The 143,129-nt window shown below is 44.6% G+C and overlaps 3 protein-coding genes, 2 long non-coding RNA genes and 2 other non-coding genes across 17 annotated transcripts in view; 3 read left to right on the top strand and 4 right to left on the bottom strand.

The window, feature by feature from the left end:
• Positions 1–3,575, top strand: part of LOC140646453 (uncharacterized) — a 62,940-nt gene extending 59,365 nt beyond the window's left edge. For all 3 annotated transcript variants that reach the window (XR_012040439.1, XR_012040441.1, XR_012040443.1), the window contains one exon: positions 2,440–3,575. This is a non-coding gene — a long non-coding RNA (uncharacterized lncRNA). The remainder of the gene's footprint in view (positions 1–2,439) is intronic.
• A 25,504-nt stretch (positions 3,576–29,079) lies between these two features.
• Positions 29,080–36,478, bottom strand: HMGB1 (high mobility group box 1). The gene is made up of 5 exons (XM_072850407.1): positions 36,314–36,478; positions 33,298–33,460; positions 32,868–33,013; positions 31,733–31,907; positions 29,080–29,716 (listed from the first exon to the last, which is right to left on the bottom strand). The coding sequence occupies exons 2-5, from the start codon at positions 33,445–33,447 to the stop codon at positions 29,540–29,542; spliced, it is 648 nt and encodes a 215-aa protein (XP_072706508.1). The 5' UTR covers positions 33,448–33,460; positions 36,314–36,478; the 3' UTR covers positions 29,080–29,539.
• Positions 36,479–48,172: 11,694 nt separating this feature from the next.
• Positions 48,173–89,247, bottom strand: LOC140646449 (uncharacterized). Of its 3 annotated transcripts, none has more exons than XR_012040436.1 (7): positions 89,038–89,247; positions 77,371–79,333; positions 75,389–75,464; positions 75,001–75,071; positions 64,263–64,406; positions 49,857–50,030; positions 48,173–49,024 (listed from the first exon to the last, which is right to left on the bottom strand). It is a non-coding gene; the product is annotated as an uncharacterized lncRNA (long non-coding RNA). The 3 variants fall into 3 exon arrangements; XR_012040435.1 differs by lacking the exon at positions 75,001–75,071 and having other exon boundaries at positions 48,178–49,024; positions 77,371–77,547; positions 79,166–79,333; positions 89,038–89,244; XR_012040434.1 differs by lacking the exon at positions 75,001–75,071.
• Positions 89,082–105,856, top strand: USPL1 (ubiquitin specific peptidase like 1). 4 transcript variants are annotated; one of them, XM_072850399.1, is made up of 10 exons: positions 89,082–89,252; positions 89,430–89,501; positions 94,907–95,073; positions 95,637–95,765; positions 96,936–97,590; positions 99,782–99,868; positions 100,290–100,419; positions 101,674–101,799; positions 102,469–102,629; positions 103,796–105,856. In XM_072850399.1, exons 3-10 carry the CDS (start codon positions 94,975–94,977, stop codon positions 105,700–105,702), a joined length of 3,294 nt encoding a protein of 1,097 aa, XP_072706500.1. In that variant the 5' UTR covers positions 89,082–89,252; positions 89,430–89,501; positions 94,907–94,974; the 3' UTR covers positions 105,703–105,856. The 4 variants fall into 4 exon arrangements, with proteins under 4 accessions (XP_072706500.1, XP_072706501.1, XP_072706502.1 ...); XM_072850400.1 differs by having other exon boundaries at positions 89,430–94,196; XM_072850402.1 differs by having other exon boundaries at positions 89,083–89,252; positions 94,907–95,002; positions 103,796–105,849.
• ALOX5AP (arachidonate 5-lipoxygenase activating protein) lies at positions 105,239–126,985 on the top strand. 4 transcript variants are annotated; one of them, XM_072850403.1, is made up of 7 exons: positions 107,421–107,651; positions 117,335–117,421; positions 118,514–118,635; positions 123,226–123,325; positions 124,526–124,596; positions 125,569–125,650; positions 126,157–126,985. In XM_072850403.1, exons 3-7 carry the CDS (start codon positions 118,566–118,568, stop codon positions 126,317–126,319), a joined length of 486 nt encoding a protein of 161 aa, XP_072706504.1. In that variant the 5' UTR covers positions 107,421–107,651; positions 117,335–117,421; positions 118,514–118,565; the 3' UTR covers positions 126,320–126,985. The 4 variants fall into 4 exon arrangements, with proteins under 4 accessions (XP_072706507.1, XP_072706504.1, XP_072706506.1 ...); XM_072850406.1 differs by lacking the exons at positions 107,421–107,651; positions 117,335–117,421 and adding an exon at positions 105,239–105,277; XM_072850405.1 differs by lacking the exons at positions 107,421–107,651; positions 117,335–117,421 and adding an exon at positions 111,476–111,581.
• TRNAV-AAC (transfer RNA valine (anticodon AAC)) lies at positions 110,974–111,046 on the bottom strand. The gene has a single exon. It is a non-coding gene; the product is annotated as a tRNA-Val (tRNA).
• On the bottom strand, positions 111,303–111,376 carry TRNAN-GUU (transfer RNA asparagine (anticodon GUU)). The gene has a single exon. It is a non-coding gene; the product is annotated as a tRNA-Asn (tRNA).
• Positions 126,986–143,129: the final 16,144 nt, after the last annotated feature.

The following is a 143,129-nucleotide window of genomic DNA, read 5'->3' as shown; positions in this document are numbered from 1 at the left end:
TCACCACTCTGGCCACGATGACTTCCTTTGCTTGACAAGTTGATTACTTTGTCAAGGTGAATGTTAAATCTGTCTGGAGTATCTCTGTGCATCTTGTGCCAGACCGCAATTGCAAGCTGGTTTCTTATCGGACGTGCTGTTTCTCCAGACACAGAATACGAGGAGTAAAACTGGGATTTTGAGGGGCTTTTCTCCCCACTTCCCTACTGATATTGATGTTGCTCCAGTTTATACCAATAGGATTTAGATGGCTATATCTCTAAATGTGAGAAACTAATGCATGGCAAGCAAACCCAACTGATGAAATTCCATTGATAAAGAAAATTCCCATCCTGGCAACCACCCAGCAAAGTCCGCAAGTAGCAATTAGGAGTTAATAATAACTGCACCAAGCCTGCCAAAGCTGCTGGAGATGTGACTAACAGACACCTCCGTGGAGCCAAAGAATTGTTGCAGTGCCTGCTCCCTGCTGCACTGCATCAGCACATCCAGAAGGGCAGCGTCCTGGGTGAGCGGTGGGGCTGAGAGGCTCCCCAAAGTGCCTGTTACAGACAGTAGGGACCAGAAAGGAGCCTTTGCAAAAGCATTGCAAAAATGGCTTAACACTACATAGGCTCATTAAGGTGGGAAAGAAACTTCCTCTCCATTGCATGGCAGGATGTCGCTGGGGTTGGTGTCTCAGATCTTGCCATCAACATGTGAGTTCATAGCTCCCCTTCACAGATCCAGTGCACAGTGTGGGATCCAGTTATGTCTCTGCTTTCCAAAGTGGCTATACACAGCACCAAACCTTGCTTCCTTATGCCATGCACATGCCGCCCAGGCCTCCAGAGACCTTCAAATGGTCGTATTCTGCATGACCCCTAAAAGAGGGTAGACAGCAGTTGCAGCATAGAAGTTGTAGCATTAACAGTGCTTTCAGATTGTCCACTGGATATAATTGAGGCAAAACGGTGAAACCCAAGTAAAATAAATACATTTCATAGTGGTTCCTGAGGGAGAACAGGTCGCATTGTTTGTGAGCTGCAAGCCAGGTCAAGAGGGCTGGATCTTCTGCAGAGAAATTGCTGACATTGGCCCCAAAATGTCATTGTTAAGGTAAGAAAAACATAAAAATTTCTTTTAATTTTCCCTAGTTGATAGGTTATAAGGAAGTGGCATCCACACCACTATAGGTATTAAGAATTTGGGAAACAACACTAAGCAACACGAAGAACAAAATCAGTGGGTGCTTTCTGAGAAGACAGGGAAACTGCGTCCTGTGCTACTGAATGCTTCACGAGCGTAAGTCCTAATAGCTACAGTAGCCAAATGTCACCTGGGATCAGAGTGCAAACTACTCTTTTGTGATATTACTTAGCGAATGTCTCAACTTCTTGAGCTCATTGCAGAAGAGAAAAGAAAAGGTTGGCCAGCATTATTATCTGGTGGTAGAGGAACATTCATTTCTCTAACCACATGCAGTCGCATCTGACTGTCTTGGATATCTGAGCAGGCAGGTCAAAGGAAATCAGTGTGTAGACTTGGTTTTCAAAGGCACCTATTGCCAGTAAACGTGAACTTCATTTTCTTTTAGGAATTCATTTTTCCTGGCATATTGTAACAGAAATAATAAAGTAAACAAAAGCATGGTACACTTGTAAGATGAACCTCGGCACCATACCGTCTACAGCCAAACCAGCTCTGGGTGCAGTGTGAGCACTAAGGGCAGATGTTGGGCCGCTCTTCTCCCTGGCAGATGTGGTCCTGGGGTTGCTCTCCTCACGGGATCCCATAGTGAGACCTTGGTGAAGAGCAAAGACAGGGCTTTTCTTGTGTCATACCACACATGACAAGGAAAGGATGTGTTGGGGCGCCTAGATATTGACCTACCTCAGATCAGCTTCATGCAAGAATGGAAGAAGAGCAACATGCGTCCACCTCCTTTTATTTTTTCCCTGGTGTTTGTGGGAAGGAGGAAAAGCACCTTTTACTGTCTGAGTTTATGACATTCCTGCTCTCCCTGGGTGGAAAGGAAAGGGACCTCTTCTCTCTCTGCCTGTGAGGGAACCACTGACTCTTGGTGTGAGTGATGGGCGAGAAGCTCTCTCAGGGCAGACCTTGTTCTCCCCGGGGACCTGCACCCCAGACACTCCCTGCCCTGGGCTAGTGTGCTGGGACCCCCTGGCCTGTCCCCTCCCGGGGTCCCCCCTCTCCTGTAGCTCCGAGCCCCGCCACTTTCTGTCCTTGGAAAGGCAGAGGTGGGGGAGCAGGCTCCGAGGGGGTCCAGAGGAGCAGAGGGTCTCCATCGGGGGTATCTCCTTGCAGGAGATGAAGAAAGTGTCTCTGCTGCGGGGGCCGCAGGCACGAGCAGTCACGCGTTTCCCTCTGCAGCCGGCAGCACTCTGCTTTTTCCCGTCATTTATTACCTGACGACTGTTTTCACATGTTTCCCTCCAGGCCGGAAGCCAGGAGGGCTGGCGGGGCACAGCCAAGGACGGCAGCAGTGTCCTCCCACCGAGGACGGTGACCTCTGGCCCCGGGCGCACAGCATCCATCCCCACCGCTCACCCGACCCTCCCCTTGAGACCTACTTTTGCTGGGAAAGGCAAGGTAACCTCACCACTGAAAATAGCTGGGACGGCAGCCAACGGAGATTAATGGCATCATTAACGTCCCCCGTTTATTTATAGGCTTAAAAATGCCTCGGACCTGCAAACTTTGCAGAGTTGCTCTGTGTAGCGCAGGGACTCCCAGGCCTCCTGCTTCTGCCTTTCTCCTTCCTGCTATTTCCTCCTGATCACTGGGACTGTAAAACCTCTGGAGCAGGGACTGTCTCTCATTGTAAACCTACTTTGTAAACCTTCCTAACTAGGGGGACACACACAGATATTTTTTTTTGCCATGAATGCTGTATTTGTCTGGTCTCCTTCCTCCACCCAACTCTTTCTGTGCTCACTGTGTCCCGTGGCCCCTCTTCGGGAAAATTCTCTTTTTGACGAATTCCTGAGGCACGGGCTGAGCAGTCGTCACAGGAATTAGTGATTTTCCATGTTGGGTTTTAAACTGTGAGCTCTGTGGGAGGAGGACTGGGAATCTCATAGCTGTGGAGAGCACCTAGGACATGTGGGCCCCTAGTGAGACGTGCAGATGTAATTAATGACCATGGAGGTCTTCCTATGGGAGCCAGCAGAGCCAGCCCAGCTCCCAGGTCCTCCAGGAACCTCACGGGACTGGCAAGAAAAGAAAAAAACCATCCTGAGTATGCTGGCCCCAGAAGAGGAGTTTTTGGCACGTGAGCAGTGGCCGCACCACCTGGCCTGTTTCCCAGCGCTCGGCGAGAGGTAAGCGAGGAAGGAAGCTTGTTGTCAGCAGGCACAAATCCAAGGGATCGGCTGTGTGACTGGGACATGGCTCCACGGGTGGGAGAAAAAAAGTAAAAATGCCTGTAGGGACCCCTCCCACCCAGAAACATGGATAACCAGTGTGGCACCTCATGGAGGTGAGGTTGCTTCAGAGGGCAAACAGCCTTCACTTTACTGTTGTTTTTTTGTTGTATCAATCTGAGATAAACTCCTGTGTTGGTCTCGCCTTGGCCCTCTGTCTTCTAGGGGCTGAAATAAAGAACCGGCAGAGAACCGCTCAAATCGATGTTGTCTTTTTTTGTCTGGGCAACGAGACTACTTCAGGGCAGAGTAAAGGAGGCCAAAATGCTAGAAGGAGGATTTCTCTGCCATGGCCACTACAGGTGAAACCACAACCCTGGGATCCCCTCAACGCCCCCCGTGTCTGGTGGGTTCAAGGCATCTCCGTGCCTTGCTTTCCCCTTCCCCTCTTTTCCACTTGGCTCCAGGTCCCCTCCATCCCCTCCTGGTCAGGACCCCTCTCTCTGCTGCAATGGGGAGGACACTGCCTGCTCAGCACCTCACTTTCCATGTCTGTTAAATGGGACCATGACACTTAACTGGCTTTATATAGTCTTTTGAAGGACAAAAGCGTAAGTGCAATTATTTAGTCATCCAAAGATCATAACTGGGAGAGTATTATTTCCATGTCTGATATACGTGAGATCCTGTATAATTTAAAAGGCTTCAAGGAAAAGGGAGGTCATGTGCAGCATCTGAGATAAAGGGGGAAAAAGGTAATGTTTTAACTGTACTCTACTTGTCCTAGGAAAGAGACACCTCTTACATAGTTGTTTCTCATCCAAATTCCTGAACATCTAACCAGAAAAGTCAGCACAACTTTCTCTCTAGGCTTATGTCAGACTAGAGGAGTGAGACTTGTGACAAAAGAGGCCATCTATATCTCAAACTGATTACCTGCTTTGAAAAGTGAATATAAAAGGTGCAAGATTTTTTTTAACAAGATGGCTAAGCCGCATTTCAGCTGCGGGACAGTTATCTCCTGGGCCTCAGTGCTGCACAGCTTCTGTGGAAATACTCAACCCTGATACAGAAAGCAAGAGCAGGGATTTTTTTTTTTTCCTGTTTCACTAGGCTACACCCAGTTGTAACCATATTTAACCTTCCTTTTTCTAGCTGCCAGCACTGGGTGGCACTAAGTAACTCCTTCTGACATTTTACAAAATTGACTCTAAAAACTTGAATCATGCTGACTTGGCTCCACTCTGTCCTGACAGCAAATGGTTTTGTCAGAGAAACTTTTGATCGTATGGTTGTTGCAGTAGAAACATCTGACTCGCATGGCACATTTTGTACTTCCTTGGTTTGTTAGGTTGTTAAAGCGCTCCTGAAACTTTGGCCTCACAGGTTTGGTAAAGGTTCAATGTGCTGTTGGGCTTGAAAGCCAAATTTCCTGTACTGAGGTGAGAACTGATGGAATACTTGAAAATAACTGTGCTTTATGCTGGAGATTTAAACAAATCTCACAGAATCACAGCGTGGTTGATGTTGGAAGGGACCTCTGGAGATGGCCTAGGCCAAGCCCTCTGCTCAAGCAGGGTCAGCGAAAGCAGGTTGACCAGGACTATGTCTGGTCAGGTTTTGAGTATCTCCAAGGGTGGAGATTTTACAGCCTCTCTGGGCAACCTCTTCTGTTGTTCAAGCAATCTCACAGTAAAAAAGTGTTTCAGCTTGTTCTCATTGCCTCTTGTCATGTCACTGGGCACCGCTGAGAAAAGCCTGGCTCCATCTTCTTTACTCTCTCCCAACCTCAGGTATTTAAACACGCTGATAAGATCCTCCCTGAGCCTTCTTTTCTCAAGGATCAACAACCCCAGCTTTCTGAGCCTTTCCCCATATGTCAGTTGTCCCAGTCACTTAATCGTCTTTGAGGGACTCACTCCAGTATGTCCATGTACTGGTACTCCCCCTTGTACTGGGGAGCCTAGAACTGGACACAGCACTCTAGATGCATCTCACCAGTGCTAAGCAGATGGGAAGGATCACCTCCCTTGACTTGCTAGTGACACTCTTCCTAATGCAGCTGAGGAGGCTGTTGGCCTGCTTTACCACAAGGGCATATTGCTGGCTCATGGTCAGCTTGTCCACCAGGAGCCCCAGGTCCTCTCTGCAAAGCTGCTTCTCAGCCCAGTCAGCTCCCAGTGTCTACTGGTGTATGGGGTTATTCCTTCCAAAGGGCAGAACTTTTCCCTTCATTGAACTTGATGAGATCGCTGTCATCCCATTTCTCCAGCCAGTTGAGGTCCCCCTGAATGGCGGCACAGGCAACTGGTGCATCAACCGCTCCTTCCCTCCTCCTCTGCAAACTTGCTGAGGGTGCAGTCTGTCCCATTATCCAGGTCATTAGTGAAGATGTTGAACAGTATTGGACCCATTATTGACCCTGGCGTACTCCACTAGTGCGTGGCCTCCAGCTGCACTTCATGCCACTGATCACCATCCTTTGAGCCTGGCAGTTCAGCCAGTTTTCCATCCACCTCACTGTCCACATATCTAGCCCATACTTCATCATTATGCAAATGTCATGGGAGGCAGTGTCAAAAGCCTTGCTAAAGTTGAGATAAACAACATCCACTGCTACTCCCTCATCCACCAAGCCAGTCATTTCTTCATAGAAGGCTATTGAGTTGGTTAAGCACGAATTGCCCTTCATAAAAACATAATGACTTCTCGCAATCACCTTCTTGTCCTCACTACCTAAGCCTTCTCCATGTCCTGTATGACCAGGTCGCCTCTTCCCCATTTAGCAGCAGGTGCACATTTTCTAGCTGTAGAAGCCCTTTATGCTGCTCTTCGTGTCCCTCACCAGATTCAACTCCAGGTGGGCTTTCGCTTTCCTAACCCCATCCCTGCACACTCCAACAGTGTCTTTATATTATTCCTAGGGTTACTTGACTCTGCTTCCACCCTTGTGTGCTTTTTTGTGTTTGAGTTTTGTCAGGGCCTCCTTGGTCATCCATGCAGGCCTCCTGCTGCCTTTGTTTGATGTCCTGCATCTGGGCATAGACCATTCCTGAGCTTGCAGGAGGTGATCCTTGAAAATCAACTAGCTCCCCTGGACTGTTCTTCTTTCCAGGACTGTATCCCATGGGATTCTTCCAAGCAGCAATCAGAAGAGGTTAAAGTCTGCTCTCCTGAAATCCAGGGTTGTGGTCCTGCTCTTTGCCATGCTCCCTCCTCTCAGGATCCTGAACTCCACAATCTCATGGTCACTGCAGCCAAGGCCACCCCAGCCTTCACATCCCTGACCATTTCTTCCTTGGTTGTGATTCTGAGGTCCAGCAGATCATCTCCCCTTGTTGTCTCTTCAATCGCCTGCATCAGAAAGTTATCATCAGTGTACTCCAGAGACCTCCTGAATTGCTTGTGCCTTGTTGTGTTGCCCTTCCAGCAGATATTGGGGTGGTTGAAGTCTCCCATGTCTTCATTGGCCTGCAAACATGAGGCTTCTTCCAGTTGCCTCAAGAAGGCCTCAACTACTTCTTCCTCCTGATCAGGTGGTCTACAGCATACATCCACAACAATGTCAACCGTGTTTGTCTGCCCACTTATCCTGACCCATAAGCTCTCAGCTGGCTCCTCATGCATCCAAGGCAGAGCTCCATGCATTCCCACAGTTCCCTCAAATCAAGGGAATCCCCCCCTTTGCCTTCCCAGCCTATCCTTCCTGCAGAGCCTGTACCCATCCCTGGCAGCATCCATAGCAGTGAGCTATTCCACCACGACTCATGATCCCAGTGAGATTGTAGCCCTACGATGGCACACAGACCTCTAATTTCTCCTGTTTGTTCCCCATGCCATGTGCATTAGTGTACGTGCACTTCAGAGAGCACCCCAGTCGTGCTGGTTTCCCAGAAGAGGTACGAGAGCTTCCACCATAAAGTTCTCCCATAGGCACTTCCTCATCTATGTGGATACTCTTGAAGTTCGTCCCCTTCAGCCCTGTTTTGTTGATTATGATGTCTCTCCTGTCCACGTCACGCTGAACCCTTTCCTTGCCAACCTGGTCCAGCACTTCCTCACTTGTTGGTGGGTTGCCAACTCCCTCCCGCATTGTTCCTATGTTGAAGTTATTCCCCAGCAGGCTGGCCAGCCTGCTGGCCCACTTTTGTCCCATTTGGTGAGGTGGATCCCATCCCTTCCCAGCAGTCCTCAATCCTCAAAGAGGGTCCCACAGTCATAAAAACCAAATCCTTGTTGTCAACAGCAGCTGCACAACCAGTAGTTGCACCGCAGGATCCATCCACTCCTCCTGAAGCCCTTCCCCGTCAACAGCAGGACTGAGGAGAAAAACAGCTGGGACCCCGTGCCCTTGGGCTCACCCCCAGAGACATGTAGCCACGCTTGATGCGCTGCAAGTCTCCCCTGGCTGCTTCATTGGTGGCCTCATGGAAAAGCAGAACCAGAGTCCCAGCAGGCAGCAAACCTCCTTAGATGCCAGGCTGGGTCAGCAGATGGGGGCCTCTGTCCTCTGCAGCAGTGAGTCTCCCACTGCTGCCACTCGCCACCTCCTCCCAGTGCTGCTGGGGGGCTGGGGCAGCCGAGCATCTCCTTGGCCCTGGCGAGAGGTCCCTGGTGTCCCTCAGCCCCAGCCTTGTGGAGCTGCACCCTCCTTTGGGAGCCAAACCTGGGCTGAGGCCACTGGCACCGCAGGAGCTGGCCAGGTCCCATTGGAGGCTGCAGCATCCTCAACCACAGCAGCACCCAGGTGGTCCCCAAAGGGCTCCGGGAGTCCCCCGCCAGCCCCAGAGGCTTCTTGAAGATCTCAAAGCGGAGCCTGGACACTGCCATGTCTGCTGGCCGCCACTGCCAGCTGCACACTGTGAATTCCTGTTAAAATAAATTGGCTTTAAAAGGAGCACAACGTGAACACGTGGCTTTCACCCCCTGCAGGCAGTGCTTACCCTACAAGTGCCAAGGCTGCCATTTTAACGGCCTGTAATGGCTCCGCTGGGCTTTGTGAGACCCTGCTGACCGATGCTGGTGCGCACGGTGATGGAGGGGGCAAAAAATCAGGGCCAAGTAGTGTGTCCTCAGAGGACGTGTGGCCACTCTCAGCTAAGCCACCCGTGGAGACCCATTGCTGTGTCCTGATAAGAAATATTAGCATTGCTGTGTTTGTACCTGTCCCTAAGAAGGTGTTTAAAATATAACAGACAGTAGATGGTATATCCTGATGGGATCATAAAGATTTGTGTCCTGAAAGCAAGGACATAGAAACACCAATGATAATAGCTAAAAAGCCTCAATATGGAAATTAAGTTTGGTAACCAAACCTTTACATGGCCATTCTGACGGCAGCGGGAGAGGTGCGGCTGAGGAAGAAGCTGCCCACAGCAAGAGATGGAGACTACTGAAGATCCTCAGCATCTCCAACCAGAAGAGCTGGCAGGGGGTGAGACCAGCGGGTGGCTGCATTAGAGCCAGAGCAGAGCTGATCCAGCACTGAGCATTACCTACAACGTCCCTGCTCTCTCCTGTGGCAGTGGGAAGGGGGGTCCAAGCAGCACCAAAGATTTCTGAAGAACAGTTTATTCACTGAAAAGCGCAATTTCTGGTTGGCCAAAACTATCTGCCAATTGCTGCGCCATCCATTCATCAGATTTAACCCATAAAATTAGAAACATCAAGACGGCTTGCTTTGATATTTCTGAAGAGAAGTGTTTGGACTATTTTTGATGCCGATCTCACAAGAAAGCCCAGACAAGTCACATTGGGAAGAGAGGTTTGAACACCCTCTCTGCTTCAGCCAGAGCGAGGATTTAACTGGCATGTGCTACATCTTAAGACTGTGGCCAAACCACAGGCTGTGGGACAGCCTGCAACAGGGCTCTCCTAATCCTCCTGCTCGGGGTATAATGTTGTATAAATTATTTGCACTGTTTATTGGACCAGATAGAGCAGGAATATCTACAAGGCTAAATTGCCTGCCCCAGAGAGCTCACCTGGGAGCCAGGAGGTAGGGGTTGAGAGCGGTTGTGTCCACCCTGCTCAGGGCCAGCCCACGTAAACTAGGTTGGCCTTGGCACTTGACTCCCGCTCAGCTTGGCCCTGTGTGTTGTGCTTATGGACCTAAGAGAGAACTAGTATTTTTGTAGGTTGTTTTTTTCTTTTATCCCAGCTCAAAATGCCCGGGCTAATGAAGATGACATAGCTCACCAGTGTTGGGTTTCCATAGTGTAAAACAGTCAGGGCGTGTTGCACGCCCTGGGCTGAGGCATGAGAGCATTCATGAGAACTGGAGGATGGAAAGGCTGGTGGGACCATGCTGGAGGAGCATCACGAAGGAAGGGAGTAGCTATGCCTAGAGCAGTGCCCCTTGGCGGTTGGAGGAGAGCATGGGCATGTGCTAACTGACATGATGGGGACAGTCAAGGATGAGGACCCACGAGTCAGCTGGGGAGTTGTTTCTGACGGTGTAGGCACATCTGACGGGCATGTCTACATCGCCAGCAAAGAGGGGATGGACACCAGCCCTGGACTTCTGTTCATTCTCTGCTGGACTCTCCGCTAACTCTGAAGCTCAGGTTTGGATCACTCCAAGTAGCTCTTTCCAAGACAAATTTTCTCCTCAGGGAGCAAGCTCATGGGCATGGTGCCCACGAGCCCAGCGGTGCCACCCTGCCCTCGCCTGATTTACTGAGCACCGTAGGCATGGCCAGGCTAAGCCAGTCTCTTGCCTTGCTGTGCTCCAGCCCCAACGTGCCTCCAGCACTGCCTGGCATGCTGGGTGCGATACTGCTTCTAGGAAACCTTTTTTTAAACCTTTTTTCTGTATGAGAAACAGAAGCGTTCTTGAACTTGCATCTTACGTGCTTTGAGCCTATGTCGTAGGCAGTGGAGTATAGTGGATGATAGCTTTTCTTCATAAGCCTTGCAGCTGAAAGCAAGGTCTCCTTGGGAATCCACCCTTCCATTCCTGTGAGGGTTTTGGGGTTGACCTATAATGTGTATGTTTAGCTTTTGGGTTGACTACTGAACAGAAAAAGCAACTATTGGCAGATCTGCCTTGTCAAATAGACAAGGACCCAGAAGAGGCAGAAGCTCTTTGGTGAGAGGGCCTGGCTTTGCAGGGATCGTGGGGCTTTGGGCAGAGTTCAGGCAGAGGATAAACCCCACTATCCAAGGGGAAAGGGAGTCGTGAGGGGTTTTTCCATTGCTGTAATTCAGCTCATGTTGATTAACCCTGATTCTTAAAAAGTGATTAGTGAGATCATACTGGAAATAGAAACAGATGTACCATCTGTTACGCAGTGTACGGGGTTTAGAGGGAGGTTTTGCTGAAACACAGTTGTTCTTGACACTGACATGAGACTTCACTGCTGTCACCTTCCTGTTACCTCCCCAGAAGCTGAACACCCCTTTGAACATATGAAGTGAACTGGTGGGATTTGCTGTCAGTGGACTGGTGGTGTGATTCTGGCCAGTGACTAGGTTGAGAGCTGAGCTGTGGTGGCATCTCAGCCTTTAGGGTAAGCCATGGTATAGGACTTTGCCTCAGAGATGCTTTCCAAGTGCTTGAAATCCCAGAATGGGGAAATCTAGGCTTCGGTCTGAACTTGTGCCTGTGCCTCAGAGCATCTTTTCCTTCAGTGAAATGTAACCGCTGAAAGGTTAGAGGTGGCTTTTTTCAATACTTCTGCAGAGTTGTTCATGTACAGTATCCCTGCCCCAAAATACTCTCCGTTTGTACTGTAGTCACTCGCTGCAGGTCTCAAGGATTGTCAGAAGCACTAAGCAGCTCTCAGACAGCAATTGCAATTATGCTTTTACAGCTGTGATTGTCCACAGCTGTGCTTTCTGTCTTCATCCAGAGCAACAGAGGATTTTAAGGAACAGTGCAAGGCTGGAGAAGGCAATGAATCCGTATGTGCTTCCCTAAATCTAATCTGGCATCCTTCTGGCTTTCATAGCATCTGAAGAGCAAAGTGCACATTTGTGCTGTTCGTAGCGTTGCTGCCTGATAACTAATATCTGGTCTAAGAGGCGAAGCGTCGCAGCACCTGGGGAGAACAGGAGCGGGTTCCCTTTGATCCACAGGGCACCTTCTTCAGCGCAGCTGCACAGCCAGGTAGAAAGCTGTCAGGGTTCTTGTTTTCTTCTTTCTTTTTCAGAGCAAATCTCACATCTCATACTCAAAGTCTCTGCCAGGCCTCCATTTACAAACATAACTACTATTTATTATTTATACAGAACCAGAGAAGGGCCATTGCTTTATGACCGTGTAATAAAACGGGTCACTGCTCCCTGTGTGCTTTGAAGCCCAGGACCTGATCCAGTGGAGGTAGAAAATGGGAATCCAGGCACGGCAAGGGGATTGCTATAGTGGATCCCTTTGCAAAGCCCAGACTTAAATACACAACACACCTAGAAAGCACGGGTACAGGTTCCCCCTTATAAAAGGGGGCAAAGGAGCCAAGCAGCCGGCTGCCCTCCCTCGAACAGTGGCTTTACAGGGGAAGCTGAGCACTGTGCTCTGGCAACGCCCTTGGGGATCTTCTGAATGTGGGACCTGCTGGCATTGCACTGGTTTTACCTGGGTAAAGCCAGCTGCCCCTTAAAAGAAATTACTTATCTGCCCCGCCCCATTGCTCCGCTTGCCCCACCACTGCCCTCCATTAGCTGTCCTTGTCCCTGGGGTCTCCACTGGGACCGGGGAGAGGGGGCAGAAGGCGATGTGCCGTGAGGAGGAGGGTGACCAGGTGGATTCAGCCCGTGGTTGCGCTTTACGTTTCCCGTATGCAATCTCAACGCCCGTTGCCACTCCCAGCTCCAGCCCTTTGTGGCCGTCCCCGCAGCTTGCTCCACAGACTGCTGGGAGCTCGGTTTGGGATGCCAAAGGGGGAGAGGGGATGGCCTGGAGAAGGCCACTTGGTAACTGACCTCCTGGAGGCCAGAACATGTCCAGGGGCAGGTGTAATCTGCTCCAGCTGGGCCACTGTCTCCTCCCAACACCACCTGAGTGTCGAGGGACTTGGGTGCACCCCACCAGCTCCATCCTCTCCAAAAATCCCCCCTGCAGAGGACACCCATGGCCATGACACTGAATGGAGCAAAGAGGGAGTACCAAAGACTGAGTAGCAAGACATGTTAAATTGATTATTTTTTCCAAATGATTACCCATGTCTCTTGCTTTCTGCCTGCATCCTGGGGCGTGCCACTGCCATCACCCTCCGGGGTGCTGCAGTGGGGCAGTGCTGCCTCCCCTGCCAATGCCTCCTGATGCCCAGCCGGCTCCAGGTCCTGCTGCCAGCAGGCTGCCTGTCACGCCGCATTTTGGGAGATGCAAACTGGTGTAGGAGAGGAATTTCTGCCTTTGCTTCTTGCCTTTTTGCCCAAGGTTTTCTTTGCGGTTAGGGGTTTGGGGACCTAACCATGTATGGTGAGTGAGGAGGGCTCAGTTTTGCTCCTTGCCTCCCTATAGACATATTTCAATGCCTTGCAGAGGGTTGAGGGGACAGGCCAACACAGGGCAGAGGGAAAGCAAGGCGACGCTCCCATGGCGGTGGCAGCCCTCCATCCCCCATGCCATGCAGAGCTGCCCCCAGTGAGGCCAGCTCTCCCACAAGGACAACACAGCTCTCCCAGGCTCTCGCTTGTTCATGCAGGGCTGATTCAAAAAAGGTGTTGGCAGAAGATGTTACGGACCTTTCAAAATCTCTCTTCATACCCTGGCACTTCCTTCTCTCCATCCTCAGGCAGGAATCGCACAGGGCTGGACCGCATCCCCTGGCCCTGGAGCCCCAGCAAGCAGGAGCCAGTGCCTAGCAGCCAGTCCTCCCGATTACTTCTTTTAAAAACACTTTCACCAAATAGTTGATGAATCCTACAAAGTGCTCTCCCCGAGCGCTGTGTGCCATGCACAAGGACCATGCACGCACTGCCCAGGAAGAGGAAGGGGTCTGGACTCCTCACGCAAGCCCTAACAGCTCTGAGGAGAGAAGGGATGTTCTCAGGAAGGGCATGTGCAATAGTTACCCTGGGGAAAAAAGTCACATAATATAAATTTTCTTTTCTCCAGATTCCTCATATGCAAGCCACGGAAACAAAAAGACATCCTTACTCTTTTTCCAGGGAATTTTCAACAGAAAAATGGAAAGCATGTTAAAAAAAAAAGGAGGGATGTGGGGAATCTTACTGAAATTGTCTGAAATCTCTGAGCATGCCTGCCCGGCTGTGTTAGCACTGCTGGGCTGCCTGAGCTTGGCCCCTGGGAACCCCGCACCCTGGAGCTCAGCGATGCTCAGGGGCAGCAGTGGCTGCGCCCAGGAGGCTTTTCCTCCGGTCGGTGCTCACACAGCTTGAGCAAGAACACAAGAGAAAGCGCTGGTGGTCCTAAACGCTTTGCCTGAGCAGCTGAAAGGAGAGTAGTTTTCTCCCGCAGTTTATTGGGAAAAGCATCAGAGCGGTGAGGCTGCCAACACAGCCACAGGGTCCCTGCTCAGTGACGAAGGTCTGCACCCGATGGCATGCTGGGGCATGCTCTGGCATGGCAGCCCAGCCTCCTCAGGGACAGAAATCACTCGATGCTGGACCTACAACAACCCACAACAACCTCGACTCTGCCCCTAGGGCCTGCCTGCCCAAATAATTCAGTAATAACTTACCCCCCCCATGCACCCAACTATAACCACGTATTTTTCACAAGTGTTTAGCAAATGTAACCTCTGTGTTTTATACCTTTCAGTCATTGATCAAGCTGATGTGTTTTTCTTTTGGACAAATAGTCATTACATCTGAAAGTTTATGGCCAGGCTTTGAAGTTAATGTTCTCTGAGATGAAGGAGAAAGTTCACACTTCTTCTATTGCTTCCAGCCCCTCTGGCTGCAGACCAGATAAGACAGCGATGCCTTCAATTTACAAGTGATGACTATTTTTGCAGGCAGAAAAGCCAAAAAGCTTCTTAAAATAATAACGGCTTGAATCCTGTAGTGCTCAGCAAAATGCTGGGAAAGGAGGGAAATGAATCCAGGAAACCTATGGACATCTCAGAGCTGTATTTCTCTGTTTACTGTCTCAGCTTCATCTGAGGCTGTGTCTCCCTTTCTCTGCTTTTATTGCTGTTATGGCCACATTTCCTTAGGTTGCCCACAGTCTGGTATTTTCCACCAGCAACCCATAGGGAAGACCAGCCACCGCAGACAAAAATATTTTCCCTGGGTATTAACAGGTCCCTCCCTCTAATTCTCCTTGATTAGGTAAAGGAAATGCTAAATTTACAGCATACTCCGTTAACAGCCAAGACCGTGTGTTTAAGCTGGAGGGCGTTAAGGCATCTAGTTCCTTCATGCTGGTTTGGAAATTGCAGCCCCTGCGTGACCTTTTCAAGCCCTCCTTCCAACCGCAGTGTCAGCTAAGCCGGGGCAAGCCGGCTCCTCCGGGCTTTGCTGGGAGAAGGCTTTTAGCATCTCTGCCCAAGGGGTTTCGAGGGGCATCCCGTTCGGTGAGAGCCGGGATGCTCAGAGCCAGATTGTCACTGCCTGCAAGCTCCAGGTGGGGTAACCGAGGCTGAAAGGGCTTTGGAGAGGGATGGGGTTTTCCAGGGCCTCATCCAGCCAACTTTGGGAACCCTCCAAAGTCAGCAGATCCACCACCCACCTGGGCAGCGGTGCCCGTGCTCGCCCACATCCCGCTCCCCTCTAAGCCTCTTCACTCAAAAGTGGCTTTGCCTTTTGACCCCACTGGCCATGGGACTGGCCAAAAAAAGAGATGCCAGGAAGATCCACGTGTACCCCCCAGCTGGGGTTGTCTGAACCCATGCTAGGGAGATGTGAAATTTCATTATGTCAGGAACTCCTGCAGAGCGTGCACAGGTACCATTAGCATTTTGATACGGCTAATGAGTGGATGCTTGTATAAATAAAATACCTTCTGAAATGTGATTTACAAAATGGCAAGATTTGCAGTATACACCATCTAATTTAAAACTGAATTACATTCCTGTTGTAGTACATTAAAGGAAGGATCAGTGTGCCGCGGCTCACAGCTGGGCAGCATGTTAGCTAAACCTGCTTCTCCCTTTCAATTAACTGTCTTCAATTTGTTTCTCCTAAATATTCAGCTGAAATTCAGCTGAAAGGCATCAGCCAAGTTCAGACCGGTAAGGCATCATCGGATGAATGCCAGCGCTCCTTGTAAAGTGAAATTTGGTACCTGACTGGAGGGGGGATGCCCAGGGGCTGCTGCAGCACAAGGTGGCAAGGGTCCCCCCAGCAAACCCCTGCTCCGTCCCTTTTGTGGGGGACAAGAGCTGCTGGGGACCGACGGCCAAGCAGCACAAGGCTCTCGAGCTGCCTCGGCACAACCACAAGGACCAGTCGGAAAATCCCTCCCAAGAGGTGATGGCAAACCCCAGGGTGCCACCAGCATCTTCTGCACCAGCCAGGAGAGTCCCTCCGTCACTACAGACCTGCAGCATCCTTTGCCAAAAGCAGCGGTTCCCCTTCGTTCACACCTGCGCTGCTAATTTGCCTCTGTTAGCACAACGAAGCGACTGGACAGGCTCCGAGGGATTTCTGCTGATTCTCCTCCACGTCTTGGCAATGAGATCTGCCTCGCTGAACACTCAGGAAACTCCCCCCTCTTTTATTTTATTCCGCTTAATCCTTTGCTGCAATGCTAAATAAAATCTGCTTATTATTAACCCCCCCAATAGTACTGGTTATGTTTGCTGCTGATTTCGCTTCCAAGTAATTTAAATAAACAACTGAACCATAAGGAGAAACTATTAAACATCCTCTTCCACTGGACATCAAGATGCACCAGGCCATTAATATTTCTTTATCACTGCAAATTTCAATGCTTAGAATCCACTCCTCAGTTTGTCAAATGGGATAACTCTTAAAAGTTTTCAATTATCCAGCTAATTAGCACTAAATTCTGCATTGCGGTGAATGCTACATTACGCGGTATTTCTCGCACTAATTTCTTCGGAAGTTTGGGCCCGTAATTTGGCGCAGCCCTCGCAGCAGGGGGGTATTTCATCTTCTAAGGCGACATCACCCATTTTTGCCCTGGCTTTAAAAGGCAGCCAATATCCCTTCCAGCTTTCCCAGGCAATCAGCAGCCAGAAAATCAGTGTTGTGCTTCAGAACATTGGTGTCAGGAGGCACGAAGGTGGTCGTTCTGCTGCTGGTGTCGGAAGGACCTTTTGGGAACAAGTCCCACTGTAACACCCTTCTATTCTGGAAAATGCCCGGTCTTTCCTTCAGGAGCACCTACAAGTGCTGGGCAGTGCAGTGCCACACTGCGGACATGATGGATGCGTCTTCCCCCCCGGCACTCAGGGGTTGGAAGCCATTTTAGGGGCTGTGATGCTTTTCTCCCCATTCCCCTGGGGAAGGCAGGGCCGGTGGGGGGGGGTCTGGGTACCAGCGGCACCCGGGCATCCCTTGGGGTCCCTTGGGGTACTGGTGGCACCAGCGCATTCCTCGCTGCAGCTTCTGCTCCGCTTTTCCCATGCGGCCCGCTCACTCCCATTTTCGGAGGCTGGCACGGCTGAAAGCGAAGCTCTGTAGCCCTCAGAGAAGACGCTTGGGAAAACACCAGCCTGTTCCCCAACGCCATTGCCCAGTAATTGCGTTTCACCATAAAACGATCTTTCTGCCTGACGCAGAGCAGGTCTGCAGCAGCCCCCGAGAGGTGCAGGGCTCTGCATCCCATTAGGGCTGCCCGGAGGAAGCTGGACAGGGTTTTTATTAAATCAAGCTCAGAGTCAATGCTTAAAGAAGGGCTTTTTTGAACTAAGAGCTGAACCTCATGTTTGGTGCCCTGCCAAGCTCAGGATAGTGCGAGGAGGAAAAGGAGATGTATTTTTGGACTGCATGTCTGCGAACAGGCTGTTAGATAAAATTAAAGAGGCTGTTTATAAAGAATCCTCTGGTGGTGAAGCAGATGTGGGGGCCTGGGTTTATGACAAGATATATTTCTGGTGTTCGCATGAACAATCATTTTCATTCAGGACTTTCCTTGTGCTGTAATAATTTGTTGGTTTGGGGTTGGGGTTTTTTTTATTTTATTATTTTAACTGAAACTGGCACAATGCCCTCGTCGCTTGTGATAAGCTTGTTTGTTTACTTATGTCGTGGTAACCGGAGAGCTGGACTTGGGCTCTGCTTCCTCGGATGCTGGTCGTTTCCTACCAGAGCACTTGGGGCCACTTGACGTAGGTAGCGAAGCAGAAAAACAGCATATCGTTATTTTCTTGCCATGTTCCTTGTGGATGATGAACGCTTCGGCTTCTGCAGGCCACTGCGCAGGTGCCCATAAGACCTTCTCTTACTCAAACCCCACGGCACAGGGACCCCCAGCCCTGCTCGCCCCTGGCCTGATGCAAAGGCAAGATAACTTTGCGCGAGGCGATGGAGTTACTTCATAGAATCACAGAAGGTTTTGGGTTGGAAAGGACCTTTAAAGGTCATCTAGTGCAACCCCCCTGCAATGAGCAGGGACATCTTCAACTAGATCAGGTTGCTCAGAGCCCCGTCCAACCTGGCCTTGAATGTTTCCAGGGATGGGGCATCTACCACCTCTCTGGGCAGATTCCCCAGGGCAAACTTCGAGTTTGTACAGAACAGGAGCTGAGTTTTCTTCTGAACTGATGTTATTCTTTACTGAGCTATGTTTAGCATGCAAGAAAATACTTTGGTTTATGCTTAATGTTATATAAATACAAGGAATGTGTTTAATAGACACTCCTGCAGCTCTAAATGTGTTTTAAAAATATGCTGCTTTTCTGAGCGTTGTAGGCAGCAAAGGCATTGCTGTGCTTTTACAGGAAAAATTGAGAGCGCAAGCACACGTTTGTAAGTGAAGACACATGATCATTAATTATACGTGGTTTGAGTTTGTGCTGTCTTGCCGTTCCTCCTTGGATCCTGCACTGAGTCCTGCCTTTCTTATGGCACCGATAATAACTTAAAAGAAAGAAGCCCAACACAATTGCCGTGATCTGTGTCTGTATCTACAGCAGGGCATCGCATATGGAAGACATAATATTTGATGGTAAATTTTTGCTTTGACATTATAGTAGAAGTTAAGCGAAAAGGTGTCAGCCTTGGCCTAGAGTTTCACGAGTGCCACAGGCGGAACACGCTTCTTCGGGCTCTTTTAAACCTTCTCCTCTTCCAAAAGGAGAAACTCGCAATCTGGACGCAATTGAACCTTAAAGCCATAAAATCCCAGGTTCCAATAAATCTTCGTTTTATAAAAACACATCCAGCATATATCAAAACAGAGACTGTAAAAGAAATTAAACATGTGTGGGTCACATACTCTGCTGGATGCTCCTTAACAGTACTGCAAAATGAGTGGAGTAACGAGGTGCAGTTTGCTGTGAAGTTTTGGTACCTCCTTGTAGCTGTCCGGGCGCCCACCCGCAACACGAGCAAACGCACGGGGAAGGGGCTGGCGGCTCCGCTCCCACGTCCCCTCCGTCCTTTCCCGGCCAGGGCAAGCCAGGCTCCAGCCAGCATCCCCACACCCGCGCTCGGCCGGGGCCTTCGGGTGCCGGGATGAGGGGATGCACGGGCCGCAGGATGCTCCCCACAGGCATCCCACGCATCTCCCCGTCCGGAGGGGCCCAGCGAAGCGGGGACGTGCTCCTCCAGCCCCAGCGAGCGCCGAGGCCGCGGCGAGCAAAAGCGCTGTAAATCAAAGGGAGAGAAAAGCAGAGCGATATTTGGAGGGAGGATTTGCCTGCCTGTTCCCGTAAAGCCGAAATGGAAAGCAAAAATGAAAGCAGCTGGGATCACTCTGCAGAGAAACGGGCTTTTAATAAGCTCATTTTCAGGGCTTAAAAAAAATTCTGCCCGTGATGTAATCTTGACATTTCCTGGCTCACTGGCGATTTCCCCGGATCAAACGCGCGGAGTGGCGGGGAGCCGCGGCCGCGCGCAGCGCGTGCTCCTCGCGACGTCCCAGCGGAGGCGGAGGGGAGGCGCGGGGCGCTGGGTGCCGGGCCGGGGAGCCCCCTGCGCCCCGCTCGCATCTCCTCCTCGGCCGGGCGGGCACCGAGCACACCCCTTCCCTTCTAGGCAGGCCTCTCCGCCCTGGGCAGCGCGGCTCCGGGCTCCTGGCCGGGGAGCCCGCGTGCCAGCAGCCTCGGCAGCGAGACTGAAGCCTGCGAGGGCCCAGCAGGGCCAGGCCCTCAGACTTTATCACGAGATAGAATCTAGTTTTTTAAATCTGTTGTATTATGGCGATTATATGAACTTCCAGGTGACTTGCTGGAGCAGTCACGACCGAGTCCAAAAGCAGGCAAAGCCCAATAGACTTTGGGAATCTTCTTATCGTGAAGATTCATCGAGTTTCTGTTAGCAATGTGCTGAAACTAGAAAGCTGGGGGGGAAGGGGGAAAAAAAAAAACCAGCATGCTTTCTTTATTAGCATCTGACGGAAGTATTTCAGAGGAGCTCATTTAACATCTCCTGATTCTCGTGAATTCAAGTGGCCCCAGGGAGAACGCCTGTAAGAGCGCTGGTGTCTGTCCAGGAGCTCCAAAACCATGGGACCCAGCAGCATTTCCCAGCAGCGGGATGCAACAAGTCTGCCGTGAAATGGTAACACTGGGATGAGCAGCGGGCAGGCAGGTGCTGCATCCTGGCTTTCCAAAAGGAGCCCTATGGAGGCCAAGAGCCCCCACCCCCACCTGCCACCCATGGGACATGGCGACGATGGGGCTGCGGCGACAATGGGTCGTGGGGACAGCAGGGACACCGGGGTCAAGGCCCAGGGGCCGGGTCGTCTCGCACAGTTGCATCTTTGCAATTCGCTCAGTATCCAGCGCCACGAACACCCCTGCAGTTTCCATCAACCTCTGGAGAAGGAATACGTTAAATCTGGCAGCTCGGTTACAGCAATGAAATAGGAAACCGAGGGACTTTCGTCACGCTTGTAGTGCAAAAACTCCGTGCAGCCTTATGCCCCACTCCACCCCCCCAGCAGTGCGCTGGTTTAGGTAACGTTTTGCAGCTCTCAGTCCCGGAGCACCCAGAGCACTTCGAGTCGGCTCCATCGCAATCACGGCTCCTCCCGAACGCAGCGATTCACCGGCACGTGATGAAAATAATTTTTCTGGGCTGTAAGTCTTCTTGAAGGAGCAGAGGCTTTTGATTTTTATAGAGATTAACTATTCAGTCAACCTAAGTATTGCACTGCCTTGAGGAACTGCAGCTTTCGGGGGAAAAAAAAAGTCCTTTTAACAGCACTGCGTTGGCAGCGCATGGCCGGGCTGGCCGGCCGGTGCCGCACAGCTCCCGTGACCTCCCGGGGCCGCCAGCATGTGCGTCCTCGTGGGATGATGCCGGGACAGGACCAGTCTCCCCAGCTCAGGGGATGCCACAGCAGCGCAGCCAGAGAGGGACCCAGCAGGGCACAGTGGCAAACCCCATCCTGACGAGATCCTCCAACGTCTGCTGTAGCGCGTAGAAGGAGAAAAAAACCCAGACTCTTCCTAAATTTTGTCATCTGGATCTGCAAAGACTGCCTGAATTGGGGTTGCTCAGGAGCTCCCTATTCCTAATTACCTTAAAATAAATAAAATCAAAGGCAAGCAATGAAGGACTCGTACCATGACCAGAGACCCCAGGCAGCGCTTCCCCACCTCTTCTTCCTCACCAGGGAATCGCCGGTGAATCAAGCTTCTGGAGATGAGTCACCTGGAGGCTGCAAGCGCCAGGGGCTCGGGGCGGTGGGACCCACGGGGGTCACCCGTCTGCTCCCAGCTGGGGGCTCCTGGCTGGCTCGGGCTGGCGTCACCTTTGCCGTGCTTAAACATGGGAGCTGCAGCTGAGAGGTTAATGCATCTGCCCCTTTCCCCTCTTAAAAACTATTTAGAAAGGGCATTTAAAAGGATATCACGAACTAATTTAATGCAGCACCAGCATGGCTTTAGAAGTAGTATTTAAAAAAATCTCCTAATCTTAAAAATAATTTTTTTCTTTATGATTTCCATGCAAACAGTTTAAATAATCGACGGAGGTAACCACAGCTCCGTGCTGCGGAGCAGAAAGAGAAAGCGAAACGAATCCAGCCGTGCAAGCTATAAAAACCCCGGGGCCGAGCAGGGGGAAGGCAAGGCCAGGAGGAGGCTTCAGCAGGGCTGTGGTCTGCCGGAGCGCGGCTGCGCGGGGTCCCAGGCCCCGGCAAAGGCTCAGTGACGGGGTTATAGCAGGGATTAGTTAAGCAGCACCGCAGCTTTGGCTATGTAGACTTTTATTCATATAATCCTCCAAGTCTTGTATTAACACAGATGGGTTGGGTTTGGTTTTTACCTTAATTATGCCACATGCTTCAGCTTTTTGTATTCACTTACAGGCGTATCGTGGTATTTTCAGACTTAGGTCACTTCAATTTTATTATTGCAGGTGGGCCAAATAAATTTTCAGTAACTTTTTCGTGTATGTTTTCTAAAGAGAACTGTAAAAGGAACAGTTTAGGGGTTTGTTTGAGTTTTTGAATAAGGATCAGGAGCAACTTCCCAATCAGTTTTACAATGATGTTCTCCGTCTCGCCTCAATCCTTGCATTCAGTGCAGCATCTGAAGGCCAGAAAAATCATTCATACTTACATGGCAGGCACAGATATTCAGATACACAAACCAACTTTTTATTAAAGACATTTCAGGCAATGAGAATTGTATTACACAATTGACAACATCCCTGTTGTCACATTTCCTACGTTTTGCTTCACTAAAGACCTTCACAAAGCTGTATGCGCATAATCTGCCTCACATGAACAGCCTGCTTGAAGCCGTGGCTCTGCTGCGGCTCCTCCCAAGGTTAATTTATTACCAATTAATTTGAGGTGCCCAACGCCTTTGCAAAGGCTGGTGTGAATACTCTAAAACTACAGCTGGAAATCAAATATGGGTAAATGTCTAATTAAAAAAATTAAAATAAATAAGGAACACGATTAGTAATCTATCGGTGCTTGGATACCAAACCCAAAAGCAACAGAAAAAGGGCGTGAGCCTAATGCCCACAACACCTTTTAGGAGCAAAGGTACACACCGAGCAGTGCAGTAATTTCTCTCTGATACATTTTTAAAGGTCTTCTGTGGGATGGTGGAGTTGCCCTGAACTTTTATTGTTTTAAAATTAATGCAGAAAAATGGGGAAAAAGGGAGTTTCCTCTACAAAAGTCACGGGCCGACGATTAAGCACTGGGGATATCAAGTTGAACTGAAGTTTTGAGAGTGCTGAACAGACAGAGAAAATCCACGTAAAATTCACATTTTGCATGTTTGCCTTTGAAAAACTGCCTGTCGAGTCTCCTCTGCCTTTTGCCCGATCTCATTAAACCCAAGATGTCTTGGTACTGTGAGGTTTCCGTACGCCGTGGGTACAGGCCATCGCTCGGAGCGGTGCTCTGGGACTTTGCAGTCTCTGCGTTTCTATTTCAGCGCTACGCATGATTGATCCTCCATTTCATTCATTGTCTTTTTACTTCTCTGCTACTGGGAACAGTAAATAAGAGGGAAGTTGTAACAAGAGCCTCCCTTTTATTCAGAGACCTTCTGTTTCCTGCAGGCTGGCAGCTTCGAAAAAAATCACAGCTCCATTGTGCTCCAAAGTCATGTTAAATGATTCAGATGGAAAGAAAAACCCACGTCAGTACGAACAGCGGACTCAAAGAGGAGTGTTGAGGCCGGTGGACCAGGGACCCGATCCCGGGCCATAGCACATCCTGAGAATGCACCGACATTATGGTTTTTCCCCCCATTTTGTGGGTCTGTGGAAGGCAGGAGCTGCTCCCGGCACTAGGGATGCTTTAGTGGGTGTCCCCGAGCACCCCTGGCACCGCAGGATGACCCCCAGGCACAGGCAGGGAAGCAGAGCCCGGCTGCTCCTGCGCAGAGGCAGAGCGTGCAGCACCTGAAACGGCATCGACATAGCTGGACATCTGGTACAAATGCTCCCCCAAAATAAATCATTTCCTTCTTCCACCTCAAAGGAAACGGCATTGGAAGGAGGCTCAGTCGCAGCCGGGCCGGGCCGGTGCAAGGAGGGGTCCCTATCACAGGCGGGTTCACTGGCAGCCTCCCCCTGGGAGCCAGTTACACGTCCCGGAGCGCGACTCTGGGACAAGCCATCAGTCCCAGGCAGGACCCAAGGGGTCAGTCCTGCAAAACGCCCAAATGCGTGGGCGGCTGCTGTGCCCATCAGCCCCCACGAGCAGAAACTCACCAGCACTTTGCCATCGGTGGCTGGTATAGTAAAACCGAACCCTCCTGTCCCCAAAACCTGCCATTAAAGCTGCTCCTGCGCTGAGGGGCTCAGGCTGTGATGAATCATCACCTGCATTTTCCAGTATGGGTCTACAATATAGTGCTTGTTTGTGGCATCTTCCTTATTGGAAGGTGTCAGTAGAAATGTGTGTCAACAAAACTAAAACGAGCGTAAGCGCCGCTACAGTCAAGTCTGATAATAAAACATGAGTCACTGTTATTCAATCATTTACTAATGCACGTTTTGCAAGAAAGTTATCTCTTCTAGGAATCATCACCACACAAATTTGAGAGGTTTTTTTCTAAAAAGAGCACCGTGATTTTGCTTTTTACTGCGTAGCTGAGTCTTCGCAGGGCTGGTACCTGTGATCCCTATCTGCAGCCTGCCGCCCTGCTCTCTTTGCATCTCCGTTTCAAACCTGGGCACGAGCCCCTCGCCCCAGAGCAACCCACCACGTACGCTCTGCATCACGCAGCCATGAGCAGGAGCCTGCCAGCCTTTCAGTGTTGTCCTTCCTCCCGGCAGTTTTCACGCCCAACATCTCCCTGGCACCAGGAGCGAGCCGGCAGCAAGGAGGGGGCTGCTGGGGCCCTCCCGTCTGCCATCGGTACCCCTGCACTGCTGCAAGCCTGCATCATCTGTAGCACCGCTGGCTGGCGTTAGTTCAGGGGATAGGCATTTTCCCCGTGGGCAGGCTGAAGGTCAAGCCCACCACTCTGGCGAGGGAGACTTTATTCCCAGAAGGGCATTATTCGCATTGCTTTCTTGCAGTTTGGTTTGTGAAGGAGCAGGGGGGTGTCAGGGATGTCGCGCCTCAGCTGGAATTTCTTCCCAGGCATTTCTTCGAAAATATTGGTTTTAGTCTCAATAACAAATACACTCACCAAACATTGCAGCACATGTCCTCAGTTTCCCCTCGATAAGCCTAATTTTTTGAACGGTGTCTTGCAAAGAGCATTTAAATGGTGACCTCTTGCTGCTGTAAGGTGTGCAGGGAGCTGGGTCCTTTCCAGGCGTTCAAGCTGTAGCGTTTGGTCTCTCCTGTTTTTATTGAAGAACTTTTGGGAGGTCAGAAATGTGTGATTTGAGCTTTTGCTGCCTTAATAGATGAAAGGCTGCTGAAAGCATTAGGATGAACTTCCTTTGTGCCAAATGCCCATCATTTAAGTCAACCACGTTTTAACAATATAAGCAAGATTTTAAAAGGTGTAGCTAAAAAACCCACACTTGCCCGTCTTGCTTGCTCCTCGCTGCTCTGCCGTCTCACTGCTTAGCTTGATCCTGAGCACTCCTGCTGCAGGGAAGCCTTGAGCTTCTGATGTAGCAAACAGGTAGACTAAGCTAATTTATAGCTCAAGTCTTTTATTCCATCATGAAGTAGCAAAAGGGAGGGCTTGTCTCTCTTGCAGGTCACCTCTAATAGCAATCGCTTCAGCAAGATGGATTTCAAAATTAGGTGCTCTCGAAGCAGAAGCCACGCTGTATTTTTCAACAGCACAAAGCAGCTGTAAGAGCAATCTGACCTTCATTCTTAATAATAAATTCATTGGGGGAAAAAAATCCGTCTTTGCTTTTCTGCTTGAAGTACTGTCAAAAGAAAAGCTGGGGCACAACATACAAAATAAAAATATAAGACAACTTCACAAAATGATACAAAACTCTTGGAGATTTACTTTTCCTATTTTTTTACTCAAACATTGGAAGAAAATCTGAGAGCTTGTCTACAAGTACTTTATTTTGGAATAAAGGATGCTGTTAATTCGAAGTGAACCTATTCTAGACTAAATGAATACCATCTCAAAGTATTTTTCAGATGTAGGGTGCAATCCAGTAGCAAAGTCAGGGGAAAAGTTTATTGATAAACACCCACATTTAGGCACTGCATTGGACTAGCTCATTTGTAAAATGTCCCTTAATATATTTCAGGGGCTAAAATAATGTCTATCACAGCCTACCAAAGTAAAATGTCACGCACTCTTATTTTCTTCTAAAGCAGTCCCCAAAAGATGTGATCTGGAGTCTGTAGTCAAGTACAGCGTGATGGTGAGCCAAAGAATATAACGAGGGAACATTATTTGAAAATACTTGGCATTTTACTGTTATTAATAAAATTATCGTTATGTTTGTGTCCTAAAAGCCTGTAGCTGGTCAGCTACTACTGGCAGAGCCTGGAAATGGTGGAAAATTAATCACCTCTTGTATTAAATACTATCTTTGTATTTTGCCATGTCCCTGTTAAAGGCTTGGTATTGAATAATGTATTATAACCCAATGCAGTACATCGGCTTTATTCCTTTAATCTTCTGTCAGGCATAGCTGGGAAGGCAGAACAGGAATGTTTATTCTAACTAGCAGGTTTAACCCTTAGCCTAGCAAGAATTAGGAAAGGTTTTTTTCAAGCTCAGCTTGTCACCCACCTAGAAAACCTAATGCTGCTGCTGCAGTCCACCTGGCTCCTCTTCTAGCAGAGTTACTCAAACCCATCTTCCTGCTTTCTAGCAAGCCTAAACCCAGCTATTACTCGGCCTTTTCTCCTTCACGCTGGGCTTGTTACACCGATAAAAGGCGCTGTAAAGGGGCTCAGTGTCAGCAGTGCCAGCATCCCCCTAATTAAGCCACAGAAATCTTTTCAGCCACTTGATACCTGTTACTTCAGGTTTCTAGGAGCCCATCTGCCTGGACAGAAACATTTTGTTAAATGAGCTCAACTTTTTGCTAGAGCTGGTGTGATCATGACGGCACAGCAGAAGGGATGAACGCTGTCTGTACATTTAGTTAAACCAGTTTAAAATTACAGAGCAAACCTAGAAAGCAGGTGGCTGCCAAATGCAGCTCCTTTCAGGACCAACTGAGATAAACAACCGTAAAATCGGTATGGCTTCATTTGGCATTCAAGATATCATAACTACCACTTATTAACAGTCAAGTTCTCTCCAAACCAATCCCTGATTTTTTTGTTTAGAACAGGAAGAGCCTTTTTTTCCTCTACATCAAGCATTTATGCGAAGGTTAAAGCCCTAGGAAATGCTTTTCATTTTGACAGCAATGCCAGTGCTGTCCAGTTCCCTTGTAGGGAACTGCTGCCTAAACGGTTGCAATTTCACCACTCATTATCCCCCAGCAAGCAACAACTTTTAAAGATCATGGGGAGGCAGATTCAAGCCAAAGTGTCAGCAATAACTGACCTCAGATGAAGTAATGTTGTAGCAGTCATGTCTGACCTATCGGTGCCGAGAATCAGGCGCAGTTTTGACCAAGAGGATTATTCAACTGGTGGAGCTTGCAGGGGACCACAACCAGGGAATGGGAAGGTCTTTTCCAGCAACGACCCTTAGAAGCTCGTATTTTATTTTAGAATTAATCTACCTACCTATGGTATTCCCTCCCTCCCAAAATAGTGGTTTGTTTCAAAACAGTTTTCTAGAAGACACAAGTGAAGACTTCAGTCCCATACACGGTGCAAGCTCAGTTGATTTACAGGCACATACCAACTGCTCATGAGAAAACCATGGCCATCCTGGAGAGCTCTGGAGACTTTGGTACACCTCCCAACCATCATCAGCCTCTGCAGAGTAGTACGGTAGGTTTTCTTCCTCAGAAAGTAGCATTGGTATTACCTACCCTCTTCAGCCTTGAGCATGCTGTTTGTTATCAGTGTGCTAACCCCAAAGATGAAGGCAAACGCCATGCCTGGCTGCTGGGTTAGCGCTTGCTACTCATCTTTTAAGATCAGCTGAATCCTCTAGGTTACTTCTGTCAACATCAAGCACCAAGAACAAAGGCACAAGATTATAGGGATGTCATTAAGTATGTTTGTTCCAAGAACAAGAAATGTGTCTACTTTCCTCTGATGACCTGGGGAAACAAAAAAGCCCTTCAGCACAGAAAATTTATTCGTAATCAGTTATGAGCAATTGAATGGGTAATAGCCAGTTTAAGAAGAAAAAAATAAAATCTATCTGTCCTAAGCTTTCTATATTGAGACCTTGAGAACAGCATCGTTCTTCTGTTTGAAACAGAAAGCAGGGATGTACATACCTGAAAACACCAGCGCACACACACACACACAAAAAAACCCCTTAGGATATCAAGTGAGCCATTTAACTTAAGTATTTAAAACCTCTGCAATTATTAGTTTATTAGTATCATCCAGGATTCAGATGTTCAATATTTCTCCTGAAGTTATACATAAATGCAAATTGAAATAAGAATCTGAAAGTCAAAATTGTATAACAAAACAATACTCCATCACAAAAGCGTGTAAAATTACAAGAATGCTATTTTTTTTTTTTTTTAAAACACTGGCACTTAAGAGAACCATAATTTTGTAACCACAAAATTGCCAAATTGTCCCCCAAACTGGTAAGCAGGTATATGTGAAAATAGTTACAGTTGCCAGCACTTGAAGTTTTACTAAATATGCAAAAAACCCCTTAGCTTTGGTTTTGGAAGAGAACTATATTTGACCAAATTAGACATTGTTGGTATACCATAAACATTTCACTTTTTAATGCAAAATTTAATAAAATGTACTTTTCCATACAGCTATATTTAACTTAAAAATGGGCAAACATCAAGAGTGCGGTATAAAACCTAACAGGAAAAATACATCTTATCTCATTTTCAATTTGAGACAATATACAACTTTGTTTAAAGGGCTAAAACTAGAATTTCAAGAATACAAATATGAATTTACATAGATTTAACAAATAATAATGGTACCATTTATAGAAATCTTAGAAAGAAAAATCATTTCTCATGGGCCATTTGCTACCAGGAGAGTTTCATGGTATAAAGCCCGTGGCCACCACCAGACCTGTCACCAAAAAATAATATGGTAATTTCATGCTTTTAACTTTACACATTTTAGGTACGTTCATCGCTCGCAAGTGTTCAGAGATTTACAAATACAACTTCCATTACATGGTAACGGAGTCACACATGTAAATTTCTCTACACCGGATGGACATACACTCTTCCTATGGGTCCTTCTAGGACAAAATTTAACATTCCCTCCCTCCCCGCCCCTGCCCCCCTCCCCCCCCCCCCAAGTATTTAATTTCTGTAAAATTGAACTCTATACTTCTCAACTCTCCAAGACTGGTAAACTCAAGCAACTCAATAGGATATTACATTTCACAAAAATCTGAACAAATATCAGTTTGTTGAGATTGAATTTTTTGTTTTGTTTCCAGTTACGGAAGAATATTCTTTCATCATATGCCTATATATTTCTTTTCTTACCCTATCATGATTATGCAGGGTATGCAGATCAAAGCTTTGTTTATCAGCTGGTTATATGAAAGATGAAAACTGTAATATTCCCGTGATCCCAAACAGGCATTCAATAAAGCAAAAGATGAGTTCCCCTCAAAAAAAAAAAAAAAAAAAGAGAGAAAAGAAAAAGTATGATTTTTCAAGGGCACCTATTAAAAGGACAACAATACTAATAAAAAAAATTGTATTTACTTAGACGCATTCAGAATGTCAACAAAACAGCTGCAACTTTTTTTCCTTTTTGCAATTACAGAGTGGTATTCAGTTAACAGAACAATTATTTTTATGATGCATCGGAGACAACTGAAGATGCAAAATGAACTACATCCCCATATATAACTAATTTGTGCTGTGCACCAACAAGAACCTGCTTTAAAACTCCCATGCCAATTTACAACCCCCACACTGTACCAGGCAAGGTTAGTGGCCATTGAAATACCACTAAGGACAGGGCTATCTAAAGACACATTCGGTAGTGTGTTAACTATACAAAAAAAGAGACACTGTACAGTTTAAAAACAAATCTTACACAGCCTTACATTTCAATTTTTTTTTCTTTAAAAGGAGTGAGTTGTGTACAGGGGGGTTAAATGCTTTATAGACAAGAAAGAAATTGCTCTAAGAGAGACTTATTCATCATCATCATCATCTTCATCCTCCTCCTCTTCCTCTTCTTCATCATCTTCATCCTCTTCATCTTCATCCTCATCTTCCTCCTCCTCCTTCTTCTTCTTGCTCTTCTCCGCCTTGGCAACTACTTTTTTGCCTGCATCAACCTTCCCTTTGGCCCGGTATGCAGCAATATCCTTGGAGGAGAAAAGCAGGAAGAATCTCTCAAAGATTTAACCAGCCAAGAGCTCTGAGAAACTTCCAAACGGTACTTGTGAAACCAGAGCCACCCAGGTATCTGCCCTTTCTCCACATCCCCTGGGCTAGGACCAGGAGCTGTAGCTTCAGTTACAAGGTGAACTGAGGCCCAATGCCAGAGAAAGGGGAACCCTCTAACACAGAATTGACACTGGCACGCTGGAACATGCTGCTTACAGCTGTTGAGGAATCTCTGCTGTTAGGCTTCTGGGAATAGGTTGGAGAAAAACTGCTGCCTCGATGGTAAAGGCACAGCTGAGCCCACTATCCCAAAAGGAAATGAAGTAGGGAGACCTCTTAAGGTCCCTTTCTAGCCCTACCTTCTACAATGCCTAAAGAAACACACAGGAAAATCCCTGTTTGAGGCACAAAACTGTCATTAGCCATCTGAAACACATAAGAATGACATGGCCTAATATTTGCAATGTTATGCCTCAGTGAAGAGCAATTATGCGGAATTCTGCCTAACTGAAGTTTACAAAATAAAAGGTATAAGAACTTGATTAAAGGGTAGACAGTGCCACCTTCTGCATGCAATAAATTTATTCTAGTGGTTTATAATGCACAAAATTCAGTTCCTGTTATAGGGAAGTCAAAACTGTACCTAGAAAACCAAGCCAGAAAAACGGCTAGACTTCCCAACTTTGTGCCAAAATAATTTTAAAAATTACATAACAGAATACCAGCTAGAGAAACATCAACACTTCTGTGCAGGTGGTCCAAATCTTCAAATATTCCCCACCCAGTAAACATCGTACCACTAATCTTACAGTTCCCCTCAGACTCCCTTAAAGCTTCGTATGGCATTTTCAGAAGACACAATATCCACTGAGTCAAAGGCCAAGGAGTTAAATACTGAGATTACTGCACCTTAAAACCCCACTTGTAAGCATAAGAAATGAAGACAATACTAGTGAAGATTAAAATATCTGGGAATAAAGATTAACAATTCTAACATTTAAAACGTCTCTTATGAGTTGCCTTGGCTGTATGTACAAACAATTACCGTACTGAATAGTTTAAGTTGCACAGGAAGGACAATATGGGAAAGCTTCTAGACCTGCAGTTCCTCTCCAGCACGTAATCAGGACTCAAAGAGGCCACCTTGCTCACTACAATGCTACAATTTCCAAGTGGTTTTGTTTGCCAGCAGGAAATACCCAGAGGAAGGTCATGGCACACAAATGGGTATATGTTAGCTATAGGTGGTTGCTGACCCATTGTAAAGCATCATCAGGGGATGCTAACATGCATCCCCTCCTCCCTTAGCTTCTCATACTGGGATGGGAATCTGCCTCTGGAAATAAAAACACATGTAGCACTACCCTGTGTGCGCAACACATTTCTACAGCTCCAATAATGATGACAGGATTTAGCTTTAATAATTCAAGACATTGTATGACATGCTGCTTCATATGTATTATTAACTATGTTAATTACTAGGAGAGACGGACACAAACTAGGTACAGGAAAAACACATGTCTAAAGCTAGCATCTCATTAGTGTTCTCACATTATCCCAAGAATAAACTAAAAATAGCATCTATGTGTATCAATTGTCCTAATGTTCAGGGATGTTCATCAATACCAAACACCTCCAAAACCAGGGAGACCCATTTTATTCTTTAATGGTGTTACTTAATACCACCAACTTAACTCAGATACTGCTGTGACCTACTGTTTTAATAACAACACAGACACCATGGTATCTATGAAACCATCATTGATGGTCCTGAATTACTGATGAAATCAAATAGTTCAACACAAAGGATGGCAATTTAGTGTTATAGTAATAAACCATATGCTCTCTTGCATGGTATTTTCCAACAGATATCATGACATTTGTCATTAGCATATTATAATTTGCAACATCAGGTATCAGAGTATACGAGAAGGAAAAAAACATCTGAATTGAGGCTTGACCTCCCCAAACCATCTCCATAAGTGTCGTGTTACCTTTTCATACTTCTCCTTCAGTTTAGCAGCCTTTTTTTCGTAAGGCTGTTTATCATCTGCAGCGGTGTTGTTCCACATCTCTCCCAGTTTCTTTGCGACATCCCCGATGGACAGACCAGGATGTTCTCCTTTGATTTTTGGACGAAACTCAGAGCAAAACAAGAAAAAAGCCGAACTACAGAAGGAAAAAGAAAAAAGGAGAAGATTATTTTAATTTTAGACTCTACTACAACAGAAAGTTTTGTGACCTTTGTTACTGTTTCTTAAGAGCGTTTTGGAAAAGCACCTAAAAGTGAGACAAACATCAATTACAAAGGAAGGTATTAGAACTGAATAAACTACTTTGAAAACTTAACACAACCTTGTCTCTTAAGTAATGCCACACATCTGGTCCCATTTTTTGGCAGGACCCCCAGAAGGGCAAATACCAGAGAAAAATCTTAAAGTAGAATGAGTGAATGATACCGGGGGAGCAAATGTTATGTCAGAATGCTAAAGGCAGAGAAGCTACAATATTAGTTATGAAAATTAGGATTTCCAGAAGACAGCATCAGCCCAAATAAGAACATTCACTTGTACAGAAACTCCCCTGTTCCTTTCAGCATTAGCTCCATTTAAAACACACACAAAAATGTATTGCTACAAAGTACTAGTGTCCAGTACCAGGTGAACTTCAAGTCAGTAGCCTTTATGTAGTGGCTGAAGTTTTAATTCTCCAAGCTGTTTTTTTTGTGCAAGATCATCCCTCTAACCTGTTCTATGCAGAAGCCTCTTAATTTTACATGGACTGCCAACAGGTGGGGAGAGCAGGGCTTGAAATATTTTACTACCATTTTACACTAGAATTACCCTCTCAACAGAAATGAGAGGAGACATGAGTCAGAACTGCATACCGCCGATTTTTGCATCCACTTTTAAAGGCCGACATTAGTCCAACTTAGATAGAGAAGGCCAACCTGAAACCACAAACCTGTAATCTGTAACTAAAATTTCAACCTATCTTTACAGCACTGGTCAGGAAAATCATGTAGTCTTGTATTTCTGAAGCTCCTAAACCTGGATAAAATGATCATTTTATAGATACACTCCAGAGTGATGGTCCCAAACAAGATAAACTAACTAGAAGCCTACTTACGGAGGCCTCTTAGGTGCATTTGGATCCTTGAACTTCTTTTTTGTTTCCCCCTTAGGTGGTACGTAGTTTTTCATTTCTTTTTCATAACGAAGCTTGTCAGCCTTTGCCATATCTTCAAACTTCCCTTTCTCCTTAGAAGACATAGTCTGTAAGGCAATTAGAATCACAGAATATCTCAAGTTGGAAGGGACCCATAAGGATCAAAACAGTGTTTTAAGATTCAAAAGCATATCCAAGTCCGTTCCAAAATTTCAGTTGCGGGAGCTAAAGGTAAGGCAAGAACAACGGATAGTTACCACTAATCTTACAACTGCACATCATACTTATCTAAAACCTCAACTTTTAAAGAAATAATTTACAGTCTTGAATAGTATTCCACACAAAGCGATTGTTTTAAGGTTTTGTGGTTTTTGTAAGCAGTTATTCCTACCTTCCATCGTTCTGAGCATTTTTTTGAGAACTCTGAAAAGTTCACTGAAGCATCTGGATGTTTCTTCTTGTGCTCCTCCCGGCAGGTTTGCACAAAGAAGGCGTATGAAGACATTTTACCTCTCGGCTTCTTAGGATCTCCTTTGCCCATTTTTGATGATTTTCTGTAACAAAGCAAAAGAGACACCTTTAAAACTTTTACTTTTTACGAACTAATGCGGGAAAAGCAAGCCATGACGAAGGATCATGCCAAACAAGACCCGTCGGAGCAGTATTCCAAAATCATACAACAGGAAGAAGTTTCGCTTCTGAAAAATTTACTTAAGATTTCTGCCATCGCTGTTTGAGGCAACCTGGATGCAAGCAACCTGAAATCTCAAAGGGCCTTCAAAATGTGCAGTTCTGGTCTCCTGCAAACAAAAATGTCCCTTCTAAGCAATCTGAAAGCAAGTCCTAGCATCAGTGCAGTGGAGACTGTGCTCCTTGATTACTGCTAGTGTATCAGTCTGCTTGGAAGGAATAAATTATACTGAAAGAAGAAGGGAAAAAGTACCCGACTATCCTGACTCACCTGGCTTTATGGGTTACTAATTTTTTTCTTCCTAAAGCTTGTATTTCTGTCCCCCTCTCCTGTAGGCCTTGGGTGTTCATTTGCAAAAGATACCTTTTTTTTTTAAATTATTTTTGTATGCCATATATTATCACCCTCCTTTAAGTGTACTGCAAAAACCTACTCTCTCTTTGTATGTGTACCTAGAAATACAGGAATGAAACACCGCGCTCGGTCAAACATGTTATAACCAAGCCAGGGACGCGAAGAGTATGACATTTACATATGACTAGTAGAGCTGTGCTCAGCATGAGGACTATCTGACTCTTTCAGGGACTGAGAGGGAATGAAAAATACCTTCCTGGAACTTTCACACCCAAGTCAGACATTCAGAGTATTTCTTCATAGCTCCCTGGAAAAAGCCACTTGCACCCTGACAAACTCTGCTCTTCAGGAGGAATTAAAAGAAAAGAAAAACTGTAATAAAAAAAAAAGGCACACACATCGCTTGCCCGTATTGCCACAGAAGCAGTATTTCCTATCGGTTTGGCGGATAGACAGAAACAGATTTCTGCTCTGTGACTAAACACGTCCGGTTTGAAGTTTCTATCAAGTAAACAAGAGGGCTGAAGAACCAGGAGCCGCTCCTGCCTGCCATGGAGACGTTTCCAGAGCCAGCCGGCACCCGGGGCTCGGCTAGTGGTTAGGGCACTTCCCGCTGGCTGTGGGGGGAAGGCGGTGAGGGCCGGGGGGGGACGGGGCAGGGGTGGTTCAGAGGCGTGGAGTGACTGTGGGAAGGATTAGGCACTGCGACCGTGAGCTGGCGTTTAAAAGCCTCCTTCCCGCCATTTTGGACGCTTCCCCTGCGAGGGGGGCAGAGGAAAACTTCAGAAGTCCCCTAAGAGACCTGCTGCGGGGGGGGGGGGGGGACACGACAAAAAACCAGTCCCGTTATTAGGGAAAAACTGTGAAGTTCTATTTCGTGTTCAGGCGAGGGCTCGCAGCCAGCGGGCGGCAAGCACATGCCCTGGAGCCGGTCACCGGGGCTGCGGCTTGCCGCAGGCGGCGACCCCCGGTGCCGGCGGCCGTTCGCAGCCCCGGGACAAAGCGCCCTCCCGGCCACCGCCCCCGTCCCCCCGCGGCGGGGCGCGCCCTCCCCAGGCCTCCCCCGGCTCCCCGCCGCCATGAGGCCTGGCCGGCGAGGCGAGGCGCGGCCTGCGCCGCCGCAGCGGCGGTGGCGGGAGCGGCCGCCATGGCGCAGGCTCCTGGCGGAGGAGGTCACCCGCCGCCGAGGCTCCTTCCATTTTGTGCGCTGAGGAGAGCGAGCCGCCCCCCCGCCCCCCCTCCGCCACCACACCCCCCACGCGGCCCGGCGGGCGGGGCGGGGAGGGCAGGCCGCGGGACCCCCGCCGAGGGGCCGCGGCGGGGCCGGGCGGCGACCCCCGGCCCGCGGAGGCGCGGCGGCGGCAGCGGCGGGGCGGCGCGGAATGGCCGCTGCTGGCGTCGCCCGCGCCCGCCGCCGCGCAGAGAACATGGCTCCTTCCTCCCTTCCCTTCCCTTTGTGTGAGCGCGCCCGCTACCCTGGCGCACACGCTCAGCCATTGCAGCCGGGGGAGGGCGGGCGGGAGGGAGGGAGACGGGGGGAGGTGTGTGGGGGGGGAGGGGGTGGGGGGGCCGGCGCGCTTCCAGCGCCTGCCCGAGCCCCGGCGGAGCGGGCAGAGCCCCAGCGGGGACCCCCGCTCGCTCCCGCGCCCCGCCGAGTTGTACGGCCCCTCGGCCGCGGGCTCCGCGCCCGAGCGAGCGGCGGCAGCTGGAAAAAAAAGTTCCCCCGAACTGCGCCCCCGCCCGCCCGAGCGCCTCTCTGCTCCGCCGCCGCTCGCCTTGTTTTCTCGCTCACGGCTCCCGTCAGCCATGTTACAGCCGGGCGGCCGCGGGGCCAGCGGCTCCCCGGCCCGCGCCCCGCTGCCCCCGTGCTCCTCGCGGCCCTGGCGGCGGCCGGCAGCGCGGCACGGCCCGCCCGAAGCCCCCGCCGCCTCGCCGCGCCTGTGCCCGCCGGCTGCCCCGCCGCCACAGCGATGGCTACGGCGAGGCACCGTAAGCGGCTTACGGCGGGGCACGGCGCGGCCCGCGCCCCCCGCGGCGGGCGACCCCCGGCCGCCCGTCCCCCGCCCGGGCGGCTTCCTCGCCCGTCTCCGTCCCTCCCGCCGCCCCGCTCCCGAAGTCGCCCGCCGCCCGCGCCCCCGGCGCCCCCGCCCCACCCCGGCCGGGGGGGGGGCTCGCCGCCCAGGAAGGGTCTCCCGGGCACAGCCCGGCTCGCCTTTGTGTGCCGGCGCCTGAGCCGGCGCTGCCCCGCGCTCCGCGGCCAGCCGGCGGCGGCGGCACGGCGGGCAGCGCCGGCTCGCTGCCCGGCTGCGAACGAGCGGGCGAGCGCGCCCGGCCGGCCCGGCGGCCCCCGGCGCGTACTCACCCGTGTCAGAGTCGGCACGCAGCCCTCGCTCGGCCCCGAGCCCCAGAGACGCTACCCCGGCCGCCCGCCCGGCCCCAGCGCTGCCTGGGTCCCTGTGTAGCCCGGTGCACCGCAATGGCTGTGAGAGCGGGATCGATACGCAGCCTCCTCACACTCTCAGCGCTGGTAACATTACTCTCAACACAGCCCCGTCCCCATTGGCTGCCGCCAAGCCAGCCGCCGCGCCGATTGGCCCAGGCCCTTCCATTGTCCTGACCAGAGAGCTCCGGCGATTGGGCGCGGCGCGGGACACGTCACTGAGGATTGAAAGGGCGCGCAAATATAAAAGTGAGTGGAGGGAGCCGGGCGGCGGCGGGATGCAGAGTTCCGAGGCGGCGGCTCGGCGCCGCGCCGCCGCCTGCGAGGAGCGCGGGCCGCCGCTGCCCCGCCCGCCGCTGCGGCGGCTCCGCCGCCCCCGGGGCCGTCCCCCGCCGCCCCGGGGGGCCCCCCACGCCCGGCTCCCGCCGCCCCGGGGGGAGCACGGCGCAGGGCGCCGGCGCCGCGGGCGCTCCCGCGACGCCCCGGCAGCGCCGCTGCCCACCGCGGCACCTCCCCGGCGGGCCGCGCCGCCCCATTTCACAGACGCGGAAGCTGAGGCGCGGGGCTCGGGGCGCAGCGGGGCTCGGAGAGGCGAGCCCGCCTTTTCCGGGGGTTCTTGCCCGGCTTCAGCCGTCGCACGGCGCTGGCTGCTGCGGCGGCGTGCGCGGTTCTACCTGCGCACACTGCGTTATGTGGTAGTTTGGGGTGGGTTTTTCTTTTTGTCAGAAACGGGTAAATTATCTGTAAGAACAAGGATGGGAAGGTCTTGCCTCTCCTCATAACCCCCTGGGTGACCAGGGGCAGGCGGGGGTGGCCGGGCAGTCCCCCCAGTCCTCAGTGCTTCTGGAAGGATGCCCTAAGCGCCAGCCCAGGCATCCTAGTGCAGAGGCAGGCTGAGCTAGCAGAAAGTTGGCAATGTGGGCCACAACTCACCTGCCCTTCGTTGCCCCTCCTTTCCCTGCTTTTGTATAGTCAATTGCACCGTATGAATCATCTGTGGAGGACTATCGAACAGAAGGAATGCCTCTTTACATCTGCTTTGCTGTTTACATCTACTGTACTGGTTCAAACAACGCTGGGAGGAGCACTGTTGTGATAAATCCAAAACCACTGACCTTCCCTGAAAGGCGTTATCAGTGCACTTACTGAAGGAACAGAAACTTGAATGATGAGAGCTGTACAGGTGTACATACTAAAAACTGCTCTTACCTTGTAACTTGTTGCTGCTGGCAATATGAGTAGCAGGTAACATTAAGAGATGGTCCGTACAATTCTTAGTGTTTTGTAGGCCGCTTAAATGTGAAAACAGGACAAATCCTCATCTGCCAGACCACAAACCCTTCCGAAACTTCATGGACAGAAGATTTTAAGAGAATGTGATAATTAAGTAGATTGTCAAAATCAATTATTTACACATGAACATTTGTGACCGATAATAAAATGTAAGTATTATCATCTGGCAAAATAAACTAATTGATAAAGTCTCTATTTTTTTTCTTTGCTAATAGCATTCAGTAGCAGGAATTAACTAAAGTGAATCCTAGAAAGTCATTTTTAAGGTCCCAAGCAAAACCATTCCCTAAACCATGTACCTTTTAATTTAGCCCAACTCTGCTTGCTTGGTTCTTAGGAAGAGACAAACTTAGAGAATATTAGTCTGTTAACTTTAGGCCTATGCAAATGATAAACTGTACAATTACCGAGAATTTTAAAAAAGCCCCAAACCCCCATCTTAAAGTCATAATTGTACCAATTTCCAGTGCAGCCAGGCCTAAGTTCAATAAACTAGCTTCCTCTTTCTTTAGATACGAACATAATTAAAAAGAAACCAACATCATTATACTAGTACTAGCTCACTGCGGACACTTTTATGCTGGGATGGCTCAATTCTCTACTTGCTTGCATCCACGTTAGGTGGATTGAATTATTTTAATTGTATCAGTAGAAGAGTCGTGATAAACTCCTGTGAAGCTTCACCCAAGTGGTAACTTTGCACAGTTTGTCTCTAGGAACTAAGCGACAGGAAAGGCTGCAAGAGATTGGCTTTGCCGTAGACTTACTGTTTGATGATCCTCGGATGAATCTTTGTGCTCGTTCTTCCTTCTTTAAGTGGGGTGGTATTTCTAAAACGTTTATAAGACACTGTTACAACCAAAGTAAGTCTCAAATGAGCAGATCCCCTAGCAGAGGCCATGGGTGCTGATCTGCTATGAAGAGTTATCATAGTGGATGGAGTGCAGTGACACGTTTTACACTGTGTCTCGGTCCAGAGTGCTACACATCGATGACTGGTCTCAGTGTCATGTTGACGTTTGTGTCATATTGGATGATGTGAAACAAAAACTGCATTTTTTTTCCTCACTGGCTTACTTCTTTCAATACGCTTTTGCGCACAGTACCATTAAGTCCCATGGAAATAATATATAGGTTCTACATATGATATAATAGGTTCCTGTTTAGGAAGCTGTCAGCACATGTTAAGATACATTAAGCTGAGAGCTGTTCAGCCTCACAAGATGTAAACCACCTCCCAATAAGCATCTGAATATGCAGCAGGGCAACTTTATCACTCAATAAGTTTATACCAGGGCTTCTTCTGAGTGTCATTCAGACTTTATACCCTTGTCCTCTGGCGATTCTCCCATCCAAGAAAACACTGATCTCCCCTCAAAGTCCTCCTAAGTTAACTGGGCCCCTCATGGCTGAGGAACAGCCCCCACAAATCACACATGTTTTTACACATCTGCTGAGAGAATATTTTTATTAGTATTCGTCTGATCCCCTCAGTTAATCCAAAGTCCAGTAATTTCTGTTCCAGATCCAATGCCCAAGCCAGTCGCTGTTGCTTGGTTATGATTGTTGCCTCCTAACATTTCTCCTCCTCAAGCTGGTGCTTCTTTCAAGATATTGCCGGTGAGAAGACAAACAAATTCCAAATCTTCTATCATCACAATTATCAATAATTTGGCAAGGCATGGTGCTTTATGGAAGTCAAAGATCCTTCTAAGTAATGACCCTAATTCTAAACCTGCCTCACTTGTGAAGAAGTGCCAACAGACACATAAAGACAGCAGTTCTGCTATCTGAAATCATGTGAAAATACATGAACAGTAAGGAACACTAATGTCTCTGTCTCAAGGAAAGTCTTTTTTTTGGCTGGTTTGTGTCTTAAAATTTAAACCTTTACACAGAATATGGAGCAGAGGAAAATCGTAAAAAGCACAAGCGTTTATGTGGCCTAGTGTGCAGGAGCTGATAGCTTTGCACATACTGAACTTTTTAAAGTTTATTCCATGAAAACCAGACTTGCAAGGAAGGAAAAGGCAGGCATTTATTCCCAGTTGTTGTCTAGAGCCAACAATTTAGTAAAAGGCGAGCAATGAGGAGGTTTTGATTACATGATATATTCCTGTAAAGGTTTTCCTTCATCTCCGCTAGTTACGTGCTAAGGCCTGTACAGGTTCCATATTCCAGTGGGTTTCTTCTGTGGCCCTTGATGACAGAAATAAAAAGAATTTACTCATCAGTTGCAGACAGTAGCATTTTTTACGGAAGCAGTATATGTTTCTTCTCTTGTTCATGCTGTGCCACATCCCTTCTGATACTTTACAAACATGCCTTCTTCTGCAAACCTTACTGAAGTCGAGCCACCTTCAACTTCACGCACAGAGGCTTTGCCCATGGAATATTCAGGTCATAACAGCCCAATATGACTGCTCTGGAAAAAAAAGTATGTAGCTGCACAGGAAGTTTCAAACCCCCTATTTAGTAATTTTGGTGTTTTGCAAACTAGAGTATACTTTAGGAAAAGTCACAAGGATTGGATGTCGTATTGCAAAGAAAGAGTAAGACTATGATTTCTATTAGATGTGTGTTTTCAAATACTTCAGTTTTTACAATAGCCCTTGTAGCTACTTACTTGAAAACCAGTGGAAATGTTTGTAAGGAGTCTTCTGGCTCAACTTCTTTTCCATGCAAGGCAAGCTGAACTTGGATGGAAACATCAGCTATATATTCTTAACCTTTTTTTAAAACATCCTTTTGTTTTCCATTTTCTTTAGAGATAACAGGGAAAGGCCTCCCGAAAGACAGAACTGTTCTTCTAAACAATGTATTGCTGAGTAGGAACAGAAAAGTTCCAACTGAATGATGAAAACAGTTTTATTTATTTAAAATTATCCTTTCACTTCAGATCATCCCGTGTAGCTCATAACTGAAGACTTCTAGCAAAGACAAACAAGGATGGAGAATCCCAAGGAGCACAGACTACAGAGACCACCTGGTTGGCGGTGAAGCCTGACTAATAGATGCAGAGTGGGGATCTCCTTTCTCCCCAGCTCCCAAAACAACATTGTGAAACACCTTGGTGAGACTCCTCCAGCAAAATTTTCGAGGCAGTGACAGTATATAAGGAGCCAGACCTTAGAAAGTCTCTGTCCACTTGAGTGCTGTTGTTGCTGACAGAGGTGAGAAAAGGAACTTGCACCAATTCCATGAGATGCAGGAGGCGCAGGACACAGGGCAGCACACCTCCCCTGGGGCAAGAAGGTTGCTGTTCCATGCCACCACCTTCTCTTGCAAATTTTGCTTTCTGTGAAGGATACCGCTTACTCCCCAGTGGTTTTGGCTGGAAGGCAGATGATTTCATAGCTCGCTTTGACAATGAAGAGATTCAGTGTCGCCACTGGACCTCCGGATTTTGTCACCGTGTCCTCCCAAGGAATGAGATCATTGTTTCTTTGGGTCAAAATTAAGAGAATATTACAGTGAAAATGGCACATCAAAAACTAGCTTGTCAGTCAAATCCAAAGCTACTATTAGGCTATTTTTAACGAGATCTGAAAGCCCTTCTCAACAAAAATGTTACATTTTCAGCTCAGAACGAGAGCAAAACATCTGCAGAGACAGGGCACCTGGGCACATGTACTTATGATGGAGCTGCTGATGATTTAGATTGTCGCTGTTGCTTTCAAACGCTTCCAGCCGTACAGGCGGTAGGTTGTTCGCAGCACATTCAGAAAAAGCATTGGCCGTATTTGCCCTTTTCCTGAGGCTGCAGTGCCAGCCTGTACACAGCCCAGATGAACACAATTCTCAGTTGCTTATTAGATGCAGACTTACAACTGATTTTCTCCTCCGGTGTCTTATTTGAAATCTTCAGGACATACTTCAAATATTTCCTTAAAATCATTTCTGGAAGAGAAAGACTCCATTCAAAGAAATGAGACTTAGCATGGCTGCAAATAGTAGCAATGCATGGAATGTGCTTTGCTTTACCTTTCCAGCTGGATTTGCTCAGATTGTGTCAAGTAACCTGCATATATTGCTGGCTCTCTTCTATTAGTGATCACTATCTAGAGAACAGGGTTTCAGAAGGCCATTTGTCCTTTCAGCGTGGATGAGTGGCTGGCTACTCTAGATGTGTGAGTAAGTGGTAACTGAGGAGAAGTAGCAGCCAGACAAGGTAACCTTGGCTGACTGAAGGAAGTGGTCTGGGAGAGGCAGGCAGGGAGCAGGGATGGCACCAGTGCCGCTGCAGTAATTTCCTTGCCAGGCTTCATGTGCAAACAAGCTGATTTTTGTTGACGTGTGAGCCCTGCAGACAATTCCATTGTTTCTAGAGCTGGTATGTTCTTAAATCAGGGTCAGTACTTACACAGTGCTTTTATCCATAGAGTGGATAACGTTTAAATTTGTATGCTTTTTAAGGAATTAACAGATATACAATAAAGTATCCCAGAAAACGTATTTCCATAGCAAAAGTGTATACCCACACTGTTCAGCTCACAAAGTGGGTAAAACTGATGAAGATATATCAGTATGGACTTTTCTTCTGATGATCAGTACGCCATGAACATTTTTTCACAGTGACAATGTGAAATGACTAACCATTTCATGGTGATGGTAACGGAAATTATTTACTATTATGACATGTGATTCCTTTAGTGTCTTATTCCTTATGTGTAAGTACATAACTTCTTTAAGCGCCTCTGTGAAGCTCTCAATGCAGAGTTTCAGACAGATGGGAACTGTGTTCAGCTTCAACAGCAAAAAGGAGTTCAAGAAATGTTCTTCCAGAACTGCACTATTTCTGAAATCACTGACTTGTTGAGATGTTTGCTTTGCTGAGAGCACAACATGCAGTGCAACATCCACTTATCTCTTCAACTTTCCGGAAACATTGCATCAAATATTTGATTCCTCTCCAAAATCTCCAGACCATTTATGTGGTTGTACACCCAAGTCCACCACGAAGATAAGAGTTATCAGCTGCCTCTAATAAACCCAAAATGCTGCTGTCCACCTTCACAGACACTCTAAAGGTATTAGTACTCAGCCTCCCTCACTTCAGTCAAGAGGCAGGTAAGCTTCTGACGCTGACACCGCTATTAGACTTCTACACCTGAACAGGCAGAACCCAACCAGGCCTAAGGTGATTAAAAGTATCTGAGATTCCTTCCTTCCTATTTTATCCAGCCCAGAAGATTCAACAAGATACGCTCCCTCACACCCGTGACTCCTTTAGATAGCCCTCAATCCTACGTGTTAAATTGGAAAGATTCCTTGAGCCAGGTATAGTGCTGGGACAGAGCTACTATTCCCTTATCTATATGTTTTCTGAAAATACACAATATATAAACATCACTCTGACCTGTACTCTGATCCTTTATACAGGACTCTATCCATATCTGCAACACAGGCTAAACCATCTGCTTCTGAATGTGTAGAAGACACCTGAACACCAGCACAGTCCCTGATATTAGAAATCCTAGTACAGTATTATCTCCACAAGATAGGGAAATAATGTCAATTTATGGGATGCTGATATCCGAAGAAATAGAGGATGCAGCACACATCACATCTGGTAACTACACAAGATCTACCATGATGTCTACACTGCATACAAGCAGTTACAGGAACTGCTGGAGGAAATAACCATTAGCTTACAGCTTCAAAAAGGAACTTGCACAGTTTGACAGGACAGTCTGGCGCTTTCGCTGAATACAGCCAAGTGTATATGGTTGTCACTGAGTAGTGTCTGTCTCACCCCTGACAATGCAATGGTAGATAAGTGAGTGTTTCTCATTCATTCAGGGAATTGTCCACATCTTCAGCAACTTCATTAACTTGCTAACTTCCCAATGAGATATGGTGCTCAAGGAAGATTACGAGTTCTACAAGTTATCAGAGTGAATCACTTAAGGAGGGCAAAGAACATACCCTGGAAAAGCAGAAGAAGCCTCAAAAAACTGTTATCCTTTCTCCACCCCTCTCCTTTCTGTCCCCTTTCTCTCCTTTTCCTACACTCCTGTGCAAAGATAAGCTGGAAAATGCACTGTGGCAGCTGTACCTGCTTGCCAAATACTCACCAGTAGCATTATTTAATGGGAAAGTAATTTTCTAGCCACCACCCCTCTCCCCCAACCCCCAGAATGGTTATCCAATATATATTATACTCCAGTAGGTGCTGCATTGGTCAAACACCTACCCTTACATGCAGCTGTCCCAGTTTATTACTGGCTCAGGAAGGAGGATCACCTCTTACATGGTTGTTCAAAGAAACGAAGTCATGCTAGTATTCTTACAGAGACTGTCTCCAGCTTCTATCATAATCATCCTGTTTCTTCTACCATCTTCTTTCCCAGAGCCATCATTTCCCTTTATTTAAGGGCTCTATTCCAGGACTTGGGAGACTCAGAAGAAGAAACTGAGGCAACCTAGGATGTAAGAAATGACATACTTTATATCATCTAAGCCTGTGAGACCAAAAGGTGTTCAAGGGAATGCCCACTTCTCTCATCTCTTTCCAACAACAGATGTTTTGAAAAGGGCTCTGTGAGCTCATCATCGCAGGGGATCAACTTCTACCCCAAGTCACCCTGTGCTACCAAAATCTCAGCATTAACTTTTTTCATTAACACACATTTGTAGCCTAAATCTATTTAGATTAGTACATTCTTAACTAGAGGCCATTTGGCTTTCTATTCTGTCCTTATTCACCTTTACTCGTTTTTTGGGAGTTTTAGAGGATTTTAAGTCTTTTACATTATTTTAATTCTCCTTTTTTCCTTATTTACCATGTTTCCATGAACTTTAATTTTGTTGAAACAAATTAAGTCCCTTATTGAATATGTCCCAAATTTCACTGAGGGAATGGTGCCACAAAAGAAAGGTGTACTCTTTTAGAAGCCAAAAGGCAAGACAGTTCAAATTTGTGTAAGACACAACGTTAGACAAACTTGCGTTAAATTGATCTGCAGTGCTGAGAGTTTAAACAGTCTGTAGTTCAATTTAATGAAAATCTGATGGTTTCCATGAGAGATAAGTGTGGATCTGGCAGTGCGGATTCAATTCAGATGCCGATATGCATAAAAGTCATTGGGTAGGCCGAGATGCTTTGACCAGGCAGGGATCTGATTAGTCTCCTCATGGTAAATTTGACTCAACGTTTTCCTGAAGTATGGATAAAAACTAAAATGAGTAGCCACTCCTTTGCTAAGAAATACTGAAGCAGTAAAACTTTCAATAGCCTCTTCGAAGCTGTGGATTTTGATTGCTTGAACTCTTAGATGACTTAATGAAGACAGCTTTTATAACAAGAAATTCTTGACACTATGTTATTTCTTCTATTACAGCATAACAGATCACATAACTGTTCTAGGGTTTCCAAATGTAAGCAAGTGGCTACTGATGGGATTAAATGGATGTAAGGGATGCATATATTCACGTCCATTCACAGTCTCTATTTTCAGTGGCCCAGACAGTCTGTTACTAACAAAGGTTTTGCATTCGATCCTACAGAATTTTGGTAGGTACGTATTACCACGTTATCCATAGTGCTTAAGGTTTTGATGTATTAGTGTTGCTTTCCAATTAAGATTATTATTTGTTATTTCACTTCTATCACTTAAAAACCTCAACACAAACACAAATACTTTTGCAACCCCTCGCGCACGCCCACTCTTGCTGATTTCAGACCTTTTGAAGTTTATAAAGCATTTCAATATTTTTAAAATGTTCCATCCTTTTCCATCCTCTAATAATTACATACTCAGATGTGTTGAAGTCATATTAAATAGACGTTTATTTTACCTGACCTTGAAAAAACATCAATTTCTGACCATACTAACACAGGAGTAACTAGTGAAGTAATTTTACTTCTGTGTATGTGACTAATAAAATACAGTTTTATGTCTCTTTTTTAATAGAAAAATTAGAGAAGGAATAGAAAAGAGCCACAAAAATAATCCAGGAATGTGAAAAAATAATGAGAACCATAAAAAGCTAAATCTGTTTAGCTTTAAAAAAAAAAAAAAAAAAAGATTGAGAAGTAACTTGATTACAGGGTAAAAGCACCTTCCTGGGGAGAAAATAGTGAGTACTAAAGAGCTCTTTAATCCATCAGAGAAAGGCATAACAAGAATCAATGACTGGAAGCTGAAGGCAAACAAATGCAAATGGAAATAAGGTAGAAAATTTTTAGCAGCAGGCATGATTACTACTTGTATTATCCTAGTACCTGGAAGTCAAGTCATGGATCAGGGCTCCCTCACACTAGGTGCTGGTAAAAAAAACCCAACAACATACCAACTCAAAAAAACCCCCAACAAACCCAAAACGAACAAACAAACAAAACCCAGAAAAGAAAAAAAATCCCTGCCAAAAGATTACAAACAACGTATAAGATGAAGTAACGTAATAAATCAATGATAATAGTATCTGATATGACAGGCAGCAGTTTCAGGCCATGGTTTAACGAAACAAAGTGTTGAGTTGAAATACTGGCTTAAGGTGATTCCGCCCTACCAAGACTGATTCTTCCTGCTCCCACAACTTCTCTACAGCTGTGAAAGTTCAAAAACTGATCCTTATTAAATTTTTAAAAAGTGTTAAAAGCAGGGTTTTAATTTTTTCTTTACAACAAAATGTGGGTGGAACTGATGTACTTTTGCAAGCGTTGATTTTTATGAATTTCGGTGAATGACTTGACCAAAATTTTCCTAACTACCCATATATCTCAGTATCATGTCCGGCGCTGTTTACAGGACATCTGAATTTCCTGCATTACTTGTGGGAAAAGACTGCATAACCCAGAGAAAAATAGGCAAAAGCAAAGCACAAGGTTGCTTTGTTTTCCTCATAGCAAATCACTAGCCCGGTCACCAAATCTCAAGCGTCATCCATGGATAAGGTAGAACATTAACAAAAACTGAAGCCTAGCCCGTGGTCTGGCAAGACTTCCCTGAAAAAAACCCTATAATCCTAATCAAGTCTAACATAAAAGATAAAGAGAGGAGCTTGTGATTCTCAACACCACTGCTCTGGCACTGGAGTCTACACGCCATCCTTGGTAGCTTACAAACACAACAGGCCACCACAGTTTGACCAGGAAGATTAAAAGTGGAAGCTGAGAGCAATATTTTTTAATTATAAAAGTTTTTACTACATATTTTTGAGATCAAGAATCATATGGATTGTCCCTGAAATTAATCTGGGAGAAAACTGGGAGACTTGAGGAGTGCCTCCTCTTATTTTCCAACAGAGAAACATGGATAGGAAAAAACCCCACCTTTGATTTCCATTTCTTTATTTACACTATTGGCAGACTATAGCAACACACTGCACACCCCCAACATCTATTGCACTGAGAAACTCCGGAGGAGCTCATTTCTTGGGCTAGGAATACTGAAGAGAAAACAAAAGCTAGGGTAAACTCTCCACAAAAGGTCCCTGAGACTGAAGGCAAACCAGGTATACCCGTAGCATTTACTACTCAGCCTTCTTCCTTCCCTTCCTCCCTAGAGGTGGCCAGCGTCCTCCTACCGGCTGATGTTCTGTATTTCACTGAGCTGAATATTCACGTTCGGATGCTAGACAGGGAAATGGTTACAAGCAGATCTAAAAGCATTCATTTTTTCTTGTTCCTTGTTAAAAATACTCCAAGCTATAGCTATAATAAGCTACATTAAAAGAACGTTATTTCATTGCAAAGTTCAAATACTTAATAGCCTTAATATTTGGTCTCATTCACTCTGCTAAACTTTTCCACAGGACCATGGCCACCCTGTGTGTGCAGGACACGCTTCTCAGGAAATGAATCAGGGTTGTGTATCGAATTAGATTATTTATAGGTTGGTATATGTTTGCTCTAGAAGTTGTGCAGAGAACAAGACAGACAACTACAGGAAGAGAGCAATGGGCATGTGGTTAAGGCAGTTGAACGCCACACAGGAACACTCAGTTCTGTCTCTGCCTCCGCCACCGGCTTCTGTGAATGAGGAGCGAGTCAGACCAAGCACCTTGGCAGATGGCCACCAACCTTGTTCTTCCTCATTTTCTGGGAGTCCAAACCGAAACACCTTGGGCCTTTTACGTAGAAATGCAAAGCAGCTGATTATAATGGAAGCTTTGGCTTTTGAGCGAGAAATAGAGCTGGAGGCACAAGGTTAAAAGGCAGGAGAACCCAATTAACATCATCAACTTTAATACTGACTGAACAAGTGGCTCTGTTTTTTCCTTGGTCAAACGGGACAACAGTGCTTTTCCGCTCTTCTGGAAATACGCAAAAATTCATCAAACACTGTGAAGCTCTTAGATATCATTGTAATAAGCCTACAAAGGAAAAAAATGAAGGTATTTCTGATTCTCTATATACAGAGAAAGTTTTGGATCTTTTAATCTGTTAATTATCCTATATTGCTACATACTTGCTTTAAAAAGTCTATACAATATAAATACTAACATGCATAGAGATGGAACATATCCATTCTTCCCCTCAAACTCTATTTTTAATGTGATTTCGCAAAGTCCTGTACAGCTCCTATCAGGGCTATTTAACTTTAGTACTCAGTGAAACTGCAACATAGTCATATGGAATAGGACAGGGAACAGCACTCAGTGTAAACGAAAGATATTCTCTGGTTCACAAAAATAAAAATATCCTCACTCTGCTGTATAGTATGTCATGTAACCACGGACACAGAAATAGAAAAGCAACAGGAGAGACAGTAAAAGTTAATGCCTTTTCCTACCCATTTTATTGGTCTACATCACAGTGTATCATCATATTGAAAGCTTTCAGTAATAGTAGGCTACTAAGAAGATAGCACGTTGAAAAATAAAATAAAATAGATGTACTTTGTGTCCAATGAATAAAAAACAAATCTACCAACATCTTAAAAAATGTCCTGAATAGAGTTCCAACAGTTACTCTGACTTCAAAATCTGCCCTAAGAGAAATACCACAACGATTGAAAATACAGGTGATGATCTCCTCCGTTTTAGCTAGGAAGCCACTGAATGTAAAAATATAACACAATAATCACGGCAATCATGAGGTTTTGGCACACGACACAACAGAAATATTTTAACCATGTCTGACAACATCCTAAGCACACAGTGCCTGAATGCTGCTAAAGTAGATGTGCATGAGACTCAAAGACAATATCGTTTTGTAGGATACTTTTCATGAATTAGCAGCCAATGGACAGGGGAATAAAATAGAAATTTAGGTTCAGGCCTACAATCAGATCTTCAGAGTAGAAACTTGCTGTCATCCAGAGTCCCATCAACTCAGTCAGGCCCCATGGCTATCGAGGTCCATTTGAACAAATCCAGTGGCAGGATTAGGGCCTAAATATGTAAACAGAAAAAGGATGAAATCAGGTAACACAGTGCAGAGGCCTAATTAAAGAGACACCAAACTAGTCCCAGAAAAATACTCTGAGTGTCTATACCATTAAAAGATTTGCATTTTTACCACAAAATGCTGCAGCTACAGGAAAGGCTACAGTGATATCTTACATCAAGAGGTTTATACAGCATTAATTGATTTCAGCATATTCCCCTTCAGGCAAACACGCGTACTTGCAGTGTGTTTTCTCACCTCCTGCGTGCTGCTGCTTTTTCATATTTATATATAATTTGTTTTATTATTTTAAATAGAGTGGTCTAAAATCAGTAAAGGTGATATTTTTATCTTCATCAGCTCTTCATTTCTAGACATGTAGATTTTTAGCCTCTTAGTAACATGGTGGCAAAAACTAAAATGAGATAATCTTACCATATTTTAAAACACTGTAAAACTGACAGAAAGTACTATTATTACTATAAAAACATTCACTGTTATGCCCATCTGAAGGTTGTGAGGAGTTCTAGTTTGGCAGCGTGTTAGATGAAGTCACTTTTTATGCTGATGTTTCTCCCTAACATACTAACAAAAGCTCACGGTAGCATATACCTAGTATCATACACAATTGCCAATGAGAAAATGTACTGTCTCAAAAAAATGTCTACCTTGTAAGGAGGTTTGCCTGCTGAAATACAGGCTTTAATACAATAGGAATGTGCGACAGCAGTAGTGAAGATACTACAGGAATATCAGGTTTATGGTGGAACAAGCACACAGAGACACAGGCTACACAGTGGAGTATTGTGTCATCTGAACTTCAGCAGCAGCACTTACCATCTACCCCACGTCCATGCCTTCTGCTGCACTTTGCACCTTCACCGATACTACCTCTTTGACATAGCCAGACCAAAGACAGTATGAGGTTGTCCAGGAGTTCTTCCCTTTACTGTAGTAGTTATACCTTCAGAGATCAGCATGTAACCAGACAAATCAATATAAACACACTTTCTGTCAAAAAAAAAAAAATGTTCAGGAGAATCAACTATCTCTAATTACTTTTATATCTCCTACTTGATGGCTTAAGACGCAGCAAGGTCCTTTATATGAAATAAATTAATAAGTTTAAAAACTATTGCAAGATTATGTGAGGACACGAACATCTGAAATTCATTGAAAGAGATGTTGATTTGTCTATAGCACTGATGGAGAAATAAGGACTCAAATTGTTGTTATTTCTAGGTGGAAAAAAAATACTATATACAAAGTTTTCTATTCACTATGCACATGGACATTAAGATGCCCTTTTTGCCGAGATGTGACACTGACTTTACTTAGACTACTTGCATATGAGGAAACTCTTAGATATGCAAGACAGATGTGATTTCCAAAATTTGTGGGAGAAGGTAATGATTTTGTCTTCTTACTGTTGGTGTTAGCTCTGGATAGATATAAAAACCTTTATTTCCATTTGAATGTTGGATTCCCATTTGTATACCACATGCATGTCAGAAACTGGTACATGATAAAGAACCCGTAACACCACATTTAGAATATAGTGTCATATTTTGTTTATTTTATCTCAAGAAGTTACAGACTAAAAGCTGGCTGCCGCTCAGTAAGCACACCGGGGCGGGGGGAGAAAGCGCATCTCAGCCGGGCTCTGCCTCGCTGCTTGCAGGCGGAGGTCCCAGCCGCAGGGCTGAGCGTGCCAGCGGGGAGCAGAGGGACGCCTGACCTCCCGCCTTGTCTCTCCCCACCGGCTGTGAGCATCCAGCCGCCGGGATCCCACAGGCATACTGCACTTTTTGCCCGCAGATGTCTGGCATGCCATGAAGTGCACTTGCTCATGAATTTACGAATTCATGAATTTTTAGCAAGCAAAAGGTCATTTACTGCCTTACCTGGCCATCACTGCTCTTTCTCTGAATAACCTGAAGCTATTGAAGGACTACTAATATCAAATTCATTTCCAAAGAGTTATATTTCTGAGTAAAGGCAATTTTAAAATTTCTCTTTCCCGAGCATACTACATACTTTGATATTTTAATCTGGACACCTAACTGCTAGACACCTAAGACAATCTTTCTTCTTCCTCTTGCAAAAATGCATTAACAGTTCATATTTCCACACCTGGTGGAAATGTATCTATTATAAAAATAACAAGAAAGAAAATAAAAAGCTGTTTGGTTTTTTCATTGGGTTATGCCTCCCTGATACTAAAGTTGCCTCATCTCTGATTTAAGTGAGAAAAGCCTAGAAACAACTCTAATTCACACCTGTTTACTACCATGCCCATACGACTATATGCCAGTGGAAAATTAGCCAAGAGCAGATATTATTTCTTCTACCCGTTCTCTGGTCCCCCTTCTCAACCTGTGAGTTCTGGGACATGCTGAAGGGGGAAGGAAAGGATGACTGCTGCTGGTATGGGACCTGGCTATAAAAGCCTCAAGCAAACTGAGAGCTTCCTCCTGCTGGGGAGAATTCTTACATCATCAGGCAAGACCAGAATAAGGAATGGAATCAATTAATTTTATTACTGAAGTACTATGGAGTATAGTTATTAGAAGACTTGACTTAATAATTTAATTGTAAACAAATTGCTGTACCCGGTGTTTATTATTACTATAAACCAAATGAAAAGATCAGTGCCTTCCCAGCAAATGCAAAACACACCTTTTCATGCTAGCCACCCCACTGCGATATAACAAATCAAACTGAACAATTAACGTCCAGTCCTTGGTGGCAGGTGGGGAAATATTCTAAACAATATTACATGGGAAGCAATCATAGGAGTGAAGAACTCCAAATAATGAACAATACAATTATATTTGAGGACAGATCTTTAAGGTTTTCATATGAATGACTTAATTTCTGGTGACACACACAAAGCTGCACAGCTACACCATCATCCTGCCTATTGCTCAGACACATAACTCTAGCATCACCTTAGATCCCAAATTTACTCCAAATCCTAAGACTCATGTTCATAATTTACAGATACTTTCAGTGCAACATTTCTAAGATGGTATTTTTCTTAATTCTTCCAATCAACTGAAGCATTCAATCAGGTCACCATCATCGCATTTTGATTCAGCAACATTTTTCTCTCTGCTTTTGAGAAACGCAGCCTAATCTCACTCACGTTCATTCAGAAAACTGCTGCAAAGACCCTTTTCCTACTTGATCACTTGGAGAACACGTCACTGTCTTCACAGCTCTCCCTGACTTCTCCTCTAGTATCTGTTACTTGTCTTCACTTTCAAGGCCCTTCCTCGCTTATCACCACCGCACCTATTGTTCCTTAATCACCATCAGGAAGCCAGCTGTGGTTTGCTGGCATTTGAAGCTAGGCCAATTTTCATCAAACATGAAGCTGAAAAGACCGTTAGATCATACTGTCCGATTTGTTTATTATTTTGTGTTTGGCTAGAACACTTCCAAAACCCCCCACTTTTTACTGAAAAAAAAAAAATTGGAGCTGCTTCTTGTATCTCTTCCCTTCATATCTTCCACCTGTCATTCAGTGTCAGCAGTCCAGCTTCCAGCTCCTCTCTCACCCACACATTATATTTTCAAACAAACCTCTCACACCTTTTCCTGTTTTACACCTTACACTTTAGGGAAACTCCCTTAAATACTGGAAAACATCCTTCATTGCTCTTCTTCAAAGCCTTCTCTAAAATTCAGCTTACTAAGATGCCCCTACAGGCCCTATGAGCAAAGCATGTGATAAGAAGGTATATACACACCACCTAATTTTAAGTGTCTAAAGTAGGTGAGTGTGGGATGTAGGAGATGGATCCTCCTATACAGTAAACGGAGGGAGGCTGCTGTTGAGAGCGATTTTGACAAAGGAACTCCTAAAGTATTCCAAACTGTCCTCTAAAGGAGTCTCTCGATAAGCTGTGGAAATGGCCTAGGGAGATCAGTCTTTTGATTTAGGTACATGAATTGGATGCCTGAAGTATGAATGTTCCCCCTCAACTCCTAGTATTTCCCTTCTCATCTGTGTGTATTTTCTCTTTTCAACTGTATTATATTTACACTGCAAACATTTAGGATTGCAGATAATCTTTTCAGCCCATGTTTGTGTGGTGCCTGGCATCACAGGAACTTCAATGCCCAAATAACACTATTTTACAATAATACAAAACCAGTCTTACAATGCTATACAGTATTTTATTAAACAGTACCTGATCATGCAAGTATCATAGAATTATGCACACATGCCAGATAGAAGATGCATAGCTATGCATCAACTTTAACTTTGTTATTTTCTAAATTCCTTAATGCTATAACAAAGAGCTGGAATGTGTTCATGGCTGGCACCAGTTGGTTTTCTCCCCAGTCTGAATGATGGGCAAATCCTCAGGACAATTCAACACAGTGAAAGAGAAGAGAGAATAAGAGTGATGGGAAGGTATATGTGGATCCAGGATGCATACAGAATTTTTGGCAGAGGAAGCAGGGTGGGGGAAACAAACCATGGAAACCCTTGTCATGTGTGTGACAGATGTCATAAGCTATTTTCTGACACAATCGATGAGAAAATGGTAAAATGTAGGGCTGGTAAGGTAAAAGTAAGAAATACAAGGAGCCCCTTCATATATGCAAAGAGTTTATGTCCCACAATGCACGCTTCTCCCTGTTAAACTTATTGAACTTTAAATATACCCTATTAAAAAGGAGATTTCAGTAACATGAAGAAGGTCCCTAAAGCCCAAAATAAGGAAGCAAAACCCCTAGATATATCTTACATGCTAAGAATATCTCTGAGTCTCCAAAACCATGCTTATTGCTGGGAAAAAGATAATAAAACATTATGAAGAAACAATGAGCTTCAAGAAGTTATTTGAATCAAATAGGAGTCTCACACAAATTTGGAAATCTAATCCTAGTACAAACAATAAGCAAAAGTCATACCAGGCATCATGTACAAAAGAAACAGAATGTAACAACTACTGCTGATGATGATCTAGTTCTTGCTCTGGATCTATTCATCCAGATAACAGAAAAGAAGTTCTTTCAAGAACAAAGCCCGAAGTAAGAAAATAATTCCTCCTGAAGCAAACAGACAAAAAACCCTAAGACACAGACAGTCATAGATCAAAACCTGATGAGAATAAAAGAGGCAAAATATTGGATTACATGATTGATTTAATTATAATAAATTTCATTAATGGCAAAGAGTCAACTGCAAAGTGTCTCAAAAGAATGGATTTGGTCCTGTGTTATGGTATAGTTGTTAATATTACAGAAATGGGTGAGTGAGTACCATGGCATAAAATCTGCACTTATTTAGGTTACTTGGAATCATGGAAAACCATTAATCTAACCAAAATGAGTAAGTGGGCCCTAAAAATGCCAAATCAAGTTTAAATGATGATAGACAACAAACACATACTAAAATAAACCCAAGAGAAAACAGTCTGTGTTTTATGAAGTTTCAAATTAAAGGCACAACTATAGGGAACTTAGTGTAATAAAATTCAGTATGCTAGGCAAGGGAAAGGTAAGTTACCTACAAAATCTCCAGATAAGTTGATGTTACCCACTGACATTTATTGTCCCATAGATTTAATTCACTCACACTCTTATGCTCACTTACTCACAAGCACCAAGACTGATCTGTCCAAATGGTCTGGCCAGGATAACTTATGCACAAACCAGAGGACAAGGGCCATCAGCTATTAAGTCCTCACCCCATTTCAGGGGTTGTTCTTAATTAGCAATAAAAAACTATTTTTTTGATGAGATCCTTTAGGATATCCTTCAGGAATCATCAGCTGTGACAAGATAGTCCTTTGCCTCAGGATCTTGCTTACCTTGCCTTCCATAAATCTTAGGCCAATTGCTGTCCATTGTCTGTTTTTCCTCATTTAGCATATAGGTCTGAAATGTATGCCTGCAGTCTCTTCTCCTGTTCAGCTAATGGGAAAAGGAACGGTGTATGTGATGTACTACAACCTTGTTGCCATCCTTCTGCTGTTAGCATGCAAGGTCTTCTGCTGGCAAGTCATCTGTGCTGCGGCACACAGATACTGCTGGGAATGCTGTCCTGGAAACGGTGTCCTTCTTTATCAGTACAGGCCATTTCTTTAACTCTTTGTTTCACTCTTTCTCCTTATGCTTACACACACATTTCCATCCCTCCCGCATTCATACCAATCTTAATACTTCTATTACAACTCTCTGCATAGTTTTATGTTAGTTAAACTGATCTGATGCAGATCATTGCAGAAAGGATACGTTCCATACTTCTACCTCCTCCTTCCTTTGCCATGTGCTCCTCTATTTTCCTTGCAACAGCAGCAGCAGCCATCATTGGTAAGCCTGATCAGGGAGCAAACCAAGGGAAAAATCAACCCTTTACTGGTAAGACTAGGACTGCTTTTTTAACGGTGTAGTTCCATGAACTGGATCACTGGGGCAGATGAATGTCAGCGTCAGGTGCAAGGGAGGTGGTAGGACTGCCTCTGTTTAATGGAAGTTGTTCATTAGAAGATCAGTTATGCCGTAATGGGAAAGAACAGCAGATGCCTTGGCCTCCCGAAGGAACTAGGGCACCACTTCAGCAGTTTAGTGAATATCTCTGCTCAATATGTTGCTACACTCAAAAATAATAAAACAGGCTGCTTAAACAATGGAAGAGAATTAGAAGAAAGCCAGTGTAATAGGATTATAAAAATCAATGCTGTGACCTTACCAGAAAAAAACACACGAGGTACAGGTCACCCCTTCTCCAAAAGGATACTAAAGAACTGGAAAGAGTTCAAATGTGAACTATGATAAGCATTGAAAATATCATATTAAGAGAAACTGGTGACTTTAAAATCAAGAGCGTTATGAGTGGACATAAAAAATAATAAATGCTCTGATCAGACATTTCTATGCTTGCTATCTTATAACACAAGAAAAAAATATTGAGAAACATCCGCAGCGTGGAAAATTCAAAACTGATCAGAAGAAATGTTTTTCACGTCATATGTAATTTATTCATATTGATTATCAAGGAAATTCAGTTATTAATGTAAATACAATGCCCCTATCAACACTAGTATAGATCAAACCAGTTACTATATAAAGAAATCAGGAAGAAACTTATTTGGAGTTAACATCACCTGAAGCATCAGGATGTATTTACTAGTGAAAGAGGAAACTGTATTATGGTTTAAGCCAATATGATAACTCCTATGTAAAAATATCAATTAAAAAAAAGGAATAGCAACTTGATTTCATTACTGAACTTTCATTCACAATCTCACACTAACTTTTCCTACAGTTTGCATTAACTGATGTTAAGAGCTCATTAACAACAGTATAGTGATAGAAGATTTTGAAACAACTGAAGTTTGGCCACTTTAAGCTCTTATGTGAGCAATAAAGGCAAATACATGAACAATGAAAATCAGCATGATTATATACTCATTTTCTCCATCACTGCAGATTCTACCTAAAATGTATTTTTCCTGATTTCCAATCACAGCCAGTTTCTTAGAATTTTGTTTATTTTTCAAAGACCTGAAACTGAACATTTTTCCCGTTACCAATTTTTTTTTTTAAAGGATTGTTTTAGCAAGGATTCTCATCACAGATCTTGCTAAAAAGCACCCAAAAAGTGACTACTTACTGATCACCCACAAACAGGGGAGCTAGAAATAGCTTAAGTACAAATTCCTTAGTATGCCACCACTATACTGCTTGGTTATCTTGATTAAATCATCCTGTTTTAGTTTGAAATGCATATTGTCACAGCACATACTAGAAAACACATTACCCCTTTGTATTAGTCATTACAAAGACATACAGAAAATTAGAATTCTTTCTCAAAGAACAAAGAGTCTTAATTTTATTAAGATAGGCAAGGAAAAAAAAATGAAAGAGAGCATAAGGATGGGGCTTCGTATATTTTGTTTGAGTTTTTTCCACTGTGTCTGCGAAGGTAAAGAGAATATAGTAATATCTGGGGGTGGGGGATAGAGGGGAAACACGAAGGAGAGGCTGCCAGCACTGCCAATGCAAGGATGGGACTTCATGGTTTAGTAAGTGGCTGAGTCAGGTAAACAGAGCAGAAATAAATGGCTGAAGCGACACACAGTACAATAGAGGGTACGAATGAAGATGCAAAAGGTCAATAATACAGATGGCACAAAGAACCAAAAAGATTGCCTGGAAACTCTTTCTTGGGGAGAGAATGCAGCTGGTACCAGGACGAGAGAAACTGAGAAATTTAAATAGTTACATAAACTATGTGCAGTGACACTTGAATGTAGGCAAGTGTACTGATTCTGTTAGAGAAGGGCTGAAATCAGTTGATGTAGAGCTGTGGGCCCGAGAAGACCTTACTGTCCACAATGACAGAAAAGCCGACTGGCATAAAAGCAAGCCAGCAGGTTGCAGAAAGGCAGTATTTCTGAATTTCTAAATCCAAAAGGCCACATACCTTTCATCTGTGTTCCAAAAGCAGCAGACCATTCACCACCAGGAAATCGGAAGATAAAATTTATTCCCTTTGTTTAACTTACTCTGTTTTGCAGATGACACAAGCTGTGAATTCGTGACTAAAAGAATTGTCGCTTGCCAGATTTACCTTTTAGTTGTATAGCTTTTGCCTATGATCATTTTAATAACACACCCCACTGACAAATATTTATCACTTTCTAAAATAAAAGGGACATTTTGCTTTTCTAAACCTATCTTATGATATGCTTGAAAATATGTACTGAATATATATAACTTGAAATACACTTCACTGTACGTTTACCTGCCAAGTTGCCCCATGCACTTTTTTTCTTTTAAGTAGAGGGTGGGCAATTGCAAAAAATGAAGCTCTTGGGGGAGAAGGTGTAAACTAACTTCATTTAGATGTGAAGGAATTTCTTGTTAAAGACATTTCTTTGCTCATTCCAATAGTATGACAGCTATTTATTTGGTAGTATAAGTTTTTGGACTGAAACAGACATTTCTGAACTTCTTGTTGATGATTAATGTACAGTTTAAGAGAGCTGTTACTTTGTGACAGGCACTATAGAAGCCAAGAGTCAGATAATATATCAGCTTCTGCTCCACTTTAATTCTAATTTAATGATCAGAACTCTTTTATTCTTAACGTCTTGTTTTAAATATTAAACTGCAAAGAGTTCAGCAGGATACATTGTAGTTGCTCTAAGAGCAGAACACCTGTCTTGTAGTGTGAATATCATGTAGGCATTAAGCAGAAGATACTTTAATATTAGCCAAAGCATATTTTTGAACACGAACATTTGCCACAGTCCACTGTATATCCATTAAAGGAAGATCTATGTTTACGCTATATATGCACAAAAGGAAACTGACACAAACAAAGCAATAAAATTACTTCAACTCATATGGTAAACTTTCAGTAAACTTAAATGGTAAACTTAAACTTACTTATCATTTGGTCCGTATGTTGTGCAAATTATTTTCCTGAAACGAACAAAATATTTCTTGCTATCTTAAAGGCTTTCACCTATAATTATTTATGCATTTTTTCCAAGGGACACAAAAGCTCTAGGCAGGCGCGTGCCTCCATTCTAGTATATGGCGCAGAATTACCTACGAAGGCATGTTCCCAGCACCAAACAACTCACAGTGCACTCTCATCCGTGTCAGAAAAATGTGCAACTCTGATATTAGCAGAAATATGAATTATGAATATTAGCAGAATAGGAAATGTTCTGCTAATATAATATGAAATCTTTAATATTAGCAGAAAAATGAAATATGAATATTAGCAGAAATATACACGGGCATCCCAAACTCAAGCCTATCTGCTGAAAGCACAGTTCAAATAAACAGTAAAAGACAGCTCTGGGTCAAAAAGCTTACAGCTCAACCAGACTGCACTACGGCGAAAGGCTAACGTAGTACGAGGCAGCGCGGAAAGCCACGGCTGCAGCACCGAGCCTGCCGCCCGAGCGGACACGAGGCCCGCGGCAGAGGAAGACGGGAGGCAGAGGAGCAGAGGACTTATCACGGCGACAAAGGTGGCGCTGGCGCGGGCCTGTCGGGCGGGGACGGAGGGACGGAGGGAGGGGGCAGACAGCCCTGAGCGGGCCCGCAGCGGCGCGGAGGCCGGGGCGGCAGAGCCGCGCGCGGGCAGGGCGCGCCCCACCGCACCGCACCGCGCCGCGCCGCGCGGCGGGCAGCCAATGGGGAGCGGGCGCGCCGCCCGCCCCCCCGCCGGCAGCAGCTGGGGCGGCGGGCAAAGGCCCGCGCGCCGCCGCGGCCCCACCAGCTGCGGCCCCGGCTGGCTGCGGCTCCCCGGGGGCCGGGCGGGAGCCGCCCGGGTCCTAATGCCGCCGAGCCCGCAGGCGGGCCGAGGCCGGGCGGGGGCTTCTCACCTCCTACCCCGCCGTGCTGCGGCGCCGGCCAGGGCTGCCGCAGCTGGCTGCAGTCACCCAGGCGATGCCCCGATCAAGGCAACGCTTGACTCGAGTATTGATCTCACGGAGAAGAACCGCAGGCCACCTGAACGTACTCATGTGCAACACCCCCGTGTGCGGGGTGACTGGCAGAGCTGGGCACGGCCACGGGTGAAACCACCGCCCCGGGAGAAAAGGACTAAAGGATTCAACAGGAACAGGAAAAGGAAAAGGTCAGTACCTTCAGCACCTGACATCAAACCTGTCTATGCTTATAAGAAACCCTGATTAGATCCTCAAAACTCAGCCCCCAAACTTAACCTTAGAGCTGCGCATCTTCGTCCCACAGTACAGGAAAGGAAAAAACACTCCGAAAGAGGTAGGAAAGCGAGAGCAGGACTAAAACCGTACATGCTGTAGCGCACACTAATAAGATTCCAGGATCTCTCCTGGCAAAGGAAGGATCTTGACAAGCCAAAGACTCTGAAACAGAGAAAACTGCAAGAAGAGCAGCCGGGGTGAGGCACCTTTTACACCTGTAGACATGGAATATACCAGCATGCCCAGTTTCTGGCTTGCTGTTGCTACCTGGGTTTATAAAAAGCAAATGCAGCCTTACAGGAAGGCAGAGATACTGCCCTCTGCATCTACACCCCATTCTCTCAAACACATCAGCCTGGCCAGAGCTGCAATTTCTGATGTATTTTCACTCTGCTACCTCCTTCCTCTCCTTGCCTATACTTCAACACCACTTGAAGATGAAACAGTAGTATTCTGTTATATTTCTATACCTTTTACACTCTTTTAGTGAGACATCCTTAAGTGACCTGAGATGACTTGGTCTGGGGTGCTAGAATTAAAATAGCTACTTTTATTGCCTTCCAGTGTTGCCTAAGGAAATTGTGATCAATTTTGTTAATAGTTACAGAGTTTTCATTAATGTGTCTATAGTCTCGCAGCCCAAACCAGACAAGGGATGGACAGACCAGCTCCACATCAGTGGAAGTAAAGTTAGGTGAGCATCGACAACCTTCTCTTGAAGAGGAAGAGAGACATAGACAGAAAGACTCACACCCAGTGCACAGCCATGAGAAGTGCAAAGTGAAAAATTTATGGGAAGACCACTCTAATATGAATGTATCTGTTCATTTTGGCATAAACTCCTCCACTACATATTATGCATGGTAGAACAGGACCGTTATTTAAAAGCCAAAGTACCTGACTCATGATCTTGTATCTATCCTATCACAGCAATCTGTCTTATTCTCAAAACCACAGGTCTGTCACCCAGAGAACAAAAATTCTGGAGCTGTGTACGTATTTTTAATATACAAATGAATGGGGACTGTGGTGGGTTGACCCTGGCTAGACGCCAAGTGCCACCAAGCCACTCTATCGCTCCCTCTCCTCAGCTGGACAGGGGGAGAAAAATACAATGAAAGGCTCGTGGGTCAAGGTAAGGACAGGGAGAGATCATTCACCAGTTACCATCACAGGCAAAACAGACTCAACTCAGGGAAATTCATTTAATTTATTGCCAATCAAAATCAGAGTAGGGTAATGAGAAATAAAACCAAATCTTAAAACACCTTCCCCCCCATTATAGTTAATACTACTATATAGTACATGGAAAAAAATAAAATCCTAAAGATTTAAAACAATATCGGAAAAATTTTACTTCATTTACTTTTTAAAAGCCTTCCTCTCATCTTGCTGCTGTGAGTGCACATCTGTCTCCATATTACAGATACTAAAGAAATGTAGGACTGGAACCCCAGGCCAGTTTTAGACCTGCTTCTTGCAGTGTTCCAGTATGAAGCTTCTGTAATATGTGATAATTTGTGTGACATGTTGTCAGTAGGTAAATCTGTTTTGGTCTTTGACATTTTTATTAAACAAGGAAAAATTAAATTGGTTAGAAAGCCAAAATTCAAGGAGAGCTAAGATAACCAGGGGTCAACTGATTCACTCTAATTACTGTTTTCACAACATGGAGAGCATGAGATCTGTGATATAAGCTTCCCAAATAAAAGCATTTCTGAATTGGTATAAACCATTACAAAAATACACAGGTGGCAATGCAAAGTAGATACTTCTAGTCGCTCATCAAATAATGCAGAAATGAATACACCGAAACTGCGCCACTTGTTTAAAAAAAAAATCAGTTTCTCAGTTCCAACTTAGGCTCACAAGACAGATGCAGCCTACAAACTCAGCAAATCAATGGTGTGAAAAAGAGCAATCAGACATGGTAAAACACAGCTTTTTAAAAGAGAGTACATTGAGTAAGTAATTGATAGCACACATGTCCAATGTGCACAAAACTTCACAAGGATTCAAACGGGTATGAGCATCTTCCACATTTTTATATGTAATGGCATCAGGTTTCACTGTGGGCTGCAATATTGAGGGCATGCCTTTAGGCTAGCATGTTCATTTAACATATGAGTCATCAGAGTGGAAACAACGTAACAGAAACATCCACAAACTAATGAATTGTGAAAGAACTATAACATTTTCCCCCTCAGGCTTCCACCTACTAAAGTGTCACAAATAAAGTTAATATCACAAAAATGATTTAGCAAAAGAGGAATTAAACACTAAATGACAGTCAACTCTTTTACAAGTCAATCACTTGTTTTAACTGTTTTTATTTGAAACAATACCAGTCAGTACAGTCACCTTAGAAAAGATCAATAGAAAAAGACACTCCAGCCTCAATTTTTATAACTACTGCAACTACAGATAAGATACCTCTACAACATGGAAATTGCAAAGTAGGTTTTTCTTGGTTGATACAGTCCTTCAGAATTTGAGAGGGTTTAAAACTAAGAAGATCTCGCTCCTCCCTTTCCGCTCCTCCCCCCAAGCTGGTTTAAAATATAAACAGATCAAATAAATAACCAAACACTTGCCATGCAATGAACCAGAGTGAAAGATTAGCCTGGAAAAAAAAAGTTGTGAGCAGCCTAACTTCCTCATCCCAAGTTACTACAATAGCCTACAGAATCACAGCAGTTTAAAAAACTACTTATAAATATATCTAAGCTTATATTCGTATATCTAGCACGCATACATGTCCAGTGCAGCTAGAGGAACCTAGTATGCCCTTACATTACAGCTGCTGATTTGTGTTTTGTATTTTGGCACTGGAATGAGTGCATACCACTTTCAGGGCCAGATTTTATCTCCCACCCACCTAGAAAGTAAAAATGAAAAGCTGAGTGTTGCACAAAGTGACGTTAAATAGAAGTCACTATTAGTCACTTCCATACCAATCTAATTTCAAATGAGGAGACTGCTTACATTAATCTTTTCAGGTCTAACTTGTGCATTTATATCAGGCCTTTGGAGTCTGGCCGCAGACCTCTCAGGCATTCTCTGTACTTCCTCTCCCAATATCTTAGTGAGGATACTCTGTTTTAATTAATGCTGCCTTAGGTACCTGTTAAGTTATGGCGCATGTCTATACTGTGGAACTGAGTATAGTGCAACTGGATCTTGTCAGCCAGGCTGGTACTCATCCCCCCCAGGATACACTAGGTTTTGCTGCTCTCATCAGGTGCCCATAGGAGGTATCTGTGCTAGCACAACTGTCTGAGCTCCTTATCCTTGCATCTCAACAGGGCTAAGGGCTCTGACAGGCACACAATGGACCGAATGCTGTTACCACTGTCAGACATTAACCATCACCCCTCTGACAGACATTGTCCATCCAATTAATGCCTAATCTGCTTGTGAATCAGCTCCTGAGCCACCACAGCTTTTAGCATGGCATGAGAAAATTAAGAGCTCTTGAGGTCTGTCAAAATCCTAATTTCACTGGAAGTAGCATGCTGCTGGAACAGCTACCTCAGCTATGAAACTAGTTCATCAGAAGAACACTCAGTCTCTGTGCTGCTCTTTACTACATAGTATATACACACCCAGGACCTCAAAATACCTTTAAGAAGAAGCTTTAAGAACTGCCAGCTGTTATCAGAACAGTTCCACTGCAATGCCAACCACCAGTGGGATTCAAAGAGTAGGAAGAAAGAAAACAAAGGCACAAATTCTTTGTGAATTTCAAGATATCAATACACACATTGATAAGAAAATAATTTGTTTTGGTGAAAACAAGAATTTTTGCTTAAGCTATTGTTGGCCTAAGCTATTTCAAAGACTAAATTAAAAGGAACCACTTCTACTATACTGTACTTACAGTAAAACTTCCACTGGTGTTTCTACTTGCATTTGCTAATTGTGTACATTATTTAAATACTGTGAAAACTTCCGACAAAGTAGAACCAGTACAGTAACTTACCATGCTACCGTTATACTTTTTTTTTAACCTATACAAGGATTAAAAGTTTCCAGCTATGATTAATTTGTCATTAATTACATAAGTGTTTCATATCTGCTGCAAAGTTGGATGCAATGCTTGTTAGAACAGTTACATGTGTAGTGGTGAAATATGCCACCAGAGGTTAGGTATAACATTCTCTGAGTATACTCTGAGTGCAAAAAAAGCTGTTTTTTTAAATGACAGTTCAAAAATATTCAGTTCTAAATATTCAGAGAAACAGGCTCACAGTGAGCCATAAATGGCCACTAACCACTTCTCTAAAATAACTTACTTTTCTAAACGATACTTTAACTGATTTATATGTAAGAAGTCACTGCTAAGTAAACTAAAGTTGTTGTACACTGTTTCAGAATTTAAAATACTGCATGATATAGAGCAATCCTCCTACTTTTCACATTTTAGAAGAAATTTTCATTAAATAATGAGACAAATCTTCAAAGAGATACACAAACACATTTTACTGAGAACTATCATGTACTGTTTAATAAATTACATGCAAATCCTTACCAGAATGCCACTGCTTTTGAAGATGCCATATCCATTGTTATCCTTAAGATATCCCTTCATATCCATCATTAGTACCCTGCTCGCTTTGCACTCAAGCTTTGGAACGGATTTCTGACAAGTAACCCACACCTACCAAAATGGTTTCTAGAAAGCAAATTTAAAAGCTGTAAAACATGGAAAACAAACCAACAATTTGCAAACCACTGCAAGTGCAATGCAAACATAGGCAATATAAAATTCATTCTGAAATGTTCATCATATTATGCTGGACTGTAATATAACCACAGTTATAACATTATACCTTTACATCACTAGTTCACCTATAGAAAAACTGCAAGAGCAAAGTTCCTCTTGTCCTGTTAAATCTGATACACCTCATCTCATTAAGGGTAGTAATTTGCCTAGAAGTGATTTCTTATACAAAAGCAGGAAAAAGGAATATTATTCTTAATCATATTTAAGGTCTTCTAAGGCCTAATGAAAATTGAAGTTCCATTATGCTGGACAGCGCATAAACACAGAACAGTAAAAGGTCCCCGATTATATAAAAACCAACAGTCTAAACAGATAAGACGGCATGGGGGAAAAGTTCACACACAGCACAAACAGCATGATTGTAGTAAATGTAACAGTAGTTCTATTTTGAGGGTGGTTTTTGCTTGCTAAGAAAATGGAAGGAGATACAGAGTAAGGAGGGCAGATTGGGTGGGGGGAAGCATATGAAGTAAACAGGACCAAAGCAGAAGTAAAGAGGTAGAATGGAAGGAAAGAGAGTGGAACAAATAGTCAATGAGCATAGGACAGAGAACAGCTAATTAAAGCTAGTGAATGTTCTCTGAATGGTCAAAGGTCCCTGGGCTTTTGGCTCTTTCTGTTCCTGCTAGTTACTCTCTGACTAGGTCCCTTCTTTACTGCTCCCAGGCTTAGAGCAGAAGGGTTATACTGATTTTCAGTCCTTTCCCCATCATGACGCCCCCTCCCCACCTTTTAATATGGGATCAAGATATCTCCCTCACCTGTAGCTTTAAAAAGGGAATCATCTGAATCTGCTCGACATTATCTTTACAGAATGAGCGCATGCACATCATCCTTATTTGCAAGTGATTCAAGTTCTGATATTCTGACTTCAACTTTCTTAATTCTTTTTTAAGTAACACATACTGGACAAGATTCATTTACACAGCAGAAAAGCTAGGCAAGACACTGATCTATAAACAGCAGTTGAAAGTTTGGTCAGAGTACATTAAACATTGTGTCCTATACTGAACAACAGAGTTAAGCTAGGATTGGAGGAGGCAGGGAGGGGGCAGCTGCTCTACAGGTTCTGGTGCATGCAGCCAGATGGAAATATTCTAACCGTTCACAGTAAACTGTACTCGCTCTAGTATTAACTGAATAGATGAGGCTTATATCAGAGAGGAAGATGCATTTTTATTGTCAAAACATTCATTGTTTATATCCTCTAGCATAGATGGAGATAAGTCCGTGTAAAGGGCAAGTTTGCCCACAAAGGCAAATCAAACCTATGAAACTGAAGTGGTGTAACTTTTTGTGGGGCTCTATGGATAAGGGCAAATAAACTAGAATGAAGTCACTTTCTTCTGGTATAGGTCTCCAATACAAATAGTTTATACAGGCATAGCAACTGCAATAATTAAAAAAAATTTTGGGAATTGGGCCAGCCCGCTGAGGTTGTTTCCTTCTATGCTACTAATAAGCTACCAATATATACAGTTTTATACTGATACATCTCTTTTCACACTATGGGGAAAGACAGCTGCTACATTAATTATAGCAGTACAGATAAAGTAGCAAAACACCTGATAGAGAACTTAGTGTCTCAGATATAGTCCATTTCCCTATTACAAGATAGCTGCAATATTCCTAGTGCAGGCAAGGCTTTAGAGTATACTAATTCTTAACTTAAAAAATAATCCCTCCTCTGTAATTCCCAGAACATCATCAACCTTTGAAATGTTAATAGAATTACTAGCACCAAACCAGACTTTGAATTTCTGCCAGACTCTGTCAGGAGTTCAGCTGACAAGAGCTTTCTGCGTGCCATTCAGGTGTCACTATTCTTTTCATAATACTTTTTCTTTGAAAAATATTTTTTTTCAGCAACAATGCTATGATAACTTTGAATCTTGGTAAAAACACTGGTAAAAACAAAGTGTGTGTTTTGGCTTGAAAAATACACATAAAAGCAATTACTCCTCCTCAGCCAGACTACAGCTTTGGAAATTATCTCTGACTTGCCAACGACAATAACAGGCAAGTAGTTATCCAGCAAAATCCCTTTAGTTCAGCTGCACAATAGTAGTTCCACCACTATCTATACTTTATTTGGTTGTCTGAAACAGCATCTACAAATTCAGGCTGCACTGTTAAAAAAAACCAAACAAACAACCTTTTTGCTTCTAAAGGAACAAACTTTAGTTACTTCCCCAAGTATTCCTTAAAGGAGAAAAGAGCTAAAAAAAAAAGTTTTAACCACTCTGTTCCCCTTAGGACACTATGAATGGTATCTCCCAGACAACTGAGTTGAGACACCAGAACCACCTGATAAAACAAGAATGCATTTTCCTCCTTACTTATGAATTGTTTTACAATAGCTTCCAAAACAGACTCAAGATAAATTCATATATGTGGGACAGAAGTTCAGTAATTCATTTAAGCTTAAGTTACAATGTGTGAGTCTAGAAAAGGTACCAATTATGTTTCTGTAAACTAAGGAAAACTATATGAAGCATGGAGGCATGCTTTTGTCTCCCTATCTCCCTCTCACCCCAAAATAAGACCCCTACTCCCAGAAATCTTTGGATAAAGTGAAATATCTACAGTAGTAACTTGCTTATTGAAGGTGAACTGTATGTGCCTCATTAAGAATAAGAACTGTATTGACCATAACCTAGCTAGCACATAGAAAGTACTGACACATACATCATAGAATAGTTTTGGTTGGAAGGGACCTTGAAAGGGGATCTAGCCCAACCTCCCCTGCAATGACCAGGGACATCTTCAACTGGACCAGGTTGCTCAGAGCCCCATCCAACCTGACCTTCAATGTTTCCAGGGATGGGGCATCTACCACCTCTCTGGGCAACCTGTGCCAGTGTTTCACCACCCTCATTGTAAAAAGTTTCTTCCTTATTTTCTTATTTTCTTCCTTTCTTTCTAGTCTAAACCTACCCTCTTTTAGTTTAAAACCATTACCCCTTGTCCTATTGCTACAGGCCCTACTAAAAAGTTTGTCCCCATCTCTCTTATAAGACTCCTTGAAGTATTGAAAGGCTGCAATAAGGTCTTGCCAGAGCCTTCTCTCTTCTCCAGGCTGAATAACCCCAACCCTCTCAGCCTTTCCTCACAGGAGAGGTGTTCCAGCCCTCTGGTTATTTTTGTGGCCCTCCTCTGGACCCACTCCAAGAAGTCTACATCCTTCCTGTGCTGAGGGCCCCAGAGCTGGACGCAGTACTCCAGGTGGGCTCTCACCAGAGCAGAGTAGAGGGGCAGAATCACCTCCCTCGACCTGCTGGGCATGCTTCTTTTGATGCAGCCCAGGATGTGGTTGGCTTTCTGGGCTGTGAGCACACATTGTCAGCTCATATCCAGCTTTTCATCCACCAGTATCCCCAAGTCCTTCTCTGCAGGGCTGCTCTAAATCCCTTCATCCCCCAGCCTGTATTGATACTGGGAGTTGTCCCCACCCAGGTGCAGGACCCTGCAGTTGGCCTTGTTGAACCTCATGAGGTTCACATGGGCCCACTTCTCAAGCTTGTCCAGGTCCCTCTGGATGGCATCCCTTCCCTCAGGCATGTCAACTGCATCACTCAGCTGGGTGTCACCTGCAAACTTGCTGAGAGTGCACTTGATCCCACTGTCTATGTCATTGATGAAGATATTAAAGGGGTCCCAGTACGGACCCCTGAGGGACACCACTTGTCACTGATCTCCATCTCGACATTGAGACATTGACCACTACCCTCTGGATGCAACCATCCAACCAATTCCTCATCCACCAAACAGTTCACCCATCAAATCCATATCCCTCCAAGTTAGAGAGAAGGATGTTGTGGGGGATCACGTCAAAGGCCTTACAGAAGTCCAGATAGATGACATCCATAGCTCTTCCCTTGTCCACTGATGTAGTCACTCCATCATAGAAGGCCATTAAATTGGTCAGGTAGGACTTGCCCTTGGTGAAGCCATGCTGGCTGTCTCGAATCACCTCCCTGTCCACCATGTGCCTTAGCGTAGCTTCTAGGAGGATCTGTTCCATGGTCTTCCCAGGCACAGAGGTGAGGCTGACAGGTTGGTAGTTCCCAGGGTCCTCCTTTCTACCCTTTTTAAAAATGGGTGCAATGTCTCCCTTTTTCCAGTCACCAGGAACTTCACCTGACTGCCATGATTTTTCAAATATCATGGAGAATGGCTTGGCAACTACATCAGCCAGTTCCCTCAGGACTCTGGGATGCATCTCGCCAGGTTCTATAGACTTATAGGGGTACCCTATAAGGGACCACCTGAGGACCCTGAACTCTGGGTAGCGGGCTGCAGCTGGTCCATGCTTGTGCAGGAGACAAACTTCCCACACTGCCTCTCAACTCATGGTAGAGCAAGAACGCATCAGCCAAAAATCTTGCCTGATTTTGCCAGGAGATTGCTGGTGTCTAAAGCCATCCACCTGAATATTCATTTGGCTGGCAGTCAGCAAAATGCTGGTTAATCTTAGGAATGCTTTTTCTTTTTTTTTTTCTTTATTTTTTTAACTAAGGGTAACCTCAGGTTACCCTTAGTTCAGGTTCCTCAGGTGGTCACAAACCTGATCTTCTCTTATAGTGGGAGGGACTTTGCTCCCCCAGTCCCTGTCTTGTGGTCCATCCACTTGAAAGGTGTGGGAAGGGAGGTTGCCAGTGAAGACTGAGGCAAAGAAGTTGTTGAGTACCTCAGCGTTCTCCTCATCCGTTGTTACCAGTTTGCCAGTCTTGTTCATCGGGGTGGGGGAGGGTACACTTTCTTTGATCTTCCTTTTCTGGCTGACATACCTATAAAAGCCCTTCTTATTATTCTTTGCATCCCTTGCCAAGTTCAGCTCCAGCTGCGCCTTGGCTTTCCTGGCCCCATCCCTACCCAACCGGGCAGCATCCCTATACTCTTCCCAGGATAGCTGTCCCTGCTTCCACTGCCTGTGCATTTCCTTCTTGCCCTTTAGTTTGACCAGCAAGGTCTTGACTCATCCATGCCTGTCTCTTGCCTTCCTTTCCTGATTTCTCACAGATGGGGATCGACAGCTCTTGCGCTCTACAGAAAGCGTCCTCAGAGATCTGCCAGCTCTGTTCTGCTCCCTTGTCCCCGAGGGCGGTTTCCCAGGGGGTCCTATTGACTAACTCCTTGAAGAGCTGGAAGTTTGCTTTCATAAAATTCAGGGTCCTGACTTTACTCTTTGCCTGACCCATATCCCTCAGGACTGTGAACTCCACCAATGCATGATCACTGCAGCCCAGGCTGCCTCCAATCTTGATGTCACCGATTAGCTCACTTGTGCTGGTGACCAACAGGTCCAGTATCGCATCCCCTCTGGTAGGGTTGTCCATTACCTGGCTTAAGAAGTTATCCTCAGTGCATTCCAGGAGTCTCCTGGATTGCCTATGGCTCGCCATGCTACTTTTCCAGCAGATGCCAGGGTGGTTGAAGTCCCCCAGCAGCACAAGAGCCTGTGAGCACGATGCCTCCACGATGTAGCTGGAGTAAAAGGCTTCGTCAATAGGCTCCCCTTGATCAGGCAGCCTGTAGTAGACACCAACCACAAGGTTCCCTTTGTTGCCTCAGTCTCTAATTCTTACCCATAAGCTTTCAACCTGCTCGTGGCTATTCTTCACGGACAGCTCTTCACACTCCATCCATTTCTTGATGTAGAGGGCAACCCCTCTAGCCCTCCTTCCTCGCCTGCCCCTTCTGAAAAGCCTGTAGCCATCAATAACCGCACTCCAGTCATGGGATTCGTCCTACCAAGTTTCAGTAATAGCAACTAGGTCATAGATTTCTAGCAGCACACTGGCTTCCAGCTCCTTCTGTTTGTTGCCCATGCTGCATGCATTGGTGTAGAGGGACTTCAGCTGGGCTGTTGGCCATGTCACCTTCTTAGAGGAACACCCCTTAATTCCTTTGAGGTATTTCACTGGTGTTTCCCTCTTGGCTCCTATTACCTCAGCAGTCCCTGGCTCATCTCCGTAAGACTTCAAGTGTGCTGCAGTGTACCCAGCACGTCTCAGAGCAACAGGCTGAGGGCCCTCGCTAGCACCCCGTCCCTCTAATGTTGGCGTGTCATCACACAGCTTGTCACGGGCAAGCCTGATATTATCCCCCTCCCCCTTCAAGCCTAGTTGAAAGCTCTGTCAATGAGCCCTGCTAGCTCGTGAGCAAAGACCCTCTTCCCCCTTTGAGAAAGGTGAATCCCATCTGACGCCAGCAAGACTAGTGCCATGTAGGCCATCCCATTATCAAAAAAACCCCAACATTGTGGTGGTGACACCAGCCACAGAGCCATGTATTAATAGATGGGGTCCGTCTGTTTCTTCCAGTGTTGCTGCCCGCAACTGGAAGGAGAGAGAAAAAAATAACCTGTGCTCCAGATTCCCTTTCCAACCATCCCAAGGCCCTGAAGTCTCTTTTGATCACTCTTGGACTACGTGTTGTGGCTTCATCACCACCCACATGAAAGAGCAGTAATGGGTGATAGTCCGAGGGTCATACCAGGCTAGGAGGATTCCTAGTGATGTCCTTAACCCAGGCCCCAGGGAGGCAGCAGATTTCCCTAAGAGGAGGGTCTGTCCGGCATATTGGACCCTCTGTTCCCCTCAGAAGGGAACTGCCTACAACAATAACCCATCTTTTCTTCCTCGTGGAGGTGGTCATGATACAGGGGGTAGGCCTTTCTGACCTTGGAAACACCTCTGGTGTAGAGGGACTGTCATCCACATCATCCATTTACTGGCCTTCCACATCCAGAGCCTCATACCTGTTGTACAGAGGCACCTGGGAATGCGAGGCAGGCAAGGAGGGGGTTCACCTGCCGCCTCGAGCATGGACTTGCCTCCATTAACTCCTTTCCATTAAGCTACTGCCTTCAGCCTGGTGGGGGAGGATACAGGATCCCCTTGATCTTGGGTTTTTCCGGTGCCTATCCCTGTTTCTGTCTCAGGGAGGACAGAGCATGGTTCCACCAGTCTCTCTCTTTCTCAGCCTCCCTAATGCTCCTTAACCTTTCTACTTCCTCTCGTAGCTCTGCCACCAGGCTGAGCAGATCGTCCACCTGGTCACACCTCACACAGCTGTTCTCACTACTGCCATCTGTTACCAGTGAAAGGCTCTGGCACTCTCTGCAGCCTGAGACCTGGGTGGCTGCATGTTTTTGTGGGAGCTCTGTCTGGGTTGCCATATCCATTCTGGTGAGTGCAGAGAACATATCTGTTACATATAAAAAAAGTAAAATATTTATTTTTAATAACTTAAACTTGTTCTAATCTTAGGGATGGATCTGTGTTGCAAGCTGAGGTACTTAAAAGTTGGGGTTTTTGTTTGCTAGTTGGTCAGCCTCAGTAAGAAGAAAAAAATTGAAAATAAAAATCAACAATGCAATCCTTGTAATAGTAGCATCCTGTCATAAATAAATGGGAAGGGCATACTTACACAGAAAATCTTGTTAAACAAACATGACACCTCTATATAGAAAGATTATCTCATTACAAACAGTTAACAGAGCACTTTAAGGATAAACAAGGCTGGAAGGTGGGAACATATACGACTGATGTCTCCAGGATTAAGTGGTCCAGTAGGAAGTCAGTCCACAGCAAGTTGCAATGAAAGACACTGTCTCTAAAAATGGAGGAGGGAAAAAGCAGTACCAGAAACAGGTCAGACTCTAAAGTAAACACCCTCATCACCTGGTGTTTAGAAGCAGAAGGCTGTGCCAAGACAGACACTGCTTAAAGAGTCATGATCATATTCATCGGTGAGCTAGGGAGTAAATCAATTCCAGAAGCAGTCGTGAAAACAACTGGTAGAACTTAGGAAAAAGATACGTCTCCAACCATGGTCTTTAACTAAACCAAAGCAGAGGGCACTTAATCCATCTACAAACTGTAACACTTTGCCCCTTAATTTAAGAGTGTCTTCAAATGAACCACTTGTCCTTTTGAAGTATCTGGAGTCTAAATCCAGCTCTCTAAATGACTGCTGTATTCACAGTGCTGCATAAAATGAAATTCAAGTCACTGACTATCCCTCTCTGATGTGCTGATTGGAGTCCTCATTTGATACCAAGTACAGTATTTGTATCCTGTAAGATGGTATTCCATAACTTGGACTGTAATCCAAGAAAATGTATCCTCTTCCTGACCCAGAGAATACTCCTCTGTAGTTCTTTTCTGCTGCGCTGCACCCTCTACTATCTTTGGAACAGACGTGGTACTTCAGACTAACTGTTCTGGCCATTGGGTGTTGTTAAACGAAGCAGCCAGGAAGCTGCACTACCAAACATACACAATTACCCATTCCACAGTAGGATAATGAAGTTAACCTTCAAGGCACTACACAGGCTTCATCACCTCTTCTTGGTGAGCATGTCAGGAATGAGAGATCCTCTCTTGGAAGACCCTGAAACTCCCATAGCCAGATTGCAGATAAGGCATAAGAGTCTCTTCCTTCAAAAATGTAACCAACCAGCTCAATATGACAACATTAAAATGGTGGGATCCAAGAAATGAGTATTTAAGCTGGATGTTGATGATTAGGACAATAAATTCCTGGGCCCACTCTCAAAAGAATATCATGATGCCGGGAACCAAAACTGGCATAGTTTGTTAGGTGGTATCCAGCCCTGCTATCGTGGTATAGCTTACCTTAGGGCTTAATATCAGTTCTCACAGACAACGAGCCCTCTCTCAGACATTCTTCAATCACAAGCCCCAAGAATATGGTAAGATGTGTCTCTCAGACAGGGGAGAGGAAGCTAATAGTGTTCCAAAGAGAAATGGAACGAAGATATTCCATAATACTAATATGTCAGTGTGCTAGGCACAAAAAGAGGTATGTGCACAGCTTATATATTGCTCAGATACCATGCTTCTAATTTACAGTGCTAATGGCACATACTTACCTACAGTGATATGGACTGTCTCTTAAAAGACATCACTTCTCTAAGACTGAATCTGCTGTCTGCTATGTGAATTTTTTTAAATTATCAAGAACTCTTAGTAACTGTTGCTCAGATTTTATGTAACTTTTCAAATTCAAAAGGTGCAGAAATTTGCCCCCCATTGTTATTATACCCGTGACAAGAATTACAGGGATTACTGAATTGTCTAGGCAAAAAAACCCAAAAAACCAAATTCCATATTTTTTCCATCACCCCTGAAGAAACATGCAACTTACTACAAGCATGTGATATTTCTTCCACTTAAATTAATTAGAGAGCTACTCTGAAAACACTTGCATTTTAATAGTTTTGTTTAACCAATTGCTTGGCAGGAATAGTTGCTTACTTTCTTAAACCAGATGATCAACTTCAGTTGCACCTGTTTCTCTCACAGTCTATATTGCCTATAGAACTGAACATAGAAAACCCTAAATATCTTGTTGATGTTAATGGTTCATTGAAGTTAAATATTTTTTAAAAGTAATACATGTATTTCTTTGATTTCTTGTAATCTTTTTTCTTAAAATTCTCTGGTTTTATTCTTGATCTAGATCTCAAAATATTGATCTTTTACAGTATCTTTCTTTTTTCTACAGTATCTTTTTCTTTTATCTACAGTATCTTTCTTTTTTTAAGAAGTCAAGGAAGTAAGTCTATAACTGAAATTGTGTAAGTCTTAAAAAAAAAAATCCCTAAAGCTTTAATGTTTTCTCTTTGAAACACATCATGCAGAAGAAAAACTTTTTGCTTTTTAAATAGGAAAATGTCTTGGTCTTTTTCTACCAATTATAGAACTATTTTCCACTTTCCTCCCCCAAAACAGAGAGTGAAAGAGGACCCTGAGTGATAGACTAGGACAGATTACTGGAGATGGCCATAACAGTTCCTGTTCCCATTGCGCACCCTGTTCCTCTCCAAGCTTCCTGCCTCCAGTACTGAGGCAGCAGTACCTGCTGCACCACTGTACTTTCCAAGAGCAGAAATAAAAGTAAAGCACCATCAGTTCCAGGTGACTTTAAGGCTCTAGGTTACAAACTGTTGCAACACAAACAACTAAGCTACCCTTTCCCTGGAGAATGCGGGGACCAGCTGGAGCAGGAAACAAACCAAGTTAATCCAACGATCTGAACAGAGCCCCTAACACTTACTCCAATATAGAAGCTGTTACTTCTAAATTATGCATGCATTACCAAAAGACATCTCTGTCTTTGCAAAATGGAAATTGCAGTAGCTGAACTAGCTAAACAGTCATAGCTACACGTTGGAAAATAAGATAAAAATGTGGCTGGGAATAGAACTAGACATTCATGTTCTGTGCTAGTAAAGAAGTCCTCTTTAGAAACAGTGCTGCTGAAATGTTAGATAACTATATAATGTTCAAACTGTAACTAACAAACCCTCTCACAAATATAGGCATATCTATTTTAAATGCAAATGTTAAGTGGAAAATATTTATAGTTTAAGTTGCACCCTTTGCTACTTAATTATCATAATTTAAAAAAGAAGAAACCTTTAAGTTCCTCCTCCAAGTAAGTTATTTACCTGAACTGTAGCTTGGGAGTCCCCAGTAGTCAGTCTGTTCTGAGATTCTCATCCCACTGAATGTCAAAGACCTAGTATTTCAAGGATGGGACTTCAAAATCACTTAGTGATGACTTAACTTTGTCTCACTAAAGATAAACCAACCTTTATTCCCACTCAGGTCAGCTCATTAATTTCAGGGAAAACACATTTAGAAAGCAGAGCTGAATACTTTCAGAAATTCCACCCATGAGATAAAAAGGAAAAACAACAAACAGAGACTGATATAAACCATTTGAGACTTCTTGACGCATGACAAATCAAGTATTTTTACATATTGGTGTACATTACAAGTGATTGAAATTACTTTTAACTGCTTGCTGAAATAATGTAATCTCAAATACCTTACCTTCTTAGTCTTCAGATACAGGACTCTGTTTATTCTTTGAGGAAAACCCAATTTTGTCCATGTACAGGAGGTTGTGCTAGGAACAATAATAGTTCTGCTGAGAGATTCAGAAGAAAAATACACTTGCTGCTCTCGATATCCGTATTATTGACATCATAAGCATTATTATTGAATAATACTGAACTTGCTTTATGTTTTACTTTTGTCCCACTTTGGCTTCTGTGGAACTGTGTTCAATAACAGTTTGACTTCAGGTACTACCAGAAGCCATTCTCACCAACGGGAAAATGTATTAAGCTTAAGAATATTGTTCTTTAAATATATTAAAAATAAAGTCAGATGCATCAAGCCCTCAGTTTTTATAATTCTATAGCATTTGTAAAAAAGCATTTTGAAATTGGTATCTGGTAGACACTATTAATTGCATTCATAGTGCAAAATAAAAACCAGAAAAATTAAGAAGTATCTCCAGAATGAATTATCTTTTGTGATGATTTCATTTAAATGCATTTCAACTTTTAGAACTTCACTGAAGCAACAGCCTCATTTTCACTGGTGCTGTCCCTGTTTGGAGTACCCTACTAACAGTTCAAAAACTTTTCTTAACTAGTTTATAACTTTTAGTTATCCATTCAATTTATAAAGCATTTATTTAAAACAGTATCTTCATGCTTTCTCTAAGTATAAGGAGACTAAAGTAAAGGCCGACACTAAAAAAGTACTGTTTTTTCTTTGTCACTAAAATTCGTAAGCATCAGTACTGTACCAGGATGACATTGATATCAAGTTAAGCATGTGCACAAAAACATGCAGAACAGGAACCTCTGGAGCCAAAAGATACGATAGTATTAAATTTTAAAAATCTAGTACTTTTCATTATGTAGGATTTTTAGCAAGACAAATGGCATTGTTAAGACTTCTCAGATCATATATGCATCTATAAAGATATATTTTTATATATGCAAGTGATCCAGTAATTTAGCAACAAAGCAGACAGCTACCATAAAAAGGTTCTAGATTTGTGTGCACCACTGAAAAGGCTGACAAACTGTACTCTGCCTTTCTGGTAAGAAGCAATTTGGTGGTTTGGTGTTTTTTTTTTTCTTCCAAATTACCACTTGTTTGACTGCCTATGGGTTTGGTGTTCCAACCAGCAGTGAGAGAACCCCCACAGTTTGCAATGAGAACACAGGAAAAGAAATTCTTTTTACTTACAAAGGAAAAGTACCTGTTTAAATATTCATAATGGTTTTATTATTCTACTGCTAATACTTCTTTATTGAATGTACATTGCATACAGTTCCGATGCAGACTATGACTATAAACCAACTTCTGCTATGAAGTCATTATTATGTTATAAAAATAATTGGATGTCTAGAAAAAATAAACACAACATACAGTAACCATTCATCTAAAATTAAATCCCGATCCAGTGTTACCATGCCAAGATTTAAGGATCCATTTTAGGAAAAAATTCTGACTGGCAGAAAATTCAAAAGCTGATTTTTTTCAATAGAAAATCTGAAGATATTCCAAGCTGTGAAAACCTGACCATGACTTCCTTTTAATTAAGTCTCAAATCATTCAGGGGAAATAATTAACACATCCAAAACAACTCTGGCTTAGCAAAATATTGAATTCAGAAAGTAAAGAAACACATAAGAAAACTCTGAAAAATAACTCATAGCAAAAGGGAATTGTGTCATTATGATCATCATAATCTCCATCCTCAACAGCTACTCCAGAGATAATAAATTATGCTAAAATAATTTTGCAGACAACAATTTCCCTCCACACATCTCGTAAGGATGCATGCTACTGCAATGTGCCTTTTCATTTCAAGATACTTTACGAGTCAAATGACCAACACAAAGGCTGACAGGTTCTGAAATGACACTGCATGTATGTTAATTTAAATGAAATGCCAGCCTACCAAAAACCGAATAAGTATAATTAAAAAATAACAAAGAAAAAGCACTTACCTGAACTTGACAAAGCACCTCTTAGCTGCATTGGTACTACTTCCCAAATGAAGACTCTTCCTTGCAAAAGTAAGTGAGCTTTCTTCAGATCATTATTCTGTGGCACAGGCTCCTCCAAATGGCAGAATGAATGTATTGCCATTATTGAAAATTTACAGATAATCTGAAGAAACTGAACTGAAAGCAAGAAACACAGAGGCTTTATTTTCTGTCAGCTTGCTGAAAAGACTTTACTTAGTTTTCAAGAACTTGTTATTTATCAATAGCATTTAAAAACACACAGAAGATATGTATATGTGCTCATTGATAAAGTAAGTATAAATTACTTAATTAAACCAGATGGACAGTTCATTTGAGCAGAAATGCCCAGGTAAAGAACTTCCATTTAATGCTACTGTGGAGCACCATTTCAATAAATTTTAGGGCTGCTTCTTTTACGGTGGGCACACTGCAAAGAAGTTTTCACCAGGGCATCTATAATGATACATGTGTTTTTGCAGAACATTTACTTGTAATTTAGAATTATCTTCAAGTAGTTCAAGTTATTCCTTCCACTGTGAATTATTTTGTAACTGCAAATATCAAATGACATCTACCATTGTTATGCTAATATATCCAGCTTTAGAAGACTGCCCTCAAGTTCCTCACAACTTTCTCTGATTTTACAGAATGTGTATAGTATTTTACTTTGGATGCTTATTTGAGGACAAGATTAATCACTTCTAAGACAGATTCTAGAGGCACAATTTGATGAACATGTATTTTGGTACATGTGACAATTCAAACAGAGATGACCCTCCTGCTGCTTATTCTCATCCTTGTGCCACAACCTCATTTGTGTAGATGTATCTGCTGGTGGAGCCACTCACTGTATCACACTGAGGAACCAGCTTGGGCTAAAAATTGCTGCTTGTCATAGACTCCTCTTCAAGTCAGGATCAATTTCCTGATCCAAGTCACTGCATGACGACACAAATGACTGTGCTAATACAACAGGAAGGAAAATGAAGAAACAAGAGCACGTAGCTAATTGCAGCTACAAATATCAGCACTTCAGAAACTACTGTTGTCACCTAAGTGTAAATTACAAGGCAGATCACAGCTTTGCCACTGAAAGCAGTATAGGGTATTCTTGGACTGCTTTACCTTTAATTTCCATCTCTGCATCACAGTTCACTGTCCCCACAATTGCACCAAAAATCAGTGCTTGTAGGACCACACCAAAATTGCTTGGGTTACAGTTTCCTGCCAGAGGCCATATGTTGTAAATTTAAGAAGGTGGGATGAACTACACATGGCACGTGTACATGAACTACACATGAGTATACGAATATATATGTGGGTGTGTGTCTCTCTTTTCCACTAACAACAGAACCAACTTAGAACATTGTTTAGACAACTAAAGACAGAAAAGGTTAATGCTGTTTAATGTGTCTGCCTAGGTTACGTCTTTCTAACTTTTGAATCCCCTAGCTGATTTCAAACAATTTTGTCAAAGAGGAAGATTCAAAAGTCATTTACAGTTTAAGAAGAATTCAGAGATTTCAGAATTCCAGGTACTGGGCAGGTGGATAGAGAAGACTGACCCACAAACTGCCCAAACTGAAGGAGAGGCTGCAGCATATGCCCATGTTATTAGAAAACAAACACATAAGAAACACACCTTGTAAATACCCCAGCTGCAGCTGGTACTTTTCATTACCTCTAAGACACAACTACACAGGAAACTATGTGCTGTTAGATCTTGTGCTCACAGAACTACTTGACTATCCATTTAGTATTCAAATCGACTTACGTGGCATTAAAATATGAGTCCTTGGTCTGCAAATTCCAGATCTGCTCCTTGTGTTCAGTTTAAAAGTACAGTACGTACACTTGATAGCTTCCGGTCTTCTGGCACAGCATCTCAGCCTAACGAGATGCATTCTTCTTAGCAGATCAGCCACTTCATCCTTTAGAAGCACTGAATGAATGAATCGCATCGAGTCCTCATGACTTAGGGGTCTTTAGAACTTTATTCTAGCATTCAATCTTTTGATTCTCTAATCTGATAAGCAGATAATGTCTTATCAAGATTATTTGAAAAGAATAAAGTGTCCACAACATCTTTGTGGTGAACAGTAGCATAAAGAAATCACTCCACTCCTTCCTAGCACCTCTTATTCCTTTTAATTGCTTTCTATACTCCCTAAAAGTCCAGGAGGCCTGTCAAGTCCTTAACACATTACTTACTATGTTACCATCCTCCTTTTCTTTTTAAATAAAAGCATACAAATAACCAAGTATTTCCCTGAAATATGCTGTCACCAATAAGACATGACAACAACTATATTCTGTTATTGTGGTTAATTCATGCAAATACATGGGTCCAAATAGATGGGTTAAAATGTTACATAAAAACATTTCCGGTCATGTGTGTGTAAAAGTGATTGGCCTTTTACAGCCAGTAATTTTGAGATTTCCTCCCTCATCACCAACTTCTTTCTTAAAAGTAAGTAATGAACAATACTAAATGAGAACAGTTAAAGAGGTATCAATAGGTACAAATTTTATCGAAACACAGGAAGGAAATCTGTATGAATTCCCCATACATCTTAATGAGAAGGATCATGTTACTGTTAATCAAAATACAGTTTCTTAAATAATGGTAAAGATTGTTCATCTTAACATTCACTTAACATGTATTGTTTTTAAACTCAACCAGTTGCGTCTCGGCATCTACATACATTCAGAATCTACATTGTATATTCTAACAGTGGTGGGTTTTGTTGGGGTTTTTTTGGGGTCGTGGTGGGTTTTGGTTTTTTTTTTAAATATAAGAATGCCCCCTCACATTCTGAGTCCTTGCTTCAGAAAGTTTTTAGGGCTTCAAGCCTTTCTTAGACTGCTAACCTGATGGCTTTGTTACCATAGTCTCAGCGCTAGCAGTACCTGAAATAGGCAGAGTAAGCTTAAGTCCATTCACACAGCTCAGCTGCACATAAAGCATCAAATACTCAGGCACTCTACTCTGGACTAGTTCCAGAACTGGAACAGAGTCAACTGTATGCTAGGAAGGAATTCCTATACAAGGAATTAAATCTGATATAAAACTGTTTACAAGGAATTCAATGCAATAGGCAAAAAGGCATGGGTGCATTTCTCTTACTGTTTTAAATCTTAAACTTGGGTCAAATTTGCAACTCAATGCTACAACATGATGCAATAGGTAAAATAATTGCACCAACTTGCTAGGGCTTAGCTTATTCAATTAATATGTTTTTTTATAAATGAAATATCTATTTGCATAATACAAGTGTGATAATCATAAAATCATTCTAGTTGGAACAGACCTCAGAGGTCATCTAGTTCAACCTCCTGCTCAAAGCAGCATTAATATGTGAATACTCATTAATGATACAGGTCGCACTCTTCACCTTGCAGACCACTAATCGCATGTAATCCGTAATCAAATGCATTCAACTGCCTTTGATAGGATTACTTATCTGCAGAAGGGTTTGTGGGACCAGTTACTTGCCATACATTATTCCTAAGCATGGCACATTATAGTACTTCCTAGCTACCCCTGTAACCAGTATCACACTTTCATTTCACTTTAAACATCTTTTAAGCAGGTACTGTTTTAAGAGCAGTTTTGGAAGTGGGCCTGCTATACATGAGTAGATTTTGGTATATGAGAATACGATAGAGTGAAGTGGAGGGTGATAAACCAGTAAGCGAGGCAGGCAGGAAGCACAGAGTTGGGTCCTGGTTTCAGGTTTGTTTCACAGACTGATGAACGTAGGATAGAGGTCCTGCTCTGAGATATACCTATAAAACCAGGGAAATTAACACCATTGGCACCAACAGTCTTTTAATCATAAATACCGGTGACCAAACTTCAGCAGAGTAAGTTTGGGAACCTCTGCTTTAGTAGTGCAGTTTTATTTTGTTCCTCTAATTTTGCTGTGATAAGGATCTCTGTGTTGGATTTGTGTTCAAGTTTACACATCTTCTTTCATGCATGAAGAAGTGATCTAATATGGTACAGCACTGCTAATTAAAAAAAAAAAAAATCACTGAAACAATCCAAATATAAAAAGAAAAAAAAAGTTGAAATGTTTTATAAAACCATGATTACCCAACAACACAAGCTGAATTACAAAAGAAATTTGCCTTATATTAATTCAGTAACATCCCTCTGTTCTGAAGCATGAAATACAGTAACATTTTACCTGTGCTGTGTGGCAATACATGAACTCTTCCACACTAACTAAATAGAAAAGAAAAACTCATCCTCTAAATAATTATTTTATTTAAACATTTATTACCTGCTATTGTAAATAACTTCAGAGATTAATACAACTTAATTAAAATTAAGTTTATTTAATACAACTGAAAGAGAACATAATATTTTGATTTACTTTGTTCATTTATTAGGATTTCATGGTCATTTGTTTACTGCAAACCATAAAAATGCTCTTTAAGTGGTAACAACAGCAACAAGAAATAAACAGCAGTAGGATATATATATAGAAAGAAATAAATTGACTTTAGCAGCTTTGATAACCTTGCTCTTAGGCCTATCTGAAAGGCATTTTTAAACACCAGTATTTAAAAAAATACACTGAAAGCCTTTTAAATTCTACAGTTCAAGATGTTATTTACATGCCTTCCCCAAGCATTCATTAATAGCCACAGGCATATGCTAGGTTGCATAGAGGGCCTGTCCCTATTTGACCTGATATACTAGCTCTTAAAGTACAGGGTACTCCAAGAATTTTACTCTTAATTATCCACAAAAAGAGTTAAATTTAGACCTCTCAACAAAATTTCCTGCCAGTATATAAGTGGCAGAAGTTAGGTCACATGATGGTGCACATGCATCAACCACACAATCATGAAAGGAACATGGTTAAAAGATGCAGGTGGGAAGCAGCAAGAGACAGGAATCAAGGAAGCAATTCTAAAGCCAAAAATGAGAGATTAGACAGATCCCCAAACTGACAGAATATCTTCACCAGCAAAATTTCCGCCTTAGATATAGTTTTGTGAAGAAACATTTTACGTTTTTCTGATTAATAAAGCTGAATGATTCTATTAAATATTTAAGTTCCCTTTTAATACCAAACTATATTGCTTTTGTGTTTTAGAAAGTAAAATTTTACTAAAGAATACTTGTTTGCAACAAAACTAACTGCATTTCCACGTTTGTGGAACCTTGTATAGTATTTGGCATTCTAGTTGAGAGAGGAAGCTCAACACCTGACTACCAAGTAACAAGTCACTGTCCTGGCACCTTGTCTGAGGGAAGAGTGAACAAATTGCAAGGAGATGCTGTCATGATATCTGACAAAGACAGATATATGCAAACCTTGCTAGGTGCTGCTGCCATAGAAAAAGCAGATGGTTGGTTTTGAGTTTTGGCCAAGGTGTGAAACTACTTTCCTGACAACTTCGACGGAAAAGGGGCGGGGGAGAGAGGAAGAGAGAATTACATTTATATACAGATGACATGACATGAGCACATCTCAAAAACTTCTGCATTAACACATCGCAGGTTATATGAAAATTACCAGTGTGGCTAGTTAATAACATTTCTGATATAAGCAAAAAGCACTATCAGACTGAAAAGGACAATTACTGCCATTCCCTTCTGTTCTAAAGGCAAAGGTAGAGATTATGCTGTATGTAGAACAATTACTGAACATTATCACAGCTTTGGAACATATTATCTCTAATTTTAAAGTATAAAGAAAGGTTGAGAGATTGACAGGGAAGAGGACATACAATTAGATGCATTTAACAGGTTGCAACACATGAGAATGAGAGGGCTGATAAATTTACATCAGCAAACAAGAAGGTAGTAATATTTGGTTTCAGCTATAAGTTGAACTATTGATATTTTAGGCTCTTGGGAAAAAAATATAGGTTTTTTGTCACCACTATCATCCCCCCTTTCCACTCCACACAACCCATGCCAACACAGGACCTAAGAATTATAGAAAAATGCTCTACAAACAGTTTGGGGATTTTTTAAACATTTATTTATTTAGAGAAGGATAATGGTCTCCAGGCCCAAAATGTTCGCTTTTTGGGGGTGAAGAACCTCATGTATTCTTACAGCAACCAGCATAACACAACTTAATCATGATGTGGCCTCTCAGCACCACTACAAAATAAAAACTGACATATAAAAATATTTACGTCCTACACTTCCTAAGGACAAATTATTTTCTTTGATTAACTCTACCTAAGGAATGAATTCATACCATCAGATTTACTAGCTGTTTCACAAATACACATTAACACCAAGCCTGATACTACCTTTTCAGACGTTAAAAAAATCACCAAAGGATAACTCAAAAACAGGAAAGATTTTGCAAAGACTAAGTTCACACAGTCCCACCAAGTTTGCACTTATTAGAAAAAGAGATGCCAGCAACTGGAGCCTCTGCTTATGTATAGTGCCAGTGGCTATAACAGCATTGGCATCCTTACACAGGATGTTTTCCTAAATGGGATTGTAGAAAGCAAAAAAAATCCAAGACTAAATAAGAAAAGGACCACAAGATAATGGTGATAAAATTTAGCTCAAGTATCTGTAAGTACTGGAGGGAAAAGTCTCTAATGGATATGTAACAATATGTCAGTGTAAGTTTAACTAGAAAAGTAAGAATGGATAACCTGTCAGTTTTAAACTCTTCACGAAATATATCATTGCTCCTTCTTTCTCAGTATGGAATGCCATCTTACCAACACAGAATCAGTTTACTTGAAAATACTCCTTCCTTTTGAAAGTACCAGAAACTGGAATACATAAAAAAATGTCTTGAGGCAAGTTATAAAGTGCAACAAGAACTAGAAATGGTTATTTCTTGGGCAGCGAGTGTGTTACTTAATATTCTTCATTCTGCCAACATCTAAACCAAGTTCTGCAGGCAAGATATTTAGAAACCTTTTCCAAGAGACACAAGGGTTCAACTTTAATAAGTTTGATTACTGCTTATTTTCAAGAAAACAAAACAGCCAGCCTTCAAAGTTACTTCGAAAACAGAATGAAACAATTTGATCCTTTTTTAAAGAGTCGTATGTTACATCAAATATTGTATACTTGCATAGACATAATTTGGAGTTTATTTCCCTTCTATAAATACACACAAAACAGAAACAGCACATTTTAATACACACAAAACAGAAACAGCACATCATCCCAATTTTCCTAAGTCCTGTAAAACACTGCCTTCAGCTGCTATTGCTGAAAAGAAAACCTAATGAATCACCTTACTGATAAAATGTATTCAAATTCTGCCATAAATCAATCACTTAAAACTATAATCATAATTAGGAAAAAAAAATCTCAGAAATCTCAGACTTTCATGCAGAAGAACAGAAAGTCAGTATAAAGGACAAAGAAAAAGGAGAGTCAATTATAACCTGCCTTTAAAGAGCAATGCCAATTTAAAAAACAGTATGAGACCAGAAACTCACATATCATATTTGGGCATCAAATATGATCCATGATTTGTTCACTTAATTTCAAAAACACTTTGCTTGCTCTAATCCTTTTTATTTTGCATGTCATTTAACCAATCCATCTCCAAACTTCCACATCAGTTTTTAGAGTGCTTACCATCATAATCAAGCTAGCCATGATCTTTGCCCTTACAGAGACATGAATTGACTGTTATTATCTTGTCTCATTTTGGGTCCCATGCAATTTCTTCCATCAACATTAAAACGTATTTTCTATTCACAGTGACTTGCACTAAGAGTAGCAATGCAACACCATGATGCCACAGGAATGCAACCTAACTGTTGGAAGAATCCTAAGAACAGAAGCGCACAATACAGCAACCATGATCATACCAAACATCACCCATCTTTACATGGGTTTCTGAGGCTACATTTCACCATTGATACTTTCCCACTAGAAATATTCCTAAAAAAAAATTCATTTCTGAAAATCCCAAAGCTACTAAGTTTTGGCTATTGTTTCCTACTGGAATGGAGTCAGACGCCTACGGGCTGTAGGACAGGGAGGTAAAATAACTCAAAAGAATAGAATGAAAATTAAGAAAAAGTATTTGGAAGCTACAATTCCCAAATGGAAATCTTTGCAGTGGTTTCTGAGAACACTGCATCAGGCCTAAAGTTCAGTTTCTCTCTTTGCTACAGAGCAAAGATGACGCTCCTGTTAAGAATGACAAAATAAGAGCCACTCTTACGACCCAAGGGAAAAAAAAAAAAAATCTACCTTTAACTCAGAGCAGCCTGCTTTGGCAAGGCTACAGACAGCATAGTAGGGAAACAATGTAGCATTTATTTTCAAAAGTATAGGAGGGAAAAAAAAAAAAAGTCATAAAAATATCTTGTAAGAGTTTTTTACTCCAGAAAAAAGGATTTAAACAGGTAGTGGTTGACAGAAAAGAACCTGGCCTCATGTTTTAGCTACTGATTTTATAACCTCTGTCTCAAAAAAGATCTCCCTCTGTCTGATTAAAATACTACAATGCAATAGCCAAAGGATACTACATGTACACAATAAAATCAGTAATGTTAGTAGTTTGTGGACTTAAAATTAGTTATGAAATGCAAGAAAGTTTCCAATCACAGTAATCTTGACTTTACATACACAAAAATTATCAAAGTTGAGATTATTGTGACTGTAAGCTTTCCTGTGGTATATATTTAACAACAGAACATTAATAACGTATTTAAGCATTAAACAGAAAAAGATGTATATATCTAATTAATTAGTTACTGTCGTCTTCTTACATTTCCAAAATAGCATTTTGCAAGTTTAAATTTTAATATTCTTCTATTAGTTTTTGGAAAAAGAAGAAGGAAAGCCAAGCAAACATAAAACCCAAGAAGCAAAACCTTCAGAGCAAAAGTTTTCAGTTGGTACCTCCCACTCCATATTCAGTTTGTCAGGGACCATCATGCAGTGACAATCTGGTTAGAAGTAAGCAGCCAACGGGTGTGTAATTTGCATGTGAAAATATTTTTAGAAGACACACATGAATAGCATATGTTCTCAGCCTGAGTACAATCTTCTAAATATATGCCCTGAATATTATTTCCCCAACATTCGTAATTATTTTCCAGATAATGATTCCTGGTACAGATATGTTACCCTTTGAAAACAACATATATATCAACCCTTAAACAACACTCATTTTAGAGTTCACCTTGGGGGCTGGGGGAGCCTCTATATCATTAAATTTTCTCCTCTGTACCTGAACATACTAACAGAAAAAGAAAATAGGTTTTTTGCCTGTTATACTACATGCTTGATGTGCATGCCAAGAGGCTTCAGACATGGCAAGTGCCCATTCCAGATACGCCTTTTAGAAATATTATAATAAATTAAAATTAATTAAACTGTTTTAAAGTCTTTACTGCCGATGTAATCACAAAGTTGGCAAATTATGCTTGAAAACAGAGCGCAACAAGAGGATGCCCTGATTCAGAAAGTTAAATCAGATATGTACGTTCACTTGCCTGAACCAAAGCAGCTTCAAAAATTGTATCAGAAAACCCTTTTACTCTTCCCATGTTAAGAAAAAAAACAGTTTAAGAAGGTAAAGACAGAAATCAATAAAACTAGAAATAAGCCATGTGCTTATACATTGTTAGTTAAATCTAAACCAAATCTAGTTGAGTAAATAGCAGTCTAACTAGAGCCCAAAGTCATTACCAGTCTACATCTGGAACACCCAAACCAATTCCTGGTGACTCTGGAGTTTGCACTATATAGTAAATACTACTTTAGGATGGTTTTGTTCAGGCCAAGCGAAGTTCTATTGCGTTGTGAGATTGAATTCTAAGTGATCAGAGAACTGGAATCTATACTGGAGCTTTTTCAAAGTCAGTCCATGCTAACAAGCAGCAAAAACATCTACTTAATCATTCCAGAGCACAAATACACACACAAGCAAACACCTTTTACCACATCATCTGTTAGGCAGTATACACTTGAAACAAAAGCTTATGCTTGGTGGACGCCCGAAACAAAACAAAACTAGTCACCCCTGGGAAAAGTAAAAACTTAAACTACGATGAAAACAAGCTAAAAATTTATTATTGAAATTAATAAACAGAACATATATTAATTTTAATACATCCAAACACTGTATTTTAACCATAAATAAGTATTACTAGGGCTCAAAACACACTACTTAGAGTCCTAAAATGCCACGAAGAAAATCATTGCATACATACAACTACCTAATGAAACTACTTAACAACATTATTCAGTAGGTTGCATTATTCGACCAGTTTTAACAGTCAAATAGAGCAACTGAAAAAGAGATTAAATACACACCCTGCATTTGATGTGTATGTAGAAACACCAGTCTCAATGGCTGTAGAGCCAGTCAGTTCCTTCTACTCAACATACCCAAAAGTGCTTTACACTCCTGATGAAAGTACACAGAAAAAATACATTCTCCACAATGAAAGCACTAATGAATCAAAACCCAAGATCAATCTACAAAAAGTACTCACAAAATTATTACCAAGTTTCACTATAGTCTTTCTCCAGTCAGGCAAACAACATCCTCCAATAGAACAAAATACCCTCAAACATTAATTCAAACTTCAAAACATTACTGTACAAATTAAAGGAATAACTACAGCAAAAAGCTAGATTACGGATGTTACAATGGAGCCATCATACTAACAGATAATTTCACCATGTAAATCATATAATGCTAAATGCTTTTAAAAATGCGACCAAGAGTATGGTGTCAGCAAAGCAGAGGCAGGCAATATGAGAGAAGGCATTTTTCGTGCTATCACTAGAACAATTTCCTGACTCATTCCATCCTCCAGCCCCGGGGACCAGGCTGCCATGGTCCACGCTGACAGCCTTCTTGACGTAACTGAAGCAGAGCACTGACCTAAATGCCGTTGCTGTTGAGCTCCTTGCAGCTCACGCTCGAGAAAAAGGGGCCAATATGGATTCAAAAGCTAGCATCAAATACTTGAGCTATTTCAGCCTGAGACTGCTAGTGCAGAAATGCTCGTTGAGACCAAGAACCCCACATCACCTCAACCTCTTGAGACTGAAACCTCCAAAAACGACTGCAAGGCAAACTCTAGGCTACTGAAGAGAAAAGATTTTCAAAAGGGAGACTGCACATCACATCACATGCGCTTCGGCAGAAGCAGAACTGGCAGAACCAGCGCCTCGGTGCTAGGAGAGAAAGACAAGACGCGAGGTACCGAACCTCGGACAAGGTTAAACCGCACCCTGGGGGTGATTTTAAGCAAGTGTTCAGTGAATTGCAGATTAATCCTCAACTCCCTGCCCCGAGCAACGTGCAAAGGCATTGTCAGGAGCGACGCGGCTGTGAGGCGGCAGTGCGGTCCCTCCCGTTACCGGGGCCAGCACCACGGGGCACGGGGCCCGCAAGCCTACGGCAAGCAGGGCTGCCGCCTCCCGTCAGTGAGCTGCAACGGGCCCAGCTGCCGCGCTTCGCCCCTCCGGCGGGCGGGGGGAGCAGGAGCGGGTCCCCTCTTTGCTCGGGCGCCCGGGGAGGCGGCGGAGGGGAGCGGTGCTCCGCTCGCTCCTCGCAGGGCCGGCCCCCACAGAAGCGAGCGGGCCGCGGCCCAGATCGTCCCCTCCCACCGCTCCGCGTGAGGGAGCGAGGAGGAAGGGCAGGGGGGAGGGGAGAATACCTCAGGCGCTGCTCGCACCGCCGCCGCGCAGCCCCTCTCCCGCCCGGCGGCGGCTCCGCCTCCGCTGCCTGCCGGGAGCGGGGCGGGGCGCGGCGGGCTGGCATGGCGGCGGGGCCGCGCCGGAAACTGCGCAGCAGCCGGGCGGGCGGCGACGTGGGCCACGCTTGACGCCGCCGGCCACCTGCTCCGAGCCAACGGCCGGCCAGTAACGGCCGGTGAGTAACGGCCGGCGCCCAACGGCCGCGCGGCGGGGGGCCGCGCCTGCGCCCGCCAAGCGCACGTGCGGCGGGGGCGGGCCGCGCGGGAAGGCCGCTGAGGGGAGGCGGCCGGTGGCGAGCGGGCTCGGGACTAGGGACTAGGGACTAGGGACTAGGGCTGCCTGTGCTTCGCAGGGCGCCGGGGAGCGCGACGCCGAGGGCCGGGAGCGGCGGCGCGGGGAGCTGAGGCACGGTGGAGGCCAGCAGGTGAGAGCGGGGCTCGGGCCGTGCCGCCTGTCCCCGCCGCGGGGCCCGGCAAGGCCGGGTGGCTGTCGCCGGGAGGGGCGGTCCCAGCGTGCGCGGCGCTCTGCGGGCGACGCCGGGCCCTTTGACAGGTTGCGGGGGTGCCTGTTCCGTGGGCTGTGGTGGAGCGGTTGCCTTTCAGGTTTCTAAATGCCGACTGAGAATTTCATGTCAGTAGCTGTGCGGTTGAGGTGTGCGTTCTCTCTGCTCGGGTAACGCTGGCTGAAAGCACAGTTTAATAAAAGATGCACTTGGTGAGGTACTAGTGCACGCGTGTATATACATATATTCCCCTTGCAAGGTTTTCTTATGTTCTAACAATTAACTCTATAAACACTTTTTCTTCTACAGTCTTTGCATAGCATATGGACCACTCTGGATGTGGATTAAAGATCAAGGGGGCTAGTTAACCATAGGTTTATCTGAAACAGTTGAGCACCTTTTGGTGTTGAAGGAAGGGCAGCAACCAGCACACTGGGCCAGCACAGTCCTGGCAGCTGGTTAGCTGGCATCCCACTCCTGTGCCCATCATTTCCACTGCCTTGGGTCAGAGACTGAGGCTCTGCCTATGCCAAGTCCCTTCCTGAAATCTTGCATCTCTTGGCTGCAGCTATAATAAACTGTACTAGTTTAGGCTGTATTTTTTCCCATGCTAACTCACTTTTTTTTCAGAAGGACTGAATGATTTGTCAATGAAACATGGTAGTCCCTGTCCCTTGTTGTACACCCATCAAAGCATTTAATATGAGGAGGTTAAAGAGAAGTCTGACTGTAGAAGAAACTTTTAGAACAGCGGAGTAATAATGTGGCACGCTAGTTTATTTTGCAAATTCATCAGTTTTATCTTTATTTGCCTTAGTCTGTGTTAGGCTTCTTGCAGGAAATAAATTTATACAGGTCGTGCTGTAGAAGGGAGTTACTTTGTGAACAGCAATGATGTCTTGTTACTGTTGCACTTAATGGAATACAATTTGTGGCCAAAATTGTAATTTTCTTTTTTTTTAAAATGGGCTGTGATTTTAATATTTATAGTTATGACCTCAGATAAAGAAAAAACTTAATACTCTGATTTCTTCTTGTATAAAGAATGGATAGGTAACAACACAATGGAAATTTTTCTGACCTTTTTTTCTCAGACTCTTGTTTGTTTCTTTTAATCTTTTCAATATCCCCTTGACGAAGGAAAGAAGACTTGTAAGGTGTTTTACAGGAACGTCATTTTTAAGTGTCCCTATAGCATTTAAACAAAGAGGAAATGTTCCCTTCACTGCAATGTAATCAGTGTTCTGTCACCTGCTTACTGCAGTTTGTAACTGATTTTTATTTATAAGGTACTGTTTCACAAGGTACAGCTCACTATTATTAAAAGGTTCAGGTCCCTTTTACCATAGAGTCATGCAATGCTTTGGGTTGGAAGGGACCTTTAAAGGTAATCTAGTCCCTGTGCACAGCAGGGGGGTTGGACATCTTCCACTAGTTGAGGTTGGTCAAAGCCCTGACTAACCTGGCCTTGAACATTTCCAAAGATGGGGCATCCCCAACTTCTCTGGGCAACCTGTCCCAGTATCTCACCACCCTCATCGTAAAGAATTTCTTCCTTATGTCCAGTCTAAATCTATCCTCTTTAAATGTAAAACCATTGCACTTTGTCCTGTCACTATAGGCCCTGGTAAAAAGTCTCTCAGTCTTTCTTATAAGCCCTCTTTAAATACTGAAAGGCTGCAATAAGGTCTCCCTGGAGAGCCTTCTCTTCTCCAGGCTGAACAACCCCAACTCTCTCAGCCTTTCTTCATAGGAGAGGTGTTCCATCCCTCTGACCATTTTTATGGCCCTCCTCTGGACCTGCTCTAGCAGGTCCATGTCTTTCCTGTGCTGAGGGCCCCAGAGCTGGATGCAGTACTCCAGGTGAGGTCTCACCAGAGCAGAGTAGAGGGGCAGAATCACCTCCCTCGACCTGCTGGACACGTTTCTTTTGATGCAGCCCAGGATACGGTTGGCTTTCTGGGCTGCGAGCGCACATTGTCAGCTCATATCCAGCTTTTCATCCACCAGCATCCCCAAGTCCTTCTCCTCAGGGCTGCTCTCAATCCCTTCATCCCCCAGCCTGTATTGATACCAGGGATTGCCCCCACCCAGGTGCAGGACCTTGCACGTGGCTTTGTTGAACCTCATGAGGTTCACATGGGCCCACCTCTCTAGCCTGTCCAGGTCCCTCTGGATGGCATCTTGACCCTCAGGCATGTCAACCGCACCACTTAGCTGGGTGTCATCTGCAAAACTGCTGAGGGTGTACTCCATCCCACTGTCTATGTCACTGATGAAGATATTAAACAGTACTGGTCCCAATACGGACCCCTGAGGGACACCACAGATTACTGTTTTCTACTTGGGACATTGAGCTGTTGATCACAACTCTTTGGATGTGGCCATCCAGCCAGTTCCTCATCCATCTAACAGTCCCTCCATCAAACCCGTATCTCTCCAATCCTTCACCTTTTCCTTGTTTTCTGTCTTCTGCCCTGTTGGCTCCCTAGCTCATCGGACCTTTTCATAGGCCAATTTAACTCACTAGAATAGCAGAAAAACTTGTGCTTTACTGAGTTTTCTGCTGGTTTGTGAGTTCGGTTAGCTTGTGGGAAGTCTGACAAGGATGTGAGCTGTCAGGGAAGGTGGGGGGAGAGAAAGAAGAGAAAAGAAGAGAGACCTCCCTATTCCACAGCAGCGATCCATTAGATCAACTCATCTACTCAAGGAAGCATAACCATAGCCTTAATAATTATACCAGGTCCATAATAGCGTATTTTGTATTACATTTTTCAAGTATCCAGGATAAAAAGGAAAGTAGCATAAATGGTTTAAAATATGACCCAGTAAGCTTGAAAGGGCATTCCTGTGTACTTTCCCATTTGTAATGCAGATATTGCCCATTGCTACAATAGGTTGTTTCAGGACTTGATACAGCAGTCTTTTAATTGTCTGTTTTTCTTGGCAGCTGTTGATCTGATGCCCAATTTTAGTACATTGTGCAAAGATCACTAATAACTTGCTGTAATGTTACAAATACTTAAATGTACAGGCAGGCCACTTGGTACTACTCTGCGTAGCTAGTACTGGCAGACCTGTTTTATATGCTTGTTGTGTTTGTCTTTGAAATAAAAGGACAATTAATAATTTTTTAAAATGTTTATTATATTCATAAGTGCAATAAAAGTCTTGGATTCCAGTACTACAGTACTATTGCTGGGTGATTATAGTTGGGGGAGGTATTGTACATCTCAGAACGGTATTTAAGCTTTAAAAAGAAGAGCAGAAGTAACAGATAACATAACTGAAAAAAATACTTGCTTTCCTTTTGAGAGGGATGACAAGGAAAACAGGGACTTGCAAATAAATAAATATGTTTTATAAAACCAAGGCATGCTTTAAAAGGAATAACCTGCAGGTTAGTGTTACTAACCTTTTTGAGTATGTGTTGTATTTATGTGGTGAGAAATTGCATACAGTTCCAGTCATGTGATGTATGTATTTTATTTACTCTGGAGACCTGAGACTGCTTCAGGCCAAGGAATTGACTAAAAGTCCCCTGAACAAGTTAGAGACATTTTGTTACTACCTATAGCATGGAGAGTAAAGTTGTGAAGTGTTTCAGTGTGGTTGATATCTGCACAACTTGTATTAAAAAAATCAAGTTCCTGGCTAGACTAAATATATGATAATACAGTTCAGTCACAGTGTGATAGTGCTACTGCCACTGTGTGAAAAATGGGAGAGCTTGCTTTTCCTTTATAGTCCCAACAAGCTTGTATACTTTGAGCTAATTCATTAATTTTTACCTTGAGTGAGCCCAGGACCATGCTGTTTCTTGTACACCTTCCAACTCTACTTTGAAAACTAAACATGTGCTCTAAGGCACATGGGTTGATATTTTTATGTTCTTACCTTCCATTACAACCATTAGCTTTATAAGTCAGGGTATACCATCTTTACATGCTGCAGCTCAGTAATTCTGAAAAGTGCTGCTGAACACATTGAAAGTGTCAATAGGACACACTGTCATCTTATTTTGACCCTCTCATAAGTTGCCATTGGCGACTGATTTGAAGTGAGTTGTTACATTTTCCTACTGCGCTTTTTTTATTCATGCTTTGTTGGTTTTTAGCATTCTGTCCAGTTCTGTAGGGTCTTTCCTTGACCAGTATTATAAATGGTTTTGGGTTGAACTGGTATTTACACAGGTCTCCAAGAATGCCTTGGGAAATTTCTTTTTTTGAAAGGAGCTATAATCTGAGTTAGTGCTGTAGTGTAAGAAAGGGTTGAAAGGACATCATGGTGTGGGAGAGGATGTTATTCAGTGGAAGTAATGAAAAGGGAACAGCCGTGGCTGAAGGAAAGATATTACATTGATGACTTTGCAATTCAACTTACCTTAACGTCCTCCTGCATCTTAAAGAGATATGTATTTATTCTAGTTAGTTCCATTGGAAGTCAGCAGGAGCAGAATTGGGTCCCTGTAGTTCTAAACCTCTGTGTTTTTCTGGCTGATTCAAGGTGTAGTTAACTTCAGTGCCAGTGAAGGAATGGACTGAAGGAGCTGCCTTCTGATGTGTACCTGGTTCATACTGAAGTTGTCCTCCACAAATGTGTCTGTGTGTATGTGTGGTATGTGAGAAAGGCAAAATTTGGCCCTGAATTTGAGAAATAATTTAAAATAGAATATTCAATGTCACTTGTAAAATATGCAATAGAGTTATATAGCAGTGATACTGTGGAAGAGCTTTAGTTTGCTACGAAGTCTATAACATTAAAATAACATTACGAGAAGTTTCCAAAAAGTGGCAGTAACAGCAAGATGCCCTTCTGTGGTTAAAAATTGTTGTTTGCAGGATAAACTTTTAATAGTTTATTACGCACGAAATTCACTGTTTTGAAAGATGCAACAGTGGAGTTTTTTTGGTTGGTTGTTCTTTTTAATATTCGTCAGCAGCCATCTATAACAGTACGGGATCTTATTGTAGCCATTTTAAAAGTTTGTTCTTTCTGAGGGTTAGATGCAGTAAGCTGAGATGCCCGGGCAAGACATCTACATTTCTGCAAAGTATAGTGCACTTGGAAAATATGTGAGACCTTGTAGAGTGTAAAGAGTAGATAAGCTTGCAAATTCAGGGCCTAAAGCTGTTAAATCTATTATGTGACTTAATTTAAAGTTTTGAGTTCATAATTTGCACTAGAAAATAAGTATTTTCAGTTAAGAAAATACTCTTCTGAATTCATTCTCACAGAAAGCACAGGCTGAATTATTGTTGGTATTTATTTTTCCAAAATTTAATCTAATTTTTCTTTAATTGTTTTATTCACTTCTTATTTTTCAGGAGTCTTTGAAAAATCCTTAGTGGTCATGACATTGTTACAAGTGACATAAGTTAGCCAGTGGCTCAGAATGATGGATACCCAGAAGACCGCAAATGGTTTGCAAGTGATTGGAGAAGGGACTGGTATAGGGAAATCGACACTCCACATGGTGGGGTATTTGGGAAAAGTCAGTTGAAACTTGTTTTACATGTGTGCAAAGTTCATATTTTTCTCTGCTTTGAGAGATTTTTAATTGGTCTTAATTTTACAAAAAAAAATTCTCAAAATTATTTTCCACGGAAATCTATAACAATGGCGAAAGATTATTCTAAGTAAATCTGTGCCTATGATTTTTTTATTGGCACTATTTTTACAACTGTTTGCATTCCTATGAAAATTTAGTTGTCTTTCAAAGATCTGAGCTTGTGTTCCCTGGCAATAAGTGTCCTGTGGTTTAGTTCAAGTAGAATGAAATGTTGCAAATTGTGCAGTTAAAGATACCTTATTAAATGTTTGAATATTTAAATCAAAAGATAAATTTATTTAGAACATTCTACCATACAAATATATATCTTAAAAATATTTAAAAAAACCCAATCTAGTTTACTTTTTTATACTGTATTAGGTATTATATTTAGAAGTTGCATGTTGGTTTTCTATCTTGGTATGTATGTATGTCTTACCTTGGAATAATATATGAAATACGTAAGTCTATGCTGCTTTTTCTTTCTTTCTTTTCTTTTTTTTTAGAACTGTAATCCTGTGGAAACAACTGCACATGAGTATTGTCCAGTCTGCAAAGAGAAGGGCCAGATCCAAGTTTTACGGACTTACCGCATTAATTTTCAAGAGTCCATTTTTCTTTGTCAAAATCCTCAGGTATTACACTAATTAACAGTTTTGTTTGGTTGTGCAGAGGCCTTTACCTTCAGCAGTTACACCTCTTTAAGTTCAAGATTTTATTGGTGATAAGCAAACTGTTGAAATAGGACCCTTTTGAGTCCATATGCTGGATGATGTTTGCCTGTATATAGACAAAAACATGACTAACCTGTGTACATGCACAGTGTTTAGGCACAGCTAGCTACCCTAAAGAATTAAAAAGAGTAGATTAAAATGAATAAAGGAGAGTTTTGCTTCTGTAACAAGGGAACACAAGTGGTATTAAATAAATCTTTGTATGAATTGGAATACAAGGCGAAAATTTGATGATCCATGTAACTAGTAGATGACTCTTGCAGATGTGAGTCTCCCATTTTCTCTTCTTTAAGTCTGGGTAATGCAAATAGGTTTGTAATTATAATTACAATGTTTTTCTTTTCTTTTTTTTTTTTTTTCCCTTTTTAAGTTTAACCTTAGCTGAATTTCTGTGCTGCTTAATACTTGAGTCGTGATTTTGCTGCCTCTCCCTTCTCCACTGCTCGTGTATGTGGGGAGGGTATAGCAGTCCCATATGGACTGGTGCCTTTAAATTAGTAGACAGAGACTAGACTAGATATGGGTCTCTGACTTGCTTTTCCCATCCCTTCCCACTTTTAAATAATCATAGTATCATTCTAGAGATTGGTAATAGCAGATTTTACTATATTCTGGTTGCAGAATAGCTATATACGTTAAGACCCTACCAACACCTGGTGTGATGCATCGGGCTAGCCTGAAAGATACACTGCCAGTTTTGGCACCAGTAGTCTCTTAGGCACGAGATGATAATGCCAAAACTGTACCCTAAAGTAATGGATGTAGCAGAATAAGAGAAGAGGACTCTCCTTAGCAAAATTAGCTTGTTTTCAGGAGTTGGAAGTATTTACTGGAAAAGTAATGTTGATTATCGCTACTGATATATTTATTTCACAATTGCTTATATGACAGTGGTTGGATAAAACACCCTTCCTATCATACATATGTTGAATTTATGTACTGATTTCATTAAAATATCACTTTACAGAAGTCCTACATTCCATTTTAAGGGTATGGTTTGTACTTTTTTTAGCTCTTGTTCACCTGAAATTGCTTTGTAGATTTCACTGTAACTAACTTTCTTTCCTTTAGTGTATCTACCCACTTGGTTATAAACCATTAAACAGCATAATTACTTCTGCTGATTCAGGAAATCATCAAGTTCCATCTACTCATAAGAAAAGGAAATTGTGTGATATCAGTGACTCTTCTCCTGTTGAATCACATCCAAAAAAAGCAAGAACTAATAATGTGGTAAATGTTGAGCACACTATTAATACAGACCCTGTTGTCAAATGCTATCAGAATAGCTTATGTATTCCCAAGTCAAGCCTACATGATGTGGTACAAAATGGCCAGCAAAAACCTAGTAACAATGTGGAGTCCTCCATCCAGAAGGTGGATTTTGAAACAACCACCAACACCAACAACTATCAAGAAAGTCCTAAGGCTTCTAGTCCCAGAACACAACTCTTACCAAATTCTGAACTTTGCTCAACAACATCTGAAATTTTGCTCAAGGATGATAAAGGTTCCACTAATAACACAGATTTATGTCTTCAGTGGAGAAACGTGCATAAGCTTTGTTGGTTAGATTGTATTTTGTCAGCACTGGTACACTTAGAAACGTTAACATTTGCTCTAGCAGAAGAATACAATGATGGAAAATGCTTACTCCAGGAACTCTTAACAAAATATAATCAAGCAACTGTGCTTCTGAATACCTGTAAAAGGAGTAAAGTAAAAGGTGAGTAAATTTAGCTCTTGTTTCTTCATATTCAGACTGATCTGATCTGCTACAAATATGCAGAATTTGGTACAATGCATTTAAATATGCCTCCATTCTATTTCAAGATCACAAAAGAATGAGTTACAAGTCATTACCATGAATTTGCTGAGTAATGTGCTCTATCTAGCAGAATCCTGGTAACCTCTGAAATTGTTTTTCTTGGGGCAAACGTGCATACTTTGAAAGCATCAAACACTAAGCATGTCTTGAATTTTTTTGTCATATCCCACATAGAGAATTTGTGAATTGTTGTAATTGAGCCTCACTTTGTTTCCTTTCCCTCTGTTGGTTAACTTATTAGGATGCTGTTCTAATCTTAATCTTTAAAATAATTTCTATTGTGGTTTATATCCTTGTATAAATGGGCAGTTGCCTTGTCACACCAAAAATAGTAAAGCCGGGAATGTATGTTCTCTTCTGGCTCCAGTTGCGCTCATTGAAGGAATGCTTTGCCTGAGGTCTGCAAGCTGTGCTGTGGATGATAGTGCTTTTCCTAACCTGTTTCAGTCAAAATTAGTCAAACACATTAACCTGGTTCATATTGTCTGGAAAGGGTTAGTGAGTACTCATGTGTGCAGCTTAACAGGTTCAATGACTGTAACCTCCAGGCACAAGGGGCAGTCATGGGCAGCTGGGGGCAACCTTCCAGGCAGCACAGCTGGAGTCAGAGGAGGATGTGTCACTATAATCTACTAGTATGGCCTTTGATCATTTTCTGTACTGTGGATTCAGTTTAAGACTCTCAAACTAAGATCTGTTTTTCTTAGTCCTCTTGAACTGTCCCATTCGTGTCATAAGTCTGAACTTCTAAGAGATCACCTGTTAGAGAATTAATACAGATCTCTGGTTAGCCAGTATCTTTCATGATTTTTTTTTTTCAATAGACATTCGAGGAAAAGTGTGTGTTTGAATATATAGACTGTAGTCCCAGAACAGCATTACATAACTTGAAGAATATAATCGCTTTCCTGGGAAAAATAATAGGTGTATCAAAAATGGTTTAATCCACCTTGTGGCAGAGAAAACTTACTATTTTACAGAGGGGAAAAAAAAAATACAAAAAGATTCTGAAGTAGTTCATATACTCTGCTTGCCAGAAAGTCAGGCTGCTTGATTTTAGGTTTTCAGCTATTACCTGGAAGCCCTCTACCATCACAGAACCTGAGATGTGTTTCTTTCCGCTCTGTTGTGCTGTGTTTGCAAAGGAGCTCTGGTGTGCAAGAGCCCTTATATGAGGATGTTAGCTGTTGGAATATAGTGTCATTTGAGGTAACTTAAACCTTTTCATTTCCAGGGGTTGCTGCAAAACAAATTAGTTTATTTGGGCAACAGTGGAGAGGGGATTGGATTAAGAGTATTGTTGTGGAGAATAGATGTAGTATTTATTCTGCCCTTCTGTGTAGTTTTCCAGCATCTTTTATATACGGTGTTTTTAAAAACAATCAAAAGCAATAGAGCTGCAAGAAACTTCTTTTTACCTTTTTATACACATAGATTTTATAAGTAATAAATAGTTTCAACAGCTGTTCTAAATCCTTCCTTTCGTTTGTGCAGGTTGTGATCATGATTGCATAGTAGAAGTTATGTTCTTGCTTGTGCTTAAAAAATATGTTTGTGAATAAACGACGTAACTTGCAAATTTAAAATACATACTGATATATATAAAGTACACTATTTTAAAAAATTATTTTTACTATTTTAAAGGCTGACTTAGGAAATTAGTATTTAATCTGGAACAACACATTTAAATGTTTCATTACAAATTGTATAACATCATTAGAAAATATGTAAGCAAATTTTTGCGCTTTTGGTCTTAAAAATCTACTATTAATCTCTGAATTGCCAGGGTCTGTAATATCTGGTTACATACTATCTAGCTATTGGTACACACTCTTAGCCATAATTTAAGTCAGGTTAAGTAATTTCTGGTTAGCAGACTGCAGTGAAATGTGTATAACTTCTGTAAATTCTTGTCTAATTTTCAAATCAATTAATACTTGGCTATTTTACCAACAGTTTTAGGCAAGTATAGGTCAATATGAAAGGCATCAGTTTGCAGAGAATGAGTGCATGTTAAGGGCACATATGCGTGTGAAAGGGTGGGGGTGTTACACAAATACATGAAGGCATATGTATTTTTTTTCTTTAGATGTTCTTCCAAAAGCAGAATCTCATCTCAATGAAATCAGAAACAGAATGTTTACACAGCTTCAGCCTCAGCTTAAGTGTGAATTGGGTAAGTAATTAGTGTAGCATCTCAGTATTTACTTACAGGAAACTCGACATGTAAAGCCTTGTATGTCAGTACAGAAAAATATGTATGTACATATGCATACCAGACAGCTTGCAGATACGTTTGTTTCTATTGGTGATGTAGACATACTTCACAGTGTGATCAGCTGTTTTGTCCCTTGACTGGTTTTGAAGGTTTGGAGAGCATATTTTTGTCTTTGTAACTGTGCTGTGGTCATGAAATTGTCATTGATAACAACCTAATAACATGGATCAATCCCTTTGCTGTGAGGATTAGAAATACAGCCTTGAAGGGATAACTGGAATTAAAATCATAGCAGTAAGCTTATCTTCTTCCTTTTTGAAGTACTGAAAGCTGATTTTATATATTCAGTGACTCTTTTTTTTCTGCCCCATCTTTGAAGGTAAGAAGGAAAGTCCAGTGTTTGCACTCCCTCTACTCTTAAAACAGGATCAACAAGCTGAGAAACTATTCTTGCATTCATTTTCTTGGAAGTTTGAATGTGTATGTTGTGGCTACAAATACCAGGATCGGTGAGATTTTTATTTAAGTAGCTTCTATATAATTGTTCTATCTTACCTTTTTAAATCTGCATATAATAGTTGATTTTTCTTCATATCTCCGGGTTGTGTACAGCTTAAGCTTGTTGGTGAAATTTTACATGATCCACTTTTTTAGGCTAGCGTTTGCAAATAGTTTACTGCTGTGTAATGTCTCAGGAAACCACATTATCACTTAATTAAGAAAGAAATAATAGGTAACTGTGTGAGTCCCTGGCCATGCTCACTCTGTTATTTTGCTGAGAGTATACGGGTTGTTGCGGTTCTAAAGAATATATGCCTGGCACACTTTTGCTATTGGAGAATATCTGTAATATTCATTTGGACTGCAAAGAATCAGAGATTCGCTCACACAATTTATCTATTTTAAAATAGTATTACAGGAAAGTAATGTCTTGAGAATGGATTTAGTTCTGTGTAGCTGCAGGTACAAGCTAGTCAGTCAGGCTCCTTTTAGAGTCAGCAGAAAAAGAGACACTTTCAGAAGACAGCTCATTTTACTTGAAAAATACCTGTTTCTCTCCACTCTCTTAGGTTTGTACAATAAAATTCTAGATCCCCAAGTGAGATGAGATTAATGCTATCTTACACTGCCAGCTAATGTGTAGTCCTGGTTAACAGGATGTGTTCAAGAGCCATTGTTACATACTGTGTTTTTTTAAAAAAGTTGAAAAATCTAGGTTAGGTTGAATATAAAGGAAGTCCTTTCTGTGGCTAATGAATGCATAAACTATATTATTTCACTTTAATATCCCATACATTGTATTTTCATACAATATAACCTCAGTGTAATCTCAGCTCTGAATGTACTGTTTTTTGAAAACAAAGTGTTCTATAACACAGATTCTGAGGTAATTTCTTACTGCTTCCTTCTCTCCTTGAGATTCTGTATTAGCTAGTAACTTATGCGGATCCTGGTACAAGCTCTGTCTTATGTTGGAAAGGAAACAGAGATAACATGCTAAGGGAGAAAGAGCAAATAATGTGAAACTGAAGGCCACAGAGCTGCTGAGAACAAATGGTGACTGATACTGTTTGGCAGAACTGAATTCAGTGCTGACTTGGATGTGATGCAGTCACAGTGGAATTCACACAAATGGCATGAATATGAATAGAATTTGGCTTTGTCATAACCTTTTCGTAACTTTTTTTCTCCTGGTAAAGTGTGTATATTTATTGTTTTCTGATCAGCAACTCAACTTACTCTTTTTTTGTGTGTGTCTCCAGATTTAGGAAGACACTAACAACATTCACAAATATAATCCCTGATTGGCATCCACTTAATGCTATTCATGTTGGACCATGTAATAACTGTAGTGATAGATCTCAAAGAAGACAGATGATTTTGGAAAAGTAAGTTTGAATACGTGAACTTGAAATAAAATACATAAAATTATGACATTTCATTTATTGAATGTATCACTTTCAAAACCAAACTATTATCTTGGGTTTACAGAGATTCTAAACTTTAAAGTCTGATAAATACTCACTTTTTAAGATTTTAGATCATTCTTAAATGCTGAAATGGCAAATAGTGTTTAATAAACATGAAACATAGAGCAGTGTTTAACATGCTGACCAGCACAAGTGTTTGAGCCAGGTCATAAATACTTACTACCAAGTAGTAAATATAGACAACAGATATCCAGTGTCAGCCTTTCCTCAACCCCTGCCGTTGGATAAAACCGTTGTCTGATCATCTGTTTACTAGTTTGGCTTGGGAACAGTGTCTTTTCCTACTGTGGTTATGGCACAGTTGTCTCCTGTTTTTCTCACCTTTTCCCCACTCCCAAAATCCCTTGTGTGGTGGTGTGTTTTTCCCCTCATCTATAACAAAATGGAATACCCAGTTGGGGTATTCTTATCCCTTGACTACCATGCAATCTGAAGAGTCCTGTGTGGAAGTAGAATTGTAAGGGCAGGACTACATACTCTTTGAGATGCCTTACTTGTGATTTTTCATTAGGAACTTTTGACACTATTTTGTTGTAATAAACTGATTCTTTATTGTTTCTTTATTAGAGTACCCTCAATATTAATGTTACATTTCGTAGAAGGCTTGCCACATAACAACCTGAAGAACTATTCATTTCAGTTTGAAGAAGACATCTACCAAATAACAGCTATTGTTCAGTATCAAACAGATAAGAAGCACTTCATAACCTGGTGTTTGAATCCTGACGGTAAGAACCATAAATTCTATTATAATACTTCATGAGTCTACGTCAAATACTGTTTGTTGGGTTACTGCAATAGTCTCAACAGTCCATATATAATAACAAGGATTTCTTTTGTCTGTGTTCTAAACTTCATATTAAAATTCTGTGAATAATTGTGGGAACTTGTTATTCAGTGTGAAGGTTTCAGTTTGGTTTAGCTGATTTGTTTCAGCAGTGTTCTGTTCTACACTGTACTCACTGGCAAAAGTTATTTGGGTAGAGTTGTTTCCTTTCATAACTTTCTATAAAGTTAAAAATACAGTCTCAGCACAGCTGTGGGACAAATGTTTTTTTGAAGCCAGTTATTAATCTCTTCTTGGCTGGAAGTGAGGGAACCTATGAAACTATCAGCATTAATGAAGTTTATTTTCATTTCTGAACTTACTGTACCTGAGGGGTGGAAGGCACAAACCCATGTTAGAAACATTACTAATGGTGTGATGGTTGTACCATTGGCGGGAACTCCATAATCGGAGAAGCTGAAAAGTTGGTATTTTGATTCTCATGCTTCTGTAGAGAGAATGGAGTGCAGTCTTATCAAGTGTTCTGACAACAGGAAAGTTGTCTAAATCATACTGCCAGAGTTTAAGAAGAAATAGGAAGAGGAAGCAGGTGGGAAGCATATAACTAGGAACATACTATACATCATATATACCTATTTTTAAATTCTTAAAGCTGTAAAATATTTGCTCATGATCTATGAACAATTTGCAGATGATGAGGCAGATTATGAAAATGAGCAGTTTCTCTTAAACCCCTGTGCCTCCCACCCAGGCAATGAAAAGGCAGAGAAGCTTAATTTGAGAGGTGGTTCTTCCCTTAGACCGGTGTGGGTATTTTCAGACAAGATGTCAGCATCATTAGCTCAGACAAAAAAAACTTAGCTTTGTTTCTTGGCTGACCTACTGTGACCTGTAATAATATTGCTGCAAATTCTGCTTGTGTGTGATCTTTTTACAGTGGAAACCTCCCAGTTTTCTCAGATGTAATAAAGAATGGAGAAAAAATACCCTTTATTTTCTGCCTATCAGGGGAATGGGTTAATAAAAATATTTGACAAGTGTCTGAGGATAGTGACTTCAATTTTAAAAGTCTCTGAGTCTCTACACTGGTTGCTATTTATTTTTCAGGAACTTGGCTTGAATGCGATGATTTAAAGGGTCCATATTGCAAGAGACATAAAAGATTTGAAGTTCCTCCTTCAGAGATTCATATTGTTATGTGGGAAAAGAAAACATCCTGTGTGCCAGAAAAACTGAATTCACAGTTCCAGAGTAAAAATATTGAAGATTTTCCTCTTGATAATGTACAGTCAAATTCCACAGTGTTACACTGTGGTTTTAATAACACTGTAGACAAAATACCTGCAGAACATCGCAAAGAGGATTCTGTAAGAACTCCAGATAAGAAACAGCAGCAGGTAGCTGAGGATGAAAGTAATGTTCATCATGGTTTAGAAAATCTGGCACATGATGATCTTGTAACACTGATGCTTGAAGAAATTCAAGTAGACTCAGAAGGTAAATCGCTGTCGAATGGGCAGATGGTGGGAAATAACCTTGTTGTTGAAATGAGCACACCGCAACAGAGAGAACTAGCTTTTTCACCTAACACTCCATGTACAGGAGAGTTTGCTGGAACTAGTCTAGCTATGAACAACAAATGCACGTTATATGAAAATTCCAGCATTTGCTTGCCTCTAGAAGAGTTGAACCCAGCAAATACTACTTCTCCTGTGCCCAAAAAACATGACCCTGACCCATCTGACTCATCACTTGCTCAAAGAACAGATGACAGAATTAATTTACCTAACAGAGAATATGGATTAAATTCAGAACTACAGCTAAACAAGAAGGTGTCACCAGTAGAGAATATTATGCAAAAATCGCCTGACTTGAAAGGTGCAAGCGAAATTGTAATTAATTCTCAGGTTGCCAATTTGGCTGCTGCCAATAATTCCTCTCAGCCTTCACACAAAGACCAAAAAAGAGGATTTGTAGGAAGCTGGGTAAAGAAATTATTAATCAAGAATGCTTCTTTTATGCCTTCAAGTGCCTCAGCTCTCAAGAATGAGAGAAGTTGCAAAACTCCCTCAATGCAAAAAATAAGTGAAGTGCGGTTGCCAGTTAAGGGAGCAAGTAACTTTGGTGGATTTCAAAGCAGAGGTACAAACAAAACAACTGAGACCCCGAAGTCAGTGGTTCCTCAGAGTAATAATACTCATCCTTTATCAATTTCCAAAGGATTTTCTCAAAGCACTTGTCTTCCAACAGCATGTCATACCACTATTGAAGGTCCAACTTGGAATAAGTCGGGAAGTACATTGGGTACTTCAGGTAAAGTGACTCGGTTCCATTCACCTAGCTGTAACTCTGGGAAGGCAGAAGAGTCAGATAGTGACAAAACAAAAAAACTTCGCCTAAAACTGTTAAAAAAACTTAATGCTAAAAAGAAGAAGTTGGCTTCACTGGATAGGCTAGCAGTGGAACAGATGAAACATGAAAAACCTGTGAGTGGAGATGTAAGCACCCCATCACAGACTGAATCTCACAATGACAGTGAATTATTGCAGAGCTTCTTAAAGGAACTGCAGTATCAGATTGATGTCGCAGGTAATGAATCTGAATTTCATGCCAATTCTGTATCAGGGTGCACTAGCCATAATAACAGTGATGAAATACTGGCAGAATTACTGTCCCCTACTTCAACTGTTGCTTCCTTAGAGGCTCCAAAAAGTGAAGATGAATGTATGTATATGGAAATGGTGGATAGCAGTGTTGCAACAACAGCATCTGATGAGAAGACCAGTGCGCCACATGCAGCAATGACAAGCGAGGACCACAATTATTACAGTCCTGTGAAGGACAATAATTCAGAACTTCATACAATAAGCAAACCCAGTGTGAAGAAACTTACTTTTGAAAGTCCTACAAGGGAAGATATCCTTGAAGACCTGTTCTCCATTTCAGCACCAAGCTCAATGGCAGGTGACATAGATTTACCTCATTTTGATGAAACTTTGTTTGAAACTTGGTAAATACTCAGTTTCTTGGTTTTAAGTATTTTTCAATATTATGTATATTTTGAAACAAAGCACTATTAAATTATGTTTTCTAACAAATTTAATTGCACACTGGCTGTACTTGAACAATTTACATTTGAGGGGGTTTTTTTCTTAAAATTTTATTGCTGCTGACAAATAAGGTTTTAATGCATTTTATTTTTCTGAGAAGCAGTTATTTTAGCTGCTGGATATGATGATGATTTTTAATTAAAAGCTCCTTTGAGTCTTAATTTTTGCTGCTTTTAGTATGGAAAACTTATCCATATTCTACTGAGTTTGAGAAATAATAAACTTCAGTAGTCTTGATGATGTAATAGTGTAAGAAATATTATTTAGGTAGTAGTGATTTATTTTATAGGATCACCCAACTCTGGAAATCTTTTTGTCCGACATTTAAAAAAAAAAAAAAGTACCTTCTGTAATCAGGGATGTTTGCATCCTTTGATACAATGATCATTTGCAACACTAAACTCGAGGCTGGTACGCTGTTCGGAACTCTGCTCTCTTCAGAATTACTGTTCAACAAGCTCACCCTGATGTATATACCCCTTGGATCCAGGGGAGGATGGATACATGGTAGAAATTTTCCTATTTAAAGTTATGGCACATAACTGAAAACATAATTTGGCAGAATATTCTTCAGAGCCAGGTTATTTTTTAACTAAAATTAGTAAGATTTGGGCCAGAGTTTGCAGCACTAAGAAAGAATATCAGTAACTTTTTGTTATTCATAGCTGCAAGTTCACTAATAAAATAATTAAAGTTAACTGTAAATTAGCACCCATTCCCGTTGTCACTAGGAGTTTTTCATGGCTAGAGCAGTGTACCCCGTCCATATGTGAGAGTGCCAAGGAGAGGCAAGGTTAATAGGAAGAAAGTAATGGAAAAGGTGGCAAGACAGCAGTGAGTAAGCAGAGGGATTCACATCTTGGTGTTTCTGGATTTGTATAGCTTTAGTTTTGCTAGACGGGAGTCTTTTTTAAATTCGTAGACACAGAGATGAGAGTATTTTATGCTGAATTAGATTAGCTGTACATTTTTCTTGTACTCAGAAGTAACAAGGATTTTATCAGCAAGTCTTTGTTTCAGCCATTTTTAGAGGTATTCTGCATTTTTTTCATTGTTTTAGATCCCAAGTTCAAATCATAAGTCCTCAATCTTACTCTTCCAATAGGTGCAGTTGAACATAATTGTTATAACAAGGCATGGCAACAGATTTAAATGGTCTTAGATTGCTTGAACCAGGTTCAAAAAGTGTCTGAGAAACTGTCAGTGGCACTGAACTTGCCTTGCCAAGCTATTTCTGTTGCAATTACATACATGTTTATCAAACTGGCACTTCAGACAATGAATGGTTTAATTCTTGAAATACAGGTCTTTGTAAAGAACGTGAGCTCCTTCTTTGTTTTAAATGTTGTAATTGGTAACATTACAATAGAAAACAAATCAATGGATTCTGAATGTAAAGTGCCAGTGTACTGCTGGTGAAATGTTTGCCTGTCTGTGAATTCCCTTATTAAAAAAAAAAAAATGCTGACCAAAATTAGAGTTTGATTGATCAGTGAATAAAATAGGTGCCTCAGCAAGACTTGAGGGGGATTATAGGATTTTCCTGCAGAATTTTCCAACCAGAGGTTTCTATATATGCAAACCACTAGAAAGCAGTGTGTCTCACTACCCCTGACTGCTTGTTGCAGACGTTTCCCCAAACAGTGGGGAGCTGCCTGCAAGTGTGGATACCATCTGTGACCGACTGGATTGCAGCTACCTGCAGCTGTGAAGTGGGAACTCCTTCACCACTGGCTCGGGACATGACACAGACCCAGGGGTGAGTGAAGCAGCAAGCCTAGGGTTGGAGTGATGCAGAACACACAGGGCAACATGAGGAAGAGACCCCACTAGAAGATGAGAAAGTCCTGGTGGTAAGGATTATAATAAGGTTAATAGTAGAGAAGGGTGTGGGGGCACATCTGCTGTGCATATATGCCTAGACAGAAGCAAGAGTCTCTGGTCACCACTGGCAGCACCTCTGCAAACTGATGTTAGGAGTCCTCGATCTGCAGCTGCGTGGCATACAGTATGGGTACACAAATGTATAGAAGCTCCAAGAGCAAATAAATAGCATTTGAGATTAAAGTAAGTACGAAACTAAATCTGTTAGTGCTGCAAGTTCTTTGCTGCCTTTTCTGAAATATTTAACTAAAGATGATGCTGTGCAGATTTGTCTGTTTCCATAAATGTTTTACTGCCTCTGATCCTGTGCAAGTGAGAATTCAGCTGAGATTGAATGCCAAAGAAACCATTTGGAATTTGGTGGTTACTGGACTTTTTGTTTTGAGAGTAGTTTTAAAATGCAGGCTTGATGATCAGCTTTTTACTTGCCATAAAGAGAATACAAAGTATTAGTTTTCTGTCAATTAGAAATACACTAGGTGGGCATATAGCAAATACGATTAGTGAGCAGAAGTTAGTCACTGTATTTTGGAGGTTTATCAGTGTTATAGGGTAAATTTCCAAAAGTCTAATGGCTTTGTGCACTTTATATATGTGCACTTTATATATGAAATATATGTGAATATATTTCACATGTTTCTTCACCTCTTGCATCGCATGATCTTGTCATTCTGTCTTTGATTTGGGAAGGGCACAATTGTGGCACTTACAGATTTACAGCTTTGGAGTTTAGAGTCAGCTTTATGGTGGAAGTAGCACTCTGATTCAGGTCTTACTACTTCATGATACATTCAACCACATTTTATTAAAAAGAAAGGGCTGCCTTCTCTCATCCTGCCTACAGTAAACCAGCCCATCTGCAAAGGAGCTGCCTGGATGGATTTTTAGCTGTATACCTGCTAGGGCACTGTTCTAGAAATTCATTGTGGTGCTGATTACAAATCTGATTTTGATCTTGATGTTTTTCATGGCTGGCTATTGCCATTTATTCTTCTTCCAGCATTGGTTTTTGCTTTAAATAATTATTCCCTTCCTGACAATGTATCAGTGAAAACGATTGCATCTTATCCGTCTTCCTGTTGCAAAGCTCAGCAGCTGCTGTTCTCCACATGAGCCCCTTGGTGCTCAGAGTAAAGCATGTTACCTTCTGAGCAGATTATGCAGCTCTAAGTGTGTGCTGTGCTTTAAAGTCCACCAGGATTCAGTCTCAGAGTGGAAGAGCTTACAGTCTAAGTATAGATCTAAGACAGCATGCAGACAGAGCAAGAGAGAGAATAAGGTTAACAGGATTATAAGGCTGATTAAGTTTGCAGCATGCTTAGTTTCGCACCACTATGCACAAACACAGTCTAGTTGTTTACGAGAGACATGCAGAAGCTGCACAGTGCAGCAGAACGTGGTGGAGCGATGGAGCACGTGAAGGGGAGCGAATGGTGGGAAAGGAGTGTAAAGAAGTAGGCCTGGCCTACTTGTTGGGGGCCGGGTGCCTCCAGCTTACGTTTTCTAGAGAGAGGCTGAAGAAACCCTCAGGAGATGTTTCTCCCTGGACATGGGTCCATATTACTCTTTTATGTAAATGACTATCTACAGGGGCTTCTGTAATGCCCAAGACAGGCTTTGGGCTATGTCCTGGTTTTGGCTGGGATAGAGTTAATTTTCTTCCTAGTAGCTGTTATAGTGCTGTGTTTTGGATTTAGTATGAGAATAACGTTGATAACACACTGATGTTTTAGTTGTTGCCAAGTAATGTTTATACTAAGTCAAGGACTTTTCAGCTTCCCATGCTCTGCCAGGCACACAGCCTGGCACAGGGGGCACAGCCAAACTGGCCAAAGGGCTATTCCATACCATATGGCGTCATGCTCAGTATAGAAACTGGGGGGGAGTTGGCCGGGGCAGCAATCGCTGCTTGAGGATGGGCTGGGCATCCGTCAGCGGGTGGTGACCAATTGCATTGTGCATCACTTGTTTTGTACATTCTCTTATCATTATTATTATTTTCTCATCCTCTGCTGTCCTATTAAACTGTCTTTATCTCAACCCACAAGCTTTACTTTTTTTTTCCCCGATTCTCTCCCCCATCCCACCGCGGGGGGGGGAGGGTGAGCGAGCACGGCTGTGTGGTGCTTAGTTTCTCACTGGGTTTAAACCACAACAGGCTAGCTGTAATCCTGTCCCCAGATTTCCAGTTTAGAAATAGGACAAATAGGCAGCATGTTAAAATAACCAGTGAGCTGTAAGAGTTGGCAATACTCTGGGAAACCCGGCACAGAAGTACCTGGCAAGGGGGCATCTCCCCTTCCCTCTTCAGAAAAAGGAACTTTTGTCCTGGTGACTGGTCCTGTTGCAGAACCTTTCAATGCAAATGTCAGAGATGGGGAGCTGAAGAGTAGGAGAGCCCCAACTTGTTTTATATCCATCCATTAGTGGACTGTGTGTTCAACCTCTTTGGCTTAGAGAGAGGGTGGCCCATAATTTTTATGTATGAAATACATATTGGAGATTTTAAGCAGTGTTTTACAGTTCTTCCATGCTGTAACTCTACCTTTTGTGTAGGTTGTTTTATTTTTCCTGTATCTGTATTTTCGTTGGCTTGCTCTTTCTATTGGTGTAGCAGAGCAAGAGATTTAAGTAATGGGGAAAGCTGTGAGAAAGAAGTTGTGCATTTGAATTTTCTAAGAGAGCATTTCAAACTATTTCACCGGGTAGCCATCTTTTTTTTTTTTTTTTTTTTTTTCTTCCCTCCACCTTCAAGCCTTGCTTTGCCATGGGAAGATGAGATTTTTAAACGCAGCACCATAAACATTACCATTAACTGGCATTCTCTCCAGCCAAAACTTTAGCAGTTCTTGGGCTAACTACCCAAACACATTCTACAGTTACGGCTGGTCAGGGGCAAGCAGTGACAACATTGTCATTTGGTGGTGGAATCGTACTACTTTTGAAGGTTTTGTCCAACGTTTTCTGATGATGTTCAGGCCATTTCAGCTGAGAGTCATTTCTCCTTTAGGCCGTCCTTTCAAGTAGATGAGGGAAAAGTCTGTTTGCAAAGGGGAAGCTTGGGCAGGGGAACGAACCAAATCTTCAAAACAACGCACCCTGCCGTTGTCCTTCCACTCCCGGCCGTGCAAAACCCAAGCCTAGATGGCGGGTCGCCTTCTCCCGCTCCCAGCGAGGACGCGGGTGTGCCTTACCGTGGGGGATGTCCCCCACGCCGTGCGCGGGAGGGTGTTAAAGGAGGAACCGGGAAAACTAAAGTCCACCGTGACACGGGAAAGGAAAAAAAACTGGTGTTTCCGCCCGGTTTCGAACCGGGGACCTTTCGCGTGTTAGGCGAACGTGATAACCACTACACTACGGAAACTCCCGCTGGTAGAAATATTCCTGCAGCCCCTCTTGAGCGGGCACAGCCAACACGGCTGTGGGCACCTGCACGGCATCGCCGCGACCGGCGGTAGCCACAAGGCGACCTTCTCTGGGCGGAGGGCGAGGCCCTGGGGGCGCAAGCGGGTCTCCGACAGCTCCCAGCGGCATAAAGGCGGCTCAGGCCGGATCCAGCCTCCGCCAAACCGGCCGCGCAGGAGAGGAAAAAGACTGTGGCGTCACAAAAAGCCGCACTCCGTCCCTGGGTGGGCTCGAACCACCAACCTTTCGGTTAACAGCCGAACGCGCTAACCGATTGCGCCACAGAGACGCCCTGGACCCCAGAGCCGCCGAGCCGCTCCTGATGGCCGGGCGGCGGCTGCGCGTCCCCGCGGGAAGCGGCGCGCCTGCCCACGCGGGCGCGGAGGGTCCTTTGCCCGCCCGCTGCGGAACGGCTCCGCGCTGGGAAGAGTTCCCCGGGAGAGCTGCGCTTTGTGTTCCTGCCGCTTCCCCCACAGCGCTTCGGGTTGGTGATGGTGGGTTGGGTTTTTTAATCACCAGCTCTGGTGCCTGTTTGCTTTTTTAATCCGAAGAATATTCCTTCCTTCCTTCCTTCCCTTTTTTCTGCTCTTGTTTCTGTGGCCTTTCCTGTAGGAGCAAGGGAGAGGGAAACGGTAGACAAGCAGAAAAAAAAAGGTTTAAAGTTATGTCTGTTGGCAGGACAACTGTGGGTGGGAGCCTGACAGCTTCTTTCAGAGACAGACGAGCCAGCAAGCGAAAGCTCTGTGAGAATATGCCAAGGACGAGGAAGACAAAAATTAGCATCAGCCTATTACTTAATACACGGCCAAAGTATCCAACGTCTTTTCTTCCTGTAATTTCAATACTAAAAGGACTAGTTGTGACCAGACACTTGAGGAACAGAAGACAAAATTCATCCCACACCATTTAAAGACCTGTGATAATTATTTGCAAGAGTTAATGGGAAGTGGAAATACTGATAGAAATGAGTCAGAGCAAAAGAAACATCTCAAAGGGGCGCAGAAGGGAAACTGCTGTCCAGGCAGCCTTGCTTCAGCTCTAAAAAAAATCTATAAAATGAATTCTTAAACAATCAGTTTGCAGTCACCTAAAAGCTAATAAGGTGATAACGACAGCTAACGGGAGTCGTGAAAACCAAATCATGCTAAAGTAGTGTAATTTGCCTTCAGGAATCCCAGGTCCCAGAGACTGAGGAGAAAAGCTGGAGCAAGGAAGATGTACCTTTGGTGGATGAGGATCAGGTCGGGGAATACTTAAGCAACCTGCACATACATAAGTCCTTGGGCCCGGATGGGTCATACCCACAAGTGCTGAGGGAGCTGGCAGATGTCATTGCAAAGCCACTCTCGATCATCTTTGATTGATCACAGCAAGTGGGAGAAGTGCCCAAGGACTGGAGGAAAGCACATGTCACCCCATCTTCAAGAACGGCAAGAAGGAGGACCTAGGGAAGTACAGGCTGGTCAGCCTCACCTCAGTCCCTGGGAAAGTGGTGGAGCAGCTGATGCTGGAAACCATCTCCAGGCACATCAAGGACGAAGAAATCATCGGGAGTGGTCAGCATGGCTTTACCAAGGGGAAGTCATGCTTGACCAACTCGATAAACTTCCATGATGAAGTGATTGGCCTGATAGATGAGGCAAGAGCAGTGGATATTGTCTACCTGGACTTCAGTAAGGCCTTTGACACTCATAAGATCCTCACAGAGAAGCTGTTCACATATGGGCTGGATGAGCAGACAGGTGGATTGAAAACTGGATGAATGGCCAGGACCAGAGGGTGGTGATCAGTGGTACGAAGTCTAGTTTGAGGCCAGTAACTAGTGATGTACCCCAGGGATCAATACTGGGTCCAGTCCTGTTCAACATCTTCATTAATGATCTGGATGATGGGGCAAGGTGCACCCTCAGCAAATTTGCAGACAACACCAAACTCGGAGGAGTAGCTCATACGCCAGAGGGTTGTGCTGCCATCCAGAGGAATGCACAGGCTGGAGAAATGGACTGACAGGAACCTCACGGAGTTCTACAGGGAGAAGTGCAAAGTCCTGCACCTGCGGAGGAACAGCCCCATGCACCAGCATATGCTGGGAGCCACCTAGCTGGAAAGCAGCTTGGCCGAAAAGGGCCTGGGAGTCCTGATGCACACCATGTTGAACATGAGCCAGCAATGTGCCTTTGCAGCAAAGAAGGCGAACGGTATCCTGGGCTCCATTAGGAGAAGTGTTGCCAGCAGGTGGAAGGAGGTGATCCTTCCCCTCTGCTCAAGCACTGGTGAGGCCACACCTGGAGTGCTGGTCCAGTTCTGGGGTCCCCAGCACAAGAGAGACATGGACATGCTGGAGAGAGTCCAACGAAGGGCCACAAACATGATGAAGAGACTGGAGCATCTCTCCTATGAGGAAAGGCTGCGAGAGCTGGAACTGTTCAGCCTGGAGAAGGGAAGGCTCAGGGGGATCTCATCAATGTGTATAAATACCTGGAGGGAGGGTGCAGGGAGGACGGAGCCAGGCTCTCTTCAGTGGTGCCCAGTGACAGGACCAGAGGCAATGGGCACAAACTGAAACACAGGAGGTTCACCCTGAACATCAGGAAACACTTTTTCACTGTGAGGGTGACTGAGCACTGGCACAGGTTGCCCAGGGAGGTGGTGGAGTCTCCATCCTTGGGTAAGTTCAAAAGCCATCTGGACATGGTCCTAAGCAACCAGCTCTAGGTGGCCTTGCTTGAGCAGGGGTGCTGGAGCAGAGGTCCCTTCCACCCTCAACCCCTCTATGATTCAGTGAATTTCCTCCTGTGACAGGGTGGCTGGTTGCCGGGGCTGTCCGGAGGCCACCACGGTGACGCCGCATGGTATCACAATGGCTGCTGAGAAGTTGCTTCTTGGGAGCAAGGGAGGGAGAGATGACAGAGAGGAAATCCCCATGAGGTGGCTCTGCCACTCATTGGGCACCGCTCAAACCCTACTGATCGATAGTTTCCTGGGAAATCAGGGGGGCTTTTCCCAAAAGGCCTCAGAAGGGGCTGTCCTAGGGCCCGCTCAATTCTCCGGTCTCCCGATGGCAGAGAAAAAAACAAATCTGCAGATGTGCCCAGGTCGGAGGCGGGTTTCCAGCATCCCGGTGGAGGGGCTCGGATTCAAAGTGGTCTTGCTACATTGCAGCAACGCTCCAGGCTCAGCCTGCTGAAATTTCGTAAAGATAAGCCCAAACAACTGCTTTGGGGAAGGCGAGCCCCAGAACACGCTTGGTTGCACGGGACTCGCCAGAGAGGCAGGAGCGCTGCAGAAACGGACCCAAGGGTGAAGTGCAGCCGCAGGGGTGTCAGCGGCGCGGCGCTCGTACAAAAAGGCAAATGTTATTCGGAAGAGCGGTGGGTGGGACACGGCGAGTGAGGAGGAGGCCGCGCCAGAGGCCCAGAAGGTCTGTGGGCTCTGTCTTCAAGTGCTGTGTTTTGAGCTGAATCCGGACAAATGGAGTGCAGAGACAGTAATGAAAAGGATGAAGTCTGGGAAATGTGGAGAAGGAGGGGTTTTTGAGGCAGCGCTCTGACTGCTCCCATGGTGTCATTCTCTTGGCCGCGCAAAATGAAGACAGCATTTAAAAACTGCAGCGTCGCCCTTTTCTTTGTGTTGCACTTCATGTTTCCAGCTCTGTTCAGGCTCTCCTTCAGGGTTTTGTCAGGCTTCAGAAAGGATGTGATGCTGAACAGGCTGACATGACAGCAGGTAGTCACACACATGTATGCCTATGTACTATATATTTGGTTGTTCTGTGGCACTTTAAGTTTTCAAAGCACTGTGCTAATGTTAACCAACCAGTCCAAGAGGCTTATGTCCCATTGCATTTATGATAAAGCATGACAGCTGTGTGTCGCCTGACATTTATATATAGGAGCTTCACAGGAGCAGCTTTTATTTTATTAGGACACACGCTTTCATTGGAGTCCTTGCAGCTGAGCACTGAGCAGAATGCATGAGAGAAGAGATGAACATCCTAAAAGATATTTATAGATCTGTGTTCCCAGTCCCTTCCTCTTCAGTATGAAAGCAATTCTACAAAAGGATTATTTTGACTGGCTGTTCAAGATTTCCAGAGGAGGAGATTAATGTGCGGGAAGCCTCGCAGCGCAAGTGGAAAAGCTCGCTGGCTTTGCACATTTTCATGAGCTTCATGGCTCACTATGTCAAGGTTATCTTCCTCAGACAGGAAGATGTGGATTTCCAATAGCAATGCAGCAAGCAGAAGGGCTGGGGTCTGACAGCAGCTGCTGAAGCGCAGAATTATCTGTGCCTGGAGAGCACGACTGCAACTGGGGGTTACAGCGGATGCAGGCACCTTTCCACCTTTTTTTTTTTTTGCCTACTTGAGAAAATCCCCTATTTCAAATGGCCAGGTGGGATATGATGGAGGTCTTTTGTACCAGTCTTTCTCCCAGGTGGTCAGTGTTTTCAGGTGGTGCCAACTTTACTTGACCCAGACAGTGATCCTGTGTATATCCCACAAAAGTGGAGGCAAGAGCCGCCCAGACGTCTAGGTCTCAGGGAGAGGGAACAGTTTAACGTGTAGGTATGGCAGAAGCTGTTTGCAGAGTCATTTTGGCTCCACCTTAGCACTCCCTTGCCAAGGCTCTTCCCCAAATTGCAAAAAAATTGCCAGAACCTCCTTCCATCCTGCAGCTATTTCAGTGCCAAGGGGTACAAAAAGATAATATTCCCTCCCCAAGGGGTTTCTGCTCTATCCAACCATATTTACAACAGCGTTGCTCTGCCTTGGTAAAGGGATGGGTGTTCTTCAGTGTCTCATACCCTCTTGATTTCCTCTGCTTTTCCTTAAGCAGAGCCCTCAGAGTGATGTTGGACTTTAAAAAAACCCCCAAACCTACAGTTCTTATTTTAAGGCAGCTATACCAAACAGATTCTTGCTGGCAAAGCTCTTTTTCTCCCTGTACAACCAGAAATGAGCTTAGCAAGCCCTGGAGTTGATGTCATGGGGTTTTGGGGGTTTTTTTTGCAGGGAGGAGGGTGAAGCCGTGTTTTCCTCCATGCATACCCGACAGATGACTTTGGAGCGAGGCTCAGCCAGAGGAAGTAATGGGCTGGGTTTCCAGCAAAGCGCCGGTGCCGCCGGCAGGTTCTGCAGCACCGAGCGGTGCCAGGGGACAGGCGGGAATCAGAAGGGGCAGAGCAGAAGAGCAAAGCGGGGATGAGAACGCGGTGAGAGGCGCTGAGCAGCAGGAAAGCGAAGAGGTGGAAAAAGAGCAGGATGAGGAGAAAGTGAAGGAGGCATCAGCAGCCCAGCCCTCACAACCTGGCCTGCACATGGGGTTTGTTTTTTGGTTGGGTTTTTTTTTTGGCATTATGGAAACTTCAGACCTTAGCAGCCTGATTCCTACCCCCTTTAATATGAGACTCGTGCCAAACTGAAGCCATCTTTGGGAAGCCTGTGAAAGCAGGGAAGCGTGCGCATTTTCATGGCAATTTGGAGGAGATCTCAGAGCAGGCTCGTCTGCTTTTACTGCCCCTTGTAAAAGTAAGCCTCAAGTTGCCTGGTAGGTTTACACGGGTGTAAAATGGGCAGAAGAAAGAGAAGGATCAGTGCCTGCTGTGGGAGGACAGCTGGGGTTTGTTCTGCTGTGGATGCCTTGAGGACCTGTGCTGTCTCCTTCGCCCTCTCCCATCAGCAGCTCCCTCCTGCCTGCCCGTGTCCCTGCACAGGTCCTTTCTTCACGGTGATGGCACTGGTCTCTGCTTGGACAATATTCCTCTTTTGACTTAATTCTGTAACCACTTTCAGGTGATGGGTTTTTCTCTTCAGGAGGTTATAGTAGAAGCTTAGCATTAAATACCAGCCTTAAATACCAGCTATGATCCTGTGCTCAGTAGACCACAGAACATAAACTTTGATGCTCAAGTAAGAAAAGGCCATTTTGTGGGGAAAAAGAGAATTTCAGTCCTAATAAAAGCATGTGGCCTAATAAAAGGCCAAATCTCAACCTAGGTACTATTTATGGCCTTGCTGCTCACACAGTCGTGTCTGTGTGGGCTATAGGGAAAGTATCCTAGAAAGACAGCCTTCTTCCATTAAGTTAACAGAAGGTCACAACTCACAATGTTAATCACCTCCCTCTCCAGCCAGCGTTTCTGTATATTTGCTTGTACCCAAAGTACCTGAGAGTTTTCCATATCTAAATAGTACAGATGATAATAATTTGCATGATAGAGAGACTGGATAAAAACACTGTTGTAGGTATATGTTTCCCCGTTGAACAAGATGGATTTCGCAGCTTGGCACCTGCTGGGAACTCCTACCAGGCTGTGTCCCATCCAGAGAGAGGTAAGCAGTTATCCGTCCATGGTTTGGATGCTGGGCAGCACTCAGACCTTCTGGATAGCATGTGGTGGAGAACAGACAGACAGATAGGGTGAAAGTTGTCCAGGGCTCAGTCCAGTGAAAATATTACTTTTATTAGTGTTAAATCCCTACTAAAGGTAAGGATTTTTCATAAGGCTTTTCCCCATCAGAATATGGGCAAATGGGAGCAGAGTGGTTACGGTTGGCGAGTGATGTGTGCTTTGGATGAGGCTGCTTTCCAGTGACCTCGCAGAAGCTGTGGGACTTGCTGCAGCCGTCCAACACCTCAGCCTGTGCTTCCCTGCCCTCTCTGTCATGGGGTCAAAGCCAAGGCGTGAGCATGCTGCAGCAATTATGTTCAGCCGTGTTGGGCTCGGACTGCTAAAACTGGGGTACAATTGCGAAGTCTCAGCCTGTAAAATGTTGAATGCTGGCAGCTGTCACTGTCTTGCAGGGAGTTATTTGTAGGGGGAAGGATGCAGAATCCATCCCTGGTAATGAAAGACCTTTTTGTGCCCACCCGCGATGCTCACAGCATTTGCGTACTGCCCATTCAAATATGCCAGATGGATCAGGAGCTTTTGCTTGTGACCTGGAGACGTGGAGTCTCCTCACTGGTGAGGCTGATGGAGATGTGACCAGGAAAGGCACACGTCTGAGAGCAGCAGCGTTATTGAGACTCACCAACGTTATTTCTCCTCCCAGCTACTTGTGGGGTGGTTGGGCTCTTGCAAGCAATGACATGATAGCCTGGCTGGTCTCTTCCAGCCTTTCCGCTGTTCCACACAGCTAGCCAAATGCTCAGACATACTTTAGATATCAGGGTTGCTATTTTGCTCCTGCGCAGGAAGGGCAATAGATATCTTCCCACATTATATATCCTCTTAGATCACAGATATATAATCTCTTGTTTCTCTGGGCTTTGTCTGTGTATGATGAGTGAGTGAGTGAGTCTGTGGCTGTGTTGCTCTGACAGGCACCCGAGTGTGGGGTGCTGCCACTCTCCTGTGAAGCCATAAGTGTTTCACGATTCGAGATAAGACAGACCTTCACTTCCTCTTTTTGTGCTTGTAGGGCTGAGCTGCCACCGAGGCTGCACTGTCCACCCTGACAGCCCACTCGCAAAATGGACCAGGGAGCCCTGGGAAGCGTTGTCCTGCTCGCCATCGTCACCTTGATAAGTGTTGTCCAGAACGGTAAGACGAAAATAAGCATTTATTTAAGGGCTAAAAGGGAGCTGAGAAAAATTCAGGATGATGTATGCTGATCTGGTCTTTGGATAGATAATCTCTGATTATAAGTGCATGTGTGCTTAGGCATGACTTTGGCTTTAGAAATTATCTTCTAAGCGTATAATTTTGCATACTGTTGTTGCAGTGTCTTGGCAGTCGCATCGTCCTGCTCTGTGATATTCTAGAGTGAGTTTGTTATACATATGTCAACTAATGAAAGCACTAATATGCTGGGGTACCCTGTGACAATATGCATTTTGATTTGATGACTGAGACCTCATTTCCTGGCTGAATTCCCTAATGTGGGCAGCCAGGGCTGCTCTCCACCCAGAGCCCTGCCACCGTGGGCAGGGGCCAGGGCCCTGGGGGCTGCGATGTGTCAGACCTTTGCATGGAGCTGGGCAAAGGGGGCAAAACTGCACCAACTCATCGGAGGAGTCTTTTGGGGTTATTTGTGGGCAGGCAGCTCTGCTTTCCTGCCTCTCCAGGTCCTACAGTCCAACTAATCTCAATTAACTGTGGTCCCAAGAACATTGTGCATTTCCTGCAATGGAGAAGTTTCCTTTTTTAGCTCTTATTCAGACTTCTATAGTCCCTACTATTCTTCAGAATTTTTTAAATAAAACAACAAGTTTCTCTCTTGTGCAAATCTGGTTTTAACTTGATCATTGTCTTTTACAAATACCTAATCATTTTAGTGGGAAATTCTGCCCAGAATACAGAGAAGGGAGTGAGTTTTGCCACAGCTGCACTGAGATCGCCCAGGTTCAAGGAGAGTCAGCAGTGGGATGGGGGTGCTGATGCAAATGCTAGAAATCTTCCGTGAAGCCTTCTTGGTATGAATGGGAATTTCCCACTGACTGTAAACCCCACATTCGGTCCTAGGAAGTGGGCTATTCTTGGGCTGCTGCAGCAAGGGGAAGTGGTGGCAGCCTCAGCATAAGCCCAGCTGCCAGAGAGAAAAAAAGATGCAGACTGGTTTAGTTTTGACATAGGCGCTAAATACCACATCATTTAACCCAATGCTGTTTTCTGGTAAATGCACAGTGTGTGATGTCACCAGAATATGCCACGTTGAGATCAGAGCACATACCACAATTAAAAAAATGTGTCAAATAATATAAATTTCTTGCTATTTAACTAGATGACTTTGTTTACAGTTTTTTCCTCTCACTCTGAAACTCGGGCATTTGCCTTCCAGCCTGACACACACTTTCACCTCATGGAAATCTGTCTCTGAGATTATTGACCCAACTGCTGCAAATGGGCAGCGTGGCGCTTGGCAGAGGACTTAGTATGCCAAGCACGAGTGGCACAGAGCCCTAAACTATGATTTCAGACTTTGCATCATGTGATTTCCTCCTCCCAAGCTTTCTGTCTAGAAACACCCAACTGATGTGCAGTCCTGCAGCGAACGCAATACTTAAGGAAGTAGAAATGCTTGTCAAGGGATATCGGTTGTACTGAACTCTTGCTGTGGCTCTGGTTCAGCAAAGCACTTGGGCATCTGCTTGACTGTCTTTAAGTACGTGAAGTCAGGTTTATATGCTTTTCGCATCTGGTGCAGGATTAGAAAACAGTTTGCATGAATGCTGTTATTCCCAAAGCTGGAGGTGGGCTGTGGTGCTGCCCCAGTCTGACATCCATTTACTGTCACCATATTTGTGTCGGGAATCTCCATATCCTACAGAATGACTTGTGTGGCTGGATGCCGCTGTCACACATGTAGCTTTAGGTTTTGTTCTTGCATCAGAGAGATGTTACAATTTAGCAGCTTTCAGAGAAAATCAGTGGTCATTGCTGAGCAGATCGGGATGGAGGAGGCAAAGCAAAGTCAATGGAAAGAAGGGGCAACCTGCATGTTTGCCAGCGCTCACTAGGCTGGAGCTTCAGCGCACGGTTTCTGTTGGCATGAACTTGTGAAACAGCCAGGCTTGTATTGAACTCTTGTACGTTAACTTGACCAGAGTGGGACTGCAGTGGTTCCGGCTCAGGGCAGCCTGTGCAGTCCTGGAGCCTTGGGGCATCATCTCCTGGTGCAGCTGAGCTGAATTAAACTCCTCAGCTCCAGTCCTGCTCCACTCACTCATCTCCTGCCAGCTTGTGAAACCACCCTCTTGCCTTGAGGTTCAGAGTAAAGAGCAGGAAATATAACCATGGTGTTGCAAGCTGCTTCACGCTGCTTCAGTCTCCTATTTCCCCAGTGTCAGGTTAACAGGAGCCCAACGTTGCTGAGATGTGAGCACAGACCTGCAGCGAAGCCCACCCCTGGACGTGATCTGTCAAGTCTGCTCCAGTCCTTTGCAGAGCTTGAGCCTGGCTGAGCCTCAGGCAGCTGAGACCCACCTCTTGGGCTGCCTTCTGGGGAGATTTTGCGGGCCTGCGGGGTGTGTGAGGTTGACAGGGCTAAGGAGCCACAGAACCGTGGAGCCACTTTCAGGATGAAAAGCTCACTTGAAGCAGGAGGCTGATGGTGAGATGCTGGGTTCCTTTCCAATTCACTGCCCTCATCTTGGGACTCCACATGGTCCTGGGGAAATACAGCCGCTGCAGTGGGTTGGAGGTGAACAACCCAAGCATCTTCTCTTGCGAAGAAGTGGACATCTCGTGTGAGGTGGTTGTCTAAGCTCTTTCTTGAGTCAGTGGAGAAAGACCAGCACTTTAGTGGGGTGGTTTCTCTCATGCCAGTAGCTCTCTGAGGGATGGATTGACCTCTGGAGGTGCCTTTCCTCTGTTTCCCTCTGTCACACACTGTTTACAGAAGGAAAACATCCATCTCCCCAACACTTCTCAATGTCTCTGAAGTGAGGTGAGACAAAGCCTGCTCCTCATCCATGGGGTGGGTGTACATGATAATCCTACCTCTGTCCTTTGCCCTAATGCCCAGTCCATTGACCAAGGATCCATACACCACATCGGAGACGGCAAGAGCTTCCAGGACAGATGCCTGGACCTCCACAGCCAGATCCTTCCCAGGAGACCCAGCACCACCATGCCTGCCCAGCCCTGATCCCAGAGACTGTGCACCAGGAGTGTCACCACCAGCACCTCCAACTTCTTGTCCTCAGTGACCACCGTCACATTGGACATGTCTGGATTCAGCCTGACGGCTCTTGGCATCATGGAGCCCCTCTGCCGTGGCACACTGGCATTTGGGAAGTGGCAGCACCTGTGGCAGCGGAGAGGGAGATATATGTAGCTTACTCTTGGCTTTCTCTGAAGCTGTGGCATCTTCTAGTGATTTCACATACATGCTAAATGGAAGGGAGGAGGTATGCTACGTATCCCAGTGAGCCCATGAAGTCCCAGACCTGCAGGAAGTGGTTTCGCATCACAGCAGCTTTGCACTGTACAAAAAACTGCTGTCCAACCTCGTCCTCTTCAACTAGGCCTTCTTAGACCCTTCCTCGTAGGCAGGTTAATAACCCCATGCCAAAGGCTGGGGTGGCGTGCAGATGGAGATGCTGGAAGCTCTTGGTGGCTGTGCTGTCTGCCCTGGGTCCTCCAGGGCCAGCTCCTCCAGGAGCCGGCCAGTGCACTGCACTGGTGGCAGTGGGAGTGTCTGCAGCCTGGCTGGGAGTGGGGACGCTGGCTTAAAGCACTGCGGGATTTTCTGGAGAAAGGCTGTATGTACCCAGGGAATCACTCAATATTGGAAGGCAAAAAACTCAGTAGCTTTTAGTGAAGGCAATGGAAGTACAAAAGACCTACTTACAGCATCAGTGAGGGGAAAAAAGAGGTAACTCTTCAGATTCCAGGGGTGAAATCCTGCAGCTTATCAAGTTACACTTCTATTGTTATAATAATGTCTTTCCTGATGGGTTATCTTTTATATATATATCTTTGGCTAATATTCTAAACCATAGAGTGATTTGGGTGCACTGAGATGGGATGCACAGTAATACAAAGCTTGCAGCTTGTAGCCTGTCAGGGCTCTGCCTGGTGTATTTAGACATATGATTGATGGTATCTGTTTTAGTGTCATCAGATAAAATGTGTTTGTCAAGTGCATGATACATTATCTTGAGGTGCTGCATTTTTGCAGCAGCTAACACCCTGACACAATGCTGCTGCTTAAAAGGAGGATACACACAAGATGGACATGTAGAGATCAGCCATCAGGACCAGGTTTTCAATGGGCCTTTCTGGAAAAGGAACCAGCCCTGCAGGAGAGCGAGAACTGGGTTTGGCAGCTCTGTCTAGGAAGCCTTTTTCCCACTGGGGGTACAAAGGACCAAGTCTGGGCTGTACTTCTGCAGCAGACAGAGGTGAGGGCTGCCAGAAGTGCAGTGCGGGGATGAAGCAGGGCTCAGTCACATACAAACACGTGGGGATGTCTGAGGTCACACCGCACTGCGCCCTCGCACAGAGGGTTTGGCTATACCATGGTGACAGAGCAAGCATGCTGGCCACATCCTGCGCCTCCACGCACCCACGTCCTCTCCTGCCGTCCAGCCTGGATGCTTGTGAGAGCAGAGCTGAGCCCACAAAGCCCAGCTCCTGCAATATCTCCAAATTACATCTCAGATCAAACACTTAGTGTTTTTTTAACAGCTTTTTTTGCTAGCAAAGTGGAGCATGAAAGCAAACACTGCAACGGCAAGGGGTTCCAGCGTCCGGGATCCTCTGCCTTCGACCGCGTCTACACTGCCAAGTGAGTAGGCAAGCCCTGAGGAGCTGGTGGGGGCAGAGTGGGGTTCGTCTCTCTCTTCATTAGTGTTTAATCCAAACCCTTTTGGGGTCCAGACTTTGCTCTGCAGTCCCATTGCTGTGTGCATTGCAGGAGCTTTTAGACCCATGGTTCTCCAGTATGTTTGCTAGTGAACCCAGCTCCTTTCTGGACACCAGGTGCTGTATTTATATTGGACTTGCAGCCCTTATGTCTATTACGTCCCTTCGTTTGGGAGCCCGTTCACCCAGCAGCACCTAATGCTGGAAGTGTGATACAAGCACAGCCGGCGTCCCGAGGGCACTGCAGCTCAAAAGGAAAGAGCCAGCAGAGAGATGCTGACTTGCCGAGGAGCAGGTTGGTGGCAGAGCTCATACAAACCCCTCAGTCCCCAGGCAGCTGCCTCGGCTTTCCGCTTCTCCGCCACATCGGTACCTCTTGTCTTTGACATCCCTTCAGGGAGAGCAGAGGGAAAATTAATTCCAACCCAGAAGAAAAAAGAACATAAAATATTTTTTATTACCTGTGAAGTACTGACTATGTGCTTGAAACTGGATGGGACATCCAAGTGCTGCCCTTCACAGGTGTGCAACCTCTGCCAAGGGCAGAGTGCTTCCCCCTCAGAAAGCATTCCCAGCCAAAAGAGGCAGCTAGAAATCATTCCTGTTCCCCTGCAAAGATGCATGTTAACTCTGTGAGATGCTCCTATTTGCAATGTGATTCTCCTTTTGTTGGTTTCATGCAGCTTTCAATGCCACTAACTTGACTAATATGACTGAATTACAAGGATTTTCCAAGCCAATAAAGCACACAGCATCTATTATACACGTGCCGTGATCAAACAGGGTAGAGGAGGAAAGCGGCTTTCACAGGTGCCAGGCATGTGTGCGGGGCGGTTTGCTTTCCTCATCGGGCAGGACAAAGGCATCCATTATCCTGGTGAGGATGCAGGGAAACAGACCTGCGGGCGAGGCAGCCGCCCTGTTTGGGCACGGACACGCCAGCCAGCCCGGGGAAGCTGCCTGCCGCAGGCAGGTCGGGGCCTCCCACCGCGCTGGGGTAAAAGCCCACCCACAGCGGCGTTAGCGCAGCCCAAATGCACACCCCACCACCCTTTGCTCATGAAACATGTTGATTTTGTTTCTGTTTTCTCCGTGTTCTGATTTCTGACAAATTCCTTTCTAGCCAGAACTGCGGACATGCGTACCCTACGTTTCTGGCCGTGCTTTGGTGTGCTGGACTTCTCTGCAGCCAAGGTAACACACAGGTTTTTTCCCCTCTTCAACCTTGCACCACTTCCAACAAGGGATGGTGAGCATTTTGGAGGTTACGCTTCCAGGGACCAAATTCTCCCGCAGCGGGGGGACCAGTCTCACTCGGTGTCCTGCAGCTACCCATGCTGTTTAATTAGCAGCGCACTCCCTGGCACGGTTTATGCCAACAGATGTGCTCCCAGACATGATTCCGGACAGTCTGGGGCAGGGACATTTCCCATATAGGCATTGCGGATGAGATCCCTCTGTTCTGGGTGGAGGGTTTAGTACTTGGATGCTGGATGCTGTGTTATTCACACCCAGGTCTGGAAATGGGCTCATTTGATTAAATTGCCAGAGCTGCTAGCCCTTCCCAGTGCTGAGGGCAGCCCAGGAGTATTTACCTGCATTTCTAAATATGATCCCCTTTAATGCAATTTGAGTTTTCCTAAACTTAAGATGAGTACTTTTCTGGGGTCCGTGGCTATTCTTTCTGGAAGAGAGGAGCTTCCTGACCAGGAGAAGAAGGGCTGTTCCCTGCAGGTGTTGGGAAAGCTAGAATTAGGGAGAAAAGGGGAAAAGCCTCCTTTATGTGCTCGGAAATGAGCATTGGACCATAGTATAGTCCTCCACCTGCTCCTGGAGAAGTACATCTATTGGCTGCCTGTTATTTCTGGTGAAGGCAGTGCTTGAGCCAGCACCCTCCTTCCTGAGCGCTGCATGACACACACCCGGTTTCTGCAGCAGGCACAGCTGTGGGCAGGATTACACCCACAAAGTCTTCAGAAAAGCTGTTGTGAGGGCAAGGCAAGTGCTCTCTTTCCCACGCAAAGGTCTCTGTCCTGCTTCCAGTGACCATCCCGTAGCCAAGGCTGCAGGCTCCCGTTTCCCAGTCCAGCCCAGGCAGCAGACGGGGACAGTATGTACAGAGAGACCTGTGCTGGTGTCCATAACGTTGTTTTGCCCTTTACCCAGCTCCTGCTGCGTTTGCTGGCCTGATGTACTTGTTTGTGCGGCAGAAGTACTTTGTGGGCTACCTCGGGGAAAGGACTCAGAGGTAAGGACTTGCAGAGCTTCTTTACAAAATCGGGCACGGGAGGTGCGGTGGCACTGGGGGTCAGGGGAGCTGCAGGAACAGTGGCTGCTTCAGCAGCTCCTGCTCACAGCCTCTGCAAACGCACGTGTTTGTGTGTTTGTGCCACTATTTGCACAAGATCTTCCTTTTATGTTGATAAAACTTGTTCCATGCATGTGGAACAAGATTGTCCCACAGCCTTTGATGGCTGAGAAGACATATGGGTCCCTCTGAAGAGCCACTTTTGTAAGCAGCAGCCTATGCTGAGCACAGGAGGCCAAATCCAGACGCAAATAGATCCTGAAAATGGCATTTAAGAGCTCACAGCTGGCCACAGCAGCAATGCAAGGCAGAGTAGAAATTTGCCCCATCCATCTCAGCCCCTGAGGTGTTTCAGCTGGTGTCAACACCGAGTCCAAAGTCTGAGGGCTTCTCGTGTGAGGTGATGTATGTTAACGAATTGCTTCCCCCCCTTTCTGCCTCCTCAGCACTCCTGGTTACTTGTTTGGAAAGCGCATCATTTTGTTCCTGTTCCTCATGTCCGTGGCTGGAATACTCAACTACTATCTCATCTTCTTTTTCGGAAGTGACTTTGAAATGCACATAAAAACGATAACCAGCGCGATCTCTCCGTTGCTGCTCATCCCGTAGCTCCCTGCAGCACTGAGGGGGTCAGCGTGCTTAATATATCGATACCCAGAAGCAGCCATAATTCAACTGTTTAAGAAATGAACCTGTAACCCTTTTAGATTGCTGTAAATCTCATGCTTGATGGGCTTTGTAGTTTGATTTAACCTTGCTTTTTCCTTCAGGAAAAAGATTTATCGTGAGCACTCGGCACGCCCAAGGAATGGTAACAACTTCCAGTTAATTCTTTAGAGTTTTTTCCCCTTAACTGCAGCTTGCAAGCTGGTTGCATGACTGGAAGGGACATTGTATGCTTGCTTCATAACTGTGTTGTACTTAGCTCTTGTCCCAAAACCCAGGAGCCTCTCAGTGTTGGTCCTGACCGATGGCTCCCGCAGTTACCCTCACGCACAGGCACAGCCTTTCGTCAGCATCCCACACGCCCCTGCCCATGCAAAGGCACGGACCGGCCCCTTCACCTACCCTTTCCCTCCCATTTGTGGATGACTGAGCTCCCGCTGCTTCAGGAAGGTGGCAAATTGGCCCCTGTCTGGTCTTCCTTGATAAATATTCATGTGCGTAAGGCTCCCGACACTGATCTCATTTACACTTCAGCCTTTTTGTTCTCCTAGAGCTGTGGAAAGGGGTCTTGTGTAAATGAGGAGCTGGTATATTGACGGTGGGGTTGGTTTTGTTTTGCTTGGCTTTGTTTAATAAAGCAGTCTAAAAGGATGAAATCTGTTGGCTCCCATCTCCTTCGCCTGGTGCGTGATCCCGATGCTCCATGGCTCAACACAGTGAGCGGAGCAAGGGGAGCAGCACCGGGCTCTTTGTGCGAGCTGCTAATCGCCCTGGGCATGGCCTCACAAGGACGCGCGTTTAACAACTCCCTCTCTATTAGCAAGTTCAATTTTCTGCCTCCATCACTAACAATGTGCCCCTACAAGTCCATACCGAGGAGCAGTTTGATTAGAGAAGTGGACCGAGGTAGGCAAACAGGCTGGCGCAATCATTTTTAAACATTGCTACCCTACGAGTGCTTAAGCTCTTAAGCCTGTCTGATTACTGCATGCAGGATGGATAAAGCTGTATTTTGTGAATCCTTTGGCAGGGACAGAGACTCCTTGCTACATGAGAAGAGGGTTTACAGAGCTGTTTGCAAAAGGAGGCACAGAAAGGTGCCTGCCTTTGTACTCCACCAAGGCTCATGGGTTTTGTTCCTGCCGGATGCGTGGCGGAGGTACTTGTGCATGGCTGCTTTCCTGAACACCTGCCTCTGCCATCTCTATACCTGACCGTTCCCAGTGCCGAAATAGCACACACCTTTTTTTCTCTTATCTTCTACAGGAATTTTAGATGTGAAACATTAGTAATAAACATATTTATTGCATGATGATTAGCTAATAAGTGTTCTCCCTGGTTAGAATAGGTAGTTAAAAAAAATCATCTAACCTCCGAAACTATAGCTGCTGAGACACCTTATTCCCAGGCACAGCGTTTATGTTCCTTCCCTCCCCTTCTTTCTCAAACCACCCTGACACACTCCAAACCCTGCTTCACACCATGCTTCTCTGCTACCCTCTCTCTCCATAGCTCATCGGCAGCCGTTCATCCTTGGCGGTGACCCACCACCCCTCTGCCCCGTGGGGTCAGCCCACCAAGGGATGGCAGCCCCTCAGGAGGAGAGAGGTAGCCCCTGTGGCCTGGACTTACAAAGCTCTTCCGCATTGCTGGTATCAGCGAAGGCTCACGCTGCTACCACCGTCACCCGGTTCAGAGGAGGAGATGCTCCAGCAGCACCACAGTCCCTGCTCTCCAGCCAGTCTGGTCTCCCTGAGGTCTGAGACTTGTTCATGGAGACCATTGCTTGTGGGAGGTGGCTCTCCCAACCTTATGTGTCCACCTTGCCGGTCTCCCCAGCTGGCTGAGTCTCCCTGGGTGCCTTTTTGTCCTCTATAGCAAGAAGCAGCTCACTTGACCTCCTTCCAATGTCTCCTGCTAGCATGAGAAGAGGCACTCCACCAGCCAGCTGTAAAGAGCAAAAGATTCAAATGTCTGTTTTGGGTCAGATAATCCATCCCAGCATGCTCAGGCCTCTCTGTTGACCTGATAGTTGGTTTCTGCACAGCTGTATTTAGGTGAGATCAGGTCATCTTCTGAGGGAATTAAGGCCCATCTTTTGCTGTGATAATTTATTTTGCAAGAATATCTCCTACTTACTTCCTCAAAGCCTTTCTGAAAACAAAAGAGATGAAAATGTAGGCAAAATCTATTTTCCATCTAGCTATAAATGGAAATGGTGATAGTATCAGACAAACAGGTGGTACATAAATTGATCACTAGGTAATTTCTCTGTGAATGTCACGCTGTGTTTTCCATGTTACAGGCAAGCCTTGTTTCATTTGCCTTCCCGCTCTTTCTGCGAAAGGAAGGCAACATCAGTGCTATCTGGGCTTTCCTCACTGTGTTAGACAACTCCAGTTTTTGTTTTTGGCAGTAAAACCACCCTGATCTGGGTGGTACAGTTGCCAGCACTTTGCACACCAGCTACTCAGAAAGCTGCAAACATAGGCTCATTGTGGGGGGGCTGGACTAGACGACCTTTAAAAGTCCCTTCCAACCCAAACTATTCTATGATTCTATAGATCTACATGCAAAAATACATATGCTACTGTAAAAGATGTACAGGCACATACTGGGGTCACAATCACATGAACCTACCAGGACCACTGAGCTGCACTGGACGTGGGGACATGGCTGGTGGCAGAAGTGGCGGTCCTCTCTGATGGCTCCTGTCAAAGGCTGGCTTGCAAGCGCCGGGGGCCAGCACCCATGTTTGGTGCAGCACACAGCACGGCAGCTCCTGGCCTGGAGCCGGGGCTGTATGCAAACAGCTATCGCTTTCCCATCCTGCTGATTGCACCAATGCTGCTAATTGTCCCGTTCGCCGTGTTGCCAGGCTGCGGGCTTTGCTCCACCAGCCGTACCCTGGGTCCTTGCAAAGGCGTGCCACCACCACGCCGCGTGGCTGTTCGTGCATCGAAATCCCAGGTACACATATAAACATATTGTCTGTGTGTGTATACACATAGACACAGTGTGTTTACTTACTATATCTCTGTGTGTGTGTGTGTGTGTATATATATATATATATATATATACAGTAGATGCTGAGTCATGTGAATGCTAGAGGCTTTGCAGGGAAGCGGGTTGCTCAGGCACCAGCCCTCTCGCAGCTTGCAGGCTGCATACATCAGAGACTGCAGAGACTGCTGGAAGCCAGGCTATCGCAGGATGCTTTTGATCTGCTGACAAAGGCCTGGAGTACATACAATATTCCTGCCACAGTAACCGTGTCTGCTTCCACACAGCACTACAACCCTCTAGTGGAAACTCGGACCCATCGGCACGCCCGTGCTTCTGGCCACAGGGTGAGCTGTTCCTTTGAGGTTTGAAGCCTGACGGTGATGCAACGGCATCCACATTTCTGAACAGATGCGTTGTTGCTATTGAATGCTATTTTTTATTATTCTGGCATGTAGGAGCTCCGCTCCTGAAGCAGGACTCCCACCCTCCCCATCACAAAGCAAGCAGTCTTGCTTAGCACAGGGTCCGAGCAAGCAGGTAACATCCAAGTGGGATAAGAAATCTGTGTGCACCACCCACAAGGGTTTCCTGCCGTATTTCCCAGATTCCCAGTTTCCCAGAACTTGCAAAATCGGCCTGTGCAGTATCAGCTCAGTCTGAGTCACGTTCTATGCCAAGTCAAGTTTCCAAATGAGTCTCTGAGGATCGGGAGAGCAGTACTCCCGGTGTGGAGCAAAGACTGGCCCTGGGCAGCTTCTTCAGCTCTCACCTGCTCTGAGATTACTTTCTACTAGCAGAGCAGCTGGTTTAACATTCACAGAAACCTTTCAAATGCCCTGTCGGGGTGGGATGCTGCAAAGCATTGAGCACTGGCCCAAGTCAGTGCTGTGCCTTTTGCAGACCGCGGTGGGAGCAGAATTAGGCCATGTGGGGAACGCTTGGAAAGAGTCCACCCTCTATAAGTGAAAGGGCAGTACAGGATGAGAATAGTGGCAAAACCATTCCCTGGGTGATTTTAAATTGGTCTCATGTCCCAGCCGGAGTGAGCATTCCCATGGAAAGGCCCCTCGGTGAGCTGTGGAGCCCAGCAGCGCCTGCCCGGTGTCCTTGCAGAGGACACGCTGACACCAGGAGGGGGAAGGACCTTGGAGGCTGTGACGTCCCTTTGAGGCAGCCGGGGGACATGTACGAGCTTCACCGTCCCTTTGGGTAATGAAGACTGCTGTCCCCAGCGCTGCTGGGGAGGGTGCAGGACACCTCAGCTGCGGCTCCTCTCAAGACGGTTCGGTGCCTTGAGGGATTAGGATGGAGAAGCATCCTGTGCACCACTAACTGGCTGCAGCAGAGAAAAGGCTGCTTTTAGCAGCACTGCCATGAACGCAAGGAAAACACATCCCGTGGAGAGGAACAGCTCGAGCCGGTGCCCGACCTCTGCCCCTTGATGTACCTGCCCTGACGGAGCGAGGCTGCGGGCAGGAGGGCATCAGCTCTGCTCCATCCATCCTGCCTGCCAGAGCATCGCACTGCTCCCAGCCAGCGTGCAGAGACACGAGAGCTGGCAAAAGTGAGATTCCTGCCCCAAAGGACAAACAGCCTCCACAGCGAGCTGTTTTTCCCCTTTAGAGGAGAAATAAATAACTTTTAAAATTCAGCTGTGAGGATCTTCACACTGCGAGATGATTTCATCAGACAGACGAGCTCCCGGGGCTTCGTGCTGGCTGCCTGCTGAGCTGCTCGGATGCCGTCTGCTGAGCGTTTCCTGCTCGTCCCTGGGGAAGGGGACCAGACACCAATGGGCCAGCCGTGATGTGGGACGTGCATAGCGAACGGGGTGTGGTTTTCACTTAAAAAAAAAAAAAGGCATGATGGCATTGCTGTGGAGTTCAACTCACAGTTACAGCAGTGCCGTTTCTGCCACATGGGAACTGGCAGGGACTGCTTGCGTGCTGTGACCTTTCGTGAGGCCAGGGGATGCTTCGGGAGGCTTAGGAGAGGGGCTGCCGCCTGCTGCGCTGCTATTTGCCACCACTCATACAAGCATACAGTTGATTTATTGTTCCGGTGTTTTCCCAAGAGAGTGCCACCGCTGCCTTCATCCCCAAACAATGCTTTCTGTACTTCTGGCACAGCACTTCAGAGCGGGACAGTCTGACCCAGCAAGAGCCCCCTCAGTGCCCTGGGATTAAGCAGGGCAGCACGATGTCTCCTGGCCAGCTGCTTCATGCTTTTCGTTTGTGCTGCAGCAAAGGAATTTATTTTCAAAAGGCAGCCCCAGCCTGCCCACTGCCCTCCGCGGATAGGAGGGGATGGTGCATGTCCCCACCAGCAGCCGTGGGGCCGTGGTCCTGCCAGCTGCTGCATCCCTGTGCTCTCTCACCTCGGCAGGGACCGCATACCCTTGCTGGTGGCCAGATGCTGATGAACAGATTTACCTCCTTCTCTCAGACAGCTTCAGCCGTAAACCAAAGCAGGCAGTCACTTATCAAAGTTTAAGTTACAGCTCAATCCTGAGCTATGTTTAATAACACTGTGGTTTCTTGGAGCGTATCTTGCTCCACGTGCCTTCAGCAGAGGCAGTGCTGAATAGCAGAAAATAATAGTTTTCATGGCATAACTCCACTGCTCAGCCCAGCTCTGACCTCATCCCCAAATCCCATGTGTCCCCTCTCCCTGCTCCCATCAGGCTTCCCAAGCATCCCCTTCAGTGCCAGCCCCACTCGTTCATCCCTCTGCATGTTTGTTGTCCCCTCCACATCCCTCTGTCCGGTCAGTACACCTCTTGGCAGAGACACGTGGTGAGCCAGCACAGGGAGAAAACAACCTTTTCCCCCCCCTTTATTGGCTTGTTTTTAACCCATCTCAGCTCCCTGATCCCCATTGCTGCAGGTGGGGACCCCAACAGAAATACTTGTGGAGCTGGCAGGGTTTCCCCTCTGCACGGTGTAAATGCTGTGCTGATGTATTAGTCTTGAGGCACTCTTACGTGGGTGAGGTTTCCTTCCCCTAATTCACACCGAGTTATCATAGAGTCACCCAGAGGCCAAACCCCCCTTCTCTCACCTCATGCTGTCCGGGGGATTGACACGGCACCCCATGCTGCACGGAAAACATGACTGTACCTGGATTCTGCCAAGCTTGCAACCTCTGCTGCAGATCTCCGACAGCACAGACCCATGACATACTAGTGGCACAGCTCACAAACGGAAAATAGCAGCAGGAAACTCTGTCCAAGCATGTTATGGGGACCAAAAACCCCGCCAGTCATTGCTTGTCCCACCCACTGTTGGTTTAATGGCTCCTGGGCTGCTGTACTTCAGAGAAGTACTTTCATTTCCCAAACAGGGGCTTAAATTTGTCATTTTTTTTTTTTTTGACTGAAGTGGGAGGATGTAACCCTTCTGACAGGGCTTCACTGGCAGCAGCACAGTCTCAGCTCCAATTTAAAGAGGTTGCTAATAAAACATCAGCTCCATCTCCCCGGCAAAAGTCAGCTGAACTTTTCCTGTTCACACACAAGCCTTGGAAACAGTCTTTTATGAAAAGGGAGAAATGACAAGCAGAAAGGTAGATAAACAGTGATACACTCCTACCCTTTCACAGCCCAGTCTCCCCGGTGAGGTGCCCGGGGCCAGCAGGCTGTTTGCTCCCATGAGGTGTGCTGTGGCTTAACCCCAGTTGGCAACCAAGCACCACGCAGCCGCTCGCTCACCCTCCCTCCTCCTGGTGGGGTGGGGGAGAGAATCGGAAAAGCACAAGTAAGAAAACTGTGGGCTGAGATAAGAACAGCTTAATAATTGGGAAAAATAATAATAATAAAAATTTGTAATGAAAACAACAAGAGAGGGAGAGAGGAACAAAACTCAGGGGAAAAAAAACAGTGATGCAACCGCTCACCACCCGCTGACCGACAGCCAGCCCATCCCCGAGCAGCGATCGCTGCCCCCGGCCAACTCCCCCAGTTTATATACCGAGCATGACATCATATGGTATGAAATAGCCCTTTGGCCACTTTGGGTCAGCTGTCCTGGCTGTGCCCCCTCCCAGCTTCTTGTGCACCTGGCAGAGCATGGGAAGCTGAAAAGTCCTTGACTAGTGCAAACATTACTTAGCAACAACTAAAACATCAGTGTGTTACCACATTATTCTTATACTAAATCCAAAACACAGCACTATACCAGCTACTAGGAAGAAAATTAACTCTATCCCAGCTGAAACAGGACAACGTGCCAGCAATTCCCTGTCCCACCAGAGCCACCACTTCCCTGTGGGACTGCATGCAACTCCCTGAGCCCGGTATTTCTCGGATGCTGCAAGCTTGGAGCTCAAGGGTTACCACGTTTGCACCTCAGCAGTACCTCGCTCCAGTATTTCGCTGTAAAACATGTTTGCAAGAGGCTGCCCTGGCCTCCGAGGTGTTGAGTGTCCTGCGTCACCTCTTGCTCTGCAGTGTGCTGCTCCAGCAGGCTGGATCACCCCTCACCTCCCTTCCCTCTGCACCCCCAGATCCCCTGCGACACATTCTGGTTTTCCCCCTGCGCTGTGTGGTCTGAGGAGCTGCCAGCCAGCAGCGCGTTCAACATCCTAATTTGAAACAGCGGGACCCCCCCAGGGCCGCGTTCCTGGCACTCACCAGGCACAGGGCGTGACGGGACGTGCTGAGTGTTTGCTCACTGTGGGACGCAGAGATGCTCATCCATGCGGCTGTGGGCAGCCCGGACCTGCTGACAGCTGCGTGAGGTGCAGGGCTGCCCCAGGGTAACCTTTCACACTGCCAAGTGGGTGTGAGGGGATCTCGTCGGGTCTCCCACGTGCTGCCACCATGCAAATAATGAGTGGTGAGTGAAGGTCGAGACGTGAGGTTGCACATCCCATGGCAAGGCTGCGGTTTCACACACCACTAAGCACGTTTGATAGCTTGCAGGCACTGGAAGGAGATGGTTCGTAACTCCCTGTGCTTTTCCCAACCCTTGCTTTCCCAGTCCTGGTCCTGGTGCCTCATCCCCACCTTTGCTTCAGGTACAGCACCCAGCAGATCTTTCCCTGAGCCACTCCACCCCCTCAAATGGCAGAAGCCCACCCATTTCTGTGGGTTGCAGAAAGAGTCTGAGAGGCCAGCGCTGCTGCAAGGTTAATTGCAGGGTGGGAAGCGAAGGGTGCAGCCTCTGTCTGTGGCTGTGAGTTGTGTTGGGCTCATTGTAGCTAAGGTTGCAATTGGATGATGCCTGGGTAGTTATGGTGTTGGACTTGAGATCAGCGGTGTCATCCTGTGCAGGTTCAAATGCTGCTTTTAAATGCAGCCAGATATCATAGGGGGCTTGGGGAGTATCGCTGTGTTTGCCCTGTGCTTACACCTGCTCACAGGGATCTGCTCTCAGCCACCATCAGAGGCAGGACCATGTCGACAAGAATTTTTGTTTTGACTCAGTACAGCTGATCTTATGTTTTGATGAATTTCTGCTCCCAGCTAATTTTGCAAAACACACCATGGCTCTCCACCAAGGCAAGGGGAACAGAGCAGTGATGCATGCAGCAAACCAATTAGGAGACACCCGGCCAAATCTGTTCCTTTGTCAAATGATTCAGCAAATGACTACGAGATGGTACAAGTGGGTTTTATTAGTATAGCATGAAAAAATCAGCACTGTAAATGAAAGAACGATTAGTCTACAGGCTCTCAAGACCGTAGCTAGGCAGGGCTTGTTCTCTCCCTCCACCAGCAGATGACCATCAGTTACACACAAACCTCAAGCCTGGATGGCACCAACCTGCTCCAGGGCTTGCAGGGGAGAATTAGCCTCCTTCTAACATTTCCCACGGGAAATGTTACGGGCATAACTTCTCTCTGCTGGCCCAGGGCACAGCGTGGTCCTTGTGCAGGAGCTCTGCACAGCTGCAGCCCCAAGGGCAGTAACAGCATTGAGGCGGGTGTGAACAATCTCCTTGTGCCTTGGGTGAGGAGACAGGTCCTGGGGCCTCTGGTGATGCCGAGCAGCACTCCATTGAGTAAGCATCCCACTGGCATCCCCAGCCCACCTGGGGAAGCTCACACAAGCAAAACCTGCCCTGACCTCCTGTATTGCTATCACTTGAAAGCAACATGGGGCAAAACCTTCGGGATGCAGCTTGCCATGTCCTGAGTCACCCTGCTGGCTGTGGGCAGAGGTTGCCATCTCCCAGTGGCTGTCTTCGCATCACCCCATCCTCCACGCCACGGAAAGGTGATCCCACACAGGCAAATACCACCACTCCCATCCTGAGGTCCCTCCACTGCTGCTGCATGTCACTGCTGGTGCTCAGCACCCCTTTCCTGGACCTATACCCCATGAGCCATGGTGCTGCCCCTCTGAATCTTTGTTATCAGTGAGAAATTTAGCAATGCAGCCAGAGGCAGCAGCTCTGCTCTGAATTTGTTGTGTTACATGGGGGCTGGAGTGAGTAGGAAGCCAAGTTGTGTCTGAACTGCCACTTGCAGGACTGGTGGCACATGCCAACCCACACTGCTGGACCCACTGCAGCTTGCACAAGACACTCAGCAGGTTGTGGGGGTGGCAGCCTGGAGCCCTCATTTATGGAAGAATTGGCATCCTGGGACTGATGTGCTACCTTCACCCAGCGTTTTTTCATATAGGTATGGCAGCAGCCCTGGAGGGAGCCATGCAGAAGGCAGGAAAGACAGGGTGCATGCACCCTGCAGTGCCACCCAAAGCACCTGAAGCCTGCACCATTGCACTCGCTGCATCCCATGCTAGGCCTCCTTCAGCAAAAATGCCAACGAATGCAGGCTCAGGGCAGACCTAGATCAGATGTATGCCTCCAGAAGAGCCAGCACAAATACAGTGCCAGCAGCTGTGAAAGTGTGGCTCAGGGCAACATTTGGCAGGATCCTTAATGCTTCCCTCCCTCCCTTCTGGGCTGAGAAAACACAGAGGGTGATGCAGCAATCATTTCTTCAGTGCAGCCTGTGTTGCAGCTCTTCGTTTGACAGTGGGGATGTAGCAAGCCTAGGAAGGCTACGCATCCCAGGAAGCATCTATATGTGGACAGCTTCCAAAACCTAGTTCAAACCAGTCTGCGATGGGCCTTGGCAAGTGTCGATCGGACAAGGTTTCATAAAAGTTTCATTCCCAACATGGGCAGTATTCTTTACTGTTGCTGTCTGGGATTTTCTAACCCAGATGGCAAATGCTAATTGGCTCTTTCCTATGCTTTACTACTGTAATATGTTTTACACTAACAAGGGATCTAAAGTTCATTACTGGTCCAGTTTCTTGATCTTTCATTATAAACCACAGTAGAAATTTGTGGGAGGTATGCTTAAGATATCCCTACCATAAGTGTACAATCGTGGTATAGCCCTGTGGAAACTATAGAAGGCTACATAACTCATTCTTTATATTCACCATCTATGTGGGTAAAGCTAAAATTATGGCATATATCCAAAGTTCTTGCACTTGTACCCTGCTCATTATGCCAGGAGACCCTACTGATTACATTATGGAGTTTATTACTTTACCATTGGAAAATGTCTAGTGACATTGAGATTTTGGGTACAGGAGCCTTCCAGGATTAGGTTTTCCTTGGATGGAAGGTGCAGAGAGCACTGAGACAGAGCCAGTGCCTGCTTCTAGCAGAGAACCCCGCTGCGCAGTGGCTGGGAGGGAAGCAGAGCTGTGTCCCCCGCTCCTGAGGACCTGTCACCGTCCTGCGTCCCAAACACCGTAGCCTTGGGGCTGGGATAGGAGAAGCTGAGCCTGGCTAACTCACATGCTCCTCTTCTGCCTCAGCACATATTCTATCATTCAGGCTGATGCTCCTCCAACAGGTCTCAGGATTTAGTGTAGTTCATATTTGATCAGGCAGATCCCCAAGGAACCATTTGAATAGCAGACGATATGAGTACAGAATATGAAGGGACCACCTGGGTCATTAAACCTGGTCCCCTGTTGTCCCTGGCAACCATATGATAGACGTTTAATCCAGAAAGGCCCAGCTACCTCCATTCCTCCTCCCTTGTGTGGCCGGAGCCTGTAACAGGATATTAAAGCCGTCACTGAAAGCACATTTCTTGCTGCAAAAAGGCAGAGCTCCCAGAAAATGGAAAGTCTCTGGTGTCTTTGGCCATAATATATTGGTAGGAATAACACAGTTCCTAGCAATAGCATTTCACACAGAGCCAGACTTGGCATTTCCCCAAACACTTTCTCAGCCATTTTAGAGATTTATAACTAATAATTGCATAGCTGGATAAATAATTAGACTCTGAGGTTTTGTCTTAGCTTTTTTCTTATAAATAAATCCCTTATTCACAAGCCATATTAAAACACCTGTCAGTAGTGTAATGTGCATTTCATATTGGTGACTCGCTTATTTCCTGCCCGGGTACATTGATTTTATTTCCATTATCTGTAAGCTTTTATTTATGCAATTATCAGACCTGCCTTTCATCAGAAATACATCTATTCTATGTGTATAGGTGTATATCACTATATTGGAGATGATTCATGTACAGAAACACACATGCACCAGGGGTTACAGAGAAGCGGGTCAGCACAAGGCAGAAACCCATACGAAATGATGGAGCCATCCTAAATTGCATTTGATTGCCCTGAGTGAATGCTGAGATACAGCGGAGCTATGGCAGAGCCACGGCAGAGCTATAGCAGACCACATCGTCCCACTGAAGGAGCACTCTGAAGGAAGGGCAGTGACTCCCAACGACGAACGCGAACCCTGCGGAGGAACTGTTGGTTAATATCTAGAAATACCTTCAGAAGGTCCTTCTAGGAAGGGGAAGATTAAGAAGGCAGAGAGAGCTATTGCAGCACTGAGCTCTCACGGGACCTGGTGTTAGCAGGTATGTATTAAGCATCTAAGAAAGAGAGGGATAAAGAAAACAGAAAAAGCAGCATTAGCAATATATTTGCCTCTCGGAAATGTCCACTGCTCCCATTTCATTCTTGGTGTGCCTGAAAGTTGCACAACTACTTAGAGTCAAGGGTAGGAAAACAGATATCAGGTTAGATTTATAAAAGGATGGGCACCTTCAGCACTGGGAATAGATGAGCACATCGCCTTTCGTCAACTGGAGGCAGATTTATGGGAGGGAGGACATGGGAGGCTGACGGGGCTGTTGCTCTCCCCCACCTCGTTACTGCTGCCTGGTGTGGCACGTGCTGTGCACCGTGTCAGCAGGGCTCTGCTGCCCCTCATCACTACCGCAGCCAGATCTGGCCCCGTTTTAATTTCCCCCACTGTCAGTCCCTCATGCAGCTTTTTCCCCTCTCCCTGTCTTCACTCTTCTCCCGAGTTAGATGAAATCTCTCTTCCAATTTAGGGAATGCTGTTTGCAGCCCACAGGAATTAGCATCTCCTTGGGGGATGTGCTGGTGGGGGAGCAAGCAGGGCAAAAGCTGTCCAGGAGCAGACTGACTCTTATGTAAACAGAAAGGTAAACTCAGAAGCCCCAGAAGATCCAAAAGCCTGTGTTTTCTCTGCACTTGATTTTCTTCCCATCTTATGCCAGCTGGGTGCTGTTGTGAGCTAAAGCTGATGGAGGTGCAGCAAGTGGGGCAGGGAAGACCTGCGACCATTACTGAATCCCACGGCAAAGATTGGGTATAGCCAGCGTGGACCTGAGTCCACTTGACCTCATTAGTGAAAGCTGGGCTCACTTTTGTGTCCATCAACTTGATTTCATGGTTGCGATGGGACACAAGAGCAAGTAAAGACGGTGGCTTCAGGCCCATTGTCTTGTGCCTCAGCTCTGACCCTGGACAAGGGTGACGGAGTATTTCTTATTGACGCTAATTTATTTTTGTCCACCTGAAGACCTTTGGCACAACACCAGCAAGTACCAATAGTAAAGCAGGTAGATAAACATTGCTTTTTCTATGTTTGTTCTAAGGATGGGCATATTTTGCATCACACAATTGTAAAACCCAAACTTTAATGGGTTGAGTCAAAAAAAACCAATCTGTAAGAACTCATTACTGTTTCCTCATGACCACATGTTTCTTTTCTCCGCTGGGTCCAAGCCTTGCAGCAAGGGCCATAGGAACACTTCTACAAACGCACAAGATGTGATTCTGCTGGAATTCCACCCAAAGCGGAGGGGCTGTGGAGCTAGCGAGCCAGCCTTGGCTGCACGCCTGCCCCTTCCCAGCGCCCCAACCACACACTGTGCTTTATCTCCAGACCTCGGGAGACCTCCTCGGCGTGGGCTTGGACGGGCACATCTGCCAGGGTCCAGGCCAGCCGCTTCCTGCATGTGCTTTGCTCATACGCCGTGTAGGGGTTGGTCTGAGTGGGGCCCCAAGGACTCTGCAAAATTTAATGTTTTGATTTTGCTGGCTGGCAGGAGGTTCACTTGCCCCTGGCTTTCGCTGAGGGACATTGGGGAGCAGCCGCTCCCCCACAGCCACAGCAGGGCTGTCAAGCGGTGACGGTAGGTGGCCAGCTGCTGGAAGGGGGCCAGGAGTTTCGGGAAAGACATTAGTCGTGCTGTTTACCGGAAAAGTCTTCGGTAACCACCAAGTGCTCTCCTGGCCCTAGGAGGGTTGTTTTCCTTTTCATTTCTTCGGCCTGTTGGGTTTTATTTTCGCTATTACCTTTTGAAACACCCTGGAGAACCTCTGCCCTTAGCAGCCGAACCTGTCCTCTGCCTCATGAACAAGGCGGCCGTCCCCACCGTCCTGGGGCCGCAGCTCAGCTGCTCTGTTGCTGCACAGCCCTTAGTGAAGCCTGGGCAGCATCCCTCAAAGAACACCCAGACACCACAGCCACTGCCCTGCGCTCATCCGTCCTCTTAGAAGGGCAGCGGCATCGTAAAAAAGTCAATCTATTCTTTATACCATTAGGTGCCTTTGTGGGTCACTTCACTGTACGTAGAAGGGAATGATTGGGGGCAACTCACCTATGTTTATTATAAATCTTCACATAGTTAGAATGACTTTCTGTCTAGGGTCCATGCTGGCCCATGGAGATCTGTGCAGTAAGACAAAGTCAGGGCAGCGCGATGAGAGCAGCCAAGTTCTCTGCTGAGGTGACCGTGGGACTGAGAGGCTGGAGCACACTTCATACGGGGCTACTGTGTCTGGAGTTAGGGAATTGCACTGCATAACCCACACAGAAGATGTTCCCACTGATGCTAAGCTATGTCTTCTGCAGGATGTGATAGTTAGAGAAAAGGCAGAGAGGGACAACTAAAATGATCAAGGTAATGAAACAACTTGTACAGAGAACTAAAAAGGCTTTGGAGAGGAGGAGGCTGGGGGTTATGACTGACATTTGCAAAAGCATGAAGGCAGTGGATGAGGGGCATGCAGCACAGTTATTCACCATATCCCACACACTAGAACTAGGGGGAGCATGATCAAACTAGTAGTAGATTAGTTTAAGATAGATAAAAGTGTTTCTTCACATCATGGGTAATGAGCCCTCCCCAGAGCCCTACCTGGGCTTCCTCTTGGAAAGAGCTAGATGGACCACATGCAAAACTGAATGAAGGGATGAACCAGAAACTGAGCAGTGGATCGGTCAAGGGTGGTCAGGGTCCAAAATATGCTGCAGCCATTGGAAGTTAGTGGGAACACTAGTGCAATAACCTGTCAGCAAGGTCGCACTGCAGAAGAAACTTGACCTCTGGCTGCAGTGTGACTGGAGTAGTGTGAGGAGCAACAACTGCTAGATCGTGTATGAAGAAGAATTCTGCATCCACCCAAATCAGTGGAAGCCATGAAGAGAGGTGTGGGGATGTCACTTTCCCTTCAGCCCACATGGAAAGAAATCTGGAAACAGCCAACCCCCCTGCCCTGATCTCTAGGTCAGACTCAAACTTTGGCAACCCTATAGGAGACATGGTTTTTAGCTAGAAATTTTGGTGCTTCTGCCCATGCACATTTCCTATGAAAGGGCCCAGAAACATCCCAAAGTATGTATCATGCCTTTTCAATATGCTCAGTAGCTATTTCTGAGCCTTGTAAGACATTTTGTTGGGGGTGAGCTACCAGGCAGGTTGCACGTAGTTGCAAGTGGAGCCTGGCAGAGCGCAGAGAGGAGAAGGCGAGCGCCCAGTGGACACCACAAGGTATTGCTGTACAGCTGGGGATGTTTAATGCAACTGTGAACACCTAATACCCAGATCATTTGGGACACAGGAGACTGCAGGTTCAATTTTACTCACTGTGGAAACCCTTCACTCTGGAAATCTTTGGTGCATATAGATTTGTTTAGCAGACCTGTGGAGAAAGCTAAAGGGTGAACATTTATCATCTCTGAGGGCTGCTCGATCTATAGGATTTACTTTTAACAGTTGGTTTGTAGCTGTGACTCTAAACCAGAGAATAGGGCAGAGCTTTAGGCAGTGAATGTGAATTCTGAGCTGCTCTGGGCTTAGGAGGAAAAGAAGCAGAAATATGGATAGTTACAGCCTTTGGAGAGACCTATGGAACAGCCATTTTATAGGAAGGTCCCAAATTTTTACAAATTTGGGTAGTGGCTACAGATTTCTGTTCTGTTGAAAGCCCTGATGACACAGGCAGGAATTTCTCACAGCAGCAGGGCAGCTTTCAGCAGTTCCTATGGGTGCCCTCCGCCTTCAGCTGTGCTGTGTTTGAGGGAGGACATGCAGCTGGGTTCTGGAAACTTATGCGGCTTTCTAAAAATATTGCAAAAAAAAAGAGGGGAGGGGTTATTCCTAGTCCATATCAGTTTGCTTGTTAGGCCTATGGTGGTGTCCCAGAAATGGTAGTTAATAAATGTTCAGCTGTGGGGTGGCCATGAGCAATTAGCAGCACAAGCTGCTGAAGCTGGCACTGCTGCAAAGAGAAAATGTTTGTAGACCCACAGCTTGAAAAGTTAAAACTTTGGCTAGTACTTCAGCAAAGGACTTAAAATGATATACAGGGCAGCAAGTATGTAATATAATAATGCAGACAAATCATTGTGTCCCCCGCTTCTGATTTCTAAAACATGACCACATCACACTTGTCATTAAAGACAAAATATCCTTCCTCAGTAGATCTACATCTTAGATGGCATCATCAGTTCAAGGAGTCTTAAAAATAAAATATCCTTTCTCAGTAGATCTACATCTTAGATGGCTTCATCAGTTCAAGGAGTCTTCCAGCTCCCCACGAGATTTCAACCAACAGATGGCAGCAACCCTATTCCTAATGGCACTACCGCTACGATTTTTGTTCCCATCAAGGCACATGGTTACCAGGTTCCCTGGGATGCTTCCGACCTCACTGATGAGCCTGTGGTCAGAAGGGCACCAGAAATGTCCCTGTAACAGAGCAAGTGGCTGTGAAACACAAAGAGTTTCCACTGGCTGCACTGTCCATTGCGTTCCTGGGGACAGGATGGCTTAAATGAGACTACACACGCCCCAGGAAGCACGTCTGAGTCCTACCAGAGACATCGAACACTGCAGCCCCACCGGCTGCATGGCAGCTGACATGCAGCACCACTGGTTTTTCATACATGAACTCTGTGTGTTTTATGTAACTCATTTATTTACACACTGCCTTCACCCTGTTTGCGAAACAGCACTTGGCACAAAGCCTGTGTAGGTGGTCCTTTTGGTCAAACACCGCAGGCACTTCTCACTTCTCCTGGCTCTTTGCCACTTGTTCTGTAAAGGCATTTGGCCATTCACAGGCAGCCACAGGCTTCTCCGTCCGACAAACCACTTGAAACTCAATCTCCTCACATAAAAGTTTTCTTTCTCAGCCAGCTCTTATGTTTT

The sequence above is a fragment of the Ciconia boyciana genome, chromosome 1 (assembly GCF_034638445.1).
Source record: "Ciconia boyciana chromosome 1, ASM3463844v1, whole genome shotgun sequence".
In the NCBI taxonomy this organism is placed as follows: Eukaryota; Metazoa; Chordata; class Aves; order Ciconiiformes; family Ciconiidae; genus Ciconia; species Ciconia boyciana.
The sequence above is the reverse complement of the archived record's forward strand: the minus strand, read 5'-3'. Positions and strand labels throughout refer to the sequence as shown.

Coding starts and splice junctions, on each gene's coding strand:
- ALOX5AP (XM_072850406.1), top strand. CDS start 118,566: ATGGACCAGGGAGCCCTGGGAAGCGTTGTCCTGCTCGCCATCGTCACC. Junction 118,636..123,225: donor GATAAGTGTTGTCCAGAACG/GTAAGACGAAAA, acceptor TTTTTTTAACAG/CTTTTTTTGCTAGCAAAGTG. Junction 125,651..126,156: donor CTCGGGGAAAGGACTCAGAG/GTAAGGACTTGC, acceptor CTGCCTCCTCAG/CACTCCTGGTTACTTGTTTG.
- USPL1 (XM_072850401.1), top strand. CDS start 94,975: ATGATGGATACCCAGAAGACCGCAAATGGTTTGCAAGTGATTGGAGAA. Junction 95,074..95,636: donor TGGTGGGGTATTTGGGAAAA/GTCAGTTGAAAC, acceptor CTTTTTTTTTAG/AACTGTAATCCTGTGGAAAC. Junction 97,591..99,781: donor TAAAAGGAGTAAAGTAAAAG/GTGAGTAAATTT, acceptor TTTTTTCTTTAG/ATGTTCTTCCAAAAGCAGAA.
- HMGB1 (XM_072850407.1), bottom strand. CDS start 33,447: ATGGGCAAAGGAGATCCTAAGAAGCCGAGAGGTAAAATGTCTTCATAC. Junction 33,014..33,297: donor AATGCTCAGAACGATGGAAG/GTAGGAATAACT, acceptor ATTGCCTTACAG/ACTATGTCTTCTAAGGAGAA. Junction 29,717..31,732: donor TGAAGGAGAAGTATGAAAAG/GTAACACGACAC, acceptor TTCTCCTCCAAG/GATATTGCTGCATACCGGGC.